Source organism: Coenobita brevimanus, chromosome 4, assembly GCF_032717465.1.
Source record: "Coenobita brevimanus isolate Jiangsu-jjx chromosome 4, ASM3271746v2, whole genome shotgun sequence".
Classification (NCBI taxonomy): domain Eukaryota; kingdom Metazoa; phylum Arthropoda; class Malacostraca; order Decapoda; family Coenobitidae; genus Coenobita; species Coenobita brevimanus.
In genome coordinates, this window is record NC_136957.1 from 38,055,111 (window position 1) to 38,199,289 (window position 144,179).

Sequence of the window (144,179 nt, forward strand, 5' to 3'; positions counted from 1 at the left end):
ATGTCACGCAGTTTTCTCTGGGTTTCACTTCTGAGATTCTGAAATTCAGTTTTTAGGGTTAAGGAGCTAGGACGAGCCAACCAATTGCTATGTACTCTATTATTCTTTGCAAGGTCACGTATGCCCTCAGTATTTTCATCAACACAGTCCTTAGGGTGGCGAGTGGAGAAGCCTAATGTTTTTTCTGCAGAGCTTTGGAGCAGTGTCTTAATATTTAGTCATTCTGCATCTACGTTTGTTGCACTGTTGTTTGACTCATGTGGTGGGCACTGAGAGAGCTTCTCTGTAATAGTACTGAGGAAGGTGTTACACACATCCTTTAAGCAAGTACAGTTTAGTTTCTTGATGGATGGTCTGCGATACATTTGTGGGTGTATGACTAAAGGCGGCGTCACACTAGACCAAAAGTGGCTAACATGCGAGCAACTTTTGTGAGGCAAAACGGCTAGCAGAGTTGAGTGTCCGTCACACTCGTGTGTTTTTGCGAGCCAAAATGGCGAACAGTGTCGTCTGCCTTGGTGCCTCGCGTTCATTTGTAAACAAACCACCACGGAGTACCCATTCCCTTTTCCTCAATTTCTGTAATCGCCTCAAGTACTTTAGCAACTCCAGAACCACAAGGCAGTCTACTAGAGTTTTCCTTGCCGCAGGATCCATATCGAAATCTGATTTCTACTTGTTGTTTGGAGACAAAACAGACAGCCTCCGCGGCTGGTCACCTGGGTGTCGGAATATTTATTTCATGTTACAAGAAAATAAAAAATAACGAATAAAAGCAACAAGAATTACATTGTAATTAACTTACAATTTTAGTTAAAGTTTCATTCTAACAGAATATTTTCTCACCAATTACAAAATTAATATAGGCTCATTTGAGTTCTAATCCCACCAACAAGCTGTGAGTGAGAATTGTTATCCATTTCGCCTCGCAAGCAAAAGCTCGCTCACCGTGAGTCAGTTTGGCTAGCGGGTCACAAAACTGGCTTGCATGTTAGCCACTTTTGTCCCGTGTGACGGCACCTTAACCGCAGTTTGGTGACTATTTGATTATAGTCTGTGGAGCACTCAGCACCTGTCATAGCACGGGTTATATGAACTTCTCTTCGATCTTGCTGCCTTACAATTACAATTAGGTGGCATTGTCTAGAACTTTAGATCGTGGGTGCATCCGTGTGGTCTTGTGTTTTATTCTTGAGTTAAAAGATGGTGTTGGTGATGACCAGACTGTGTTCTGAACATAAGGAAAGCAGTCTGAGGCCATTGCTGTTCATGTTACCAACACATGTAGAGCTGTATGATATGTAGGAGGACTATTGAGCCTTGGGAGCAGGCTGTGAAGCCTATGCCCAGAGTCGAGCACATAAAAAAAAAAAAAAACTATGGCAGCCTATAATGCCTTGCCAGAGGTGATATTCTTTTCCTACTTTGGAATTTAAATCTCCAAGCAGGATCAGTTTGTCATTAGGTGGTATTGAACGAAAGGTAGCATCTAAAGAGTCATAAAAGGAATCTTTGACGGTGTCCTCAGAATCATGCGTTGGGGCATAGGCGCTGATGAGTGTTGCATATTGGCCTTTAGAGAGTGGTATGTGCCAGGACATCAACCTCTCTGATATACCCACAGGTGTTCCTTGGATATTTTGTAGAAGGTTGCTTCGCCAGGACATCAACCTCTCTTGTACTGTCACCTCTGCGATCCAGACTTTTACATGGTCAAAAGGGGCAGAAAACAAGTCACTATTGATGACCAATGTGTGCTGGAACGGTCGGGAACTCAGATTGATGGAGACTCTCTCCCATTAGCGGCCTCTTCGGTTGCGTTTATTACATTTCAAGTGGCCAAGTTAAGAGTGGTAGCATGCCAAAATGACTGGGCCAGTCTCCAACTAGGCCAACCCAAGCCCAACCTTCGCAGTTTCCCAGAATGCTTCTAAGTTGCACATTAATAAACTACTAGGTAAGCTCTATACCACCAGTTCTCAAGGGTTATACAAACAATAAAGTTCGAGTGGGAGGGAATGTGTATTAACAAGACCAAAAAATAGAAATCTTCCCCAGCTACTTGCTTTACAGATTAAACATGAATCAGTTGGCACATTGTTCGGAAAATATATATCTATATGGTCCTAATATCAAATGCACAAAACTTAGCTCCTCTGTCCCAGTCCAATGTGTTTCTTCATAATTGTCCCTCTGAGCACAAATTTCACTGGTCCAGTCCTCTGCCACTGCCGACCTTGACCTCCACACTTGGGACCTTGACTCACTGGTGCTTAGACCTCCACACTTGGACTTTGACTCCCTCAGGTACTTCGACCTCCACACTGGGACCCGCTAGAAGTTAATATGAATAATGAATAACTATTCTCCCCAATGCAAGTAATCCCTTCACATGATCAGGAAGGTCTCATAATAAAGAAACATGAGTTACAACACTCAGCATCTCAAGTAATAACAGAATAACACATGGCACTACAGACATAATAGGTCTGCTCAAAATAATACTTATTGTAGGGATAACATGGAAGAAAAAGTACTGTAACAAATACAGTAAGCATGAATAACTGTAACTCTAACCATGAAAATCATCACTGCATCAACATCATTGTGCCTCACAAAGCAACTATGTGAACATTTACTCACAACATAGCCCTAAGAAGTACTGAATTACCAAGTCATTTCAACACATTAATAAATAATTCAGTCCCTGGGCACCTGATACTTGGCCTACAAAAATCACACATTTATCTGAGGCTCAGACAGAACTCTGCAGCATTTCGTATTCAGTTACACTATGTAATAATATAAAGTACAGTATACAAATATATGGGAAATACCTCATTATCCAGCTCAAAAATGTAGGGGAGGTGAGCGGGAACAGGGCTCGCTTGTCCAGAGGCTAATGGTGTCACCGTTACATTTCCTGAGGAAGGACAACACGATTCTACCCGAGTCTGTTTCTCTATTTCGTCACTATTATCACTCGTGAGATATCACTATTCGCGCTTCAACATATCAGACATCATTAATATCAAATTACTTACAGAATTCCTTGAAGGGGGGGAGGGGGGAGTGAGGATGACGACCGTACCAACCAACTGCCATCTATCACGGCCGATGAGCGAGCGAGTGAGACGGCAAAACTGCGTGAGTGATGCAAAGGGGATGGGGGTTGACGGCGTACGTAATTTAAGATTTTAATTATTACAGACTCGAGATAGACTCAGCGTGATGTCTTTCCCCTTACAATCGATTACTCAAAAAAAAAAAAATAACATTCTCTAGTTACAATAGTTACTCAGCAACCTCTCTTTATACCCTTACATCGAAAAATAATGAAAATCATCATGCTTTACATCACTTTGCGCATGCGTACATTATGCTGGATTATGTGAACAAAGGTACATGTTCCCATCGACTCGAGGGATTATATTATAAAGAGACTTGATACTAGTGAATTACAGTAGGAAAAAAAAAAGTGACTTAGCAACTAGGTAATTAATCTATGTTCTGGACACGTTCGCATGGTAACAGCCATGCCTCAGCCACTCTCTCTCACTTAACCGAACTTTTGGTCATATAAAATAAACTAGATACAACTCATTATCACTTCCGGGCACTACACTCTGATATACCCAGAGGTGTTCGTTGGATATTCTGCAGATGGTTGCTTTGGACTGCAAAGCCATACCATTGTTTCTTCTTACATGGTCTGGGTATCCCCTCCAGAATTAGGTATACTCTTCTGCTTCTACAAGGTTGCCCTCTCTTGAGAGGCGAGTCTTAGACAAGGTAGCAGTGTCAGTTTTATATCTTTTCAGTTCATGGGCAATAAGGGCAGTTGTATGGCGTGATCTTGTGTCGTGGTCAGTGTCACGCAAGGTTCGTATATTCCAGGTAGCAAGAGTCAGAGGAATTCTTTTGGTTTTTCGACTGCAATGTGGGATCCCTTGACAGACGCGGTTATCTGCCCAAGTGGTGTAGAGCAGCAAATGTTCAAGTTACCTTTTCTAAACTCCTCTCCGTCACGGGTAAGCAGTTGGGCACCTGCTTGCAGCTGCTTAGTCGCACTGGATGCTGCCTAAGACATGACCTGCTCCTATGCCATCATGCCAGCGACCACTGGGCCAGTGACGCCTACGTGCAGGACTCAGGCTAGCGACTTCCAGCCATAGCCATGACCTGTCACTGTCACACTATCCTGTCGCCACAGGTCTTTTATTCTGGTGAATGATGAGATGGGTGGTGAGTATAGCAGTGGGCTTGCGCAACGAAAGGATTTGGTGTGAATGTGAGGTTGCAACAGTCCTTACCACCTTGTGACTTGGCCCTTCCCAGCCTGTGATAGTGGCATGAAGATTCACGACGACCATCTACTGAGCAGGGTTGCGGGAGCCTGCCGGAGCTGTCTGTCTGTCTGTCTAGCCCCACCCGTTGTACTCCACTCACTGATGCTTTGTTTGGAGTTTACTCCCGTAACCCTGACCCAATCAAGGGCAATCCACAAGGCAATGGACCTGCGAACACTTAGTCTGACCCCTCACTGATGGCCCTCCAGCAAATGTAACCCTGTCCTCCTGAGTTTAGGGAGGATCTCCCCCCACTGGTATGGCCCACCAGATTTACAGGGCACGCAAGCCCTCCACCACGACAAGGTGGTTCCATGGGGACACACACACACACACACGCGCACAAACTCGCGCACACACACGCACGCACGCGCGCACGCACACACACACACAAACACACACACGCACACACGCAGGCACGCACGCACACACACACACACACACACACACACACACACACACACACACACACACACACACACACACACGGTTGCTGTGACTTATGATCCCAGGTCCTACAGTGAACAACATCGTTTAGTAGTAGTAGATGTAGTAGTAGTAGTAGTAGTAGCAGTTGGAGTAGTAGTAGTAGTAGCAGTTGGAGTAGTAGTAGTAGTAGCAGTTGGAGTAGTAGTAGTAGTAGCAGTTGGAGTAGTAGTAGTAGTAGCAGTTGGAGTAGTAGTAGTAGTAATAGTAGTAGTAGTAGTAGTAGTAGTAGTAGTAGTAGTAGTAGTAGTAGTAGTGGTGGTGGTGGCAGAGGGGCTAATGAAGGCTATAACTAACCCCTTCACTAAAAAAAGTTTCTCTTATAATAAACATAATCATCTTCCTAAAACCACACCCATCGGTCGCAGCAAAACTGAAAGCACAAGGCATTGTCACGGAAGAGATGTGTTTACCCAGAATAGAACCAGTAGAAGAGGGTAAGTACTTCCTCTTGCTCCCGTGTCGTCCTTGGCCTTGCCCCTAACACGACGCGGCTCTGGCTGTTGGGGTCTTCCTTCAGTGTAATGTAGTACTCCATTCGAGGTACGAGTAGAATTGGGTCGTCGAACGTCGCTAAGTCCCCCTCAAGTCTGACACACACGACCTCTCTGTCTGTCTCCTCGGTGACTGCCACCTCCTAGGGGAAAAAAAACATCATCTTCATCATCATCACTTTCTTTATCATCATCCTCACTTTCATTATTATCATCACTTTATCATCATCCTCACTTTCATTATTATCATCACTTTATCATCATCCTCACTTTTATCATCATCACCATCACTTTCATCATCATCATCATCTTCACTTTATCATCGTCATCATCTGGAACTCTTTTCCCACTTGCGGATGAGGTGACATAGGATCCAGAGAGCAAGAAAAAAATTATAGAGGAAACTAATGAAAAGAAAATATCAATAAACGAATAACACTCAGATGTGAAAATCCGCAAAAACGGTTATCAAATTCGGCTACATCCCTCTCCACTTTGGTAATCTCGACCCTCTTCCCTGTCCCGTCTTTGAGTCTAACCTCCTGAGAAGAGCAGATAAGAGCCCTGGACACACACACACACACACACACTGTTCACCCCTCCCCCTACCACATCCACACTAAGTACCTGTGAATGGTCGAAGATGAATGGATTGGAGTGCAGCTGAATCTTGGCCAACAGTACAGGCCTGGCCACAGACACGGTAAGCAGTCTCCTCCTGTTGGCAGTCTGTGTAATCCCGATCCTCCTCGTGTCATTGGCCCAGTACCTTACCGTTACTGTTGCCTTTAGGATGTTACTCTCATCATTTACCGCGCCGTCCAGTCTCGTTAGCTGTGGCATGGGTACGTTAGTCATGTTCTGGATGTTCATAAGGATGGCGCAGGACTCCTCGTTAGTGAACACTTCTGAAGGCATCACGTGTCTTACGAACTCGTCCGCGGTCATACTGAGGAAGTTGATGTACGGAAGGAAGTCCTGTATGATCTCTCTCAACCACGTGTCTCCTGACTGGTCGTGCCTCGTCTGACCCTGACCCCTGTAGCAAAGTAAATAAAACGTAAGTAAATTTATATATGATAAAGCAACATAAACAATTAAATCGGTAACTCAACACAAGAATAAATGCACAACGAATTTTATTTTTTATTGTACTGTAAACTCAGGCTCATCGGGACGTGAACCCAGTGGACTGAGAGAGAAGAAAAAAAGAAAAATGGCCACTCTAACCGAGCGTTCCCAGAGCTCTTATGCTGAGATTATGTTGAAGGATTGTCTTTTTTTGTGATAGTGTGGTGTGCGTGAGGTGTGATGTGATGCAGGGGGGGAGGGTTTGGTGGATTGTTTGTGAGTTGCAGAGGAAGGTGGTGATTGCACTGCGGTCTGGTTAGGCGTTCTCGTATTTCTCTGGGGAGGATATGTTCTTGGGGGTGATTTATGAAGGGAGGTATGTGGTAGACGGATCTGTATGACTGTGTGTTTATGTGTTGGTGAAGTGTTGTGATGGGTGGAGGGATGTTGTGTTGTGCTGGGTGGAGAAGGAGGGGTGTTGTGTGGTGTTGGGTGGAGGAGGAGGGGTGTTGTGTTGTGCTGGGTGGAGGAGGAGGGATGTTGTGTTGTGTTGTGTTGGGTGGAGGAGGAGGGGTGTTGTGTTGTGCTAGGTGGAGCAGGAGGGGTGTTGTGTTGGGTGGAGGAGGTCGGGTGTTGTCTTGTGTTGGGTGGAGGAGGAGAGGTGTTGCCGAGATACTGTGCAATGTGCAGTTGCCATGAGTCTTGAGCTAATGCAATGAACTGTGTGCCTCTCATATTTATGTTCCCTTTGACTGGAAATATTTTTGTTTATTCATGTACTCGTACGTGATCTGTATATGTGGTCTCAGTGCATCCTGCTATAATTATCACTATTATTATCATTATCAACATCAATTATTATTATTATTATTATTATATTATTATTATTAAGTGTATCAATGCTTATGCTGGGTATGGTAGGGGCACAGATTGGTCTATAATAATTCAGCGTTGTGATGAACTGTTTTGAGACAATTTTCAGGGATTCAGTAAGGAAAGAAAAATACACAAATAAAAAAATATATATATAGATGCAAATCAAGGCTTTAAGATGTGAAAGTTTATGACGATGGTGATGAGGACGAGGATGGGGATGACTAGGACGATGACGATGACGATGAGGAAGACACACAAAAAAAGCAAATCTCACCACTGCATTAGACCCAAAAAGAGAGCGACATGTGATCCCAGTCTCGCGTTTTGCCTTATTATGTGGCCCACGGCTCGCCTGCTCAGCTCAGTGAAGGTGCGAGATGTCAGGATGGTGGGAGACTTCTTGATGAGAAACTGGGGAAGAAAAAAGGTAAGTCAAGGGGATCTCTCTCTCTCTCTCCCTCTCACTCTCACACACACATACACACACACACACACACACACACACACACTGCTGAGAAAAGGGCAACCCCGTCCTGCCATCCACTGGGTTCACTACTACTACTACTACTACTACAACTACTACTACTGTGTAAAGTGTCTCTGCTGAATAAAATCACAGAGTCTGCAGCAAAATATTCAAGGCCTATCATCTCCGTGGAAGAACACTTAAATTTATACCTATCGACTGCACGAGTCTTGAAAACAAACTATCTATTTTAGAGAGAGAGAGAGAGAGAGAGAGAGAGAGAGAGAGAGAGAGAGAGAGAGAGAGAGAGAGAGAGAAACCTGAACTCCAAAGAAAACGATCAGGGGTGACTTACCGAAATACACTTGTTGAGCAGATTGGCGTCCTGATGGGCCACGCCGCAGTCGTACACGGCCGGGAATATGTCCTGGACCAGGTTGTCTTGCAGGTGCTGAGGAACAGATAGATAGATAGATAGACATAGATAGACAGACAGGTAGACAGCTAGATAGAGTAGGCTTAAATGACTGATTAGATGCCTGACCGATTTGTTCTTATAATTAATGATGGATTAATCAGGAAGCAAATGAACCAGCTGCCTCAGGGCCTCCACACACACACACACACACAAACCATAATTTTCTCTCTTTTTTTTCACTCTTTCCTTTTCCTGTTTTGCCTGTAAAGTAGGAAAGAATGATTCCTGAACACTTTATGCTGAAAGTAGACAACGATAAGAAATTTGTGTCAGTGTATACAAACACAGATCTACTGAGAGAGAGAGAGAGAGAGAGAGAGAGAGAGAGAGAGAGAGAGAGAGAGAGAGAGAGAGAGAGAGAGAGAGAGAGAGAGAGAGAGAGAGAGAGAGAGAGAGATTCACCCCAGCATCACCCCTTCCATTCCATTTCAACACCACAACTTTGACTTTTGTTGCTGAGAGAGAGAGAGAGAGAGAGAGAGAGAGAGAGAGAGAGAGAGAGAGAGAGAGAGAGAGAGAGAGAATGTCCAAACTTAAGTACAGTAACACTTATCTTCGACTATAGAACAAAACGAATGAGTTAATCTGGCACTATACTCTTTTCACCTTAACTTGACACAAATCTGCGACCTTTTGCTGTTTATTTTCCGTGGCTCAAAGGCATAAAAAAACAGTTACGGCTCAGCATCGTTTTCACTTCTTCGTGACTAGCATCAGATTTTAGCGTCAGTCTGTTGTTACACCTCAGTATTCAAGACGCAAAGACGGCAATTTTAGGCCAAGTCAGAGCAAAATGGATATAGTGTGTGTGAACCATAATTTAACCTACTTCAAAAGACTGATATCGATAAGGTGATCAAGGCATCTCTATCTCTTTCAAAAAAAAAAAAAAAAAAAAAAAAAAAAAAAACCGAAGCTTCAACTTGTACACAGTGCAAATACTGTAGTATCTCAGAAAGGCAGAAATATGCTAATTACGTTCATCCTTGTCCTGTAAAGGAACCTGGAGTCTGTCAGACCCCACCAAAAATTTCTTTGTGCATGGCATATATTAATTTAAGGTCGTGGGATTTGGTTTTCCCTCTACCCTTCAGACCAATAGTGTCGGTGAGTAAGGTTATTAGGACCTTTGTTGATCTTGATTAGTTTTTGCTCTGGTACGGCCTTGGGGTCCAGCAGATCCCAGGTTACCTGACGTGTTTTTGTGGTGGGGGTCTCCAGATTTTACCAAATTTACAAACACACGGACTTATCCCTTCCATAACACATACTTTGGTCTCATGTCTACACCAGGCAGTGGTTGATAACTGAGGAATCATTTTGCTGGGGAGTTGTGGCATTACATTTAAGGATGTGCAAATTTCTAAGTGTTTGTAATTTTCCCAAATATTTTGTTTTTTGAAGGAGAATTTTGATAAGTTTGCCACGAAACTGTAGCCAAATGGTTGTAGAATTTGTGTAAAAAAACATTTCAGTAAACCAATTGTATCAGTTTTCACCATTTTTTCTTTTTAACTGATGTCTGGCAGACCCCGGGTTACCCGATAAGATAACTGATTGTTAGGGTTATCTTACAGAGATTTGGATGTAAGGTGTAGATTATTGTACAAAGCATTGGGAGTATTGACTTACTGCTAGATTTCTGTATGATTATTATTTTTATCATTGTTACATATTATTATTATTATTATCATCATCATCATATTTACTGATAAATTTACTTATTACTCAGCACTTTTTACTAGTGGAAGAGCTCTATGATTATTTATTTCATATTAATGGGCCCAAGTGCAATAATTTCTTCCACCTCCCTTAATCCGGTTCTGCATAAAATGACTAATTAAACCAAAGTAACTTCACCAAATGGTGGGTGACAGAGCGACTTGGAGGCGTTTTGTCTGCGGCCACCTTTGCGGGATTAGGGCGTCGGGCTATAGATAGATAGAAATTCATCACAAAAACATCATAACTTAAACGTAACTTCACGACATAAAACCAACATAACTTTACAACATTAACGCGTCTTCCGAAAACAGCAAATATCTCTCGACATAAAATCAAACAAACTTACTGGATATTAAGTGAAACCGTAAAAGAAAATCATCCTCAATTTTCAGTTTTAAAAAATAATGTAACATCCCCAAAGTAAATACTTGTCTTACCTCAGCATTACCATCTAAATCTTCTCAACGTACAAACATCCTACCTCCAAAGAATATATCTGCATATATACGTAACATCTCAGTATGTATCACCATCCTGACCTCTCGAACAAACAACATAGAATCACTGCAGCGTCTTAATTCACCCTCGTCCTAACTAACAAGGTTATATATTTACGCGGAATTAACGTAACTTCTCAACGTTTAATCATCCAACCTCTCAAACTGTAAATTTTAAACCTCGCCTGCCAACCAATATATTAATTTAGAAAGAACCATGGCGGCATATCAGTGTATCATTCACGTAACTCCTCAATGTTAAGATAATGCTAAATGAACGCAGCATCTCAACGCAATCATCTTAACCTCTTAAAAATAACAATAACATGGCAACAACCTAACTTATAAAATCACCCCAACTTCCCTAAATATAAACACAAAATCACCAAAGCTTCTTAATACACGCCTCTCTTAGTTTTCAGAGGTTATATTGCAAGTGCCTGAGCGATTTACTTTGCATATTATATTTTAACATTCTTCTGTGTGCAGTTTATATAGTTTCGGTACCGACATAGTTTATATCAAGAGCACACTACTGGATAAGTGTAATGTGGAGGATAAATAGCCATGGGAGAGAGTTACGAAATCTCCAATGTCACTTAGAAAGACCTTTAGATTCAAACGACAAATCTGCATTCCGTGATCAAAGCCTCAGACAAATAATACAACTGTGAATCAGCCTTACTCCTCAAAACAACACTGTCCTTGTAACACTGTGTAGTCAGTGGGTCAGTCTTATGTTCGTGTGACTGACCATACATATAACCTTATAAACGTAATATTAGAGAGAACATAGTACAATATGTCAACGTGTCACTGTCCCATCCTCTTAATGTTTATGTAACGCAGAATCACCATACTCTTCTCCAGACGTTATCATCTGAACTTCCTTAACAGATAACGTATAATCTTAACCTCTTAGCGTATCTTCCTTTTCCCTACCTTCTCATCGTAATAGAATTCTAACTTTTCAACCCCAGAACTGACAAGGAATCAACATAATATCTTGACACAACACCAACTTTGTGGCACAGTTTAATCAGCGGGTATAGACTATATTTGTGTGCCTAACTGTACATCTCACGGCACAAAATTATATTAACTTAAGAGTGAACTTAACATCAAACGGCATCATCCTCTGAACCACTCGTGTCGAAAAAACGCAGAATCAACATAATTTCTTAGTATATTATTCATCATAACCTCCCAAAACGCAAAGGATATAATAAAATCAACGTCACATCTAACCATCTCTTCACCTTAACCCCTGACTTAAAAAAAAAAAAAAAAAAAAAAAAAAAACAGTAGAATCGTCCAGACAGACCACCAGCATATCACCTTAACACACCACCAATATACCACCCCAACATACCACCTATGTACCGTCAAAACACATCACCAACACACCATCAATATATCATTCCAACACATCACAAATATACCACTCCAACACATCACCCATGTACCGTCACAACACATCACCTACCTTAGAGCACAAGGTAACCAAGGCCTCCACCCTGTACTTGTGTGCCAAACCGTACACATCGACCGCCTGCAGGGGGGAGTCGAACCGTGTCTCTCCCAGGTACAGGTACTTCCTGAGCCACTCGAACGCGTCAGGGCTGTCGTCGTTCAGAGTCAGGCGGTCTCGAACCTCCAATGATCCGAACAACATCCTCTCGAACACTGGCGAACTCATGGCCAGCACCAGTTTGTGGACCTGGGATATTAGGTGTATTTGGTGATTTATGGAATATAGTTGGCATCTGTGACAACTCCGAGTCAGAAAGTCTCGAACCTCCTACGATCCGAACAGTAGCTTTTCGAACACTGGCGAGCTCATGGCCAGCACCAATTTGTGGACCTTGAAATTTGGGGTGAATGTGATAATTTTTGAATACCGAGTCCCGAGACTTGATTTCGGTCAGTTATCATTCAACACCAAGCATGCTCAAAACACCTGAGACCGAACAGTGTTTTTGTTTATCATTTCGAAAAAAAAAAAAAAAAAAAACAGTCAGAGGAACACCTCCGAGTGGTGAGTTCATAATATATATATATATATATATATATATATATATATATATATATATATATATATATATATATATATATATATATACACTGTATATATCCATCCATCCATCCATCATCCAATCCTACATTGCCCCATGAGGAGCGTAGGAGCCCGGGGCTAAGCAGTTGGTCCCGACATTTAAGACGAGAGTGACCAGCCTCACTCATCCCTGAGTGGCATTACATGAGCAATCAACCCCAACCACACCTTGGATATAAACCTTTACCGGCTCAATCCGACTGGAGCACAATAATTACACTCTAAACCACCAGGCACCAGAATTTGGTTATATGGTTACCACCCAGCGTTGTAAATGGTTTCCTGGTGTATAGGAAAACATTTGGCTTGTCACTCAGTGTAATCACCCACAGGCAGACGGAAGAGGAACGAATGAAGGAAGAAAAGACAGAAGAGAGAGTGTAAAGTCACCCGTAGGCAGAAGGATGAGGAAAGAATGAAGGAAAGAAAGACAGAAGAGGATGGAAGGAAAGAAGGATGGAGAACAGGAAAGGGCAGACACCCGAGAGCAGCACTACATCGAGTGAGTGGATGGTGAGCGCCCCCACCAACCACTAATATATATATATATATATATATATATATATATATTTGGATTTGAGGGTGGGATGGAAAGTGGAAGATCAGGGAGGGAGATGGATAATACATGCGGACATGTGAATATGCGAGGTATGAAAGCTAAGAAGGCAAAATAACAACAGAATCATCAGTACAGAAGGATGACGTACGGAGATCAACTTACTTTTAAAACATCAACGTTAGTAATGAAAGGAATGGTCGACATCCCATTGGCATTATAAGGTGTGTGTGTGTGTGTGTGTGTGTGTGTGTGTGTGTGTGTGTGTGTGTGTGTGTGTGTGTGTGTGTGTGTGTGTGTGTGTGTGTGTGTGTGTGTTTTCAATGAAATGGGACACTTTATTGGACACTCTACTGGGAATTTTCCTATTTCTTCTCCATCTCACCCCTTACCCATGTTTTATTGGGAAATAGGATTAGGATGAAGGATAACAAATGGATGGATTATTCAAGCATTAAGAAGAAGACTTTATTTAACTCGGGTGACAACTCGCACGTAAGAGAATTAAAACTCTCTCGAATGATTTCTTCAGTAAAATACAACTCCCATTTACTTTTCTATGTTACTACAAACCGATATTATTTTTCCACATTTTTCTGGGTACGAGAGGAGAGGAAATGCCACACTCACCTTTTATCTCGTTATCTTCAGCACACGTGATATCAGGTGCATTAGTGAGCAGTGAGATAAGGTATTTAGGCTTATCAGTTTGTTTACCTCTCTGCAGTTTTCTTACCAGTCTTAATGCTTGTTGTGTTGCTATCACGTGAATATGTATAAAGATTCTGTGACTATGGGTGCAGTGTTGTGTAATGACGTTTTTTTAATCTATCTATCTATCTATCTGTGTTTCTAATTATCTATCAGTCTATCCTCTATCTATCTAGCTGTATGTTTGACTTTGTTTCTGTGTGTGTGTGTCTGCAAATCTGACTACCTATCTATCTGTCTATCCAGCCGTGTCTCTCTCTGTGTTAATCTGTCTGTCCATCTCTCTCTACCTATCTATCTATCTATCTCTGTCTATCTATCTCACCACTCCTGAGATCACGTACAGTTAAGGAGGAGGTCATGTGTACTGTTGCAGTGTTAAGTAGTGGAAATATTTCATCACTTGCATAAAGGTAGGTCATGTTTTGGTCGCGTCTGTCTTTCTCTCCGGCCATCCGTCTGTGTCTTTGTCTGTCTGTCTGTCTGTCTGTCTCTCTAACCCTTGTCTCATCACTATTTATCCTGCTATTTTCAGGGAAAGATAATAACAAGTGGACAAGTGTAGGTATTATCTATCTATCTATATCTATCTGTCTGTCTATCTATGTGCCTATTTGTGTCTATCTATCTATGTACCTATATGTATGTATATCTATCAGTCTGTGTCTATCATCAATCCATCCAGCCATTTCTCTATCAATCCGTCTATCTAGCCATCTGTCTACCTCTATATCCATCTATCAATAATCTCACTAATCTTAATTTTCTAGCATGTCGAGGTTTATCTAAGGAAAGTATCAGCAGACAGACACAATGCTCTAAGCAGGTCATCTTTCCTATCAGTCTCTTTATCTATCAGTCTCTATCTATTTTTTCGACCACCTTAATTTTACCATTTGTCATCTTGTAATCACGATATTAGGTAAAAAGGAATATGAGATAAATGTAATCTTATGCTGCGAAATATTTGAGTTTATCTGTCCCTCTGTCTATCAATTTCTCTATCTATGTGTGTGTGTGTGTGTGTGTGTGTGTGTGTGTGTGTGTGAAACGGGCGGTAACATAGGAGACTTGGCCGAGGATAAAGGTGAAGTGAGGGTACTGATAATGATAATGTTACCTAGTACTGTGGTCACCAGTGCTTGATAATAACGCTGATATTATGTGGCACGATGATCATAAATAAATAAATAAATAAACAGATAAATAGGTACTCTAAAAAATGTGTATGTGAATATGAGCAGATACCTTAGACACAGATGGATTTTTTTTCTAGCTTCTATAATTATTTTTTTTTATGCGAGGAAGAAGGAACTAAAGGCCGCGAGCCCGCAACTGTGTCCTCTGTATTCTATTCCAGCTAACAAAGACGATTATAATTAGGCCAAGGAACACCAGCAACTAGAGGGGCACTCAGTGGAGCGCATCTCTCCGACAAGGGCAACGTAATTTCCAAGCCACTCTTCATAATGGGTTAGGGCTTCTCGTCACTGATTAGGGTTTTGCAAAAAGTGTTTTCCAGATCCAGAATCTGTAATACAATCCGGATCGGTCCCAAAAGTTAATCGATTGTTCCCTGGGACATGGGCTATCTACCCACCAAATCTGGTCCAAATCTCTCTTTTAGTTTCTGAGTAATCCTGCTAACAGACAAACAAACAAACAAATGAACAGAGGTGAAAACATACTCTCCTTGGAGTGAATAAATACTACTACTACTACTACTAATGTTACTACTACTACTATTACTACTGCTGCTACTACTACTACCACCACCACCACTACTACTACTACTATAGAAATAAGACATGGAAGAATGTTACGATCATTTTGGCTAATAAGTAAGAATTTTTACTTAGGTCCGGGAAGGTGAGAGTGAGGACGGTGAGGTGGGGCGAGTGGGTAGTTGGTGAGTAGTTGGTTCCTAAGAGTACATGAGAAACTGACTAGGAGAGTGTGAGTTAGGTGGAGGGGGGAAGGGGAAGGAGGAGATCGAGAATGAGGTGGAGGGAAGAGATGGAGAGGTATGAGGGGGAAGAAGGAGACCGAGAATGAGACGGGAGGGAGGGAGAGGTGGAGAGGTATGAGAAGAGGTATGAGTTTGAGAGAGCAGCCTGGCATCGGAGGAAAGACTGACATGGAGGCGATTCATTTGTGTCCACCCCTTCTGAGACTGACAGACAGACAGATAGATAGATAGATAGATAGATGGATGGATAGATAGACAGAAAATAAATATATAGATAGATAGATAGACAAAGTACATACCTGCATAGTGGCAGAGCCTCCACGAAAGGTAAGGGTGAGGTCGGTGAGGTTTTGTGTGTGATACAGAGCTGCCAGACGCTCAGTGGGGGTTGCCTGTAGTCCCTGCCATGAAACCTCCGTCATCTTGCCTTACCCGTCTCCCTCTCACGCTGGAAAGATTTACAACACCATCATAATCCAGTCCCGTACACTGATTAACCTCGGCAGTGATTTCTTCCATAAGGCGCCTTTGATATATTATACCAAACATGATTCTATGGACATTCTACGTAACATTTTGTAACGTGACCTAAAATAGAGTAAAGGTGGTGGGTGTTAGTGCCAAACGGGTGAGGCTGTAGACAGGAAGAGAGAGAGAGAGAGAGAGAGAGAGAGAGAGAGAGAGAGAGAGAGAGAGAGAGAGAGAGAGAGAGATACAAAACGTTCAGCTCATAATCACGCGTCCAGTACAAGTGAGAAGCCTGGTTTGTTTCATGCGTACTTATTATTATTTTAGTCTCAAGTTCACGTGAACCCAGTGGAATGCAGGCTGAAGGCGCGATACTCCTGGCAGTCCCCCATCCTCCTTTCGCGGGATAGGAAAGATGGAGGGAGGTTTGTATGGCCACGTTAAATCGGTGCCACCACGTGAAGGCGTCTCTCACAGGGTCATATCAGGTGGACTGGGTGGCATATTACTGCTCGGTTTCGGGAATTCGTGATGCCTGTTTCTTAGCGATTTATTCTGCCCATCTTGCCTCAGTATCCCTTTCTCTCTCTTCTCTCTCTCTCTCTCTCACACACACACACACACACACACACACACACACACACACACACACACACCCTTTCCCCCCTCACACATACGAAAAACAAACCATGACCCCACTTTCACTACCACGTGGACGGGCGTAATAAATCGCTTAGGATGAGGTGTTACGAAGCCTCCTATTGCCACTCACGCGTCCCGTACGAGTGAGGCGACTGGCCGTGGTAAATGCAGTACGTGGTTGACATAATTTACTCTTGGGAAACACTTCTTTATCCGGTTCAGTCTCAGAGCGTCATTTTTATTCTCTCTCTCTCTCTCTCTCTCTCGATACTGCTTTATGTGCTTCAATTCCAGGGCGCCTTTTTTATTGTGTGTGTGTGACTGTGTGTGTGAGAGAGAGAGAGAGAGAGAGAGAGAGAGAGAGAGAGAGAGAGAGAGAGAGAGAGAGAGAGAGAGAGAGAGAGAGAGAGAGGTTAATGTAAGCCTTCGAATCCTCACCTCAGATAATGAAGAAATAAAACACGAAACTCATTCCAACTCCCTATACTCTTTTCCTCTTTTCCCTCCGACTTGCCCAGATTTTCGCCCCTCTGAAGCTTGTCACGTAGCTCAGTAACGAAGACAGTACTGCAGCTCTACATCCTTTCCACAGCACTTCTTCGTGACTAGCATATTTTAACGCTATTCTTACGTCTCAGCATTCAAGATCAAGAGATGGCGGATATTGGCCAGGTTAAAGTAAAAGGAGTATGGTAATCATTTATCTAATATGCTAGTTTGATGGATACCTGCATTCTCGTTGGGATAAATTTCGTAGCGCCTTTTTCACAGTAACTTATTTTGCCAGACGCTGCACCCTTCATCACCCTCTTGTACGGTACTGATGCACACTTAAAAGAAGCCATTGATGAGGTAAAACACAGTATGAAAGTTAAATATGAAACACAAGAAGAATTAATCAGTGCAACATCCGCCCCGTCCACCTGGTCTAGAAGCCAAACGTCTGACTCTACCTGGCGACCCTGACTTCTTCTCAAACTCGAGTTATAGCATCTCATCCTTGACTGATCCTCAACACTTGAAACTGGATATAAAGTGTTAATTGAAATTGGAACTTAAGTGTTATGTTGGCCTTTCCTGTGACCCACTGACCTCAAACAGAATAAGTTCATAGATGGCTGACGTTAACCTCTTCCCCCCAAATTGGTCCAACTCACGTCAAAACTATGAGATAAATTTTCCCCTCTCTAGAATTTTTCCCTTGCTAGAATTCTGACCTTGCTCTGTGACCTTTGACTGGTGGTTCCCCAAATCGAGTTAATTCGTTTTTTTCCTGACCCTCAACATTTCCACCAAGTTTGGTTTAAATCGGATCAAAACTGTTCCACTTAACCTTGCCCTTGACCTACTACCTATGACCTATTCCAACCAAAATTTTATCAGTTGTTCCTCTGATCTATCTATCTGTTTATCTATCTTTCTATCTATTACAAAAGGGTGGCCACAGACAGTTCGCCTACCCGTCGCCTTGTTATCTACTGTCTGTCTGGCTGCCTTCCCTCCGGCCCATATATCCCCCGTCTCTCATATGTATCTCCACTCCATCCCTCCATCTCATCCTTGGTCTTCCCCTCCTCCTCTACTCCTCCATCTCAATCACATGCACTCTTCAGGTCAGTCTCTCATTCCTCTTATTTTCAGTTCCAATTCCACATTTGGCTCAGCTCCATTACAAAGTTTTATATAATCTTGTTTACTGACAGACAGACAAACAAACCAGACGAAAGCCATAACCCCCTCACTTTACGCGTGCGGGTGTAACAAATCGCTAAGTGTTACGGAATGTCCTGTAGCAACGACAGTACGTTTATTACAAGCTGGTCCTAGGTCCGTATTCTAGACGGGTATGGAAGCTCCCTAACACCATCTCTTTAGCGATTTATTTTCCATTCTACACTTTGCTCCTGTCGCGTATGTTCCCAGTGTCTTTCTAGCACCAGTATAGAAGGCTAAAAATAACACACAAGAGGCTATTAACGAGCTATACGCAAAAATAAGCCGCCAAGGGAAAGGTGCTGGGGAGACTCCTTAAAAAACACGAACTTTGGTCACACATTCTATACAGGTGAGGATTTTATCACCAATACCACGATACTCGGGTTGCCAGACACTGCTATGCCTACTTCTCCCCTTGTACGGTATTTTTATATTTATCTGCCAATCTCCGGGCTATTTCATTAACTTTAAAATTAGCTTTAAGAATTAGGGTCGTATGCTTAAACTTGAAACAGAGAAGGGGGATGCAGACTCCAAAATTTTGAGGGTGGATTTTGAAGATGACAGTGATCGAGCGTATCTGGCCTACCGGTATGGCTGCTAACTGCATTCTGTAATATGGGATGCAGGCTGACCGTACGTACTAACCACAGGCGTTCCACAAATGGCCGTCAGAAATTTGGGGATTGCACTCCACTTTGCGATTTAAGGTTTAAGATTTAAGGTTTGTATTTTAAGTGGCTTCGGAAATTTCGCAACACTTTTTCCTTAGTGATTTAATCTACAAAGTACGTCCATCTATTCTCTTTCATACTGATGCAATTTAAAGTTTACGAATACCATCTCAAAATTAGAGGGGCAAGATTTAGATTACATTAACACCTTCATCACTACAACTCCTTTCTAAGCTCACAACATCATCTGAAGGTGGGAAGACTTAACTGTACTATTTTGAAACTAACTTGGCCTAAAAATGCCATCTCTGCATCTTGACCTCTGAGCTGCAGCAATAGGTTAACACTAAAATGTGGTGGTAATAGCGAAAAAGAGCTATGCAAGGGGGTATAGAGCGTAGTATTTTTTTTCCCTACCACTGGCCTACGTGAGATAAGTTGCAAAAGGAAAAAAATATCTGAGTCAAGTTAGAGTTAAAATAGGATAGAATTTTACGCCATTACAGAAAGAACTAGGACAAAAGACTTGCCCAAAAATAAGGAGATAAATGAAGGCAAATTTTTAACCCCCTCATCTGAAATTACTGTAGTCTGAAGGTGAATAAATATTATGATGGAATTGTCCCGATCATGAACAGTTACTACAGTTCTTTCACTTAAACTTAGCCAAGATTTTCGTCCCTTCTTGGTTTATTTCACGTGGCGCAGTGACAGTCAAGACACTGGCTCTACATCCTCTCCACAGCACTTCTTCGTTACTAGCGGCATTATTTAGTGAGTCTATTATTACGACTCCTCAAGCAAGGGGGGGAGATGGCAATTTTAGGTCAAGTTAAAGTAAAATGGGTATAGTGACAGTTTTATCATTCTGGCTCCCATACGTTTTTCAGCTGAATGAAATCGTCTGAAGCTATGTGGATTCGAATACTAGAGTTGTTCGGACAATGAGAGAGCAACCCCTTCACCCTTATGACATTGTCATTATCATGTTGCCTTCAGACGATTTCCTTAAGCTTTGGAAAACACCTTAGTACTGAAGGGGTTTATGAAGGCTATTTCAAACTCCTCCAGTTCGAAATATCTCCTCTAAGCTGCATAATGGCTGCATAAAATCGTCTTTGGATTGCGGGAATAGAAAAGTACATTGAAGGGACAGGGGTAAAGGGAAGAAGACTAAATGTATTGAGATTAAAACAGAATTCGTGCCCCTAACATCTCTAGCTCAAACAGTCTGCCATCAGCAAGATGTAATCCTCTAAACCGTCTGAATGTACAGCAAGAATAACACAGAAAGTATAACCCCTCCCACTAGCTAAAAAGAAAATCGTGTGACCGCAACAATAATAAAACAGACAACAAACTAACGGATGCAGGTGTTAAAGGACAAAGGGAAAACAGCAGATAAAGAAAGGGCTGCCCATCACACCCTTCAGTCTGTTTTGTTTTGACTATATTCGGTTTGTTTTTCACCTGGTATAGATCAGTAACTCATTTAAGGCTGAGTTCTGGGCAGGTGTAGTCAGATAAGGGGATATATTTGACTAGTAACCAAGGAGACTCACTGGTACCTCATAACTAAGGGTCATCGATTTCCGTCTCATCATAATCGGTTCGTTTTCACCATAGATCCGTAACCCACTTTCGGCTGAGTTTTGGGCAGGTATAGTCAGGTGAGGGGATAAATTTGATTAGTAACCAAGGAGACTAACTCGTACCTCATAACTAACGTTTGTCGATTTCCATCTTGTCATTTTTTTTTTTTATACCTGGCAAAGATTCGTAACTCCTTTTCGGTTTAATTTTGGCCAGGTATAGTCAGATTCGGGGATAGATTTGGCTAGTAACCAAGGAGACTTATTGCTGCCTCATAACTAAAACTCATCGAATTTTAAGGGAACCATGGCTTAATAATCAAGGTGTGAAAGTAGCCCGGTTCCGTCAGATGAAAACAGAGCTGGTACAGGTGTTCATTTTTTTAAGCTTGCAAACACTCGACGAATTTTAACCTCGACAGTGCAATGGCGTCCTTTCGTATTTTATTCCCTCGAACTCCAAACTATTCTCTCCCTACCCCCTCCTCTCTCTCTCTCTCTCTCCCTCTCTCTCTCAGGTAAGGAGAGTCTCAGAAGCATACTTTTGGTTAGTTTCTCCTATCAGTTTATTTTCTTTTCCTTCCTCTCTGGACCGTACCTCAACCCATCCTTAGGTGGGAAAAAGAGGTATGGATGATGATGATGATGATGATGATGATGATGATGATCATGATGATCCCATGTGAATAAAACCGTCTGGGATGAGTGAAAATAGTGCATAAATAATGACATCGTAGCTGGGTTTGGGAAACGTGGTGGCCGAATTTGTGGTGAGGTGGTCTACTATCCCAATGGACGCGGGTTCGAATCTAGGCTGTGGCAGGGAGCATCGTAAAAGATCTAAGTTTCGCACCAAAGACCCGCCGGCATGTTGTAAAAGCACCCCCGTTAATACTACTATACAATTTCAGTATAAGATGGGTGGTGCATATTAGTGTTGAAGTGGTGACAAGTGACATCATCATTGTCCCGTCTGTTTTTTCCCCATCCGCAGGTAAGGTGAGACAGGATCTAGAAAAAAAAAGGGGGGGGGGGAAGGGAACTACTCAACACTATGCCCGATGAAATGGGTCACACACTCATTCACTCCCCATTCAAGGCCCCGGAATCCTGACTTCAGATCATAGGCACACCTTCCATTAACACCTCCACTACTTAAGGGATGAAGGTGGTGCATTGGTTAGCAGGTGCTAGGTTGGCGGGAGAGAAGTAAGCTTTGCAGAGTTTTCGGAAAGTCTTATGTCTTGGAAACCGTGCATCCTAGAGCAAAACTGAGGGGCGCCATCCTCTTTCTGAAACGAACCCATCAGATTTTAACCTCTTCTACATGCTTGACAAAGTTAAACATAAGATTCACAGTATTTCAAAACTCATCTAACCTCACGACACAAACAGATCCTGCTGTACGACAACACAGGCTGGCATGTGGTTCTGGGTACTGGGGTGGCTGGCGTACGATAATTGGTGCCTCAGTAGCGCAGTAACTCAGTGAAAAGGGTGTTTCCAGGCCGGCTCATACTAACAAGGGTCCGGAAAATATACGTCCTCGTAGTGAAAGGGTCATGAGAGATATGAGCATTATATCACTACTGTTTTTATCTGCAGTAACAAACACGGAAATAAATTAGAGCTGCTTTATCCGTACCTTTATTATCTTGACGTATTCTATAGTATATTCCTTCTATCCCCAGATTTAATTCGGATCAGGAGGGGTTTTCCGAATGTCAGTGTTTGATAAAGACTTAATCACTTCACCATAGCAACTTATTCTTTCATTTTAATAAAGATATAAACAGACATTTTTATTCAACTTCTTGGTGGATATTTATTAGTGAGGTAAATAATGAAGGCAAGAACCACCCTAGAGTTGAAATAAGTCTCTCTTGAGCTGAATAAAATCGTCTGACGGCAACATGAAGTGAAAAATGTTATCGAATTGAAGGGGTTATGTCTCTCATCATTAAAGGTCTGGAGGGGTTATTTCTCTCACTAATAAAGGTGTGAAGGGGTTATTTCTCTCATTAATAAAGGTGTGAAGGGGTTATTTCTCTCATTAATAAAGGTGTGAAGGGGTTATTTCTCAGCAATAAAGGTCTGAAGGAGTTATTTAAAGGTCTGAAGGAGTTATTTCTCTCACTAATAAAGGTATGAAGGGGTTATTAAAAGGTCTGAAGGGGTTATTTCTCAGCAATAACGGTCTGAAGGAGTTATTTAAAGGAATGAAGGAGTTATTTCTCTCAATAATAAAGGTCTGAAGGGGTAATCTCTCATTAATAAAGGTCTGAAGGGGTTATTTCTCTCAATAATAAAGGTCTGAAGGGGTTATTTAAAGATCCGAAGGGGTTATTTCTCATTAATAAAGGTCTGAAGGGGTTAAATCTCAAAGCAATAAAGGTGTCCCAAAATGAAAAGAAAAAAAAAATCGACTAAAAGGAAGCAAGATCAAAATATGGAAGAGAACGTTGAAGTGAGAGGGTTGAGAGACAATGAACCCGGATCAGTGTTATCTTAATCTCCCGACAAAGACCCAACTAAGACCAGCTGATAAGGACACGGGCGTACAAAGAAGGTAATCACGTACAGTACACGTTTACCTCTAGCCTGTCTGATCTTCTCCTATTGTGCTTTTACTCTTAACTTGGCCTAAAACTGCCATCTCTCCATCTTTCATACTGATTTGTAGCAACAGAGTAACACTAGAATTTCATGCTAGTCACGAAGAAGTCCCACGGAAGGGATGCATAGCCAATTTTTCTGCCACTATGTGAAATAAGCTGCAATTGGACGAAAATCTGGGCCAAGACTGAGTAAAAACGGTAGTGTCAAATGATCACCTGTATCTTTCTTACCGGTACAAGTCGAATACGTATTTTTTATTTTGTTCTTGCTACCTCCAGATGAGTTAATTAAAGCTTATCAGGATCGCAGGTAGTAAAGGGATAAGCGATGGTTATATCCTGCCTGCGTTAAAAAAAGTCAAGGCTACATCTTATCATTTCACTCCCACGCCCCCTCCCCCCTTAAAAAAAAAAAAAAAAACTAAAGCGGAGTAAAATCGTCCAATGGCTATAAGAATGAACTTAAAAAAATAAAATAACAGTATTCCATGGATGAATTAACTCTGCCACTAACCGCTTCTAGTGATACATCTTCAGGTAAATCCTTTGTTATGAGGGTGCTCTTCCATACAGGTAAAAACAAAACAAATATGGCAGTTCTTGGTCTCAGAGGTTTTGTCTGGACCTGGATCCGCAAAGATTTCTGAGTTATTAGAAAAAACGTAAGTTGTGCCTGTCAGCTGTTGTGTCATAAGCGGAGATCAGTAACTGCTTCTGACAGTGACAGTTTTCTAGTTATTATTTTTATTATTATTGTTATTATTATTATTATTATTATTATTATTATTATTATTATTACTGGTAGTTAGTTATTTTTGGTTATTATTATTATTATCATCATCATTATTATTATTACTGATATTCTCAAGACCTGTTAATCTCATCAGGATCATTACATCAGGGACAGATTTTCAAGGCGGCTTATGAGGCTAAAGCTTCAGGTCTCGAGCTTTTGAGGGGCACCCAGTTGATAAGGATGGTTAGTTCTTCTTGTCTTTCTTATAATATACAGTTATTTTTATTTGGCTTAAATGAATGAACAGTACAGTGGAAACAATATAGTCTGTTTTTTTCATTATCATGTTCTAGTAAATGGAAAATACAATGACAATATTTTCTTTGATGCTCTGTGACATCGTGACATGGCGATAGCTTACTGATGATGGTCTTTAAGTGTCTGTCTGTCTGTGTGTGTGTATGTCTGTCTGTATGTATGTAAAAGGGCTTCTAAGTAGAATTAACCCCAGGCCTCAAGTGCTCCTCGTTCGCACCTTCATTACGTATACTTTTTTTCGCAGGTCATGCAATCTCTAGAAGACTTTATTGATGTCAGGAGAGACTTTCTGGTCAGGAGGGGTTAGATTCAGCCTTAATCAACCCCTTCACTACTGCAGATCCTTTGTAAGCGAATAACATCGTCTGGGATGGCGTGTCAAACCTGATAATGATCCCTAACCCCTCTGAGCTCAGTTGATGGTCAGGTGTAGCCAGACTAAGAGTGTTTATCTGACCAGTAACCAAAGTGACTCATAAGTACCTCACAGCTAAGGCTCATCATATATCATGCAACCTCTACTTTGTCTTCCAGTTGCGGGATTGACTCATTTCCGGCAGGTGAAGATACAACGACCATAGCAGAAAGAAATAAAGTGGATCATCTACTCCCTCCCGCCACCAGAAAGTGACCATAGTGAAAAGGTTGGGTGGGAGAGGGACGCAGGTAAGAGCTAGAAGTTTTTATTCTCTCTACTCTCTCTCTCTCTCTCGCTCTGGCTACACAGAACCTATCTTCATAAAGTTCTTTGTTGGCCGAAACGTTTCAGAAAGTAAAGAAATAAAGCTCACACCTGTCTCTCTCTCCCACCCAATCATTCCACTTGTCGCAATGGATCAACTACGACGTGATCATAGTCCGCTCTAACATGGTGAGTTACGTCCTTTTGCAGTCTATTTTCCGCAGCTCAAGGGCACATAGGAAGCAAAATCCGGGAACTGTTACGTACTGACCTACAAATGTGACTTACAAATGTTACTTTTCTGTACTTCATTTTTAAGTAGGCAGAGATATTCGTCCCTGTGCAGCTTATTTCTCCTGGTTTAATGGCAGAATGCAGGGACCTACACCAATTCCGCCGCACTTCTTCGTGACTATTGCCATATTATAGTGCTAAGCTCTTCTTATACCTCAGCACTGAAGGTGAGAGAGGGCAATATTTCGCCTAGTTGAAGTGAACAGGGTGTAGTTATTGTTTATATACCTAGTCTTATTATCAGTGCATGTTTTGTTTCCTAAACCCCCCCCAAATCTTGCCGAATTCATATTAAGCCTCATTTTGGATTAGAATTATTGCTGTATAAATAATGTACAGTTCCCCGCAAAAATTCTGTTCCTCCCTCCGATCTTCAGGAACTAACGGCACATAATTAGGTTGGGTAAACTTTCCTCTAGACACAGTAATTTGTTTGGCTGGTTATGGCACTACTTTTCACTAGATGATGCTTTTAACAGACCAAAGTAATGTAATGCCAAAAGCTGCTGAATGTGAGGAGGAGGAACGGAGCTTTTGCAAGGAATTGTACGTTAACCCGATATCGCAGTTCAAGTGCCTAGAGTCAGTAGATAACCAGTCCTGAACACGTACGAACACTGCCTGCACAACACGACTGTATACAAGTGCTGTCTCTCGAGCAAGACTAACTATGCCGAAGAGAGTATTTGACTTACGAGCCCATAAATAAGTGAACAAATAAATAAAACAAAAAGGTTAGCAACAAGAGGTGGAAGTGTGTAATGTTTCCCGCCATAAGTTCTCAGATTTACGAGTAAATACCCATGACGTCAACTGCTCAGATTACTGTAAATACACATGACGTCAGCAGCTCAGATTTAAATACACATGACGTCAGCAGCTCAGATTTAAATACCCATGACGTCAACTCCTGATTTAAATACCCATGACGTCAGCTGCTCAGATTTAAATACCCATGACGTCAGCTGCTCAGATTTAAATACCCATGACGTCAGCTGCTCAGATTTAAATACCAATGGCGTCACCCCTGTCGTGTTACGTCACAATCGCTTTATTCTTCAGGACAACTAACTCCATCAAAATTTTCTTAACCAGCAAAATGCCATACATTTAATCTTAGGTTCCTTTATTCACTCTTAGTCAGATAAAATCGTTTGGTGTTAGCTAGAGTAAAACACTAAACTTTTCTCAACCATGAAGGGGTTAAAGGTACCAGTATTAACACGCAGGTTCCTATGACTCGCTCTCAGCTGAATAAACCAGTCTGGAATAGAATAAGAGAGCTGCCCTGACCACGAGAGGGTTAACAGCACTAAAACCACATAACCTGTATCAACACACACACACACACACACACACACACTACTACTACTACTACCACTACCACAGAAACCACATATACAACCAACTCACACTGTCACCATGTATTTCAGTATCGTTTCTCTTATCAAAGCTGTCACTATCTCTACCACAACCACCAGCACCACTACAAAATCCACTACCGCCATGAATTCCCCCACCATTACCACTACCACAACACTGCCTCACTACTATCATAACTACCACAGCCAACACGTAGCACATCACAACCACCACCACCACCGCTACACCATCATCACTACCACAACCAACCTCACCAACGCCACCACAAAACCATAGCCACTATCAATTGTCCTACCATTACCACCACAACGCTCCCTCACTACCATCTCTCTCTCTCTCTCACACACACACACACACACACACACACACACTGACCCACCTGTTACTGAGACCAACGTGACTATACCCCACAAAGTCACCAACAACACTAAGCCCCACACACACACACACACACACACACACACACACACACACACCCTTATCTCAGCTACGACGGACAACTGTACTTAGCGACAAATATCCGCTCGCAGTCGTCATCATCAACGTCAACACTAACGTCAACATCATCATCACTTTCGTCATCATCATCATCATCATCATCGTCTTCACTGTAGTCATCATCATCATCATCATCATCAACTTCTGCATTATTTAAGTCTCAGCATCCTCTCCTTTGACCTATTCCAAGTCGCTCTTTCTTATGGATTACAACTCTTTTCTAATATGTATCTAAATAACTAAGTCTCTCTCTCTCTCTCTCTCTCTCTCATATCCCGGCTTGCCTTGACTTACTCATGACAATACTTATCCTCTCTCTCTCTCTCTCTCTCTCTCTCTCCCTCTCTCAGTACTTATAAACCTCTTTGACTATGAAAGCAATTTACTCCACTCACTCAAGAACCAAACCAGTTCATACCACATCTTCCCAGAAATTAACACTCAGGTTCTTGAAAGTCACAGTAAAATGAACAAAATCGAAAAAAAAAAAGCCCAAATACATTACTAGAGTTGACGGGACCATGAGGAGGGGGGTTAATGAAGACGGTTTTTACACAGTCAGACTCCTACGCTCACCCTCAGCTGAATGAAATCGTCCGTGAGCTCAAATATAATACTAGAATTTGAAGGGACGATATGTAGGTTAAATGAGACGAGTGTTATGGCTTGGGAAAATAAACCTGACTCGTTTGTAAATGTTCTACTGTTCTGTTTATTTATTTTTTGTACAACCTACTGAACACTGGCATTAATAATCTCAACAGAATTCTTTATATCAGAATTAATGAGAAAATCGGGGTAAACTTAGAGTATTGAATGGCAGCGTCAATGCCTTCCTCACATCTGTATTTATAAACTCTACTACGGTTCATTAGGGTTAAAATTGTTTGTATATATGTCTGCCTTCACTCATATTTATACCAAACACTTTGCTAGTAAAGCAGAGTGGAAATGACGGTGACAAAATAACAATAATAATAATAATAATAATAATAATATGATTTGTGATAATAGGTATATAACTTATGAGGACAACAAAAGGCGACAAAAAACATATGAGACAATGCTCAAGTGTTATGGACTTGCCTGACACAAAAATTGATAATTTGAGTAAGCCCTCAAACTCAGTCACTAGGTGTGTGTGTGTGTGTGTGTGTGTGTGTGTGTGTGTGTGTGTGTGTGTGTGTGTGTGTGTGTGTGTGTGTGTGTGTGGTAAAACGTGATAAATCGTTGAATCATGATACAACTCAATCCTTCCCCTTGTCTCTCTCTCTACATCTCTCCTGCTCACTCCGTCTCCCTTGCCACATCTCACTAAGTTTAATCTAAATCCTGTCTCTCCTGCCATATCTCTTCCTCCCCATCCCTCCCGCCACATCCCCCCACCCCGTCCCTCCCTCCACATCCCCACCATCACTCACTCAGCCCTGCATCCTGCGACCTTTGCTTCATGTATTGCTCACACAAGTGCTCGTGGGCCTTTCGGGCCCACTTGCTCCTGCGGAGGGCTCTCGCCCTGCGCGCACGCTTTCTCGTGCTTCTCACTTGTTTCCTCGCGCTTCGCGCTCGTTGCGATCATTTCAGGTAATCCGAGTCACGTTTATGTGCTATTCTAGTCTAACGTTGTCACTATCGGCCGTCAAGGCGACATCGAAGGGCCCATGATGGTCCGTTTATGTGCTGTTCTAGTCTAACGTTGTCACTTGGATTTTTTGCAGCTAACCAATTGATCGTGTTATTTGAAGCTTCGGGAACGGAACCCAAGTTGTCCGCACGTTAGTCAGAGATATTAACCACTCGGCCACGGCAACCGACCGGGCGCTGGGAGCGGCGTTTTTTGGTCAAAATTTGATTGCTCATTAAATATAGTAAAAGTTTTTCAGTCGTGATGGGACCAAGTTTTTTCACATCAGCGATTTTTTTGCGATTTCTGTGCCATTTTTGGTGGGATTTGAATGTGTTGTTTCGGCTGCCCAAAATACACACAGACATAGACACACGGCTACTGCTATAGTATATTAGAAGATGTCCAGATGAGTATTTGGAATCATCATCATCATCATCATCACCGTTACTATAATTACACTAAGAGACCACTTGATGCTTAACATATTCGTCAAAAAGTATGTTCATATTTTTGGATATATCTTCACCTCGTATCATGGTATATAAACAACAAAATGATAACAGCAACCTCTTAAATGCTACAGTCCTTTCACATTAACCTGGTGCTGCAGAGGGACGCCTTCACGTGGTGGCATGCTTTTACGGTCAGTCCCCGGCCGAACCCTACAGAGAAAGGACCACACAATCGCTTCTTCACAGTCGTCAGGTAGGCTAATGAAAGACGGAAAAGCGAACACTAGATTCTTTTTTTTATTATCATTCAAGTTTGCACCCATCCTGCTAGACCGTGCGATTCCTTTTACATGGAGGTACTAAGAGGATGATGATATGGTGCTAGTATTAAGGTGGTGGTGTTATGGTGCTGGTATTAAGGAGGTGGCATTAAGATGGTGGCATTAAGGTGCTGGTATTATGGTGCTGGTATTATGGTGCTGGTAGTAAGGTGCTGGTAGTAAGGTGCTGGTATTATGGTGCTAGTATTAAGGTGCTGGTATTAAGGTGCTGGTATTATGGTGCTGGTATTATGGTGCTGGTATTATGGTGCTGGTATTAAGGTGCTGGTATTATGGTGCTGGTATTAAGGTGCTGGTATTATGGTGCTGGTAGTAAGGTGCTGGTAGTATGGTGCTGGTATTAAGGTGCTGGTATTATGATGCTGGTGGAAAGGCGTTAGCTTACAGAGACTTACCTAGCACGTCTTGTTGCTTTTTCACACCACTTCATGAGGTAGGAATACATGCACAAATTTAAAGTTTTTTGCATTTTTTTTTTTCCAGAGGGTTGTATAAACTAGTAGGCTAAGGAAAAAATTAGTTTTTTTTTTTTTTTTTTTTTATTACCACCAATTCCACTGATACCATTTTGTGCACGAACGAACGAAGGGACGGATGGAAAAAACTAATATTCCAGCTTAGCCACCCAAGGTCCTCGACTTCCTTTTTGGGAACAAGGGATTACGGGATCTGATTATCGATTCCAAGAGTACACGATCTAACCAGCCACTCCAAACCATGTCACAAAAGGAAGTGTGAACTACTGATGTCATGCTGGTGTAAGGGGGATTTATATACAGTAACTTCCCTATTAACTTCCCTGTTGACTAGTGTATCACTGAGGGTTAAGTAATGCCTCAGTTATTCATTCTCTGTCGCTGTTGTTGTTGTTGTAGTCCCATATGCTTAAGTGAACGTGAGCCTTCGCCGGATGACTAAAGCCTTTAAGTTGTATCTCGTATTGCCGAAGTCTTTCAGCCCAGCATAGAAACGGCATAGACTTTTTATGAAGGCTATGAATGAACTCTCGATAGGTACTGTACTAGAATGTCTCTCTCTCACTCTCTAGCCAGACGCCTTAATCCCGTAAGGGGTGGCCATAAATAAATCGCCTCCATGCCGCCATGTCCCCTGCTACATCTCTGTAATCCCTCCAGCTTACACCCCCCGCTCTCATATTCCTCTCTACTCCGTCCCTCATCTCATCCTCGGTCTTCCCCTCCCTCTCCCCCTCACTCATATACACTCTCCTGGTTACTATATCATATTTACTCAAACCTGGGCTAAATCTGCCATCCTTCCATTTTCAGTATAGAGTCGTAACCATAGATTAGCACTAGAATATGATGCCAGTCACGAAGAAATGCTATGGAATGGATGTAGAGTCTTAGTATTGTCTTATTCTGCCGGTAAGATACATGAAATGAGCTGCAAAAGAACGAAAATCTAGGCCAAGTTAATATAAAAGAACAATAGTGAAAGCAATACGTCGGGGGATCTGAAGCAATGAAGGGTGAACATAACCAGACCTACTCGCATCATTATTTCTGGATACTTCAGATCTCTCTTCGACTCCTATAACACTCTCATGTTATTAAAATAGTTTGGCGTCAACTGGAACGGAGTACTAGAGCTGTCTCGACCGTGGAAGGGTTAAATTTAGCTCCTGTTTTGACACAAAGGCTCCCGTGACTCAACTCTCAACTCTGTAAACTCGTCTGGCGTTAGTTGGAATAGAGTATTATAGAGCTGCCGCGATCAGCAAAGGGTTGATGGTGACACAGCAATATTTAGACGCCTATGACTCACTCCCAGCTGAATAAAATCGCGTGATAGGTGGATACTATGCGTCAGGGAGGAAAGTGACGGACACGCCCTTACGCGTGAAACAGATGCAGTGGAATGGTTGGCGGACTTTTATCCTTCACTGTACTCTGTCTATCTATCTATCTATTGCCAGACGCCTTAATCCCGTAAGGGGTGGCCACAAACAAATCGCCTCCATGTCGCCCTGTACCCAAGACCCGCTTATACAAGAATACATGGCGACTCGTAAACAGCGCCCCAGAAGTAAACTCTCGAGGCAGCATCGTATGTTTCGAGGCTCAGTCGGCTAGTGTGGGCGTGGGTGCGGCAGTGGGAGGAATTGAAGGAACAATTCGGGTGGTGTGGGCGTGGTTGTGGCAGTGGGAGTAGGAAATGAAGGAATGATTCGGGTAGTGTGGGCGTGGGTGCGACAGTGGGAGAAAGAAATGACCCCCTAACGCCTCTTCCTTAGCGATTTATTTTTAGATATGGTTGGTTAATATCCTTTTGTACGTTACTTATGCAGACTATGATGATACTGGGAAGATTTATGTAACACGGAAGAGGACAGTAGGGTGCAATATACAAGATAAATCGCTTAGGAAAAGGAACTTGGGAATAGAAGTTAATCATACGTCAGGGGTAATTTATCGTTCACAGAAGGATATTAGACATACTGAAGTGGGGGTAATGCTGTGTATGGCGAGTGCTTTGGGCTGTTAGTGTGGCAATGAACAGGGTCACACTACTACACAACTATACACACTTATACCCTTTATCAATACGTTCTGACCAGTGTTTCTTAATGTATAAGCGAATAATTAACCCCTTCAGTACGGTGACGGTTTTTTTTACACATTATCCTTGCTTCCTCCTGACGTTTTCATTCCTCTTTAAGACAAATTCTCTCTCTCTCTCTCTCTCTCTCTCTCTCTCTCTCTCTCTCTCTCTCTCTCGTACTGAATGCATTAAAGAAGGCTGTTTCTCAATCCCCTGCTCGACAAGCCTCTCCCAAGATGAATAAAATCGTCTGAAAGGTAGCTAGAAGACGATTAAATACGCCTGGTATGAGGGGGCTGAGAGAGTGAGGTAAATATTCAAGGGTCACTCATTAAAGCGTGAAGACAGAACAATTATTATTATTATCATTATTATTATTATTATTATTATTATTATTATTATTATTATTCCGTGTAAAGCAAGTTTTTTTTTAGCAGTCCCAAGATCTTATAATATTTTAACGATGAGATTTTAATAAACGTGGATAGATGTTTTAGTGCACATCCACATCACCTCACCATATCTACCACACACCACCTTACCACACCATACCACCAAACACCACCACATCAAGCCACCACACACCACCTCACCCTACCACCACACACCACCTCATCATATCACCACACACTACCTCATCATACCGCCACACACCACCTCACCATATCACCACACACCACCTCACCATAACACCACACACCACCACACCATACCACCACACACCACCTCACCATACCACCACACACCACCTCACCATACCACCACACACCACCTCACCATACCACCACACCATATACCACCCAATCATACCACCACCTACCATCTCACCATACCACCACACACCACCTCACCATACCACCACACCATATACCACCACATACCACCCAATCATACCACCATCTACCATCTCACCATACCACCACACACCACCTCACCATACCACCACACATCACCTCACCATACCACCACACATCACCTCACCATACCACCACACATCACCTCACCATACTACCACACAGAGAGAGAGAGAGAGAGAGAGAGAGAGAGAGAGAGAGAGAGAGAGAGAGAGAGAGAGAGAGAGAGAAAGACATAAATTATAGAAACTCAGAATATATTTACTATGACAACAGGATATGAAATAGTAAAGCAATAGTAGTATGGATGGCAGACTGAGAAGCAAGGATCATTTTTCCCCATCTATCTATCTATCTGCCTTTCTGTGCCTGTTTTATATCTTTCTATCTGTCTATATGCCTATCTATTAATCTCTCTCTATATACGGTTTATATATGATCCCTGTTGCCTCTTCCAGCGGGGTTGTGCTAGAAATTAGGAGAAAGCAGCTTAATTCGCTAAGTCTCGCATCTATTCGTATACAATGGTCTACACTGAACAAAGCCTGAAATATCCACAGCCAGGCCCCGTTGATCACTGCGGTTTACTTCATGAGCTTCAGTTCTTGCCTCTTCAAGCTCACTCACACCGTCTGATTTCAATTTTGTCTGCTCCGTAAGTTCCTCAGATGTACTACCATGCTACTGCCGGTCCCTTTAGCGATGATCCTTAGCCCCCTTTTAGCGCAACTGATGACCAAGTGTACATAGATTTTGAGGGTGGATTTGACTAGTAACCAAGGAGACTCATTTCAGGCTCGTACTTACAAGGCTCATTCAATTTCATCCAACCACGATGAAAAGTGACTGTAGTGGTGTGAGGCCCAAACCCCGTAGCAACTAGGAGTACGTCTGGGCTGAGGCTACTGTACATACGTGTTACATCAACCTGTCTATTACCGATGGCTTGGGGATAGAGAAAAAAAATAGGCCTACTATAATTTCATGTTCCCTACGCGCCGAACAAGCAACTGAAAAGAGGTGGGATTGGACGCCAGAAAACCACCATCCCCTGTAGTGTGAGCTGCCTAGAAACAAATATCGTTACTGTTGAAAATTAACTCGATTCTGTTCACATTAACGCAACTCTATTCATTCTAGGCGTAAAATTGCCATCTCTCCATCCTGAATGTTAGACTGTAGCATTAGATTAGCGTTAAAATATGATGCTAGTCACAAAGAAGTGCCATGGAAAGGATGCCGAGCCATAGTATTGTTTTTATGTACCATTGCGCTATGTGAAATAAGCTGCAAAAGGACGAAAATCTAGACCAAGTTAAAATGAATGAACTTATAGGATTACGAATTTCCTTCAATAAATTTTGGGAGGAAGACTGCCTCTCTCTCTCTCTCTCTCTCTCTCTCTCTCTCTCTCTCTCTCTCTCTCACCTGCAACTTGTTTTCAATTCTTTTTAACTCAGTTTTTCTCCTATCAATCATCTCTGACCATAAACCTCTGATGCACACAATATCATTATTTCTTGGCGACATATTTCAATTTTATCTTTTTCTGAGGTGACGAAGGAGCTTGTTTATTTTTGGGCCTAAATTATGGATGATGAGGGTATGTGTTATGGATTTCAGTGAGAGTAGGAAGGTACAGTATAGGAAGAATGATTTGATGTGAAAGAAGAAGAAAAGATGAAGAAAAAGAGAAATAAGCAAAAGGTGAAGGAAAAGATGAGAGAGAGAGAGAGAGAGAGAGAGAGAGAGAGAGAGAGAGAGAGAATATATTTCCAAGACTATCTGTTACATACCCTAAAGAGACAGAGAAAGAAATCATCCATACTGACAATCAACATCTTTTATGCACACCGAAAAGCGAGCCAAGATATATATATATATATTCTGAAGAGAGAAGATAATAGTAAATGCACAATAATGAACAGAGCTTCCAGGTAATGCCCAAAATATGCCAGAAAAATATATTACTCAAGAGTTTCACCATCTCGTTTGTCATATTCTTCCTTGTTTCTCGTCCATCCATCCATCAACGAAGCCGGTATTGTTCCATGGCGAGGTTAGGTACCACGGATGTTGCTTTCCGTTCTCTGTACCAGACGATGTTATTCGGTTTAGGGAGGGTTTGCTATACTGAAGGATTAGTGAAACCTATATCTAACCCCTCCAGTTCGTACGGTCTCTCCAGTGCTGAATAAAATCATCTGAAGGTATCAAGATATAAGTAGGTCGTCCATACTTGACTGTGTGCTACGTGTTCGAGAATTTTGCTAATCCTGTTATTTGCTACAAGAAGTTACCATTCCTCATGCCTGACATCCATGCACACCGTGAAACTATTAATCTTATTTCAGCATATGCGTACTATCACTTTAAGGCTTTGGAACCTTATGCCAAAACCAGGCGGGTCACACACACCAGTTTTTCTGCTGTCTGCCACTGCTTGGATCTAGATTTTCGTCTCGTGCAGCACAAATCACGCAGCTCACTATCAGGAAAAGACGATGACATGGCTCTACGTCCTTTCAATAGCGCTTTTTAATCGTTCTACATCCTTTCAATAGCACTTTTTTCGCTCTATATTCTTTTCACAGCACTTTTTCGTGACTAGCAAAATATTCTGGCGTTAATTTGTTACTACACCTCAGCATACAAGATGAGAGAAGGCAAAATTACGTCTAGCTAAAGTGAACAGAGTATATATATATATATAATTTCTACTGGGAAATACTGAAGATCCAACGTCCTGGCTCCTCGCACAGAATAAGTGCATAGAAAACGGAGTGAAGGCTCTCTCTCTCTCTCTCTCTCTCTCTCTCTCTCTCTCGTGTTACTGCTTGTACTAAATGGTTTAATAATCTAAACAATCTCTCTCTCTCTCTTTCTCTCATGCTACCTTCAGTTTAAATCAAGAATTAAAATCATCTATTATTATCTAAAACAATATCCCCAGGTGTATTAATATTACACTAAGTAATCCATATAATTTGCGAAGGGTGTGGCTGCTTGGATTTCTCTCAGTGTCACCATATTTTGTTAACCTGATCCAGAATTTTGATAACGGGGAGGTGCGAGACTCCTAGCGGAATTATACAGGGTGTAACGCGACGTATGACAAAAACTTACACCAGTGATCTATCATGCAATTTTGAGTATATTTTGTTCTATAACATATACTCTCTGTGACCCCAGTTCAGTACCCAGCATTCGGCTGTTTGGGTGTAAAAGTTTAGTGGCTGCATAGTGGCTGCCACTGTGTGAGAGCTTCGCAGGGCGACGGGAGACGAGTATAATTAATTTATACTGTAATGTACATAAAAATCCCATATCCTATCAGTACAAACGAGTTTTAAGAAGAAACTTGATGAAGTTTATTGATTCTTTAACATCATCATGCGTTCCTGCAATTCTTTTGCACAAATCGACAGTAAATTAAGGATTAAATTCAAATTTTATGGCTTGCGAGAGAGTAAGGAGGGAGTAGAGGGGCTGGTGTGTTGTTGCCAGTTATGTAATGTTTAGTTTGTAGGATATTGCTACGAGCATTATCATAACACCCACAGCTCATTCAATGGAAAAACGTTATTGTAAATGGAGATTAGCCTCATTCTTAGTCAGGAAGAATATTATTTATAACAATTTTTCCGCTGCAAGCAAACGTGGCGCGATTTGATATCTCCACCTGTATTCCTCTCTGCAGACTGGCATTACCATCACAAAATCCGTAAAAACAGACGATATCTGGATACTCTTCATTGCTGTACGTACGTGACATGCTGTTTCATGAACAAGCTGAACCCAGTGAACACCTGAACGCGGAGAACAGTATCTGAAGTGTGTGCCTCGCCATGCAAATTTTCCCGTTCACATGACAGTGGACGCAGGATTGTCATGTCCTTATAATCGATCTCGCTAGTTTAGTCCTGAAAACTTGCTAGAATGTCGCTAGATAGTAATCACTGCAAAACATCGCTTGAAAATACGATTAAATCTCTAGAATATCACCTAAAAATGGCAAAAATATCCAGAATGTAGCTAGATATCATGTCAGATGTTAAATAGTTCCGCTAGGTAGAAGCAAAAAGTAGGTCTAGCTGCATTGGCAATCTTGTGTCACAGTTCTCACGTCATCATATGAAAGCAATGGTGCCACGTTTCCTTGAAACAGAAAATTTTTAATGAATAATAATATTACTCCCGACTTATAGGAATGCTAGTCACTAATTAGAGTAATATTTTTCCATTGAATGAGCTGTAGGTGTTATGATAATGCTCGTAGCAATATCCTACAAACTAAACTACATAACTGGCACCAACACACCAGCCCCTCTCCTCCCTTCCTACTCTCTCGCAAGCCATAAAATTTGAATTTAATCCTTAATTTACAGTCGATTTGTGCAAAAGAATTGTAGGAATGCATGATGATGTTTAAGAATCAATAGACTTCGTCAAGTTTCTTCTTAAAACTCGTTTGTACTGATAGGATATGGGATTTTTATGTATATTACAGTATAAACTAATTATACTCGTCTCCCGTCGCCCTGCGAAGCTCTCACCCAATGGCACCTATGCAGCCACTAAACTTTTACACCCAAACAGCCGAATGCTGGGTACTGAACTGGGGTCACAGAGAGTATATGTTATAGAACAAAATATACTCAAAATTGCATGATAGATCACTGGTGTAAGTTTTTGTCATACGTCGCGTTACACCCTGTATATCACTTCATTAATTTTACTTGCTTTAATCACAGAAGTGTAATGATACAGGCAGTTGTAATAAATGGCATATATTTCTGATGATCTATTGTTTATTTTTTGGTTAATAACACTGTCCTTTCATAATGTTATTAATGTCTTGCTGAAAATAGAATGCAGGGTTCATCCCCCACGCTCCTCTCCAAATCCGGGCTTAATCCGTGCCTGTGAGTAAAATACCGAAGCTCACCTATCACACACACACACACACACACACACACAGTAAACACACACACACACACACACACACACACACACACACACACAGTAAACACACACACACACACACACACACACACACACACACACACACACAGTAAACGGTTTTTCTTACCTTCTACAGACAAATGAAGTTGAAAAACCAGGAATGAGCACAGAAGTCGTAGCAGCACACACCCCACAGCTTGCAGGAATGAGGAACTACGTTCACCCAGCAGTGGGATCCCTGGGAGCACACAGACAGGTCCTTCACATGTTCACCCAATGCTAATGAAACAAACATGGTAACAGTGTACGTGCAGGTTGCAGGTTACTCTTATTTCCCTTATTTTTGATTTCAAAGAATGTCAAAAATTAAGTGTTGACAATTCTTGCGTATAATACATTCGCTTGCACTCACGTCACAGCCAGTGAAAACGTTCCTGAAAAGTATTTGCTTAAAATTACCAGTCTGCGACGTGAAAGGGCGGCCCGCTAGATTGGCGGAGTCTACCAGATTGGCAACACTGACTTGCTATACTAGAAGGCGGTTTATGTCCCTAGTTACATGAAACTCAAACTGCTACAGATGGTGCACAGATCCCTACTTTATTACAGAAACATGGACGCATCAATAGTGGCAATCAGATTTTTGTACCAGATAGCGGTAAATACACCGAGTTTCAAAGCGCTAGATTGGCATCCTTGCATGAGGAGCGTGCAATCTTATACGCGTCAAGTACTGTGTAATACTGCTGACTAGACAGGACCCGTATTTATAAAGACTTCTAACCAATCTTCGGGAAAAGCAAGTCTCTAAAATACTTAACTGTAAACAAATAACACTTTGTATTTCGTCTCTTTCGCTTCGTTATTCACTTATTTAACTGAAGTTCTTGGTAGCTGCCGTGCACAACTTCTGGTTAGGGAAGTTTATAAATGCGAGTCAAGGTTAGTGTTTGAGTTGAGTGCTTCTTTGCTAGTGTTTGTTCGCCACGTTTGTCCCCATTGCATCATATCAAAGAGAATCATATCTGGAGAGAAGCATACCAGGCCTCTCATCTTAGAAGTTTAAGCCAACAGGGGAAAGTGAGATGCAGAGGAGATGATGATAGGCGAACTTCTGTCCTCGACTGTACTCTCTCTCTCTCTCTCTCTCTCTCTCTCTCTCTCTCTCTCTCTCTCTCATGAACGATCCTAACCAAAACGAATAAAGTATACTCTGTTGTCTATAACAAGGCAAATTACCATCTCCATCTTGAATGCTGAGTTAATACGATGGTAGTCACGAAGTGGTGCTATGAAAATTATATACTGACGCAGTACTGCCTTATTTTGCCATTGAGGTACGTGTAATAGGTTGCGAAAGCACGAGCATTTTTACCAAGTTAGAGTGAACGGATTATAGTAATATTATTTCAAGTAATGAGTTACTTGAGAGGAGCATGTGGAGTGACGTGGAGGGACAGGTTGACAAATGAAGAAGTGAAGGAACGTTGTGGGGTAGATGTGGATGTGGTTGAGAAGATCAGGAGAAATACACTGAGGTGGTTTGGACATGTGGAGAGAATGGAGAATGAAAGACTGACTAAGAGGGTGTATGTAGGTGAGGTGGAGGAAGGGAGAGGGAGGGGTAGACCGAGGATGAGGTGGAGGGATGGAATTGAGAGGTATATGAGGGAGGGGGGGTGAGTTGGGGGGAGGGTAGTCAAATGGTGGGTGACAGAGTGACTTGGAGGCGTTTTGTCTGCGGCCACCCTTTGCGGGATTAGGGCGTCGGGCTATAGATAGATAGATAGACAGAGATTTCGCCTTGCCACTTTAAGACTTGCTCTGTTTTGATTTCTAAGTATGTATAATTAAAGAAAAAAGTATATACGAGTAATATCACTTTTTTCACAGTTTTGTCACTTTAATGCATTCTGACTTGGCTATGATGTAACTGGTAGTTGTAGTGGTGAAGACAGAAGTATAGACAATGCACTTACAAACACAATTAATCTTCAGAAAGTTTATAGATACGGCTCTCATTATAACCGGGTGGAGGGGCAGTATTCATAAAGCTTCCTAAGCCAAAATTTTATGATTCTTTGGTTGTAACTTTAATCTTCACTTCTACAATTACCAAACAGTTCATGGTCAAATCAAAGTGAATATTGAAGTGAGAGAAACAAAAACAAAGCTATTTTCTGACATTGTTAAACGGTTACGGGGAATTATTTGTCGTAAGAAAGGAGCTTGGATTCTTTATAAATACGTCCAAGGATAACTCTCTCTCTCTCTCTCTCTCTCTCTCTTTCTCTCGGTTCACGGGCGGGTGGGCTCATGTGGTTCGTGTTCAATACAGCTGACTGCATAGATTAGAAACAGAAGCAATGGATTAATACCCAGGCTTCTGTGACGCACTCTCGCCAAAGGGAAATCGTCTGTCCGTAGCTGGAATAGAATACTAGAGTTGTCCCGAGCTTAGAGGGTTAATGACACCAGTATGAAAACTCTCGGTTCCTATACTCACATTCTGCTGAAAAAAATCGTCTGGCAATAAGCAGAGTGCATATATATATATATATATATATATATATATATATATATATATATATATATATATATATATATAATAATAATAATAATAATAATAATAATAATAAAATATAATAATAATAGTAAAATAATAATAGTAATAATAATAATAATAATAATAATTATTATTATTATTATTGTTATAAATCTGTTCCATTAAATTATTTGCCCAAAACACCCGTTCATCAACAGGTACTTACTAGTACTTGAAACAAGTTAGCGCCTTTACAGTTACAAGAAACGAAACATTATTAACATACAACACAAACTTCATCGGCAGAATGACAGCAACTCATCATGGAAATTTCGTATACTGCGGAAGCAAACTGATTGACTTAGGTATACCTGTGTAGTAGTTGCAGCAAGGTTTACCCATTTTCTTCTTACAAAAGTTTATTGAATATATGTAAACAGAACGCATACCCTAATAGTTCAAGTATACCCATTAATTGCTGTAGGTGCGACCCCCCCCCTTCTCTCTCTCTCTCTTTCTCGACAAATAAAATCGTTGGGAGATAGAAAAAATAAACAAGAAAGCACTCAGAGAGTGCATCCCTCCGCCCATGCCATTTCAGGATCCGGGTGCAGATCCGCCACAAAATTTAATCAGTTTTTTTTCTTGGCCCATGACCCACCCCTCCACAAAATTTTATTGAAGTTTATTGAGAACTTTTGGAGATATCGTGTGGACAAACAACCAAAAAATTCCTGGATCCGGATGATAGTCTTGATCACCATCAAAATCTAATAAATTGTTCCTTGGGCCACAACCTACTCATCCAAAAAATTTCAACAAAATCCGTTCATAACTTTTTTTGGAATCCTGCTAGCAGACAAACACACAAACAAACCAACGCCGGCAAAAACATAACCTCTTTGGCGGAGACAACTAACATATCACGTCTTCTTGCTGAGGGTATTATGTGATGATGCTATAGTCTTTTCACTCTGTCATGACCAACATCCTTTCCACTGAACTTCTTCGTGACTAGCTAAAACTGCGGGCTCTTTATCTTGAATCCTGGGCTGTAGGCAGAGATTAACAGCAGTATATGATGTTAGTAACGAAGAAGTGAGCTACATGAAATAAACCACAAAACGAAAATATCTGGGCCAAATAATAGTACAGATTAACGCTAGAGTATGATGCTAGTCACGAAGAAGTGCTGTGGAAAGGATATAGAGTCCTAGTATTATCCTTTTCCACCAGTGAACTACGTCAAATAATTAGGACGGAAATCTGGACTGAATTAAAGTGAAAAATAGTTGCTCTCCTTTGCGCGCAGTTGAAGGTGAGTGTGTGTGGGTGCATTATGGATAGGATGAGACCAGTACGGTATATTGCCAGGGGAGCACCGTGCGTGTCCTCAGTATGCTGTGAGGGACTGGGGTGGACGGTGGGTACAAGGGTCAGTGTCCAGGTATTAGAAGGAGAAGGTGGGTTAAGATTTTTGGACACATAAGGGTAAAATACTAGGGACTGACTCCGTGGAGGTAAAAGATGATATTTGTCTGTGTAGTCTAAGGAAGAGCGCAATAACACAAGAACACAGTACAACGCAACGCATATCACACACATAGCATAAACTGGTAACAATACATCACATTACATATCACATACATAGCATAACCAGGTAACACAACAGTACAGTACATATCACACATAGCATAACCTGGTAACAACGCAACACATCACATATCACACACACAGCATAACCTGGTAACATAATACAGCATAGCACAACACATATAACACACAGAACAACCCGGTAACAAAACAGCACAACACATCACACAACACACAACCCATAATAACCTATTGATTTCTGGCCTGTGTAGAGATAAATGTGCAGCTGTGTTTGTCAAAGGGTTAAAGGGTCGGGTTGCAGTCAAAGTTGGCCCAAAGGAGAAAAGATTAACCTGGTAGTGGTCGGTGAGTATGAGAGAAAATTGTTGCTTGCTATAGTTTGTATGTAATAGGTACAATAACCAATGAAAATGAATATTCCCATTCACAACCTGCAAAAGAAAAACAAAATCAAACAACAGTTGGAGTAATGAAGCAGTAAAATCAAGTAGTACAGCGCTGACAACAATCTTACCACTTTGGTTGTGGGTTGTTGCTTGTAAACTGGATTGTGCTGGTCAGTGCAATAGGAACCAATCACCGTGGCCTCCCCTGCTCCCTTTTCAGATGAATGTAAATGATGACTAGAACCTTATTTTGGGGGAAGTGTGGCTGTTGCAGGAGCTCACAGCCCGGCGTGGAGATGAGAAGGGGGTGGTGGGTTGGGAGGGTGCGACAGGAAAGTGTCCTGCCATGGCAAAAACCTGTGCAGTACTGACAGTCTGAGCATGCGGCATGGGTGAGATGGATCATGTTAACATGTCAGACAGTATCGTTTCCATCCCAAATTGTTTCGCAGTTTTTTATGTAGCATGCTCACACGACGCCACCGGCAGCTGCTGTTGGCATCAACTGATGCTGCAGCACGTTATGGGTAAGTGGATGAGCATACGATAACAGTATGTACCTACTGTGGATAAGACAGAATATGTCATAAGCAAGCAATATATGGATTAACAAGAAAGGGCAACTAACATGGGTAGATCCAAAGAGGTATAATGCATAAAGATATAATGTATAATAAAAGAAATATATCAGTAAGGCAGATTATGTACAGTGCAATGTAAGAAATATGTCGTTAAGGAATAGGTGTTACGAAATCGCCAAGACCACTCTGAATACACCTCTTAATGTGACAGATGGGGTGCACCGTTCCGAGCAGCCGTAGGAAAGATACTGAGGTGTGGACTTGAGGCTGGACTTGTGGACCACTGGATGACTGAGGTAATACAGGACAATGCCAAGAGGGTCAGAGCTGAGAGAGGAAAACAGGACAAGCAAAACTACAAGCAGACTGAAAATGACCAGGTAGGGGAAAACAAGACAGCTAAGACTACAAGCAAGTAGAATATAAGCAGTGAGGGGAAAATAAGGCAGCCAGGACTACAAGGGGGTAGAAAATAAGCAAGTATGGAAGACTACAATGGGATCGTAAATAAGCAGACAGGGAAAAACAGGAAAGCCAGGACTACAGGGGGATCTAAAAAAATCAGGTAAGGGAAAACAGGACAGACAAGACTACATGGGAATAAAAAATAAGCAGGTAATGTGGTAATATTCTATCTATACAGTATCTATCATCCAGTCCTTCTCTGTCCCATCTGAAGCACAGAAACGCGGTACCATTCTACTCATTCAAGACATTTAAAGGTAAGAATGACCAGCCTCGTTTGCATTATGTGAACAGTAAACTCCAAACTCCCCTTGGATGTAAACCCTCACAGGTATTATCCCAGTCACTAGTTTCTTTAACCCCCAGTTCGAGGCGGATAGAAGCCAAGGTAAGAGAAATGCCAGGTGAGCGGACACAGGTCACTAATTACGAGAGGCTCACTCACCTGAACCGCAACTCAGCCCCGTGGACGAAACATGAATACAGTTATGATGCAGTATTGAATCATTTGCTATAGTTTGTTTTGTTATGACTCTGATATTAAGTTTATGAAAAGATTCAAGAGGTGTTCAGAGAACAACAGTTGTCGCGTATAATGCTGTACTATTGTTGTATTAGGTATATATTACATTTATTTTGATTAGTAGTGCTTTCAGTTGTATGAGTAGTACTGTTGTCATTGTTGATTCTAGTGGAAATTAAATATTAGTATTGTTATAATTAGAGGAATAATGAGGATATCAGTAATGTGAAAGACACACCAGTTAAGATGGCTAGATAACAATTTTACACCAAGTTAAAATGAACAGAGTATAGTTCTTCCTTGATTACTTTTGTTTCTGTCAACAGAGAGGGAGGGGCCAGGTTGTGCTGAGCCTGTACCACCTGCGGGGGGCGTTCCTGCTGCTGGTGCTGGGGGTGGCGGCGGCAGGGGTGGTGTGGTTGGTAGAAAAGGCCCTGCACCCCTGCCTCACTAAAATGTAACTCACCCCATCCTTGCCTCTACCACATAACCTCCACCCCTGCCTCTACCACATAACCTCCACCCCTGCCTCTACCACATAACCTCCACCCTTGCCTCTACCACATTACCTCCACCCCTGCCTCTACCACATAACCTCCACCCCTGCCTCTCTCTAGCTACACCCCTGCCTCACTCCACACTTCTTCGCCCTTCTCTGCGATAAGTGGATGCGACGAGTGACCTCTAACATACCCATCCTGTGTACCCAGATAATAATAAATACTTTACGACAGCATTATCAAACATTATTCTTTTACACCTACTTATATTCACCATTTAAAAACAGTATCCAGCATCAGTTAAGTATCTGAATATGGCAAAATGGTGGACAAGTTTATTCAACCGAGGGCAAATTCATCATGAAAAACTATTAATTATTTTATTTTGATGTTTAAAAAGTGTCAAGACATTTACACTGGAATATAAGTGATGGATATTTAGGAATCTGCAGTTACTTTCCCATTACCCTCACAGCCTCCATACAAACTGGAATTCACAGTTTTGATATAATTTAACACCTTCACCCCAAGAACGTCATATACTGTACAGACTAATGGGTATATATATTTTGCTGTTTTTACCAAGTGATCACATGTAAATTAAGGGAGCGGCCTAACAGTGAAGGGGTTAATGAAGGATAAATCTAATCTCTCCAGGTTTTAAAAATCTCTTACATATCTGAATAAAATCGTCCGGAGAGAGCAAGAAAACAAAAAGACGTCCTAGAATTGAAAGGCTTAATAAGACAATCATTTATATTTATACAGGGTGTCCCACGGGATATATGGGAAACCTCGAAGGGGATTCTTTGGCCCAAAAACAGAAGTAAAAAAAATGCTATGCTAATGTTGGCTCATTTATCAGCCATTACGCAGATACAATTACTGAAGACCTTAATTATGACCCTAATTATGAGGGAGGTGATTAAGAGCGAGAGTCTTTATCAGTTTATTTCTGATTCTGCTCCGTTACTATATTCTTGTGTGTCTTTCATACAACCTATGTCAGCTTAAAATAGATATAAGAAGCAAAGAGGAGGATATTAATGGGTTGTATGGGAAATAAATCGCTGAGGAAGAGGTGCTAGGGAGCCTTCTAAAACTACGAGAATGAGGTTCTTGGACTAGCAACGTATCGCGCTAACGTAAGGCCTTTTGCAACTAGACGCAATACGATAAAAGATAACGATAACGATAGGAAACGAAGAATCCAAGGCTTGTATTATCGTCGGTAAAGAAGGCTCCCTAACACCTCTTCCTTAGCGATTTATTTTTGGATGTGGCTGGCTAATACCATTCTGTACGTTACATAAGCAGGTATGGTGATACTGGAATGATTTAAGTAATGCAGAAAAGGCCAGCAAAGTGTAATAAGCAAAATAAATCGCCCAGGAAGAGATGTTAGGGAGCTGTATCTCTCCTTACCTGTATATAACCCTTCATTAGCCATAACAAAGTATTAAATCCGATCTCAGGCTGAACGAATTATCAAAGAGGGTTTCCAATTCCTTTAGCATAATATTTTGGGTCTGGACGTCTACAGATGGAATGGGAAGCTTCGTTGCACCTCTTCCTTAGCGATTTATTTTGCACTTTATGATATCTTGGGGATGCTGAGATGTAATGCGCAGAGTTTATAGCCAGGGAAGTTATTATTATTATTATTATTATTTTTTGGGCGGCGCTAAATCCTCGTGCTGAAGGGATTTATTTGGCTGCGTTAAATCCTCGTGCTGAAGGGATTTATCTGATGGCGTTATATTCTGTCACAGTTTTCTTGCATATCAGCACATGAGCTTCAATATAGGAACAATAATACTTAGTAAAGATGATGATGATGATAATAATAATGATGATGAGTAGTAAGGATGATGATGATGAAGACAGTGATGATGATGAATAGTAAAATGATGATGATGATGGTGAAGATGATGATGATGATGAATACTTAACCTTCCAGCAACCCCGGGCCTCAGATTGGTTCCCAGTTTTAATATGCTGATGAAATGCATAACACTCCACCACCTGATTAAAGGAAGTGACATTTGGGTGAGCAGCAATCTGATTAGCTGCCACTTTTATTCCAGTTGGCTAATATGACCTTGCGCATGATCTTGTACACCTCTCTCTCTCTGGCTCTCTCTCTCTCTCTCTCTCTCTCATTTTTATCTTCTGTACCGTAAAAACTGCCGGACCGTGGTAGTAGGGGTAGGTCCAGAAGCCCCTTATATCACTGAGTTACTGAGGGAGTGAGTTACTGAGATCGGCTTAAAGTCCTTTGCAGTCCCACAAGAATCTCCACGAGTGACATTCGTAAGACTCCCTAACATCTTTTTGAGGTCGTTTTTTGTGACTCCCTTTCTTTTTTCTTTTTCTCTAACGGGGTACACCTGTAATCTGGTGTATGGATTATTTTTAAAAATTTAATTGGCTCTCGTTCCTCTGTTCATGTTCTGTAAAAAAAAAAAAAATGGAAAACGACATCGGCAACTCACGCGAGCCAGGGAATTGCCAAGCACCCCAAAATTTTTCATTTCGTCACGTTTTCTTTTGGCTGGACTCTGTAAGGTCTGGCAGCAAGCAGTTTTGGTGTTCTGGCTTCTGCCGTTAAATTTAGTTTGAGAGCAATGTAATAGATCTTTTCTTAATTTCCATTCCATTTGATTTACTTGCCATGTCTACAATGACGTTTAGGCTCTGTTGCTTCTCTCTCTCTATGATTGACGACTTTCATTATTTCTCTCCCATTTGTTTTTTATTTTCATACATTTCTTCTTTCCCCTATATTCCTTCTCTCTTATAGTTCTTTTGCTATTTAGTTTTTCCCTCTTATAGTCTTCTCTTAAGTTGTTACAAATTTCTGATACATATTTCTCAGCATGACGATGTTTTTATGTCACACTACCACGATGATTTTTTAAGAGGTGGGAGTCTCTCAAAGCAGCCCTGTCCGTCAGTCACTCCCTAACGTTTTCGGACGCAAGGTGCTCCACTCCCGTAGACTTTAGCCAAGCCGTAATATAACTATACAGAGAATTTGGTGATAGGAGAATTCTCATAATGAACGGAGTGAAACGAAAAAGAGAGGAGCATGCTAAACAGGAAATCAGGATCAGGTACAAGAGAGCGAAAATTAAGTTGAATGTCAGTGGTGTGGCATGAGAGAAGGGGTTCATTGCTGAGTAGGTGACAGAGGCAGATGTAGCTCACTTTGTCTCACAAAATGCAGTGTGGAATCGGAGTAGCAGCAGCAGCAACAACAGCAGCAGCAGAGGTAGTAGTAGTAGTAGTAGTAGTAGTAGTAGTAGTAGTAGTAGTAGTAGTAGTAGTAGTAGTAGTAGCAGCAGCAGCAGGAGCAGCAGTAGTAGTAATCAATCAATAAAACAGATTTATTTCGTTTCTAGTGATACATATTTGTTTTTATTACACTAATACTATAAACCTATATAAATAAGAAAAAAGGATAGATTTATACACATAAAGTTCAATAGCTATTTACATAATTTCTGTAATCATCTCAGAAGTAGAATCACATATATTCAGCTTGACCTGTAGTTTATATCACAGATTACTTAATGTATGTGTAGTCTATGTAATCTGCATCCCTGTAGCAAGTTGATTGTGAACCCAGTGTGTCCATGATTAATAATATCTAATGAATTTTCTAATATATCCATGTTATAGGTTTCTCTAAATAACGTCAATGAACATGGAGCATGATGGCCCGAGGTAATAAAAGGGTAAACAAAAAAAAAATCTTTCCAATTAACTAATTTAAAATACCCAGCCTGAACAAATGCTACCTGGTGTCTTAAAAGCAAACCAGCCGCCTACGTTACATTGTTGTTACGTACAATTCTGGGTAAGTTATAAATTTTTTTTTAAAGCATTTGCATATACACTCTCATTGCTGTTTAAAAGTTTACATTTTGATATATCATTCACGTCCCAAAGATATAACCCATCGTCAAGCACAGGGTATGCTTTACACAATTACAGTACAATATTGTCTGTGAATTAAGATTTTAAAATGTTCTGATTATTGTATTACTAAGTACTAACTCATACCATCCATCAATCAATTGATCTACATGGAGAAACTCAGCAGTAGCTCTTGATTTTTCTAAAGCTTTTGACAGAGTATGGCACCATTCCCTGCTGTCCAAACTCCCTTGCTATGGAATAACGTCTTTTGTTCCTTTGATTTCTTCATATCTTAGTGACATGAAAATAAGAGTAAAAGTAGATGATGTATATTCCAATTTCTACTCAATTAACGCCGGCATGCCGCAGCGATCAGTTCTGGCGCCAACCCTATTTCTGGTTCATATTAATGATCTCTTATCTGTCACCCACAATCCCATTCACTCATATGCAGATGACTCAACACTACATAGTTCATTCATACTTAGACACCCATCAACAAAGTCTAATATCTCTACTTCTCAACTCAGTACAGCCATCTCCATAATTCAAGATCTATCTACGACTAGTGAATGGGGACAAAACAACCTTGTCTCTTTTAATGGTAGTAAAACTAAATATATACAGTTTACTAGTAGACAGATATTGCCAGATTCGTACATTACCTTCAGTGCTACTAATATTCCCATCTCCAAAAGTATTGAAATTCTTGGCGTCTCACTTAACAATGCCCTCAGCTGGGCCTCTCATGTCAGATCACTTGCTAAAACGGCCTCAAAGAAACTTGGATTATTGTACAGAGTCCGTAACTTCTTCGCTGATGAGCAGTTAGCTATAATTTATGAGTCATGTGCGCTCTCAGCTTGAATATTGCTCACCCTTGTGGAATGGTTGTGGAGAGGTTGCATTAAGACAACTAGACAAAATTCAGAACAAAGCTGTTAGAATCATTAACAACCCTGCCATTACAAATAAACTACCTCCCCTGCAAGTAAGAAGGAATGTTGCCTCCCTTGCATTATTTTACAGATATTTTTTTGGCAAAGGCTCAGACGAAGTTGTGTCCATGGTGCCACCTCTCCATGCCTTCCCTAGTGCTACACGGGCATCTGGTAGTGCTCATGACTGAAATGTCACTCAGCCATATTGCAGAATTTCTGCCTATCAGAATCCTTTCATTCCCCGGACTGCATCTCTCTGGAACTCGCTTCCCCAGAGTTGTTTCCCTCCAAATTTCAACCCACAGCGGTTCAAGGCTAACTTTTACAGTTATTTTATGAACAGAGGACACCAGTAATCTGGTGTATGGATTATTTTTTTTTTATTCATTTGTTTTTCCTTCCTCCGTTCTGTTATTTAAAAAAAAATATTATTATTATTATTATTATTATTATTATTATTATTATTAGTAGTAGTAGTAGTAGTAGCAGTAATAATAATAATAGTTGTAGTAATAGTAGTATACAGTAGTACTAGTAGTAGTATAATAGTGGCAGTAGTAGTTGTAGTTAATCAATCAATCAACCATTCCTTTGTTTCGTAGTACAGTTCACTACACAGACAACTAATAAAACAGAAACTGAAAAATATTGTACATTAATACATAATCTACATATATTACATGCTGATATGATATTCTGCACACACACACACAGTCATTTATCATATACGTTGCAGTAGTAATAACAGTACTTTAGCTCTGGCCTGAGCCTCTGTAGCTGATTAGGGGGCAGAGGCAGCAGCAGTGGCAGCAGCTGTAATTAATTAACACCATAATTTTACAACAACCATCTTATCCCGACCCCTGACTATGTAGTATAATAGCAAAATAAATGAACTGCCAAGGGACATCAGCAACTATTCCTGACGTATGTCAAAATGCTTTAAAGCTACAATTATAAAACTAGCTATTAATAAAGAAGTAAAAGCAGACAAGTTATATGATTGAAACTGTCTAAAATGGACAGAAACAAGTTCGAACACAGTTATGTAAATGGAAACTCTAAAGCAAATTTTGTTCATCCCAAACTAAGAATACATTTACAATAACAGTAAAAAGAGCAGAAAAGTTCGTTTAAAAAATAAAGGCTATCCAGTGACTATGAAGCTAAAAAGAAAAAAAAAAACTTGACTGAATAATTTTTTGTGTGTGTGGATTAAAAGACGAAATAACTAAAAACTCCAAAAACAAAAAATAGAAACTCTGAATTAATATTTAGTGACAAAAATATATTAAAAAAAGAAGAACACGGAATATAAAAAAAACAAAGAAGAGTAACCCAGTGTAACTTCAGTATGTATGTAAGATTACAGGCATTCTCCTTTGTTCATGACGGTGTACCCAGCTAATCCTTGTCCTTGTATGATAATCTACGGAGGGACAAAACGTGTCCACTCCGTAAGTTTAAAATATGACATAAAGAAAATATAAACACAGTATCTCATACTTATAATTATAAAATTTGTTTTGATAATCTGACTTCTGGATGTTATTAATTTCCCAGCATACCTCGCGTAAGGGCAAGGTGATGCCGCAGCAGCAACACATTGTGTCTGCCAGTTCACGACTGCTGGCGTAGGGAGGTGCACCTGATATTCATTTCATTGACTGCACATACACAGTTTCAAATATTTTAAACATCTGTGATTTAAGAGCATTTTTGTGATTCCACAAGCATAAAGCATATTCAGGTTTACAATAAGAGTTAGTTGAAATTAAAAGTATTTATAGCTACTAATTTAAAATTCCTTAGAATATTATTAAAACAATTACAGCGGCCAGCCATTGCAACTCTTGCTCTCTTGGAGAAAACAGCAGGCATTACCACACTTTCATAGTTTTCATTTACATAATATCCAACTTCCATAACTGTTCCTCTAATAAGAATATCTCCGGTAAAAGAATTGTCAAAATTCCTCTTAGTCAACCCTCTATTTCACATAAATGTTCTTGACCAATAAGTAGCAGTTGAACGAACACCGACAACGTCGCCACCGTGAAAGGATGCCGTATTAAGATATATAAAAAGGTTGATAAAATAACAGGTAAGAATATGGAGCTGAAATGAAAAAAAAAAAAAGGTCACAAAGTAGAAACAGAGATCCAGATATCCGGATATAAAAATAAAATAACGGCTAAAAGAAAAAAAAACGTAAAAAACTGCGGAATGTATACCAAGTGATAAAATTATAATGAAAATATTCAACTAAAATGCATATAAATGGTAAATACAAATGAAATGAAGGTACAGTTACAAACAGTAATAATATGAATGAATACAAAAATAAAAACTGATTATAAGAAAATATATATACATACAAACCTTAATAGCACTAAATTACTATGCGGAAGCTCGGATATCGCTAGTTCTTTTAGTTCTTTGGTAGTACTTGTCAATTATAACATTTTCAAGCCACATATCGGCTTGAAATAATTTTTCTCTACCGGTTGATTTTACATCTTGAATGCAGTGAACTTCTGTTATTTTATTTCTAATTCCTCAATTGAATTTACGTGAACACCAAATGTGTCTTACAATAATCTTTTATATCCTCTGCTTTTGTGCTCTTACCATCACGGCCCAGAAAAGCATCTGCATACCTCGTACCTACCTTGAATGTGCCAACTTCAACCTTCCTACAACCTGTCATGCCTCTAAAATGCATTTTTTTTTCTTTCCCTGTGAGTTTTCTTTAATCTCATTTGCTCTTTGCACCAACCAGTATCCAGTCATCATTTTGTTTTCTGTACTGATGACTTGATGAGAGGGTAGTGGGTGATGTGCATGATGGTATTCCTTAAGCCCCTGTTACATGCGCGACTCAAGAGCAGACTGTGGTGCGACTCAAGGTCGTGTCCTAGTTGGCTCCCATGCCTCCCGACTGGTCCCGAATCTGCTCTGCTCATGACTGCCTAACGGCCGCGTCAGGACTGCCTCACGACCGGTCGTGATGTCCTCAAGAACACGACAAGATCACGAGGCAACGGAGCTACGAGTCTTCAAATTTGAAATTCAACGAATTTTTGTCAGCCACGACCGTGACACGACCGCCCACGAACGCAAGACGACTTCGTGACGTGTTTGGGGAATGCACCCCGACCCCCCAAGACACCCCCACGACCCCTCCACGACCGACCCATGGGGCGGGGCATCACACCTGGACCATCAATGACACCCAGAGCATCACCATGGACCTCTCCTGTGTCTAGTTAGTTGATGAGGGACACACAGTCATAACGTTTTTTTTGTCAGTGACAGTATCACGACAAGCAACGACCGTATCATGACGCATCCAATTGAGCTAGGACTGCTTCACGACTGACGTATGACACTCCCGACTGCAATGCAACTGTGACATGACTTTTGGCAAGTCGTGAGGCGGCCACGATTTTTTAACACGTGCATTAAAAAATTGTGAGGCCTGACGAGTCGTCCCAGCTGTTCACGAGCGCCCTAAATAGTCCGAGTTTTGTCAGCGAATCAAGGGACGATCGATGAAAAAATGCGTTATGACCTTGAGTCGCGCCACGGTCAGCCCTTGAGTCGTTTATGTGTGACAGGGGCTTTACTGATGGGCCCCGTGGCAGCAACAGTGACCGCACCTGCAAATCAGTGGTGACACCACCAGCATCTCCCTCACATCAAGCACCCTGGTGGTCAAGCGTGACACCCACACCAACATGATCATCGTGAGTCACACCACTCCTCCCCAGGGCCGGGCTGCTGCACACCATAGCACCACCAGCACCAGCAGAAGTCACACCACGCCTTACTCCACGATGTTTGGGTCCGAGTTTTGAATCATTCCTATAGTTTTTGTCTCCTTATTGGGGCTGAGTCGCCATGCCACACTTATCTGGCGCAACTGCTGGAGCTGTTGCCGCCTCAACATAAGTATGACCATTTTTACAAGGGTGTTCATCCATCATTATTAAACTTATGTCTGAAGGTGGCTGATACAGTCTCATGTCTCACATATTTTCAAGTTCATTTAAGGACATCCTATGATACCTCCTCTAACTCCATTATGGTTTTACAAAATTTTATCTAAAAGTCAGTGACTTCTATTTTCATGTTCCTTACTGTGTGTGCAGTATTAATGTCTTCAGTTTCAATGTACACTATTTTAGGAAGCACTTTATTAATCTTAGCAATATCTTATGATGATGTAGTCAGGATGGGTGCGAATATCTGCAGACCTACAGGAGGCATTGCTTTATAAGTATCATTCATGACTTTCAATTTGAGACCTGCTGCACAAAGTTCATCATGAGCATCAGTATGGTCATTGAAATCTTTCATTCTATTCGGGGTCGGGTATTGTTTTCACTCGGTTTGTCTGTTTGTTTGTTAACAACTTTACGCGAAAACTACTGGCGTGATTGTTACTAAAATTACAGGGATGATGGGCGATGACCTTCTGATCACCTGATTAAGTTTGGGGCCAAACTGGGCCAAGCCCCAGGCTGTAGAGCCAAAAAATGTAAAAAAAAAAAAGAAAGAAAAAAAAAAAGGGATGGGTAAAAATCATTTTTTCGCCATAACTTCTTTCAAATTCGTTATACCGACATGAAACCAAAACCTAAAGGTGCATCATTCATATCTGCATCCTATAACATGCCTCATTACATCAGGGGGTCACCTCCCAGTTAGCAGTAGGGGGGTTAATGTCAGATGGGTCAGGCCTAAAATTTCAAATGGGCATAAAATCGTCAATTTGCACCCGATTGACTCCAGATTTGATATGTGACATCTTTGACTAGATATTCTGTTGTCTTTATACGTCAGCACTATAATGACTGCCGGGGACAGGTTTGCTGTGCCTTGGCACCGCTTCTTGTTCTTCTCTGGGTCACATCGCCAGATTACTTCTTTGTTAAGAAGCGTATATAGAATTTGCATGCCAAAACAAAGTTGATATCCCAATGTAGAAAAAAATGAAAACTTAAAATGACAACAGAAAAATTTACTAAATATGATTTATCTACAAAAGTGGTAGGAAGCCCGCCTCCTGAAGAAAACTAAAAACATTAGTGAGATAGCCGTAGGCACCTCCAAGCATTGAGGACAGACAGTAGATACCATCTGCCCCCTTTTGCCTACGGGGGAATCTCTGACGTAGGTCCCCCAGACTTGGACACTCGACCAGCAAATGATGGACAGTAAGGGGAACAAGGCAGTCATCACGGTACGGCTGAGTCCCACCACACATCAGGAACCCATGAGTACGACGTGAGTGCCCAATGCGAAGTGGGGCAACAGCCACCTCCAATCACCAAGACATTGAGAGGAGAACCCTTGGCACAACCACCCTCTGAAAAATTTCCTTTATTTATGAACATCATCACACTGTCTTTGCCAACACGTATGAATCGCAGATTTCTACGCACGAAGTGGGTAGTTGGTAGGTGGGGCGTTGAGAAAACGCTGCTTCAGCTAATGTATCCTGCCTCTCATTGTCCTCCATACCAAAATTCGCAGGAACCCAACATAACAGGACAAGATTACCCCGCCTCTGTATCAGGGAAAGCCACTCAAGAACGGCAAGGACCAGGGGATGAGTTGAATTAAAGGACCCAAGAGCCAAAAGGGCACTTTGAGAATCACTAAAAATGGTAAAAGAAGCCTCCTTATGTGTTAAAATCGGCTGATGAGCTAAAACGACAGCAGTAATTTCCGCATTAAGAATAGAGGAATCTAGAGGAAGACTTCCTCCCCCCACGAAATTTGAGAAAACTAGCCCAAACCCGACACCAGTCTCTGACTTCGAACCATCTGTACATACAAGAACTGTGCCTCTGTGAATGGATGAATGATCCAAAAATAGCTTATACAGAGCTAGGGAACAGATAGAAGACTAGGTACCTTCAATATCTCTGCACACCTGCACCTCTGGAAGGAACCACTGAGCAATCCTTGGGAGCCAGATATGGCAGACAGGCTTTGCAGACAGACCTAAATACCCCATAATCTGCCTAACCCTGTACTCGAAGGGATGCGGAGAGTGAGGATGCAAATCAAAATATTGAAAAAATGACTTATGACACAAACAGCAGTAAGCAAGTCTGGCATACGTCTCACACGGTTCCAGCACTGAATGGTTAGTGACCCGCACTGTAGATCTAGGGAAGGCACATCAGCCTCGACCAACACGCTAGGAACTGGGGTGGATTTGAAAGTACCAGTAGCAAGACGCATACCAGCATGATGCACAGGACCGAGAATACAAAGCCGCAGCACAGTAGCAGAGGAGTACACCTGGCAACCGTAGGCAAGCTTAGATCCTACTAGGGCTTGATACAGGTATAGGAGTGTCTTCCGATCAGCACCCTACGAGGTGTCAGCTACTACCCTCAATAAATTCATTGCCTGCAAACAAAACTCTCTCACAAGTTTCAAATGCAAAACCCAGTTAAGTCGACAGTCAAATGTTAAGCTATGCACCTTGATCTCCTCCGCCCACTGTAGCTGGCGCTCACGTAGAAATAAATCAGGGTCTGGGTGAACCCCCCTTATTCTACAAGAATCCATAGCCACAGTCTTGCTTGAAGAAAAACGAAAACCTCTCCGTTCCTCCCAGTTGGTGACTGTCCAGTGCTAGCTGCATTCTCCTGTCATTGGCACACATCTGGGATCCAGCAACCATATCACTGGGTCGTCCATATAAAGGAAAAAAGACATCCCCTTAGGCAGGGAACCTATTATGCCGCGTATGGCAACAACAAATAAAGGAACACTGAGCACACTCCGCTGTGGAACACCTTCCTCCTGAACTCGAGGGGACAGAGTGAGGAGCCCACACGAACCTGAAACCTATGATTTGACAAGAAAGCAACAATGGCAGGCGGCCACGCATTCCAAAACTGTGATCTGGGGGATAAGAGGAATCTGAGGAAGCCTGTGTAACTGAGCAACAGAGCCGACTGGTTAGATCGGTGCCACTGCGAGAAAGCATAATACATACAAAGATAAATTATGCAAGGAATATTAGACAACTTCCCATCTTTAGCTACTTCTCTTTGATTTTTAAGTTAAAACATTAAGAATTCGCTGATGCTCTTAAGTAAATATAAATAAAATACTACATATATGTATATTTTTCCTTACGTGACCATTTCATAATGCTATATTTATTTCTTTCCTGTTACAGCCAGTTTATACAGACTTCGGTAACCTTCCCTGGTGGTCCTACATTTCGCAAAGGGTAGTCTTATATCCGAATTTATTTTTTCCTCTACATTACAGCTTGCTCAAGGAGTAGGTATGACAGTTTTATTCCAGGTAGATGTTGTTGTTGATAATAGTGATGATGTTGAAGTCGTTCTAATCGAATACTTTTCCTAGTAACCATAAAACTAAACTTTTTGGGTTAACTATGGCAATAATCATATTTCCAATTCACGTTTCAAAAGTCTGCCGCTGTGTCGTTGGGATGCTCAGTTTTGCTGTGTTTGTTACTCGACCTTTCTTTGTCCTAAACCTAATCTCAGAAATATCAGCCTGGCCTTACAGATTATAACGGCAAAACGTCAGAAGCTCTTGGTGGATATAATCATCATATTGCGATTCTGGGTAATTGCATGAAACATTTAGTGGAGTGAGCTGAGGCCAGGTGAGGGAGGGAATGTGGCAGTTTTTCAGCAGCCAGGATGGAGGACACAGGCAATGGAATGAAGTGCCTGGATGTACTGGTGACGCCGGTAAGTTAGCTGTCACGAGTCTGAACTTCTTTCTCTCGCAGTTTTTCATCCTCCCCTCCTCCCCTCCCAAGCTTCTTTAATCATTCTAAAGCTTATGGCAGTCTGTAATTTGAAATATCCTTAGTACCTTCGGCCTGTGTTTTATATTGTGTTCATTTTGTGTCAGTGTTAGATGTTTTTATTCAGTTCAGGAGCGACCTCTTGAGTTGATGGAAATACTGACTCTTGGCTCCACGGCCCTTGATTTTGTCTATCGTTTTAAGCACAGGCGTACTAGACGGAGGTTCTGGGGGAGAGAGGCGGCAGCTCCCCCCACCCCTTCTCCCAAGAACATGTCGTTTTCAAGGTAAAAGATGATTTTTCAGGGCAGATCCTTCTGATGCTGTACTGGTATTTTTAAAAGGGAATTAATATAGATAGTCGGATTCTAGTATAAAAAAAAAAAATACAGTATTCTCCCTAATGTGTGAGAGATAAATTGATGATACTTTTTTCTGTTTGCTTTTACAGACATTCATTACTCACTATCACTTCTCATGTAAATACAGATCTGAACATTAGTTTTTAAAGATATAAATTATTGACACATATTTTTATTATTATATACTTATATATTTATGTACTTAGAATAAACACGGTCTTGTCATGGCAAAAAGCTTGTGTATCTGTGTATGTGAGTGAGGCAGAGGGGGAGAGAAGGAGGGAGAGACCAAGAATGAGATGGAAGGAAGGAGTGGAGAGATATAGAAGTGAGTGTGAGTTGGAAAGGGAGAGGAGGAGAGGGACACCAAGGATGAGATGAAGGGACGGAGTGGAGAGATATAGGAGTGAGTGTGAGCTGGAAGGGGAGAGGAGGGAGAGACCAAGAATAAAATGAAGGAATGGAAAAGAGAGAGATAGGAGGGAGGGAGTGAGTGAGTTGGCAGGAGGGCAGTTAAATGGTACAGGACAGGAGGATGTGGAGGCGATTTGTTTCTGGCCACCCCTTAGGGAATTAAAGAGTATGGCAATAGACAGATAGGCAGGATGGATTCACTCATCATTACCGAGCAGAATTACATGAACGCTGTCCTGTGTTTATAGGCTATCTGAAATATTAAAACATCAAAATATATCCATTACTGATTTTATTCTCTCTCTCTCTCTCTCAGTTCATGCCCTACACGACGTTGCTGACCTCTGAGCCGCCGTACAAGGCCGCTGGGATGATGGTCAAGGTCATGGACATCATCGCTGAGAAACTGAATGTATGGTGAGATCAAGTGACTTCATTCTCTTATTAGGGGAGAGATACTGATGTCAGGACTCAAAAAAAAAAAAAAAAAAAAAAAAAGAAAAAAAATGGAGTTCTCCTGTGCCTTAGTGACTTCAACCCTTCAGTCCGAGGACACTATTTTTTTTCTCTTTCTGCCTTTAGACGATTTTACTCAGACTTGTGGAGACTTTTTGAACTGGGGGGTTAGATGCAGGCTTTTTTTTTTTATTATTTTTTTTTTTTGAGGAAAATGATTTGGATTTTTCTTTTCCATGCGTCCGACTCTGGGCATAAGCTTTACCGTCTTATCTCTGAGGCCCAGCAGTCTCCCCACGTAACACATACCTCCACATGGCACTACTTCGGCGCTAATACACACCGTTCATACTGAATACAAGCAAGAGCTGCCCAATACAGGACTGGTGTATTGGGGTGCTTTTATGACATGTCGGCGGGTCTTTGGTAGATCAGTGAAGCTTATTTTTAACGCATAATCCTTTAAACTGTTCCCTACTCCAGCCGGGATTCGAACTTACATCCACTGGGACAGTAAATCATCGCTCTACCGACTCAGCCACCGCCTCCCCCGAAGAAACAGGCAAAAAAGGATATGTCTTTGTACTCAAGTTTATATCTTGTAATTCATCCCTCACTGGCGAATTCATACAACTTCATTCTTTGTGGGAGGCAAGAGTTTGGGCTGCATGTGTGTAAAGTGAATTTCTTGTGACGTGATAATTTCCTGTCAGGTAAGACACTGTACTTCATGGGTGAAAAACAAAATTCCAGGTGAGCTTATATAACGAATTTCGGTTTAACTATATGAAACTCTACTTCTCAATATGTTTAATCTAAGGTTTATATTCTCCTACTTTGCGATTTATTTTTGAACATGGCTGGCTAATATCGTTTTGTACGTTATTTATACAGAATGTGGTGATATTAGATTGATTTATGTAAAACAGAAGAGGAGGGCAAGGTGTAAGAAGCAAAATAAATCACTTAGGAAGAGATGTTAAGGAATACTGGACTAAGTGTGAAAAGCGTATGCAGACCTCTCATTTTTGAAGGTCATTTACGGATCACCTGTACCTGTTAGATGTAATTAACCTGCATCTCACATTCCAAGGTGTTCTCTGCACTGATAAAGAAAAATCAGACGCGTTCTCTCACCACCTGCTGAAAATATTGTAAAGTATTTGGAGTCTTGTATATACGTTCGTGCTTTTGGTTTTTAATAATACGGGTTTAATGGCTAATAAGGACGTGAGGCAAAGTGTCTGCATTCCTTTATTAATGAGGGTCTTACTGATTAATAACTGGGATAGTATTAGACTTATGAAACTTTACTTTCTGGTTTGTATTCTGCGTTTTATGGCTAGTAAGGTGATACACAGCGCAGTTGACCCTCGTGCGGTGTGGTGCGGTGAGGATCTGTCCCTTCTCCCCATGGGGCTAAGATACGAATAAATATGTGTTTGGATGAGTAAATTTAGAGTGTGCCGTCCTGTCTCGGCTACCTCCCTTTCTTTAGGGGAAGTTACCTAATTATATATATAGATAGAAGGTGAACTAAATTGTCTTCATTTATCTTTATTCATTAGGGTCTTACTGATTACTCCTCAATAACAGGGCTATTATTAGACTTATTAAACTTTCTCACGTTCATATTCTAATTTTTGGCGGGGGAGATTCGCAACACCTATTATTTGGCAACTCATTCTCCCCATTACACCTCAGAATCCTCTTAAATATTATTGATTCAAACCCTGTCGACATCAAAACTATATAAATGACAGGCAGGAAAATGTCACGGTGTAATATGCAAAATAAATAGCTAAGGAAGAGGTGTTACGAAGCTTCCTGTACCATATGCAAGCCTCGGTGTTCAATTAAAACCCTGGACTGTACTTTACTGGTTATTTTTAAAATCATTTGTAGTTCACTGTAGACTTGTTATTTGTCCTGAGTAATGCTTTTCAGATGATTTCGTTCTGTTGATCTCTGTCTCTGTCCGTCTGTCTCTCTCCCCGATATCACTTTTTCATGCAATATTATTTTCTCATGAATATCCAACCCCTCCCCCCCTCTCTCTCTCTCTCTTTCTCTGTCTGTCCGTCTGTCTGTCTGTCTGTCTGTCTCTCTCTTTCTCTCTCTCTCTCTCTCTCTCTCTCTCCCCAGTTACCGTCTCAAGAAGCCAGCTGGTCCAGACTTCGGACATCGCCTTGACAATGGATCCTTCACGGGAGTCCTTGGATACGTACAACGGAGGGTGAGTCAAGATGAGTCAAGGTGAGTCAAGGAAGATGAGTCAAGAAGTGTGATTCAAGGTGAGTCAAAGAAGGTGAGTAAAGGAAGGGAGTCAGTTAAGGTGTGTCAAGGAAGGTGAGTCAAGGAGGATGAGTCAAGGAAGGTGAGTCAAGGTGACTCAAGGAAGGTGGGTCAAGGAGGGTGAGGCAAGGAAGGTAAGTCAAGGCGAGTCAAGGAGGATGAGTCAAGGAAGATGAGTCTTTTTTCATTCTTAGCCAATAATAACAACAACAACAATAATAATAATAATAATAATAATAATAATAATAATAATAATAATAATAATAAAAGTCTTCGTGTATTTATTTATACACCTATATATTTTCTGCAGGAGGTGGACTTCTCGATGACACCGTTGAGCGTCAATTACGCCCGCTGGCAGGCCGTTGACTTCAGCGAGCCCCTGGACATGGACGAGACCCGGGCTATGTACACCAGACCCACACCCCAGGCTGTTGTGGCAGGCTTCGTTAAGCCATACACGGCTTGGGTATGGTCGGTTTGTTGTTGTTGATGATGTTCGTCGTCGTCGTCAATCAATTAATCAGTCAGTCACTCAGATCAATGAACCAATCAATCAGTCAATCAAATCAATCAATCAACCAGTCATCACCATAAAGATCATCTTGACCTTGTTCGGTCGTAACTCAAAGCCAGTTGTTAACTGATACAAAAGCATCCAGGGGCCGAATGCTAATCGCCAGCCAAAATATGTTGTTGGATAAGGTATGTTACCTACAAATCAACTCTGAAGAGAATTTGCAAAACTCTACGGAATTCAGTCACCGTGTGTTGCAAAAAACTCACTCTATATTAAACATATTATATGGCAGCTCGCATTCGGTCATCTCTGATTAAATCCTCACCACACGTAACAGCCTTCTGTACATCCACATATTTGCTATTTCCTGAAGGTTTGGGGAAAATTAGTCCACAGCTTTCGGAGATATGTTGGGAACACACACACACACACACACACACACACACACACACACACACACACACACACACACACACCGGCAAAAACTACCGTATATCGCCTCATCTTCCTGTAGGCGGGTGATATTAATACTGACATTATTTACTTCCAGCTTAGAAAAAAATCGTGACCTAAAACGTTTCCTGGACATTTTGATCGTCCACCAACACACTGACAGGGAAATTTATGACCTGAAGTCTTTTGTACCAAAACTACTGTGATTTTATTATTATTATTATTATTATTATTATTATTATTATTTTTTAATGCAGGGAAGAAGGAACTACAGCCCAGAAGCCCACAAGATTGTTCCCTTCAAGAAAAACAAATGGAAAGAAACCCTATCCTCACACGCAGGGTTAGATCTGTATCTTAACTTGTTGAAAAGTTCACTGCATTTCTTTAAAGACAATCCTACACCCAGAGGAAAGCTGTTAGATCTTGTTTTGGAAGGATAAAAAATTATTAAAGAATGATTATGAGGGAAGAGTATGGCACTAGCAATCACAGTGTCATCACAATCAGCCTTAAATTGAATTGTGAAGTTATGTCCAGTTATAAGAATGTGTCCAGCTACAAGAAGGCAATAAAAAAAAAACAAGTGATGCCAGGCACAACAAACCTCACCCGACAGGAGCTATTTTATTGCTGTTAAATACTGAATCGGTACAGCCATTTAGTATCGGTAAGCAATTAAAGCCTAAGCTAACGGCACAAATGAAAGGGAAGTTGTTTTCTCTCAGTAATTATAACCATTTTTGTGTTATAACCCCCTGAATATCCGTGACCTTGAATTTGACCTTTCAAGGTCACTTAAGATCAAAGGTCATGGTACAAATTAAAAGTCCATACGGAACTTCCTATATATTGGTAATAGTAAATATCTTTCTGCAGCCAGTTTCGAGTTATATCCCCCTGAATATTCGTGACCTTGAGTTTGACCTCTCGAAGTCACTCAAGGTCAAAGGTTTTGGTGCCAAATGAAAGCCCATATGGGAGTTTCTATATGCTTATAATACAATTTTATTCAGGCTAGGAGAGCACTCTATTGTGGAAGAGTTAGTTGATGCTATATCTAACCCCTGCAGTTGCAAAAGTGTCTAACCACAATAGATCGTCAGAGTATGGAGTGAAGGGCTTAAGATTTATGCAGGTGAATGGAACAGCTTCTCCTTTGGTGTATTCTCTCGCACTTCCCTTGTACTGACCTTCCCCAAAAGTTCGTCAAATATATCTCCTATAATTCTTTCTTCTCAGATTCCTTTACTGGTTGATATTTCGTTATTCTGAGAGAGGCTTGTTATGTTTCTATGTCCAAAGATAATGCTGTTTCATATGGTGCGTTGGGGAAGAAAGTAGTCTACATCTTAAGTGTGAAGCAAAAGCACTGAAAACGTAGGAGAGTTTTTGTTCTAGGCAGTACAATAAATTCTTTACTGAATGGAAGCTATCTAGTGCTTGGTAAAATAGTTTGGTAGGATCAAGACTACAGAATGGAGAATGAGGGACTGACTACAAGAGTATGTGAATGAGGTGGAGGGGGAGACCAAGAATGTGATGGAGCGGGGAGATATATGACAGAGTAGGAGGTATGAGTTGGAGGGAGGGCAGCCAAATGGTAGAGTACAGGGCGACATGGAGACGACTTGTTTGTGCCCACCCTTTTCGGAATTAAGGCGTCTGGGTGCACAGCGACAGACAGATGGAAGAATATAACACAATTTAATGAAGTGTCCGGCCTGAATGGGTTCATAAATTTTCCAAACCTGGTGCCAAAACCGATACAATGGCAAATGCGCCTCCCTGCCACTAGTACCGCCACGGAATTCGTATCTTTGAAAAAATATAATTAGTAAATACATCGTGGAAAAGCTGAACCATCCGAAACACACATTTATCCAGACAAGACTTTAAGGTTCGCTGATCTTAAAATAATCTTCGGACAAAACTGGGAAGGTTGATTTTCTTGACTGCGCAACTATGGCCAAAAATTCACCAACAATACTCACCTAGAATTTGTGTATTACCTTCCATATTTCTCATTCCTCCCCAATGGACAGAGAGTAGCCTTCTTTTTCATACTTTTTGGCACTGATTAATATTGCTCTCACCTCAAAATAAATTACGTATACCCTTCCATTGCCATAGAAGGAAGAGAAGTATCGGTCTATTTCTGCTCAGGGTTGCATCTCCCCCCGCTGACCTGCCTTCCCCTCTGCCCTGACAGGTGTGGCTGGTGCTGGCTGTGTGTGCTCTACTGGTGGTGCTGGCTACCTTCATCGTACAGAAAGCCCACAGAATACCGTATGCTGGGAGGTGTGTGTGTGTGTGTGTGTGTGTGTGTGTGTGTGTGTGTGTGTGTGTGTGTGTGTGTGTGAATAAATGTATGAGACTAGAAGAATGACTGAAGTAATGTTATTTCTCGATGTGAACATAAATCGTTAATCCATTCAGAAAAAAAAAAGTAGACATTGTTCGCATGCATATACTTACCAGAATTTAATAGACGGAATAATACATACTGATAAATAAATAATCAAATTAATGGCATATCAGCATATTACTGTGTATGTAATAAATATTAGTAATAAAATGATAACTAGAACCACTGCATTCAAGCTAACCATAACGTGACGCCTGCAGGGGTGAGGGTGAGGGAGAGGGCGAGAGTGAGGGGCCGGGGGTAAGGGAGCAGCGACCGCCAACGACCCACATCGACAAGACAAGCAACTCAGTCACTCTCAGCAGGGCGCTACACTGGACCTTGGGATGCCTTCTTGCTCAGTGTGAGTAGGACGCTGGTGTGATCACATTACCTCTTCAACTGGAATAAGGACCTGGGTTGTAAATTAGACGATTGCTGGTCTAAGTTGCGAGGAAGATTGAGATATAGTTAAATCTAGGCCTGCTCCTTGTGCAGCCTTAGTAGAATGTATTGCAGATTTGATCCCATTCCCTTGTGCACTTGTGACCCATAAGTGACAGTTGAGATTTTATAGCACCTGTTTCCTAGTGATTCATTGCGTGTGTTGAATCTCGATGATATCTACAGTATACTATTTACATTTCTCTAGCATCGATACTGATTGCCTCAGTAACGTACAAGAGGATAAGAAGGTGTAATATGCAAAGTAAATGCTGAGGAGGAGATGTTCAGATATCTCCAAAGCTACTTAGAATGATTTTTCTGACCACTTCTTAATCCTTCCCTCTGCTGGAAGGAAGTCGTGGCCATGGTTTCAGACCAAACGAAAGCCAGTTGTACATTGTTAAGGTAGTGGTTCAAAGCCTTGCTGGACTGCCTGAGGAGCAGTTCATGATGGCATTGTTAGTGATACTAATAGTAGAGTTATTCGTTGCAGTAGTAGCAGTAGCAGTACTGTAATTGCTACCCCAAGCCCTTCTTTAGTCCAGAATTTTCCTTTCGTGTTACAGGCAGGAGTTGAGGGACATTTGTATAACTGGGCAGCTCCTCTGATCAGTCATATTTGTGCCACCACGTGATGCACTCCTCTTCAGCGCCTGCGACCCGTACAGTCTTTTTTATTGCAATCTCCACACAACTGTATTTAGTTCTGACTTTTTTTTTTTTTTTTTTAACTGGGGTGCTTAGATAGAGCCTTCATTGACCCCTTCACTACAATGTGTCTCATTTTTTAAAATGCAAGACAGAAGGAAACAAAGAAAAGAAGCCTGGAAGATTCTTCCCTCAGACAGAGAGAGAGAGAGAGAGAGAGAGAGAGAGAGAGAGAGAGAGAGAGAGAGAGAGAGAGAGAGAGGCAGTCACATGACTAAGGTTATGGCCCGTTTCATGAGCCTCAAAGTGTGACTCGGCCCTAATATAAGTATCATTTTCGTATGAGAAGAATTAGTTGTTTTCAGGGTCTCTAGGCTTTCTGGTAGTCTGTTTAAGGACGGTTTTGTCATCTGACTTTTAAACTGTACACGTTAATGATTTTGCCACTTATAACGTTTTGAGTCATGAAGTTTCTGAACATATTAGGTCTGCTGCACCAGGTTGCATTTTTTTTTTTTTTTTTTTTTAATGCGAGGAAAAAGGAACCAAAGGCCATGAGCCCGCAGTAACAGTTCCCTCAAAGAGAAAAACAAAATACAATAGAGAGCCAAATTCAAGATCCGATCATTTTGAGATGCCTGGACACACTGCGTTTGAAAGACTGGATATCATAGGCAGCAGGAAATACAGACAGAGGGAAACAGTTCCAGAGCTGACCTGTTGCATAAATGAAAGACTGGGAGTAACGGTTAACTCTTGCATTAGAGAGTTGGACAGAAAAGGGATGAGAGTTTGCTGCCAGACGGGTGCTACGCGCCCGTCGTGCTTCTGAGTTTTCCTTCTGCCCCTGCCGCAGCGGTGCCGTGGGAGCCAAAGGGTGGTGTGGTTCGGGTGGTGGGCGGGCTGTGGCTGCTGTCTTCCCTCATCCTGACCACTGTGTACCGATCCAACCTCAAGGCCATGCTCATCCTACCCCAAATCTCGCTTCCCTTCACCAGCCTGGAGGAACTGGGCGCTACCGACATTCCAGTGTTTGTCATGAAGGGCAGTGTTGCGGATCATGTCTTGGCTGTAAGTATTCAAAAAGCCTTATTCTCGCCGGCTTAATAGGGTTCCTAGTACTTCTTCCTTAGCAGTTTGTTTTGCATACGGCAATTTAAGCCCTTCACGAACCTGGAGGAGCTAGACTTATATATACCGACATCCCAGTCATCGTAATAAATGAAAGTCTTGTTTAGTTATCCATGGACTTTGAGACAATTATTATTTTCTAGTGCCTCTTTCCTGGCGATATGATTTGAATGTTATAGCTCAATACTCAGGATTCTATGACTTACTGTTTGCCGTGAAGAAAATCTGATATTAGTTGACATACTGTACCTGTCTTGAGAAGGTTAATGGTGATTATTAACTCAGGCTTCCATGAGTCGCTCTCGGCACAATAAAGTAATCTGGCGCCAGCTAGGATGGAATTCTAGAGTTGTTCTAACCATAAGAAATTACTCAGCTTACAAGAACCCTCTTAGACGTTAAGGTGTAAATGCAGGCTATATATAACTCATACAGTTGGAAAAGCAAAATCGTCTTATAGAAAAGATGAAAAAGACCCCATCAAAAAGGAGCTAATGATTTTGTGGTAACAAATAATGTATATCTTTTACTGCATTAATTTATCCATATTATATATGTATGAATGGAGTATGTATATACATACATACATACATATATAATGAGAGAGAGAGAGAGAGAGAGAGAGAGAGAGAGAGAGAGAGAGAGAGAGAGAGAGAGAGAGAGAGAGAGAGAGAGACCACAAACATAAATTTAGTCGAATGATCTTGACTTTTAACTCCTTGACCTTGCTGACCTAATCAGCTCATCGTCCCTTCATACGGAATCCCTGACAAAAGTTTGGTCGAAATTCGTAAAGGGTTTTAGGAAATATCGCGCCCACAAGGATAAACTAAGTCGATCCCAGTTATCTTGATCCTTGATATCTTGACCTTGCTGGCCTCATCAGTTCATCATGTCCTCATACTGCATCACTGAAAAAAATTTGGTGGAAATCCGTTGATGGTTTCAGGAGATATAGGGCCCAGAAAAGTGTTAACGATGCCAGCACACACAAACGTTCTCTCGTGTGTGTGTGTGTGTGTGTGTGTGTGTGTGTGTGTGTGTGTTTGTGTGTGGCTTGTATTCTTATTGGTTTAGGGACTCAATAGCACCTCTAATCATTTATTTCGCATTTTACACCTACATAATGCTTAGGTGTCAATATTTATAAATGATGCTGCAAGGGGAGGTGGTACGGAGTATTCTTATTCAATGAGAGTATGAGCCAATGATTTGCAAGGGTGGTGGGGGAAGGGAGAGGACTGGGAGGAAGGGAGGGGAGGGTGGGAACGGGTTTAGATAGGGCCAGATTATCCATCGCCTATGGAAATTTTTCAGGTTGGCAATCTCGACCCCAACTCACTGCTTCTCCATCTTCTACCTTTTTATCTTACTCTTTCCCCATCTGGCCATCTCCAGTGGGTCCCCCCCAAAAAAAACCATTCAAAAACCTCCATCAGGAGAGACCTGACGCAGTTCATCACTCCTGCAAAGATGGTGGTGGTGGAATGAACTGATTAGGTCTGCAGTGTCATGGAGGCTGTATGGTGAGTCCATGCACAAGACTTGGCAGAGGCGTACTGTACAACGCTTCACATCGACAGCTCAGGGCCCAAGTTCCTGGCATTTCATTATTATTATTATGATTATTGCATTTATGAGGCAGAAAACAATATGTCCAGCTATCTAGACATACGGATGTCTTTGGTTTGATTTTCTCTGATAGTGACAATGTTGCTGGCGGGCAGAGTTTTGGATAATTCTCTCATCATGAAAAAGGAAAACAAAGACCTCAACCTTACCTGCATTTCAGGAGGCACCTCAGATCTCCACGCTGGGTCGTATCAGGGACCAGGCGACTGTGGGCACGGATATCGTTGGCGTCATGCGGATGCTGCAGCAGGGAGAGACTGCCGCGTTTGGAACACTGAGCTCAATTAGGCTCCTTCTGGCAGATGCATTCACTAGGGTATGTCGTGCAGGGGGTTGGATGGCACAGGAAGAGATTCGGGAGAGTCAGAGAAGAAATTACCAACGATTTAGGGCGATTAGAGGAGAGGGCTGGATGGCACAGGAGGAGATTCGGGAAAGTCAGGGAAGAAAGTACCAAAGATTTAAGTCGATTAGTTGAGGGGGTTGGATGGCACAGGAGGAAATTTGGTAGATTTAAGAAAGAATTACCAACAATTTGCGGTCATTAGTAGAGGATTCATTGACTATCAGTACAGTGGAAAGCAGACAGCAACACACCTACCCATCCTTTCGAGGCTGTTTGTTGTAGGGCAGTTTACAGCTAAGGTAATTGTCTTATCAGTCGAAGACAAGGACAGAAAAGCAGGAAACCTCCCCTCCACCACCACCACCAAGCTCTCAAGACGAAGTTGGCAGGAAAAAGTGAGAACGATCACCAAACAGTATGGAAAAACTGCCACAGAGGCTCAAAGGAAAGGATAGGTTGAAGGGAGAAGTACATTCTACACAAACTTAATCTGTACAGGAAAGTGCTATTAACTACACAACGGTGTTGCGCTGTGCCATATTTCCTCGTGATCGGAATGAGAGGGTATAAGGTTTGAATTAGATATTGGCCACCTCCATGCTGCCTTTACTGTTAGTCGCGTCTTCTTTCTTTCTCTCTTGTATCCATCCTTGTTTAGTTGTGGCAGGCACCTCCACCCCTCAGAACTAACCGATTCCGACCAAACCTGGAAACAATGACCAGCCTCTGACCTAGTTGTGTCCCCAAGGTTTTAGTTGCTAGTCAACTACTCGCTGGCTAGCAAGGGCCGAAAAACAGCTTCTTTCGTACTTTTCACGTTCTGAACTGCAGAAGCATTACTAATGAGCGTAGAAAGCTCCGACTTTTTCTTTTTGGCGTAATCTTGAGGTCATTCCCTATCGGAAGTGTGCCATCCATTTTTCCTCTCTCTCCTCTAGTTTTCGAGTGGCAGCCCCGCGAAAATCGGCCTCACCGTCCCTAGCAGTCGTGTTTAAGTGTGGCAGGCACTTCTACCCTTCAGAATTAACCGATTCCGACCAAACCTGGACACAACGACCAGCGTATGACCTATACTCATTTTTTTTTTTTTTTTAAATCAAAGCGAAGATGCACTAGACAGGTTGGTGATGACTGGCAACATTACTTAATGATCTCTACTCATTAGCATTATTAACTGACATACATATATCTGAGGGAGAAATTTGGGTTAGTAACTGAGTTATCCGGACATGTATTCAGCCTGTCAACACCAACCTGTCATGTGCATCTTCGTCCCGATAAAAAAAATAAAAAAAAAATAAAACTGAGTATAGTTGTGTCCGCAAGGTTTTGGTTCCTAGGCTGCTACTCGTTGCCTAGCAAAGGCCCGCTTATAGCTGGCCCTCGTCGCCTACCGGTTTGTCTTTTTATTCTTTAGATGTGAACGTGATTAGCTGACAATGAGAAGTCAGATACTTCTCCATGCGAGTTTTGGCTGTTCTTACGGTATCACAGTCTTCCATATGCCTGCAACTCTGTTAAAGAAGGCTATACTTCTGTATTCTATAACTATGAATTCTACTGAATCCTGACCAGTCTGTGTGAAGTACTATCATGTGACACATTATAGTATACCTTAATAATTTATACTTGAAAAAACTTCTCTCGTAGTCCGCACCTTAGGAAGTTAGACAGATACTAGCAAGTGTTCCTCACATGGGTTGTTCCCAAACTGGGGTATAATTTTTGCCACTCATCACTGCACTCTTTCTAATATCTCAATATCCCTTTTGCACTATGCTGATTAAAACTGAACACATACACAAGATGTGGGCATACTAATGAACTGTACAACGTGAAGATGACATTCTCTTATTCATACCAAATGCACCACCTATGAATCCAACTAGCTTGTTTGATTTCTTTACAGCTGGTGCAGTGCAGACTTTTGTTTTACATCATTTGTTATGATTATTCCTATTACGGTATTTTTTCACATTCTCGGGATTAATATTATAATTTATAGCATAATTAACTTTTTCATCTGTATTCCACTTTAGGGCTATTAAAAATCAACTTGCCATGTTTGACACCAACTGAACAGATTATCAAAATCTCTGAAAACTGTCACTGATCAGGTGTACCCACTGTTACCATTTTTACAGTTAACATTTTATGTCTAAAACATTCATTACAATCAGCGGCATGAATTAAAATGACAGAGGACTGAAAACTGAATCTTATGACCCTCTGCTTGTAACATTCACCTCCCCTTTAATCACATCTCTTTGTTTATGTCCTGTAAGCCAGTTTTCTATCCACATTAGCGCACTGCCTCTGAATCCATGAACTCTAAGTTTTGCAAGAAGCCTTTTCTGGGGAACTACATTAGATGCCTTCTGGAAATCGCCGGATTTTTGCTTTTTATCTCACCTGTCAGTAATGTTACTGAAATAGTCAATATGTTTGGTAAGACCTGAGTGCTTGTTCTAAAGTTTAATCCGCGCTCAGGTGAGTTCATTTTGCTCTAAGTACTTAAATGACACCACTCACTTAACTCATCTGCTTACTTGATGTAGTGCTGCCTACTTCTTCCTTCATCTTTACCAATCTTTTTCTGTATGTCCCCTCCTCTCTTCCTGTTTCTCTTATCTTTCCTGTCACTTTTACTACTCTTCTTTCCTTTTCAGGTAGCTTTACATTGAGTGACAAGACTAAATGTTTTCTTTAAGCCAGGACACCATTTACAACGCTGGGTGGCAACCATATAACCAGCCCATACGTGCTCCCTTCTTGTCAACAAGTTCGTTGGCGGGGAGTTAGTGCCCCCACTCCCCCAGTAAAATCACTAACTAAAAGACAAACGGCCACCTCTTACGGGATCACGGTGTCTGGCTATAGATAGACAGAGAGAAAAACTTGTATGCTACTGATGTTAAATTAGTTGGATAGTAATTCCCGGGTTGGCATTTATTAGTCTTCTTAAATACTGGCGATGCATTTGCTAGTTTCCAATCATGTGGTACAGTGACAGATTGTAGTAATATCAGGCTGTACCCACCTCTGGATGTTTAACAGAGCGGCCCATACATTGCTATAACGTTTTTTCCCTTTTGGATATTGTTTTTTTTTCTATCATGTAAACCAAAAAACTACTCTGCATGTATTTTTCCTGAACAGCACGGGTACTGCAAACTATACGTCATCTCCAAGGGTGTTCTGCCCACCACCATCAGTATCGCATTCCCCAAGAACTCGCCTCTCGTGCCCAGAATCAACAAGATGTGAGTATAGCTAGTGTTCTCGTTGGTTAAGGAGGCTCCCTAACACCTCCCTCTTAGCGGTTTGTCTTGAATATTACGTCTCAGGATTGTCTCTTGAATTTTATGCCCTTGTATTGTCTCTTAAGCCACGTTCATACCAAATGTTTGCAGGAAGAGGCAGTTTCAGGAGGTAGTTATGCATCAGTGTAACATACGGTAGTCTTCACTCTCACCTGCTCGGGTTACACTACTCCAACCCACATTCACCCGCACCAGTAGCATTTAGTGTGGACGCGCCTTATTCTCTCTATATCTTTTTAATGCTGATGTAGATTTCTCAGTACCATACAAGGGATTATTTACTTGCTATATACAAAACTGTTCTTGAAAACCTCCATGGCCCGTAATATGGTCGGTAAAAGAAGCTCCTTAACTCCCTTTCCTAGGTGATTTATTATACTTATTACACCTTGCCATACTCTTCTGTGTTCCTTAAATTATTCTAGTAGCACCATACTCTGCATAAATAACGTACAAAGCGATATTAGCCAGTGGAGCCCAAAAATAAATCGGTGAGGAACGGGTGTTAAGATCCGGACACACTTGCCCCCTAACATGTGATCGCCACAAGGAAACGAGGCTCAGGGGTCCATCCAACGTCCAGACTCGAATACCACAGCAGCTCTAACCCGGTGCTTCGTTTCATCTCGTCGATCACACGTTTCAAGGAAGTGTGGCCGGACACTTAGGGAGCGTCCTTAAACTGGCTATAATAGGCTAGTGACAGCACGAACGAAATAGGAAAGAAGTCAACAGAATGGGGGAATTTAAGCTTGTACTTCCCAAGGTGTTCCCTCACAACAACAACAACAACAACAATACTACACCTACTACTACTGTTGCTACTTCTACTGCTACTACTCCCGCAACTAATAATAATAATAATAATAATAATAATAATAATAATAATAATAATAATAATAATAATAATAATAATAATAATAAAGCAGACACATCCAAAAGATAATAATCATAACTCAACCCCACCTTGCTCTATGTTCACCTCTCCAGTTTCCACCAATCATTCTCCTTCCACACACCTTCGCTTAAAATATACCGCTCAACACTTCTTTCAATACGTTCTTGATCTATTTCTCCTTTTTTTTTTTATTCCAGCCACCTTGCACTCAACTTTTCCCTCATACATTTCCCTTCCTGCTTCTTTCCACTTCGTGCTTGGTATTCCTCTATTTTTTTTTTCCATTTAATTCTCTAGTTATTCTATTTTCCTTCTTCCAGTCGCCACGCTATTGTTACCCTTACTGGTTACCACATATCTTGCTCTCGCCTCACCTCTTCTTGCCAGGTCTCCACTCACCTTACAGCCCGGGAATCTCACCTGAGCTGAATTAAATTATGTGTTGCCCCAAATTATATTAGAATGATAAACCCGCGTCGAAGAGATTGACCTTTCCACACATTTCGTCCTTCCAAGCTTCACACACTCACTGACCTTTCCATACGTCCTATTTTTTATCTCTCCCTCCTTCTTCCAATCACCCCATTCTTATACTCCGAGTGTCCCTGATGAAAGACCTGCTCCATAGAGTGTTGAGCTTGAAGGCGTTCGGAATCCTGCAGTATCTACATGAAAACGTGGTGGCCAACGCCTCGGAGTGTCTCAAACCTATCGCCGCCACCACACACACAGACCTCAGGCCACTCGAGCTGAGGGATTTCTATGGGGTGTTCTCTGTGTATGCTGGGGGTAAGTGTTGTTCTTCCTCTAGCTATGACTTATACTCACTGGCGAACGGATAACTCCAGGAATGAATCCGGCAAGTGTTGCAAGTTTCAAAGGATGTTGCGTAAAAGAAAGCCATCAACAAGATCCGTTCAAATTAGTAGATATATTGTTTCCTTACCCTGATGCTAATCGTCCCAAGCGTAAACTGCTGATATAATACGCTTGTGATATCAGTAAGTGACTACGACATGACAAGCACTCGAGCTGTGGGCTTGTCGCTACCACGTCCGTTACTTAGCCTCAGACTACTTCAGCTAAAAGAACTTCAGTGAGGCAGTCTTGGAGTATGCCAGGGATATAAGTTTTGATGTGACCTCTATTTATGCTCTCTCTGTTGTACTCGTTGTTGTTTACATTTGTTTTTACTCTCTTATATTTTCTTAATCGTCGTGCGAAACATCTCTAAGGCTTGAATGGTTAATTGGTTTGTTGTCCATTTCACAAGAACGTGCCCATTTCCTCTTCTGGTTTCTGGATCCTATGTACAGTAGTTTAAATATGACTTCTGAAGCTAGGATGCAATGCTGCTGCTGATGATGATGATGAAGATGTGACAGAAAATTTCCACGGTATTTTTTTTTTCCTCCCTCTCTCTTTGTTTGGAAAAGTTGGAGCTGCAGCATTTAACATTTGAACTATGGGTCATTTTTTTTTTTTCCCTTGTCTGAACCATTCTGAGTATTAAAGTAGGCCAACCTACTGATTCAACTTATAAATTTCTTCTAGTTTAGCGATTTGCCATAACTCGCACCATTTCAAGAACCGTGAAGCTATTTGCTCTGACCTGCTCATGCAAGACTTTTCCGGTGATGTTCGAATCTTAACTACTTTAACCTCATCACTATTTTGACATTATATATAATTTTGACTTCTTGATAACTTTACTGTGAAGCTCTGGTGGCCTATAGCGCATCTGTTTTCATTTGACGGAGCTGGGCGACTTACAACTTAATATATCCTGGTTATCTGAAATTCCATGGGCCTTATTTTATGAGGTAGGAATGAGTTTCCTTGGTAAAAGTTTAAATGACCTTCCAGTTTGGCTACATTAGGCCATTAACGGAGTTGATAAATGTTATAGCTCACTGTCAGTGTAGAGCAAACGCGATGTAGTGATCTCAAGCACCATACAACGGGGAGATATTGTACCGTGGGCGTAAGAAGGGGCCGGATTTTGTTTTTATTTAGGGCATGAGGAGTGTATGCGAGTCATTTTCCCAGATTTTAGTTAGCTCTGAGTAAGTCGTAGGTGCTTGGGAGTATTATCCTTGTGCTTTATTCCAGCTAACCCCAGATGATTTTATGCACCCGAGAGAGCGTCACAAGTGCCTGAGTGTTGATTTTTTCCTTCACGCATTCACAGGTGTGGTGTTGGCAGGCCTGGTGTTCCTGCTGGAGGTGGTAATGTCTGCTCATACACAACAGCAAGTGAAGGACGCGGCAGTGGCTTCAACACACGAGATTATTCCCCGTTACCTCACCACTAGCGATCAGTAGTAATATCTGTTTGTTTGTGGGCCGTTTTCTAGGCGGCATTTGGAGGTTTCCTAATACCTCATTCATAGCGACTTATTATGTATATTACATCTTGGTGGCAACAACCGTCATCCACTCACTTGATGTAGTGCTACCTATTTCTTTCTTCGTCCCTATCGTTCTTTTTCTGTGTTTGACCTTCTCTGTTTCTATTTCTCTCGTCTTTCCTGTCACTTTTTATAATTTTTCTTTCCACTTCAAGCTGCTCTTCACCGAGTGACATGCCTAATGGTTTTCTGTAACCCAAGAAACCACTTATAACGCTGGGTGGTATCCATATATCCAAATAATGGGGTGATATCGAGCCCGCAATGGTAACCCTGTTAACTATAACTATAGAGGGAGACGCAAATGAGGCGTCCTTTAGAGAACCAAACCACTTTACACTTCCCCGCGTCGCGCTCTGCGAGGCGCTGTCTACCACAAGAAAACATCGACTCACTGCGCAGAACAGACCTGCAGAGGCGGTCGCTTGCCTGCTGTTGATGGGTCTGCTAAGTCAAACAAACCGCGGTTACTCAACAACAACATCTTGACACTCTCTTGTACAGTACGTTATCAGTGCTATTAACTTCGTCACAGTTTACTTCAGAAACGTACAAGAGGATATTTCGGTGTACTGAGCAGGGTAAATCGCTAAGGAAGAGTTGTTACGAAATTTCCAAAGCCATTTAGAATACGACCGTGAGTGCTGATATCCATTACAAAAACGGAAACTCGAAAAATGCCGAAACTTCTGTGTATTTTCCCCTAAAAATATGAATAGACAAAAGACCTTCGTATATTTTGCGCTTCTTTTTGTTTTCCTTCAGTGTATATCAGTATGTCTGTCGATTACGTGTAGCCAAGTGATTTATTTTCACCTGTGAGGCTGTATACTCGTTGCCAGTTGCACATTTCCGGTTATAGTGAAAGAGTTTGCAATGACACCATCACCGTCTATGAGGACCATTAAAAGTGACAGATTCCACAAACATTTTTTTCAGTAATGACCAATAATAATAATAATAATAATAATAATAATAATAATAATAATAATAATACGAAGCTTTTTTACCCCACCCCAAAAATCCTGCTATACCATCCTTACCTTCAGCCCATAGATATTATAGCCAGTCTCTTCTGTAAAAATAAATAAATAAATAAATACATGAATGAAGGACCCAAAAGGAAAATTAGGTCTGTTGCTCTGTTTTCAAGTGTACCCTTTTGTACTCCTTAAGCACAATACCGTACTTCAGATACAAAATCACCATGTCTATTGCGCCCTTTCCTGGATGTTACCTCTTCTACATTCGTCTGAACTAGTATTGGGGACGGAATTATGTATCAATAAATGTTGCAAGAGGACTTCATTTCACTTTCCTTATCGCTCAGTTTGCCTGTGTTGACATGAAGTAAGAATCCCCTCAACTGTTTAACTGGGCCAAAACATGGCAGATGGATTCTAATATTAGTAAATGAAAAGTTTTAAACATTGGATATAGAAGTGGGAAAGCCAGTAACTACACAGTGAACATTATTCAACTAAATGTCAAAGACTTACGAATTATAGCAACAAATGATCTTAAACTAAACAAACAGTATATGGAGGCTGTTAAGAAAGCCAACAAACTAAACAGATTCATTTCGTAGAACATTCGAAAATAAGTAAGAAAATATCATCCCCACCTTGTTTAATTCTCTACTGTGCCCACACAATACTGTGTCCAGTTCTGGTCACCTCATTATAAAAATGATATGAAGAAACCTTAGAGAGTACAGCAAAGGTGGATAAAGATTATACCTAGAATGAGAAATAAACCATACTAGGTGCGTTTCGAAGCCCTGAATCTCTTTATCTTAACTAAAAGTAGGTTATGAAGATATTTAATTCAAGTACTGAAAATATTCTAAGGATACGATAATATGGCTATAGATAAATACTTCACAACTGATAGCTCAAACAAAAAATTATGGGAAAACCTTTTTCAGTCGCAGGACGCTAAACATTTCTTCTTTAATAAAGTTAATAACAGATGAAACAAACTGCTCTTCAGTGTAGTAAACTGTGATACAGGACTAGCATTTAAAAATCACTTTGGTAAGTATCGTCTTCTAACTCCCAGCAAAGTATGTTCACTCCTGAATAACATCTTTTTGTAATATATATATATATATATATATTTTTCCCGAGCCTGGAGGACACAACTGCAGAAGGACGTCGATAAATATTGATGGCTGAATGTTACTTTCCGTTTCAGACAGGTAGCGCAGAATAAGACTTCATTTCCCTTTTTCCAACAAGTTTTCTAAGAGTGTGCTGCTTGGTGGTCCTTCCCACTCGTTTAGTGGCTGGGGGGGGGGGGTTCCTGCTTTTCTATCCTTGTCTTTGACTGACGGTAGCCTATAGTTTTGTTAGTTATAACCTTCCCTATACGAAACGGCCACGAAAACACCTGCCGTTTGCTTTCCTTTGTACCTTTTTTTTTCCACTAACATAACGGGTGGGAGAATCCAGAAACAGGAAGAGGAAGTAAAACAGACGAACCAGTGAAATGATGTACTGTTGACCACATATTCACGGACTCATCATCCAATCCCCAATCCCACCTCTACAATAATCTGGCCTCACAGATTATAATTCCAAAATGTCAGTGTTATATCCATTCTTCCGGTTTGGGGTAATTGCATGAAATCTTTAAGGGCGCGAGATGAGGCGAGGTATGGAAGGAAGGAAGTTAGTCAGTTGGCAGCCAGCATGGAAAGTAGAAGCAACGGAACCAAGTGTCTAGATGTGATGGTGCTGGATGTAAGTTAACTTCTGGAGACTTTTGGACAGATAGATACACAGATGGATGGATAGATAGTTGTTTACTGACCAGAAATATATAAAAATGGACAGTATTCTGGTGCGATTAGGAAGCTTAGTAACGCCTCTTCCTTACCGGTTCCGTTACTAAATTCTTGTGAGATAGTCAAGCTATGTTGATATTAAAAAGATATAAGAAACAAAAAATGAGGATGTTGATGGGCAGTTTGGAAAATAAATCGCTACGGAAGAGGGGCTTGGGAGTCTCCTTACCAGACGAGAATAAAGTCCTCGAACACCAACCTTATGTCTATTTGTTACTGACGATCTGGGAACTTTTGTGAAAAAAAAGAAAAATAAATAAATAAACCGAGGAATTGTAATATATGCCAAGCGAATATTACAGCTCTGAACAGACCCCTTGGAATTAACACAAAACCCATTCAGTACAATGGCATCCTTTTCAGTTAAGATCTTGGTATTTGCAGACAACTTAATTCATCCTAGGAGAGACACCCGATAGAGAAGGGGTTAATGTAGGATCTATTAAACCTCTCCAGTTCATAAAGTCTGTCCTAAGTTCAATGAAGTAGTTTTAACATAGCAAAAATAAAGAAATAACTATAATCCGCTTCAGGGGTTAATGTCATCATCTTGCTAACAATTTTTTCTTGCCTTTTTATCTCAGTTTTCTTAATATTTCGGATTTTACTTACGAACATAATGATATATACTTTCAGCTTCATCAATTGTCACTAGGATTTCTCTTTGCAGACAATATTTATCTTACGCTATTTTTTCTCTATTCATCCAACATTTCGGTCCTCTGTTATGGTACGATGGTGTTGGATACAGATAAATTTTTACAAACAACTGAAGATTAGTCGAATTGGGGGTGTTGTTTTCATTACCTCAGTTATACGAATTGTCACTAAGTCGATGATCAGCGTTGTAGGTACGATATTTTAACCTTTACTTATGTTTTGGATTCGACTGTCTTGAAACGGCTTATTTTGTTTACCTGAACTGTCTTGGAGCTGTTTCTCGTCCTTTAGCGTCCACTTTATTAAATCTACAGTGCTTAAGTCGTCTCCAGTTGCTTTGGAATTACATTTTGGTTTTGTCCCTCTTAAAATTTATTTGGCTTTGGCTGTCTTGAAGCTATTTTGATGGACTTAGGCTGTTTTGAAACTATGTTGATGGACTTAGGCTGTCTTGAAGCTGTTTTGATGGACTTAGGCTGTCTTGAAACTATTTTGATGTACTTGGGCTGTCTTGAAGCAATTTTGATGGACTTAGGCTGTCTTGAAGCTGTTTTGATGGACTTAGGCTGTCTTGAAACTATTTTGATGAACTTGGGCTGTCTTGAAGCTATTTTGATGGACCTGGGCTGTCTTGAAGCTATTTTGATGGACCTGGGCTGTCTTGAAGCTATTTTGATGTACTTGGGCTGTCTTGAAGCTATTTTGATGGACTTAGGCTGTCTTGAAGCTATTTTGATGGACTTAGGCTGTCTTGAAGCTATTTTGATTGACTTGGGCTGTCTTCATGCTATCTTGATGCTTGCTCTAACTGCCGTGCTGTCTTGAAATTATATATGTTTTTGTAACCACTGCCTTGCAACTGTTCATTCATTCATTCATCACAATGTGGTAGGTGGGAGCGCTCACCATCCACTCACTCGATGTAGGGCTGCTCTTGGGTGTCTGCCCTTTCCTCTCCTCCATCCTTCTTTCCTTCCATCCTCTTCTGTCTTTCTTTCCTTCATTCTTTCCTCGTCCTTCTGCAACTGTTGATGATGAGAATTTTACTGTCCTGTGTCTTGACTCTTAAGTGTGTTTTAGCTCTTGACACTTTGACACTTAAATCTTTACTTCATGTGTTTTGAAACTATTTATGTTTTAGTATTACCTGCTTTGAAACTTCGTACACTTTTCTTTGGCTGTCTTGAAGTTACTTAGATTTTTGATATATGAAAAGTAAGTAGCACATGAACCTGTCTCAAGGCTACACCCATTAGAGGTCGCCTCCCGCCCTAATATTTTTCACCCATGGATTTTTTTTGCCACACACTAGACCTATTTTCCTCCGTGGATTTATTTCCCCCTTTGGACGAAATTTCCCTCATCGTCCTAGTTTCCTGCTTGGACCTGTTTTCTCAGTAGTCTTATTTTTCCTCATTAACTTATTTCCCTTATTTCCTCCCCCATTTCCTCCCTAATTTCCCTCCTTGATCCTATTTTTCCTCCAATGACCTATTTTTGCCATGGACCTATTTTTGCCATGGACCTATATTTGTCATGGACCTATTTTTGCCATGGACCTATATTTGTCATGGACCTATTTTTGCCATGGACCTATTTCTGCCATGGACCTATTTCATCAATGGACCTATTTTTGCCATGGACCTATTTCATCAATGGACCTATATTTGCCATGGACCCATTTCATCAATGAACCTATATTTGCCATGGACCTATTTCATCAATGGACCTATATTTGCCATGGACCCATTTCATCAATGGACCTATTTTTGCCATGGACGTATTTCATCAATAGACCAATTTTTGCCATGGACCTATTTCATCAGTGGACCTATTTTCCCCATGGATCTTTTTTACTTCAGTAGGGACACACTGAATCCCACATGGACCTATTTTCTTCCTTGGACCTAATTCCTTCATGGATTTTTTTGTAACAATTGGACATGTTTCCAATTGGGCCTATTTCCCCAGAGAAGTATCCCCCTAGACCAATTTCTCCCACATGGACCTATTCCAACCATGGACCTACTTACCCAGTGCTATTTATCCCACAGTCACCCACCCAGCAACCCATACAGCCATCCACTCACCTAGTGTAGTAAGCCCGTGTCCTGCCGTGTACTCCAGGAAGCCACACATCCACCTTTCCATTCACAAGGCCCAACCACCCACCCACAAAGCCCATCCACCAACCCACCTCACCCATATACTCACAAAACCCATCCACCCATCCTAACCTACTCATCCACAGCATCATATCAGCCCACCCACCCACTCATCCCACCCACTTGCCTCACCCCACGTACTCCACCCACCCCGTCCGCCCATCACATACACATTCCCTTCTTCCTCCAATCTTCCTGTAATTTTATTCGATCAGTTAATAATCTCCCTCTCTCTCTCTCTCTCTCTCTCTCTCTCTCTCTCTCTCTCTCTCTCTCTCTCTCAGTGGATGCCGTACACCGTCCTGTTGACCTCCGAGCCGCCCTACAAGGTCAAGGGGGTTATGGTGAAGGTCATGGATATCATCACTAAGCAACTGGAAACCTGGTGAGGTCACGTGACTTTCTTCACTTCCTACCTAACTTACTGAAGAATTAGTACCAGTATATTAGAATTAGAATATAATAGTCTATATCGTTCTACTTATCCACTTTGATAGATCTAATACTCGCAATGTTAGAAATAATTCATTCTCTACGTCTCTGCTTAGTATAACGCGTTCAATTTAGCCTGAGAATATTCCCAACTCATTTCCACGTTAGAAAATGGCCAAATGCAGACAGACTGATGGGTGAATTTGCCTATAGTCCCTCTACCTTAACTTGGTCCAGAATTTCGCTCTTTTGTAGCTAAACTCACGTGTCTTAGTGGCAGAAAGAGACATTGCTACGGTTCCACATAATTTCCTTAGCAGTACTTCGAGACTAGCATCATATTCTAGTGTTAATCCATTGCTACAACTCGGCTTTCAAAGTGGGAGGTGGCAATTTTAGGCCACGTTAGAGTGAAAAGAGTATAGTAACGAGACCAGGAGACTCATGGAAGTAGCCCAGTCCCGTCCCATGAAAACAAACTGAGTCTATTGTTAATTGTTTTATTTTTTCTATTAGTTTTAAGAGCTGTAGTGGAGGGGTAAAAAAAAAAATTTCATTAATTTTTTTCTATTCTTACTACCATCGAATTTTTTTATTTTTTATTCTGTTCAGGAGAGACCTGGGTCCGTACTCTCATCGGTCAAAGAAGCTCCCTAACACCATTTCCTAAGCGATTTATCTATTTACAATCCCGGTACCCTCTTTTGTGTTATTAAAATCATTCTAAGATTACCCTACCCTGCATAAGTAACGTACAAAGGGATATTAACTAGCCATATCCAAAAATAAATCGCTAACAAATAGGTGTTAGCGAGTTTCCTTACTCTACGACAAAATCGGCTCAGGCCTTCGACTGTTTAGAAATTCTTTACTAGTCTCTCCTTTATTATAACTTCTTATTTATTAGGAATTACTTAGACAACTATTTATACGCTGGGTGGTGACTATATAACCAAAGGAAGCCTGGTGCTCTAGTGGGTTACGGTGATCAAAGTGTACGGGGCCTGCAAGGGTTTACATCTGAGGGTTGGTTAGGGTTTATTGCTCACGTAATGCCTCTAGGAATGAATGAAGCTGATCATCTTTGCTTTAAATCTTTCAATTCTATCCTAGCCCAGGGTCCCTACGCTCCCGATGGTGCAGAAAGAGGATAGGATGAAGGATACATGGAACGGCTTCTATTCTCTTTTTACTCTAACTTGGCCCAGATTTTCGTCCTTTCTCAACTTACTTCACGTACAACAGCGGCAGAAAAAGATATTGCTACGGCTGTGCATCTTTTCCATAACACTGCTTCGTGACATAGCGCCATATTCAAGTGTTAATCTATTGCTACATCTCAGCAGTCAATAAGAAGAGACGGCAATTTTGGGCCAAGTTAGAGTAAAAGAGGTATAGCAACGAAGGGAGTAATCAAGACACTGGAAGTCAGAGTATAATGACTTAGTTTTAAATTTACAGGACATCGTTATATTCTTTCTCTATTCTAAAATGAAAATAAAAGGTCTGACGTCATCGCTCTATATCTGGACTTCTGGTGACCTCAAGTGACATCATTCCGTGTCAAGATAGGTCATGGGCTTAATGGTTCGACAGGTAGACTTTTTTGAACTCAGGTGACTTCATTATGTTAATTAAGGTGCTGGACATAGACCTGTATTTTCGCCAGGTAAAGTAGCTCCCTAACACTCCTTCCTCAGCGATTTATTTTTGGATATGGCCGGTTAATATTCTTTCGTGCGTTATTTATGCAGAGTGTGGCGATGTTTGAAGAATTTACATAACAGGATCGGACGGTAATAAGCAAAATAAATCGCTTAGGAAACGGTGTTAGGGAGCTTCCTTAACGCCGAGAATACGGGCAATAATTTCTCTCGCCCATATTCCTGTCGGTAAATGGAGCTCCCTAATACCTCATCCTAAGCGATTTATTTTGCTTATTACATCTTCCCTTCCTCTTCAGTGTTACTTAAATCATTCTAATATCACCATACTCTGCATAAACAGCCTAAAAAACGATACTGCCCAGCCGTATCCAAAAATAAATCGGTGAGAATGAGGTGTTAGGGACCTTCCTTAACAACCGACAATAAACATTTCAACCATCTGACTTCTCCTGACCTCACTTGACCCCTGAAATGCGAATGACGTCCTCTTTAATTTACCATTTGGCTTTGACTTTTGACCTAATTCAGCTGAAGTAAGAGTTCTCGTACTGAAGTGGTTCCTGAAAGCTACACCTAACCCATGGAGACCCCTCCCCCCCCAAAAAAAAAAGAAAAAACTGTCCTATGCTGAACAAAATCGTAATGAAATGGTAAGACTTATAAAGGAATCTCTCTCTCTCTCTCTCTCTCTCTCTCTCTCCAGTTACCGTGTCATGGTGCCAACTGGACGAGAATACGGACGTCGCCTTGACAATGGGACTTACACGGGACTCCTCGGACATTTTCAGAGAAGGGTGAGTCCATGAAGACAATTTTTAATCTGTCACTGAGATTACGTGTTTTTCTCCTAGTGTGGGTACTGAACGTGAAGATTTGATGCATTTTAGTAGAACACATTAGCAAGGAATGGATTGATGAGGCTAACTCCTCCAGTTGTAGAAAGGGCACACACACACACACACACACACACACACACACACACACACACACACACACACACACACACACACACACACACACACACACATGGCGTTAGTTATACAGGGTTGTCCTTATACTTGTAATGTAAGCGTTTTGTGGTCTAGCAAAAAAAAAAATAATAATAAAAATAAATTGAAGCCTACCTGCATAGATAAACCTTCGAACCCCAAAAGATGGCGGGATATTTTTCAGTTATGTAATGCCACTAGAGAAAGCTGGCAGGTTGAAATGTATCGTAAATTGGTCAAAGGACATATAACATTATTTCCCAGCTAAAACTGTGAAATGAAAGTATCATATCTTTATTGCTGAACTGGTCCGGTAAAAGTTTGTGGCTGAGATTTTACTGGAGCTGAGCCATAGCAGAGGCGCTGGGAGTAATTTACAGTAGTTTCTGGTAAAGGCTCAGCAAATACTCTTGGTACGGTACAGTGAGAGAATTAAATGTCCTTCCAGTGTTGTGCGAGGAATATATAAAACTAGAAAAACATATGCAAAGTCATAGCTTGGATGATTTTACTTTTCTTCGATATGTTCACGACGCCTTAGGACGATAATTAATCCCCTGTTATGTTAAAGCTTTGATATCTCTGAATCTGGGAGCTGGATGTAAAACTGAATGGTCCCGAACGTATACTGAGGTAGAGTTAGGGGGCTTCCTTGTCACAGTCATAGCCACATTAACCTTTTTATTTATTTATTTATTTATTTTTTCAGGAAGGTGACTTATCGATGACACCCGTGGGCATCTCTCACCTCCGCTGGCAGGCTGTCGACTTCAGTGTGCCCCTATTCATGGACGAGACCCGGGTTATCTACACCAGACCCACACCCCAGGCTGATGTGGCAGGCTTCGTTAAGCCATACACGGCTTGGGTATGGTTTCTTCTTCTTGCATGAACATCTGTTAATTTTCTTGATAATCTGTCTCCGTGATTTCTCAGATATTACACGATTTAGATGTTTGTACGTGGAGAGTTTTTAAGAGATTCCCCTGCTATTATCAGTGGTGCAATGCTTCTCAAGAATATATAAAATAACGTTTGCTACATTTTCTTTGGTTTGTATACTCGTACTTTATTGACTCATAACCAGATCGGATCTAAAACACCTACAAAATGCAACTATAAATATTTACATTGTAGGAAAGCTATCCATCAACTCTGCGTCTGTGTATGGAGGATTTGATTTTCTCTTCTCTTCAAGTCGTCAGTCAACTTTTCAAGGCCACCGACATCCGCCTTTCATTTCTCATTACCTCGGTTCCTCTTACTGGCTGCGTTAATAGCGGGTGTAATTAGCTTCTCTATCCATATAAATAAATAAAAAAAGAGAATATAATTATGTACACAGTAATTAACAAGCCTCAACTGACACTGACTTTTTCCCTCAGTGCTAAACGTCCACTTCCACTGACTTGTTTTGCAGTGCTGTGGCTAGCATGAGTTATGGTGATATTGGAATGATGTCATTTTGTATTGGACTATTCTGTCAATGTTTAACTTTCCTTACTAAAATGGTCCAAGGTAACGAGTATGTATTTCTGAAAGACTCATTCGGCCTTGTACTGGAGAAGGATCAAGCAAACTTTAGTAGTTATTATCTCAACACTAGAACATCTCACACAAAATCTGAAAGTACTCAAAACGTTCTGAATATGTTTTAACAATTAATTTTAACCCTAAGCCCTACAGACAGAAGGCGTCGTTTATCTATAGGTTTGTTATTTCCAGCTTATTTCATGCTAATTAGATGAGAGTAACAGAAGTATGGGCACAGGTTTCACGATCCCTTTCAATACAAACAGCCTTTCCGAAGTTGAACACAGCCATCTAGAATATGGAAGAATATTATAAAAAATTATGTCACTAGAATCAAGAACTAAGTACCGGGTAGCGTTGGACTGACACCCTATAATTTTTGAGGAAGAACTGTCGGTGCTTCTGACACTCTATGATTTGCGAAAAAGTACTGTGGTTGCTTTTGACACCCTGCTTCTGACACCATCTCAACTTGGAGATTTTCGTCCTATTGCTGTTTATTGTGGTTCAGTGGCATTTTAAAAGTATACTTGGGTCCTGAATCCTCTCCATAGCACTTCGCGAATAGTACCACATTGAACCGCTCGTGAATAGCGTCATATTGTATTGTTCATCGCTTGCTACACCTCTGCTTTCATGATGGAGGGATGGTGGTTTTAGGCCAACTTAATATGGACAAGTATGACATCGTATTTCTGTGTTCATCATCAGCTCTGGATACATGATGGAGGATGGCAATATTAGTCCAAGTTAACGTGGACAAAGCGTAGCATCATATATATAATTTTAACATCTTGCCACAGGTCAGCGTTCAAGATGGAGAGCTGGCAATTTCAGTCCACCTCGGCAGAATATAACATCATATTCTAGTGTTCTCTTGGTACAGCTCAGTATTCAAGATCAAGTACGAGTATTTTTAGGACAAATTAAAGTGAATACAGTACAGAACCAGTCTAATGTGGTTTCTCTTGTTAGAGTTCAGCGTTCGAGATGGAGAGATGATAGTTTTAAGCTGAATTAAAGTGGTCAGAGCGCAGCATCGCAGTTTAGTATACATTGTTACAGTTTAGCATTTGAGATGGACATGTGACAGTTTTAGGTCAAGTGCATGGAGACAGTGTATAGCATCATATTCTGCTGTTAATTTCTGGTAAAAGTTCAGCACGTGAGATGGAGAGCTGGCAGTTTTAGGGCCAATTAAAATGAGCAGAATATTGTAGCTCCTTAAAGTGAGAGGGAGGCAGAAATAATAACACACTGTTTTATGTGTAGAAAATTTTTGGCATAAGTCAGGCCTTTGTATTTTACCCGTGCAAACATTAGCAGTGTCATTTCTTTTTGCCAACAGAAGAATTACTGGGCCCACCACTCACACTGCATTCGTAGGGGTATTGAAGACAAAATGGATGTTCTTAGTAAATAATAATTACACAGAGTATCAGCATTATATATAAAAAAAAATACCACTTACTTGTTGAAGAGCTAATTGCAAATGGACCTAGTCGAAGTATAAAATTATTACAGTCAGCACGAGAATATTGCATTTCATGTTTGCCAAGACTTACTACAGAAATCAGTATGCAATCATAACTAGGTGTTCAGTTTGTGGTAGCGGTATAGTTCAAACAGGTGAAACTAACCTACAAGAGTAAACACAGTGTCATTCTTACCTCATTACTTCGGCACATCGATATTCATGTATGCACAGCTGAGTAGTCGTCAGTGACCCAGTTCTGTCATGTGAAAAAAACTACATACAGTACTTGGGGTAATGGCCAGAAAATAATTGAGTTACTCGTAGACACATACAGAGAGATAAGTTTTCTTTTAGAGATGCTTGACAATCTCTCCAACTTACCTTCCCTCGCTCGCTTTCTCTCTGTCTGTCTGTCTGTCTGTCTGTCTCTCTCTCTCTCTCTCAACTGACATCCTGCTTTCTTTCCTGTCTCCCCAGGTGTGGCTAGTGCTCTGTGCGTGTGCCGTGTTGGTGGTGCTGGCTACCTTCATTGTCCAGGTGGCTCACGACACATCCACTCGCAAACCGTACGTGTCAGGTGAAGTTACGCATGAACATATACTAACTTAAACAAATGAACAATCACCTGCAAGATTTCCTTCTCTTCTTGTCATGTGTTTGTTACAACTGTGACACGAACGAGACTGGTTTTAGGTATACAGTTATTGGATTTATTGCACGTTGATTGGTTAGCAGTAATATGACCTACTTTTATAATGTCGTCTATCTATCTATCTATCTATTGCCAAACGCCTTAATCCCGTAAGGGGTGGCCTCAAACAAATCGCCTCCATGTCGTGAACTTACTATTTACACAGCCAGTCCAAGATTTTCACATTACTGCATAGGGAAAGGAAAATCTGCTGGAAACCATACAATTTTCTTGATCTCGGTTAAATTTAGTATGGTGTTTATCCTCAGGCAAACGAAAAGAGCCAGAGTTTTATTTTGTGTGTGTGTGTGTGTGTGTGTGTGTGTGTGTGTGTGTGTGTGTGTGTGTGTGTGTGTGTGTGTGTAATCCACCAGTACAAGAGGTAATAATCACATGAACATAAAATCATATAATACAATAATGCTAACCAAAACTAAACACAATGGGTCACCTGCAATACCTCACACTAGTTTGATGTATGGCCGGCAGGGGTGTGGGTGAGGGTGACGGGGAAGGGGAAGGGGAGCACCGACCCCCAGGCGCCAACACCAAAGAGACCAACACCCCACCACCTCTTCGCAGGGCCCCACCAACACTCCGCAGGGCCCCACCAACACTCCGCAGGGCCCCACCAACACTCCGCAGGGTCCCACCAACTCTCCGCAGGGCCCTACACTGGACTCTTGGGTGTCTCCTGGCTCAGTGTAGGTTTCATGAGAGGTTTGGCCACATACCGAGTCGTCTGCGTCGGCAAAGCGAATCAGACAAGGTTGAGGTTTGAGATATATGAGGTGGAAATTTTATGCAGGTAATTTCGGTGATTGGATGACAAGCGAGGCAATCAGCGTGGTATGACTTTTTTTTTTTTTCACAGATGCTAGACGTAATTCCTCCAACTTCCATCTCTCTCTCTCTCTCTCTCTCTAACCGGATGGGGATCGTAGGGGTTTACATCTAAGGGATGGCTGAGCCTTAATGATTACATAATGTGTCTCAAAGGCGAGTGGGGCTAGTCACAATCACCTTAAAAGTCGGGACTGCGTAGCCTAGCCCAGGGATCCTACGCTCCCGATGAGACAAAAACGAATTGGATGATAAATAGACTAACTGTTCTCGGCAACGAATACAATTTCCTAATGAACTTGGTCTTGAAAATTAGGAAATGCAATCTACATAAATATTCGCAACACCACCTGGTAAATCTTGTAATATGAAAATGAGAGGCTGGTGGTTGGCTGATTCATTAACCCTTCTGACTCCAAGGCCCTCATAATAATAATAATAATAATAATAATAATAATAATAAGTAATAATAATAATAATAATACACAATCATCATCATCATCATGTTCCAATCAACTCCTTTCAGAACTATGGCGTATTACTTTGTTTTTGTCGCTATTTAACGATTTCATTAAGCACTGAGAGGGACGCCTTCATGCAGTGACGTCGATGCACCTGCCCGGAAGCACAAGCATCGCTCAACTCCCCCACCACCCAAAAGGAGGATGGTGAACTGCAGCATTAATTTCCTGCAGTCCATGAGGTTCACGTCCAGATGAGTCCATGGTTGAGACTACTACTACTACTACTACTAAACTTAGAAGAGCTGTACTGTAGTGAAGGGATTAACGAAGGCATCATTTAACACCTAAAATTCCAACATCCCTCTTAAGATGAACATTATGGTCTGAAAACTGCAAGAATTCATTTAAAAAGGGGTGCGTGGCAAACAGGAGGACCACTGACCGTCATGAAAGGGTTTTTAAAGTCTAGGCCTGAAGTCGGACTCTATCTATCTATCTATCTATCTATAGCCCGACGCCCTAATCCCGCAAAGGGTGGCCGAAGAAAAAACGCCTCCAAGTCGCTCTGTCACCCACCATTTGACTGCCCTCCCACTCACTCACACAGTATGTATAAGTTAATAGTAACAATGAATCATTTACGTGTTTTACGTTTACTGCATCTTAATTATATTTATTTAGCTTAACAGATGCCTCCCACAGTGGCTGACTTTAATGAAGGCTGCATTAAACCCCCCCTGTTTGAAAATGTCTGCCAAACTGAAGAAAGCCCCCTTGAGACAGCAAGAATATGAGTTTTTAAAAATCAGGATGGATATGATGGAATATACACCACTCAAAATCATGAAAAACACAAAATCAGACTATCATTTTGACACCCAATCCAATCTTCTTGACCTTGGATTAGGCTACAAGTTCATTTTTTTTTTTTTTACCTAAGTTTTAGATTGCGAACGACCTTGCCCTTGAGAGTATTGTCCCAGAGTCATATAGTTGCTGTTCCAAAAGCTAAACAGAGAGAGAGAGAGAGAGAGAGAGAGAGAGAGAGAGAGAGAGAGAGAGAGAGAGAGAGAGAGAGACAGAGAGACAGAATCTTCCTACAGTTTGGTGAATACTTAGCGGAGAAACGAAACATCTGAAAAAACGCACTGGTAGAGATAGGGGTTTTCATTGCATTTCGCCTTTTGTAAATATTCTTCAGACTTAGCTGGAAAGATTTATTTCTTTGACTGAACTTCTGGTGGTATAGTGGTTAGAATGCCCCAACCGGAGTGAGGGATTTCCATAGATTTAGTGCCTGGGAGGTTGCTGGAGGCTCTCGATAATGTGATGCAATACAGATAAGTAGGGTGTTCATGTGCCTGGGGTGTTCATGTGCTTAGGGTGTTCATGTGCCTGGGGTGTTCATGTGCTTAGGGTGTTCATGTGCCTGGGGTGTTCATGTGCTTAGGGTGTTCATGTGCCTGGGGTGTTCATGTGCTTAGGGTGTTCATGTGCCTGGGGTGTTCATGTGCCTGGGGTGTTCATGTGCCTAGGGTGTTCATGTGCCTAGGGTGTTCATCTGTCTAGGGTGTTCATCTGTCTAGGGTGTTCATGTGCCTAGGGTGTTCATGTGCCTAGCGTGTTCATCTGTTAGGGTGTTTCTTTTTACAAATATTCATGTTTCTGTCTACAGCCTCAGCATTATCACTATTCTTTTAAAGTTTTCCCTTGATTACTGTAATTATTTCACCTTTCCCGGCCCGGATTTTCGTCCTTTCGCAGCTCATTTCACATACCTCGGTGACAGACTGTGCTACGGCTATGTATCTTTTCCACAGCACTTCTTCTTGACTAGCATCATATCCTAGCACTACTCTATTGTTAGAAGTAAGCAGCTAAGATAGAGAGACGGCAATTTTAGTCTCAATTAAAATGGAGAGATGGCAATTTTAGTCCCAGGTAAGGTGAAGAGACGGCGATTTTTTTCTAAGTAAAATATTTGTCCGTGGCAGCGGTGCCGTGGGAGCCAAAGGGCGGTGTGGTTCGGGTGGTGGGCGGGCTGTGGCTTCTGGCTTCCTTCATTCTGGCCACTGTGTACCGATCCAACCTCAAGGTAAGCTTATTATTTTAGCCTTTTTATAGGTTGGGGGGAAGCTCTCCATCCACTCACTCGAGGTAGTGAACTCTAAGGTGGTTCTACACTGAGGTACATGCTAAAGGGTTTCTCGGGAAGGAAGGGCTGCTTACTCTGGCCTTAAATGTCAGGATTCAGGGGTCTAGCCCTGGGCCCCTACGCTCCTGATGGGGTCAAAAAAGACTGGATAACTGATGGATAGATGAATCTGGCTGTACAGATGGATGAATATACCTCCTTCTAGATATATATCCATGTTCTTTAGCAACAGTGCTTTTACGGGTCCTGCCATCCTTTAGCCATATTACGATATTTATTAGCGATATTCTTTTGGGTCTAGAAATATACAGGACTGTCCAAATATACAACATCACAGCTTCTCGTGTGTCGTGAGGACGGATCAGTTTGTTTTTGTGAGGAGCAGTGATAGGCTGAGTCCCTTACGAAACTGCTAATGAATGATGTATTTTTTTGGATTTAGGCACACACACACACACACACACACACACACACACACACACACACACACACACACACACACACACACACACACACACACACACACAAATGAAATAGGTAACGGGCAGTGGAAAATTATAGAGCGTAGGCACTGGTAACGCTGACAAAGCTGATCCGACATACGAAAATTGGAAGCATAACACGTGGATCACCTTACATACATCCATTTACCAACATATATATTTTTTTCTAGTGGACCTCTACTATGTTTAATTATTGTAAGCTACTTCTTGACGTCTTTCTAAAGTATTCTTGGTGACATTTTAACCCTGAGAACATGATCACTAACGCCTTTGGACCTGTTATCGGCAGCCTCTCTGAATCTCCTTTTTTTGGCGACTCGATTTCAGGCAATGCTCATCCTTCCCAGCATCCCTCTGCCGTTCACCAACCTCGAGGAACTGGGCGCTACGGACATCCCAGTGTTCGTGATTAAGGGCAGCCTCGCCGATTATGCCCTGAGTGTACGTATTTAAGAGAATCGCTGTTTTCCTTGACTTGGTTTCCTAAGACCTCTTCCTTGGCGATTTATTATTATCTCCTCAATATTTTCTTGCATGTATATACTATTAGCATCTCTTCCTAGGTGACTTATTATGCATTTATCTCCTCAATATTTTCTTGCATGTATATATTCTTAGCACCTCTTCCTGGGCGATTTATTACGCATATATTTCATTACTATTTTCATGCATGGTATATACTCTTAGCACCTCTTCCTTGGCTGTTTATATTTCTTCTTCATATTTCCATACCTCCGGTGCCTTTTCCTTGCTGATTTTTTATAGCTATATCTCCTTGTATTCTGGCATGCATCAAACGTCAAACATCTTCTCCTTGGTGACTTATTATGCATCTTTCTCCTTAGTATGTTCTTGTACGTTACGTATATAGTACATCATATTAATACTAACAGTTCACATACACATCATACTGGAAGCTTCCTAACACCTCTTCGTTAGTGTGTGTGTGTGTGTGTGTGTGTGTGTGTGGATATGATTGGCTAATATTGTTATGTACTGTACATTATTTATGCAGAGTGTGGTGATCCTCAAATGACTTAAGCAGTAAAGAAGAGGATGGCAAGGTGAAATAATCAAAATAAATCGGTTAGGAAGAAGTGTCAGGGTGCTTCCTTAACCGACGAGAATACGGCCATGAAAAAGTCAATCCTAGGCTAAATAAAATAATGCGGTACGGAGAATATGACGAATAACGCGTCATCTGGCTGGAGTGGTTAAGGGTTTTGCTGTAATAAATCAATAAAAATCTCTTCCCTACATTAACTGAATCAGGTGTAGAGAAAGTGGTCTGTAAATTGCACTCTTGATGTGTGTGTGTGAGATGCAGGGACGGTTCAGTGTTCCATAAATCGCACTCTCTATCATGTGTGTGTTGCGGGAAGGGCTCAGTGTTCCGTAAATTGCTCTTTCTACCACGTGTGTGTTGCAGGGACTGCTCAGTGTTCATAAATCCCGCTCTCTATCATCTGTGTGTGTTGCGGGGATGGCTCAGTGTTCCATAAATTGCCCTCTTTGTCATGTATGTGTTGTGGGTACAGCTCAATCCGCTTTCGTGGGGAGCAAAGACTTTTTACCTGCCTTACGACATTACTACGAGTACTTGACCATACAAACAGTGGACGTTAATAATCAGACACTTAAATACATCAAAGTACTGGATATAGACTTTTTACCAGCCTCATGGCATTTGTATATTGCTTTCACTCTAAGCTGGCCCAAAATTTCTTACTTTTGTAACCTGTTTCACTTAGCTTAGTGGCAGTGACATTATTTGGATTCTACTTGCTTCTGATGACACTTCTTCGTGACTAACAACATAGTCCACTTGTAATCTATTGCTACAACTAACCATTCAAGGTCGAGAAATGGCACTTTTAGGCCAAGTTAGAGCAAAAAGGTAATAATTAGCCATACAAACAATGGGCTTAAATAATCAGACAGTAAAATGAATGAAAAAGGTGATAGTAGTAGAAAATAATGCAAGAAAGAATCCAAAAATGCTAACTGAACTGTCCCTGCAACATAGGAGAACTGCATTATATAAGACGTGGATCATCCTCTCCCTATACAGAAAAGCTCGCCTAATCCGGACTCGTCTTATCCGGCAATCTGCTTATTATAGACTGGCTAACCACTCCAGATGAATAGCACTTAGGTGTGTAGTCTCTTTGGTTAAGGAAGCTTCTCCAGTTTCAACATGTTCTTTGGCGGCCATCCTCACTAGTCTAACAGCTTCCTCTGAGTCAACATTTTTTTTTTTCAGTTTCACAATTGTTGAGTCCTACATGTACCAAGGCCGTCAAAACACACTCCTACGTTCATAGCTTACTAGGCTCTGAACTGGTAGGAAGAGGGGGGGAGGAGAGGAGTTTGATGCTGTGGCCATTGAAGTAGCAAATAATGATGTGATAAAGATGCAACACTACAACGGAGTGGTTGAGGGGAGTCAGTGAGAGGAGGTGAACTGATGAGGCAAAAAGCCTTTGATTCAATCCTGTTTACAAGACCTAAATCATTTAATCGTTCTTTTCGCATTCAAATGTGGAGTAAAAAGTGTGTCTAGACGTATGTAATTACACATGTTTTGATTTGACTCTCTTTGATCTGACTCTCTCTGACTATAAGAATTCGATGTATTCTTTCTTCACTAAATAAACGTTCATCCTTTTCCTAACTTCAGAGCACATCTCAGAACTCCACGTTGGGTCGGATCAGGGACCAGATCCACGTGAGCCCCGACATCCAAGGCAACGTGCGGATGCTGCATCAGGGACGGACTGCCGGTTTTGGGGTGATGAGCGCACTGAGGCTCCTTGTGGCAGACGCATTCACCAGGGTATGTACAGCGCTGTGTGGGCGCAGGGCTTGGGTGGCACATGGGTTGATTCTTTAGGGACAGAAAGGGATTGGCAAGGGTTTGGAGGCAGTAATAGGGGATGTAGGGATTCACACAATATGAGCATTACATATAACATGAGGTCCATTGGCAAAGAACGCATTTATTTGCCATTATAAAACTGATTATCAAAATGTCTCTTATGCTTGTGAGAAAAAGATATAAATGAGGGAGGCTGTTCTCTGCCCGCCACTCTCTACAGCCAAACAGCCGGCAGGGAAAAGAAAAAAAAGACTGGCGGAAAGATCATCATGCAAATTATTGTAAAGTAGCCCATATACAGTAAGCTTTTATAAATCATTCTTATTACCTACTAGTCTAATGATCTACCTACAAAAGAATTTTAAGGAAGTACTTACATTTTACGGATATTAACAGGCAGACTTCGATGGCACAGTCAAGTAGCTATATTTTAAATCTTTCCAGTTTCATCTTATACCAACCACCATTAAAATCTCCAGTTCAGAATTTTTGATACTAGCTTCCGAATAAACCATCCTGTACTATCAGCCTCGAGTCAAAACCCAAATAACTTCCCTCGTCTGTCATTACCAACCAGATTCTAACTTATAGCCCTGACCCTGAGACTGAAGGTTGAAGCATAAGCCCAACTTTACACAGCATGCCTCATCCCTGACTTTACCATCTCTCCTCACTCTGTCTCTGTCCACCACGCTCCCGCCCACACCCACCCACCCATCCGTTTCTCCCCCGCCTACACACGATCAAAGAAAAAAAAAGAACGGACAGGAGGGATCTGGTCATATCTTACGTGGTGATTAAAGCTCGCGATCTTCCCTTAAACTTGTATTTCCATGTGCATGTAATAATAATACTTGCTATATAATACACCACAAGCAGTATAATGAACTCCAACAAAAGAAGGGATATTAATCATGAAATGTGTATGTGATTCAGGTGGAAGGGGGGACAGGGAGGGGAAGAACTAGGATGAGATGGACGGATGGAGTGGAGAGGTCTATGAGGGAGGGGGGTGTGAGTTGAGAGGAAGGCAGCGTAATGGCAGGGGACAGGGCGACATGGAGCCGATTTGTTTGTGGCCACTCCTTACGAGATTAGATAGGTAAATAAATTGTCTTACTGGCATATTACACTATACATCGCCTGTATTATCAGATTGCTTTCCTTTGCATGCACATCGACACTTTTTTGCTCAAGTATACAGTTTCAGATAAATTAATGTACCGCGCTTGTACTGTTGGGCTGATTGCTGTATTATGTCTTACAGCCGTTTCTTTGCCATAGATACAGTTAAATTTATTCAGAATATTAACCAGTAGAAAATAGTTCAAAATGAGTTCATGCTACATCTTGCTTTATCATGACTGCCAAATACTACAAGTCCTAGAGTGGGAGTTTAGTAGCTTCAGGCGTCCTCAAATCTACTACCTCATCTTTGTCCTCTTCCCATCCCAATTTATAACTTAGTGGTGGAGAAAGCTATGTAAGATATTAGAGGGAAGAAAGAGACAGGTCATAACTATCAACCAAGACAGTATAAGTCGTAAGTGAAAATGTACTTGTATGTCTTCTACTTAAGAAAAAAAATGACCTAAGATATTCCGTTTATTTTCTTGAACAGAGCGGGTACTGCAAGCTTTATGTCATCTCTAAGGGTATTCTGCCTACCAGCATCAGCCTCGCATTTCCCGAGAACTCTACCCTCATACCCAAAGTCAACAAAATGTGAGTTCATATTTTTTTTTATAACAGACTCATTACAGGATTGCCTTTGAATAAGATTGTACGGCCTCCAGATGAGGAAATCAATACCTGACATAATCGTTTTAGAAAGGTAATTGTTTATGGTTCATCTGTTTTATTGTTCTTGCTGCGGGTATATGTTAAATTCTTGACCTCACAAAGCGATCATATTTACTTGTGGGAAATTCTGTTAGTCGAAGGAGGAGTATTATCATGGGTTTAGTTACATGTTTTCCTTGCATTATTTTTCTGCAGATGCCACGTTAATATTGCCTTGTGGATATTAATGTAAAGTTGCCATATTACAATATTTGTTATACAGGAGAAAATTAAACTTTCACTAGTCAAGGTCCCCCGACAAGAATATAAGACGTCGTAACAGTAAAGTCATTTAGCTTTCGACCCATCTTGTTCTCACCCACACTTTCTTACTAACAAAACACTCATATTTCTTCCCTCTTCTCATTTTCTGGTGTACTTCTGTTTCCAAAGATACTTCTCTAATTAATCTTCCCAGATACATCTTGTTTTTGGTCTGATTCTCCATCCAAACACACTTCACTCAATAATCTTCCCACACACATAACTTCCATGCTTCCCATTCTTCACCATCCAAACACACTGCACTCAATAATCATCCTTGACACATCTTCCAAGCTACCCATTCTTCATCCAAACACACTACACTCAGCAACCTTCCCACACACACACACACACACACACACACACACACACACACACACACACACACACACACACACACACACACACACACACACACACACACACACACCTTCTAAGCTCCTCCTTCTTCTTCATCAAAAGCCTTCCCACACATGCACATCTTCCAAGTTCCCCAGTCTCTTCTTTTACATTCTTGTTATACGTCTGCTTCCAAATTCCTCGACTTTCTTGTTTTTGGACTACTACTTCCTCCAAGCACCGCGATCTTGTTCTTGGTATATTTCTCCTTCCCAGCATCCCACAATCATTCCCCTGATATCTGGCTGTCCCAACTGTAACGTGGGTTCTCACTTCAATGTGTGGAGCTGTTCAGTGTCTCGGAAGATCTTCTTCCAAACACTCTACCGTCATTAACCTTCCCGTAATTCAGCTTCCCTTAAAAGCTGCGGTTGATCTTGGTTTCCCTCTCCATCGCATCACAACACTCACACTCTGCTTTCTACTTTTTATTGTTGTTATGAACTCCACATTCTGTGGAGTTCTTACTGATAGCACAGATATTATTATTATTATTATTATTATTATTATTATTATTATTATTGTGTGTAGGGGGGAAATTAGATGGCTGGCATTCCAAGGCCGTTCGAGACTCGAAATTTTCGGGAGTGATATATCTCGGTTGCAGGCTTCGTTTGGCACATTTTTTCTTTCCTGGCATTAGCGCCGCACTAGCGCCCTCTAAGTATTTTTCTTAATTTTTGTTCTCCTCCGCAGCAAAAACTGCAGAATCGATCGCTGTGCAGTTGTTCCAGTATGTAGTCGTCAATATATACTATTGCACATGGGTATTGGTACTGAGATCCAGCAAATACTTTTGAAATACTAAGGGAAATCAAAATGGCCGCCCAATTTGTGATAGTGCTAAATCGGAAAGTATTTGGCCGATTTTGACCGAACTCGTTGGAAATGTATTGGGTCATGAGTGAACATGATCTGTACCGGTATAGTATGAATGACCTTAACCTTGATCTCAAGGTCAAAGGTCAAAATCCGTAAAAAATTTTCAGTCATACGAAAACTCCCTTAATATTACGGCAACAACAGTAACAAAAGTAATTTCATCTGGAATATGGAGTTCTATGAATATTGCCTTCGCAATTTCAGGAATGCAATTATTATTATTATTAAATTATTATTATTATTATTATTATTAATATTATCATTATTAGTATTACTACTACTACTTCAGATTGCGTAGATTGAAGGAGTTCGGTATCCTGCAGCACCTATACGAGAACGAGGTGGCCAACGCCTCGGAGTGCCTCAAGCCCATCGCTGCCACCACACCCACGGACCTTAGGCCACTCGAGCTGGGGGATTTCTACGGGGTGTTCTCCGTCTACGTTGGGGGTGAGTTCAAAGCTGTAATTCTCCATTTTTCTGTTTCCTCAAAAGGCAAATTAAAAAACACTGGAAGCTAATTTAATCTAAATATTGTCGCACGTAAATAATGTTGAAAAATTACCTCATAGACACGATTATCATATTGAATGTTGACCCCCCCATGTGTTACTTGCTTATGCAGTAAATAGTGGTTGTTCTTTCGTATACTGACAATGGTAAGGGGACAGTCGCTAGTATAAAAAAAAAAGAAAAGAAAAGAAAAAAAGCTTGTGACCTTGATCTATGATTTATCGCTCTCAAAATCAACCCCCCTACGTCCTTGCCTTATCCTCAATCATTCCACCAAGTATATATGGCCTACATGGATCAAAACTACTCATGTTGACCTTGTCATGTGATACTGACCCCTGACCTGATTTACTTAACAAAAAAACAGTAAGTCAGTCACTGGCTGTCCTTCAACCCTTCCAGCAAGTTTGGCCCATATCAGATCAAAATTGTATAGTTATTTTATTCACACAGACACACACACGGGTAGAACTTTGATCTGTGATCGACTGATCTGAAATCTCTTCGTTTTTGTCTTATCCTCAACCCTTCCACTAGGGTTCAATCGAATCGGATCAAAACTGTATTAGTTGCCTTTGCCATGACACACTGGTCTTTGATCTGTTCTAGGAACAGTATGTTTTACCTTGATTCACCATCAACATTTCCATTAAATATGGTTTAATAGGATCAAATCTGTTTTATTTATATTGTTCTCACACACAGACAGACACACACGTGCCGAGGAAAACATTACACCCACCGTGCTTCCAGCACTTTCGGGTTTAATAAGAAGGACTTCAGGCGGATTCAAGGGATGTGCAATCTTTTCTCATCTCTCCATTTGCAGGCATGGTGGTGGCCGGACTGGTGTTCCTGCTGGAGGTTCTGATAGCCGCTCTCACACGGCAAAGGGTGAAGAAAGTCGCAGAGGCACCAGCACAAAAGAAAATACACAGTCATGTCACCAGCAGCGATTAGCAGTAATACCTCTTCAGCCAAGGTGAAGTAAGGTGGTGCGGGGCGAGTCACAAAGGTGTCGCCAGCTCAACCCAGCGACATACCAGGTTCCTTTCATCCCTACATGTCAAGTGGGGTTGGTGGAGGATTAGTGCCCCTCCCTGTAAAACAATTAACTCTAAGCCCTTGGCCACCCCGTTTGGGATACATGGCGTCTGGCAATGAATGAATGAAAACCTCTCTGTATATCGGTTGCCAGTTACCCTCATGCACCGCACCATCACAGCACAATCTCTGAATATAACTTTAATAAAAAATCTGTGGGAGCGCCCAACTGATGTGGCCAGTGTCTTGCATTATAACGTGTTTTTGCTCAGTTAATTTTAGGATTACAACAACAACAATAACAACAACAGCAGCAGCAGCAGTCGTCCTATGCTGGATTGACAAAGTCTCCAATGGCATTATACTTAGCTATGAGAACCCTGATAAGAAGAGATTCTTCAGTTATGTTAATAATAATAATAATAATAATAATAATAATAATAATAATGATGATGATGATGATGATGATGATGATAATAATAATAATAATAATAATAATAATAATAATAATAATAATAATAACTCCATCTAGCCTTCCTCTCCCGCACGCAACTCTACCATTTCCAAAAAGAGCATAACCAAACACCCTCAGTGCGCTTTAGGAGGATGTTGGTTTCAAACACACATTTACCATGTTCAGTGCGTCCAGTCTAGGATGGTACACTTTCTATCATATATGTGAACCAATATTAGGAATGGATCCATGCATTATTAAAAAGTTGCATGTGCATTTCTTTTTCACTTACCTAATTCCTTGGTTGGCCTGTGTTGTTATGAGGTGAGTTAACCCCCTTTCACTGGTGCCGTTTTTTACACAAAGGAAAATTACTATCCGGCAGTCATTTCCCTCCCCACATATGCCGGAGACACTGAGAGCAATCCCAAGCCTCTAACAGGATACATTTGCCCAGTTTGCACCCTACACATCACAAACGGCGGTGGCTCAATCGGTAGAGAGGTGGCCTGCAGTCCCAACGGACCCAGGTTCGAATCCCGGCTGGGGCAGGGAACAGTTTAAGGATTTGAATTTCATTAAATCAGGCTTTACTGATCTACCAGAAGACCCGCCGACATGTCGTAAAAATACTCCCGCTAATACCAATACACCAGTCCTGCATGAGACAGCCCAAGCATGTATTCAATATGGACGGTGGGTGTTAGCGCCGAAGTGGTGACATGTAGAGGTGTATGGTATGTAGGAGGACTGCTGGGCCTTGATAGCAGGCTGTGAAGCCTATGCCCACAGTCGGACAAAAAAAAAAAAGAAAAAAAAACCGCAAATCGCTCAAGTGGACCTGTACAATGTAACTCCTGCAGAGACTGGATTCGCACGACATGCGCTACACTTACAAATATCAGATAACACCACAGCACTTAGGTATGTAAGTGCAACACGACCGCAAACACTCGCTCTGTCACACCAAACGCAGTCCCTCCCCACCCCTCCAACAAACCCCCCTACTTACACAGTGACTGGCACAACTCAGCTTCTGCACTCAGACACTACACCTGCACCGCAGCCACACATTAGTCCCATGCCGCATCAAACACGTTGCATAAACATATCACAAGTAAAATAATGTCGACGTCCTCTGCGTCAAAACACCAAAAATGGCAGACTTTCTTCACGAACACATCATACACACTGCACTCCTACAAGAACTAAAGCTCACAACTACACACAAAGTTCCACATAGTCACTACTCACACATCCACACAGACGGAACTGATGGTCGTGGAGAAGGCCTCAGCACTTGCATTCACACATCCATTCCCTACAAAGAAGCAACACAGACAATACAGTCACTTTTTCAGAATGACACATTAAAAATCAATTCTATTTACAAACAAGAAATCAACACTTTTAACATTTACTTTCCCTCCCTCCCTGAAACTTCCCACGCTGTACCAGGGTTGTACAACTCTCGGCCCCTCTCCTAACTCAGACTTTTACATCTATTTGTGCTGGCAACAATAACGCTAAAAAGAATGCCTGGTATGAAGACAACCAGGGCGCCCGTCGAGGCCTCAATGTTACGTCAAAATAAAATGGACGGTCCCACAATGCACCTACATCCCACACCAAGCACACCGCACCCCATCTTCAGCATTAATCACATTCCATTCGCTTCACTCTCATTCAAACCATCTAGTGGACTGAACCCAGACTCCTTCAAATCACCTCCCTACCATTATCATCCCAGGAATACACTCCCAATCACAGCGATCAGGAATAACTTACACAAACTACAAAAACGCAGACTGGACAACACTCATCGAAGAAAGAGAACAATACTGTAGCACAATCAAATACTATACCCATCACCTACACTAATAGCCACATTACGAAATTTAATAAACACCATATTCTACGAGGAAAAACAATATTACACCGGATATTGGTCGCCTTATAAAACAATGCAACTTATTCAGATTCAACCCCTCCCCCCCTCTCTCTCTCTCTCTCTCTCTCACACACACACACACACACACACACACACACACACACACACACACACACACACACACACACGCACAAACTGTTCCCCCCAATCAAAAGGATAAAGAAAATATAAAAGCTAGCAAACCTTTGTAACAACACTAGGCCACCCCACAGACCCATTTAAGCTCTACAATATACACAAGAAAATCACAAAATCACAAACAAGCACCTCCAAGCCTCAAACTGCCAATATCTCCAACACCCAACACCATCTCTTCATAAACAGAACATGCAACCAGACCCGTCAACCACAACACAATCGGTTTACAGTATGTCACCTACCACCAACACGCACTGAGTCTGGAAAATGATCTCAGTATAGGCAGTCCTTTCCACTCGACCACAATGCAACCCCTTTCACTCCAGAACAGACGCGTATCATTATCAAGAAAACAAAGAACTCTACAAACAGCATCCAGACCAGCACAAACATCAGCAATTACTCAATCACACATTCTGGCATCTCTAACATTCAGGAACATGGAGAAATCACCACTATACGCAAACCAAACAAACACCCAACACACACTTCTTGGTACCGACCCACAGCACAACTTAGCATGCCATCCAAGATAAATGAACGTCTAACTCGTAACAATGTCACACCCCACGTCCCTCTTGCTCCCTTACAACACGGTTTTAGAGCACTACACTCTACATACACCGTACAAACTAACCTCACACCCCACACATCTGACGGCATTAACTAAACAAGACCTACACAGCGTACACTCTTACAACAACAGATGCCATTCCCTGATGCAAACAAATCACCAACCCTACAGCACTATAACGTATAACAACACCAAACACTGCTTGCCAACAGTATATCTGACAGACAAGCACATGCCACACTCTAAGGCACGTCATTAACAGGGATCCATTCTTTCACACACACTTTTTAAAATATACGTGTACGATATTCTCAGTACCATATGCCGTTAACCAAAGTATACTGTATAATCATAAAATGAAAACTTGCGCTTTTGAGATGTAAGAACACATAATAAAGACGGCTCGACAACCCCTTCAGCCTAATAACATACATTTTATTGACTTATCTTTCAGACGACTCTTAAGTTTAGGAGACACGTTGCTTACTGGCCTACAAGTGTGAAGCTAAGACTGGTTTTTAGAGGTGTTTTAGTCGACCTGTTGGTATATTGCACTTTGTCGTTCTGGATATACATGTCAACTCTCGCGGCTCCATTAACTTAAACCCGCTGCTGACCCCTTAGCAATGGGTCGGGAGGTGGAAATCCTAAAGGAAATATCACTGTATATGGTGGTTTCACTTCTTTTTGACCTGCTGTGGCTGTTAGGGATTCTTATTCATCCTGATTGTACATTATTAGCGTACGTGTTTCAAACGTGGACACAGGAGGGAAACGCAACACATCATAAGGAAAATATGAAATCAATGAAGACAGCTCAAAAACAGGCACATGCCCCAGCGCTTTGATTTAGTCAGCCATAAATACAATCGTTTTCTTATAGTTATGTTTAGTTTTCTGTTCGGATTGGAGGGGAAGCTCCTCAAAATCTACAGCATCAAAGTAGATTACAGCACTGTACTTGTCGATTTCCTATTACACCCCCTACTTAGTTGCTTTGCTACCCTCTACCCTCCTCATATCTCTTAGTTTGACCCTTGTCTATTAAAGAAGCTTTCTAGTAACTCTTGCTCACCATTTATTTCTGAATCTGACACGCTAATATTTTCGTCTACGATATTAATGAAAACATCGTCAGTATTGAGATGTTATAACACGTGAGAGAACAGTCAAGTCTTCAAGCCCTCTCAGTGCGGGGTAATTTGCTTTTGTGGCATCAGGTTCATCCGTACGCGAACCCGGTAGACTGCAGGCTTAAGATTCTCATTTCCCTAGGCCCACCATCCTCCTTTTGGGGGGGATAGGGAGGGGTCTGAGGGACGTGTGTATAACCGGACAGCTCCACCGCCCAGTTATATTAGTGCCACCACGTAAAGGTGTCCCTCTTCCAGCATTAGAAAAGAACAAAAACAACTTGTGAATTTAACCGCAAGTATTGTCTCCACAGGTCATCCATGTGAACTCAACGGGCTAGTTAACCCTCTCATCGTAGGCACAACTCTAATATTTCATTTCGGTTATCGTCATTGTATTCGGCTGTGAAGGAGTCATAGGAGCCTGAAGGTCTTAACAAAATACCATCGCTAACTCAGCCACTACATACAATTTCCTGAAAATCAAGAAAACCGTCTGGGAGTTATACGAATAAGTCTGATAAATGTCATCGGACTGAAAGGGTTAAAGGAAGTGGGGAACCAGTGTCATCTGAGAGAGAGAGAGAGAGAGAGAGAGAGAGAGAGAGAGAGAGAGAGAGAGAGAGAGAGAGAGAGAGAGAAGTTTGCCTGACGAGTGAATGGAAGTATGGCTTATTAATTTTACACTAGGTCTTCTGATAATACTACACTTCTGCATTTTTTTTATTTCCCTATCAACCTCTTTATTAACTTCCACATTAACTTCCACATTAACTTCCACATTAACTTCCACATTAACTTCCTTATTAACTTTTTTATTAAGGTAGCGTCTTTTTAAGGTCCCTGAACTCGGGTGTCGTCCTTACTATTTCATCTTTACTGATCCTAAACAATAATACTTAGACTCTTCATATTGGGGGATTTATTAAAGCTATATTTCTCCCCTTCAGGTCAATTAAGTCTACCTAAAGCTAAATAAAACTATAATAAAACCATCAGAGGGAGGGAAAGAATTGAGTGAAAAGAGACGTCCCAGGTAACAGTTAAATAAAAGTATGGTCTTATTATCTTATTTAAAATTAATTCAAGTAAAGGAACCTCTCGAAGTAAAGGAGTTGCAAAGAACCTCCATCAACCCTTTGACTATCAGAATTATCCCCGTAAGTAAAATAAATCGCCTTGTGAACGCTGCTTGGTATTTTATTTCTAATTCTTTCCTTATATTTTACTTAATTTCGGGGACACATCCAAGAGAGAGAGAGAGAGAGAGAGAGAGAGAGAGAGAGAGAGAGAGAGAAGGTTAATGATGACTATATATAATCTTTCCCGGGCTGAATGAAATCGTCTGAAGATGGTAAGAACGTAATGAAAATGTCGTCCAGCTGAAGGGGATAAGCCACGAATATTCTTCCTAAAGGAATTAATGAAGGATTTATCTACCCCGCCCCCCGTCCAAAAAGATCTTGAGCTGAATAAAATCGTCTGGAGATAGGAATAGAATAAATAAGACGCCAGCATACTAAAGGATCTCTCTCTCTCTCTCTCTCTCTCTCGTAGTGAAGGGGTTAGTGTGGCAATATATCTCTCTATGTGACCTTTTTCATGTCAAAGGTCAGAGTGACAGCTATTTCGGCTTGACTGTCATTTCCTTTCTATGTCCTTTGATAGTTGGTGTCTATCTCAACTGTCTCTCTTCAGTCGTCGCCGGGGAAGGGGGGGACGTGTGTGTGTGTGTGTGTGTGTGTGTGTTTTATCTATTTTTTTTGCCGAGGATCTCTTTGTTTATTATAAAGGAAATTAAATACCGCATATTGCACATAGAGGGAATTTTGGTATGGCGCTTTGCTGATGGAATATTAGTATTTTCCAATTATTATGTTCTTCCTACTTTTATCATTTATTTGCTAGGTATGTTTTATTATTTATCTATCTATATCTATCTATCTACCTATGTAACTATATATATATATATATATATATATATATATATATATATATATATATATTTCAGCCTTTCATGTGAAGTCCGCAAATCATCTGCCCTATTTCATCTACGCTACAAAGTCGAATTAATCGTTCAAATGATTATGCTGTATTAGTGATAGACGCTGATGTTACTAGGACACAAACTACCAACATCCCTAACCCCATGATGGACTAATTCATGATATCCTTGTGGGTTCATTTACTAGCAATGGCTAGGAAATCCAAACGGCACTGTCTGTCAATCGTTAGACTGTACCACACCCCTTTTGCTCTGGCTTATCCTGCCTTATCCCTCCATGTTACTGCTGAGCTATGACAGTAGCTTACCGGCAGGGTATTATTATTATTATTATTATTATTATTATTTTTGTCGGTGAGCTACGTGAAATAAGCTGCAAAAGGACGAAAATCTGGGCCAAATTTAGGTAAAACAAGTTTAGTACTACTGTCACATCATTCCCTGCGAGTATACGCTGACTCACCAGGCCCCTATAAACTTCACTGCTTTATTTTCAATTTTCGTAGGTAGGGGCTCTAACCATCCACTCACTTGATATTCTGCTACTTTCAGATAACCCTACTCTAGTGACAAGCCAAATAGTTTCTTGTAACCCAGAAAACTACTTATTGCCCTTGTTGGTAACCATTTAGCCCAAGGGACGCCTGGTGGTCAAGAAGGCTGAGACGATCCAATTGAATATAGGCAGTTAGGGTTTACATACGAGGGATGGTTAGGGCTTATTCTTCACATACTGCTACTCTGGGACAAGCGACTAGTAACTCGTCCACATAACCTAGCTTTGAGTCCCTAGGTTTCTGATGAGGACATAGAAGATTGAGTGACAGACAGAAAGACATAGACAGATGATATACAGATAGATAGGTAAATAGATTAGACACGGTGTACATTACAGGTAAAAGTTTTTTGTTTTTTACTAGTATGTATGGGCGCCCATCATCCACTCACTCGATGCAGTGCTGCCTTTAGGTGACTCTACACTGAATAACAAGCTTAATGGTTTCCTGTAAGCCAGGAAACCATTTACAAGGTTGGGTAGTAACCATAAGACCAAATAACGGGGTGATGAGGAGCATACTACAGTATGGTGTTCCTTCTAATCGGGTGGAGAAACGCAAATGTGGTGTCCATCCGGGAACAAAATCTCCACTCTTCTTCGCGCCTCGCTGTGGCGACGCGCTGCCTGTCGCAAGGGAACAACGGTTCACTGCAAGGAACGGCCCTGAAGGGGCGATTACTTGCCTGCTGTTGATGGGTCTGCTCAGCTAGCCAGATCAAGTAACTCAGTTACTACCGGCACTTCTAAGATCCAAGAAAATGTTATCTCTGTAGCTACATCTCATTGGGAATCTGATAATTTCTGCATTCGTTAGTATTGGTGACAGTAGGAGGGTACCGGTACTCCGACATGTTTTCCGAGTAGCCTGCAATCAGTCACAAAAGCAACGTCCAGTAATGAAGCTGACTTCTCTGATTTTAGCATTTACATGCAAGGCCAAGTTGTTCCCAAGATAATGATATGAAATGGATTCTAACACACACACACTATAAATAAATGAATCTCTCTCTCTCTCTCTCTCTCTCTCTCTCTCTAACTTTTTTGGAGGAGTGGGGTGGGGGAGAGCCATCTCAAAGAAAGTTTAAAGGCAAAAGGTATCTTTAAACGAAAAGAACACGGCAATCGTCAGGTACAGTAAATTTATCAAAATTCATGATACATAGACAATAGACATGTCCATTCCCAGTTTTGGAGCCCAATCCGAACAAAGCTGCAGGAGTGCACTGCGTACTTTTAGCGTAGGATACAAGCACTGACAAGGCATACTGTGCTTTCAGACGCCCTGGCACTGGGTAAAATGTTGCTGGAATCGAGTTTGCAGGCGAAATCTAATGCAGAAAAAGGTTTAGTACAAGCTTGGCGCTGGATAGGCGCACAAAGAGAGAAAAAAATCAGAGAGAGAGAGAGAAAAAAAAAAGAGTTATTTTTTAACGGCTGTCTGGCGAAAAATAGCCTTACCTCGCCTCTTCTTCACAGAGAGTTAGATAAAGGAACAGGTGAAATCAGTTTCAGAATTTCGTTTCTCCACAGAGACACAAATGTGTAAAGGAAGTTCACTGGATATATTTTCCTGTGGTCTTTGAATTATATAATGATACGTATACAGCATCGACATAGAGATATTTACATGAATCAGTGTAATATTCAAGGGAGACCAGTACATGAGAAACCAGAGGGGGATCTCTCCGACATGGGCAACGTAAATTCCAAACCACTCTTCATAATGGGTTAGAGTTTCTCATCACTCTCTCCGACAAGGAGAGTATGCTTTCACCCCTATTTGTTAGTTTGTTAGTCAGTTAGCAGGATTACTCAAAAACTAAAAGAGAGATTTGGGCCAAATTTGGTGGGTAGATAGCCCATGTCTCAGGGAACAATCGATTAACTTTTGGGACCGATCCGGATCATATTACTGATTCTGGATCCGGGAAACACTTTTTGCGAAACCCTAATCAATGATAAGAAACCATAACCCATTATGATACGTGGTTTGGAAATTACGTTGCTCTTGTCGGAGAAAGGCGTTCCATTGAGTGCCCCTCTAGTTGGGTAGGGTTTCACAGAGAATAAACAAATGTTTTCCGGATCCAGAATCTGTAATACGACCCGGATCGGTCCCAAAATTTAATTATCTGTTCCCTGGGACCAAATCTTACTTTTAGTTTTTAAGTAATCCGCTAACAGACAAACGAACAAACAAATTGGAGGGGCACTCAGTAGAGCGCATCTCTCCGACAACGGCAACGCAATTTCCGAACCACTTTTTATAATGGGTTAGGCTTTCTCGTCATCGTTTACAGTTTCGCAAAAAGTGTTTTCCGGATCCAGATTCTGTAATACGATCCGGATCGGTCCCAGAAGTTAATCGATTGTTCCCTGGGACATGGGCTATCTACCCACCAAATCTGGTCCAAATCTCTCTTTCAGTTTTTGAGCAATCCTGCCAACAGACAAACAAACAAACAAACAAACAAACAGGGATGAAAACACTCCTTGTCGGATAGAATGATGCCGAATTTCACTTGTTTTATTATAAGGACATTTGAAGCTTTAGGGCTCAAGTGTCCCATTATCCGATTCAGTGCGAGAATGTAATATATATATATATATATTTATTCTTGCTGCCTACAGAAAACTTCATTTAGCTTATGACAGGCTGCTCAAAACTGCGCGGTTAAATGTGGCTTCTCATTAACCACTTCAGTAGCATGGAGGGAAAATCTTGTGGTAGTAAAGAACGGTAATATAAATGATGTCCTCTGGTTGAAGGGGCATGGAGTTTGTTGGTTAATAATTTCCTACCGTAAGTCCCTTCTAAGCTAAATATAATCGTACTGAGGTAACATTATTATTGTGGAAATGTAATTGTCGTGAAAAGATAAGGTTTTCGGTTATCAATCGTGAAAATTATGTATAAACTAATAAAAAAGATTAAATGAAAGTTAAATTAATCCCAAAATAAGAACAATTACAGTTTGTCATAAATATAGGATCACTTGTACTGTATGTTGGTGACCTTTATATGTAGCACCCCACTTGAACATCCTAGCAGTTCTCCTCCGGCCTTACGCACACACACACGCACTTTGTTCTCGATCCTGCCCCGCCCTCAGAGATCAGCTTGCTTCGTTCTAGCATTCACGCACTCAATTCTTCGTCCTGTTGCAGTCACACCCTCACGCACACGAACTTTTTGTCAGTCCATACCCCCTGTCTCACACACTCTTCTCTCAGCACTGCCTTAGTCACACACAACCGCTCACGCACTCAACTCTTGGTTCTCCCTCCACTCACATTCTCTCTCACACTCTCCGTCAGATCCATCCCTGTCCTCACGCACTCTCCAGCCACCCCCACACACTCAACTTTCAGTCCTGATTTCATTCACGCTTTCTCGCTCAAACACTCTCTTCCTCACTCACACACTCTAACAATCTCTCACCCACATATTTTCACACACACACACACACACACACACACACACACACACACACACACACACACACACACACACACACACACACACACACAAACAGTCCCCCCAACACATACACTTCACCATGGCCAAATCCTGCGTCTTTCTCCTGGCGGCTTTCTTGGTAAGTACTTTGGGCCTTTCTGGGATGAATTAAGAAATGAAAACTAAGATTCACAAACTGCTTCCCCCATTTTTTTTTCTCAGACAGTTAATATTTGCGCAGTATGTAGTGTAGATCTGTGTAAGCTGTAGTAGTGCATTGTTGACTCTGCATGCTTCTTATTCTACTTCTTCACAAAGCAAGGTGTATCTTAAAGTGCTGTAGAATCGTCTGGAGGAAGCAAGTGTGAATTAAGACCCGCATTCTCGTCAGTCATGGAAATCTATAACACCTCTTCCTAAGTGATTTACTCTGCTTATTTCACCTCGCCGTCCTCTTCGGTGTTACCTAAACCATCCTAATATTACCACGCGCTTCACAATGAATGCAAAACACGATATTACTCGTACCCAGCCGTGTGAACAGAATAAATCGCTAAGGAAGAGGTGTTACGGAGTTTTCTTAACAACCGAGAATAGGCGCTTAAAAGACTTCATCGTACTGGAATTATTAATGGACACTATTTTTGACTCCTTCCGTACACAAGATAAAAAACCACACTACGTTTCCCGCCTCCGCTAAACGTGGGAATTTGCATGGATGGTACTTAGCGAACTATTCTTTGCCTACCTGCTCATAGTCGCAAAATTTATAGATCCAACTTTACTCCTTCCCTTCTAACCATCTTTTCAAAATGCCCCCAAACTACTGTATTTATGGTGTCAGGTGATAAAGCGTTAGATTAAGTACACTGTCTGGCATAAGAAGAAATATCATAGTGAGAGGGAATGTGGAGTGTTTTTAACCCCTTCAGTACGAGGGGCCTCTACAGAGCTGAATACAATCGTCTAGAATCAGCACAAGTACATCGCAAAACACGTAATCATAGTGACAGAATAATATGGAACAAGAAAAGCGAAGAATTGAACGCTCTGTACTCTTCAACATTCTGATGGCGTGATACAAGTAATAAAAGTGATAAAGTATGAAAACACGGAGTCTGTAAGTAATGCAGTTTTGATTATTCCTTCCAGTAACAACGTATGAATTTTTTAGATATTCTTGCAACCGCCTACAGATTTTTTTTTTTTCCAACTTATGCTTGGGGGATTAGAAACAGGATCCACTAACTCGTCTGCCACAAGAACTGTATCCCTACCCCCTTTCTTGATACCCTAAGATAGAATTGTGAATGGCTGTCTCACTGTCTAATACCTGTCAGCTCGATTCCGGATACATCTGAGTAATAAAGGCTGGAGTGAGAGTGTTAGCCTGTACCACTGAGCTCAGAATGTGGTGAAACAAGTTGAACTGATATTACTGAGGCCGCAGACTGGATTAATAATTACACCTGATTATCACCTCTCCTCCGTTTACAAGGCTTACTGCTGTAGATACATATAGACAGATAGATATGAATAGACAGACAGATAGATATTTTTTTTCATTAATGGAAATCCGAAAAAAAAAAAAATAGTTTGGAGTTGTAGTTGCTGATGACATGAACAAATTACCAGGCGATGTTAGTTAGTACTCGTTGTGCAGAGTTTTTAAAATGAATAGAATGGACTGATAATGGATTCGCCCCAGACACTAAAACACTCAAAAATAGATTTACAATTTTTTCCCCAAGTTCCAGGAGGGTAGTATGTATTTTCCTTTCCTCCATACATTTTCTAATATTGCTGCTATTCCTTCCCGCTGTTCCCTAGCAGTTCATGAAGGAGGATTGGTCTTGTTTTCATTGTTTCGTAATACAAGCACAAGCACACCTAGAATGTCCCTACCGATCAACTGCAATTCTCCTCTTTTCTTATATTCCCTTGTTTGGCTTTAGATATACCTCTAGGGGTCAAGGAGTTAGCTCTAAATCCTCAAACTTCTTTACTATACTTTATTTTACTTCATTATACTTTATTATAAGCGTATCAGCCCATTGAGTACATTATGCGCGTCACTTGGGCAGGTGATAATAAAGGTAACATTTGCAGGTGTTCTTACAGGTAACATTTGCAGGTGTTCCTAAAGGTAACATTTGTAGGTGTTCTTAAAGGTAACATTTGCAGGTGTTCTTAAAGGTAACATTGGCAGGTGTTCTTAAAGGTAACATTTGCAGGTGTTCTTAAAGGTAACATTTGCAGGTGTTCTTAAAGGTAACATTTACAGGTGTTCTTAAAGGTAACATTTACAGGTGTTCTTAAAGGTAACATTTGCAGGTGTTCTTAAAGGTAACATTTTCAGCTGTTCTTAAAGGTAACAAATCTCGAAGACAATTGTCGAAAGTGTTCTGCCTGGTGATCTGCTCCTGTTGTGTTCCGCCTGGTGATTCTGCTCCTGCTGTGTTCTGCCTGGTGATTCTGTTCCTGTTGTGCTCTGCCTGGTGATCTGTTCCTGTTGTGCTCTGCCTGGTGATCTGTTCCTGTTGTGTTCTGCTTGGTGATCTGTTCTTGTTGTGTTCTGCCTGGTGATCTGTTCCTGCTGTGTTCTTGCCTGGTGATTTGTTCCTGTTGTGTTCTGCCTGATGATCTGTTCCTGTTGTGTTCTGCCTGATGATCTGTTCCTGTTGTGTTCTGCCTGGTGATCTGTTCCTGTTGTGTTCTGCCTAGTGATCTATTCCTGTTGTGTTCTGCCTGGTATGACGAGGAGAGTGTATGTAAGTGAGGTGGAGGGGGGGGGAGAGGGAGGGTGAGGTCAAGGATGAGATGGAGGGATGGAATGGAGAGGTATATGAGAGAGGGAGGTGTGAGCTGGGAGCAGGGCAATGAAATGGCTGGGAACAGGACGACATGGAGGCGATTTGTTTGTGGCCACCCCTTACGGGATTAAGGCGTCTGGCAATAGATAGATAGACAGCATGAGATTCCTAGACCGACTTGTTTCTTATCATTTCTTACATGCCATATTGGCCAAGGGGAAATTAAGTATACAAACGCATTTATTATTCTGAATGACAGTACCATGCAATGTAACCGTAGCACAGTGTGTTACATTACCCAGTGCAGTTGATTAAACAGGTGCAGTACATGTCGTTGTTGATACTTTGTTTGTCCTAGAAATATCGTTTAATGTAACTGCACCATTTGAGAATTTATGCACACTCGCTCAAAAAACTGTCTTTACATTGGTGATCGATGGTTTCACAATGAGAGCTGTCGATAATCACGATTTTTCTTTAGACGAAAATATCTGAATGGATTGCTTGCGTCTATTGTTGATGTCGTACTAATAAAACTACTAGCCCTATAGCCTACATATATGAGTATTTACTGGAGATTATTTACATACTTTTCGTCCACTGTTTCAAAATGTAAAGATAGAGGGTTGTAAAGATAATATTTTGATCGACTGGACGTAGGGGACAGATATTGTACTGTAACTGAACATGGATTTAGTGACATGCTTTATAAAGCGCTGATAAAGTGAAAAACATTGCCTGTCATGAAAATCCGGCTGATTATTTGGGTATAGGCGTCTTTCACTGACTGTACTTCATTGTGTGTTTATATATACGTGTCTGATGGTCTTGGATAATTAGAGTGAAAGAATGCATTTTTTTTTTTTTACGTCAAAGCGCTCTGATTTACTTGTAGCGACAATATGTGACACATCTTGTTATAAGATGGAGGTCTGTTTGTTAAGAAACTCTGTCTGTATGCTGTATAGTATAAAGATGATGAGGACGATGGTAATGCCGATTATCATGATGAAACGATGACAAGAGTGAAGATGAAAACTATTAAGAGGATGATGATGATGATGGTGATGATGAAAACTGTGATGATGATGATGATGATGATGAAGACTATGATGATGGTGGCAATAATAACGATAACAATAACAGTAACAACAGCAATCATCCATAACTTTCATTCATCACTCCAAACACTATCAAGGTCCTATGTTAGCCCTCTCTGATAACACCTTTTCTCTTCCACAGGCGTGCTTGACAGGTGCTCAAGTGCTTCTCAGCCCACCATCTAGGGCTTGTCGGGAGCTGGTGAGCAGACTTTTTTTTTATTGTTGAGAAATGAGGGTTTGTTATTGTAGGAGAATTAATGGAATCTGTTATTTATTTTGTTTGTGTGTATATCTGTGTATGTATGTATGTAGCCTATGTATGTATGTATGTATGATTATAGCCTATATATGTATGTATGTATGTAGCCTATATATGTACAGTATGTAGACTATGTATGTATGTATGTGCCTTTATTGTTTGACGCTTGTGAGATTGATTTTTCCGTAGACTGAAAAGTGGGTTTGTTGATATGAACGAATTAAGTTTATCTATTTATATTTTTAATCTATCTGTCTATTGTCTATCTGTGTGTAATCTAAAGTTTTCCATAAGTGAGGAAGGTAGAGAAGGATGCGAAACGAAGGGGATAGGAGGACAGATTTTGATGGGACGAGCAGGGAAAGTTACAGACGGTGAAATAGGACGCAGGGGGAGTACAGCCTGTGCAGATGGGCGTTTAGAGAGAGAGAGAGAGAGAGAGAGAGAGAGAGAGAGAGAGAGAGAGAGAGAGAGAGAAATTATTGCACTTACACCATCAATACCAAACTCCTTGATATGCACTTTAACCAGATTTACTGTATTTTTTTTTCAGGGGTTTGTGCAGATGGAGGACGATGATGAGATGCCCTTACCTGAGTACACCGCTGGACAGGTGAGAGAAAAAATTTAATCACCGGGAAGTACAATCGCATGCAAAAGTTCGCTGACACACCCTTACCTGCATTGTGTTCTGTCATCTATATTTCGCATTATTTTACAAACGTCTGATGTTATCCTTCCTTCTCGTACTCTTTAGTTTTGGGTTTCTTATTTCACACACACACACACACACACACACACACACACACACACACACACACACACACACACCATCCAACGCCACTGCCGACTGGGACGTGTCATGATAAATACTTTTAAGAGGTTATCAAATATGCAGAAGGTAAATGGACGCAAGGAGCTTATTTTACACACACACACACACACACACACACACACACACACACACACACACACACACACACACACACACACACACACACACACACACACACACACACACACACACACACACACACACACACGATCTGGCCGCAAGGTTACCAGATATTTCAAAGTAAAATTTATGTAACCGCAAATACCAGAATAAAAAAAAAACTTGTTCCAAAATAGTAATGATTATCACTGTTGTCTATAAAGCCATTTTTAGCATATGTTATCAATATTATTTTTAGAAGAATGTATTTCGTGCTTATTTTTTCTGTATTCTTTAACCTAACTACAATATAACTGATCATATCTCTCACCATATCTAACCTAGCGTGACCTACATTACTGCATCATACCTTACCCTTGCATAACCTAACTTAGCCCAACCTACCTTACTACATCCTAATCTAGCCTACTTTTGCGTAATTTAATCTAACCTAACCTGCCCCAGTGTTACCTAACCGAACCTAACTTGACCTAATCTAACCTGACTGACTGTATCTGTGACCTGACTTAACCGGACCTCTCCCCTGGTGGTGCGTGGTACAGGTGATGCGGCTGAGGGCAGAGCTAGGGGGCCAGATGGAGGGGGTGTTCCAGTTTTACCTGTGTCCAGGTGTGGAGAAGGGGCGCCAGGAGTGTCTCGTCAGGTGAGTGAATGGATGGATGAATGAATGAATGAATGTACGAATGAATGAATAAATGAATGTATGAATCAAAGAATGTATGAATGAATGTATGAATGTGAATGGATGAATGTATGAATAAATGAATGAATGAATGATAATCGAGTTCTTTATAGTCCACCGAAAACCTGAACCCTTGCATTTTCTTTGGCTGCAGCCATGAGACTTCCCTACGATAGCTTAGATCAAGTTAGAAAGGTGTGGCTTGGGAACTGCTCTCTAAATCGATTTACTTCCTCCTTCCACCAACTTAGGTACAAATCAAATAAAAACCGTTTAGTTTACATTGGGTAGGATCTGTTTAGGCTGACCCTGCCATGTGACCCTGACCTATGTTCTACTGTTTTACAAGACATTAGGTCAACTTCTTGGGTGACCCTCGACTCATCTACCAAGTTTGATCCAGATGAAACCAGAACTTTTTTTTTCAGTTGTTTTGCTCTCTCTCTCTCTCTCTCTCTCTCACACACACACACACACACACACACACACACACACACACACACACACATACGAGGGTCGAACTTTGACCTTGCCCGTGACGTTAGCTTTATACTGATTGTTTCCAAAATAGAATTCCTTCGTTCTTGCCCGACCCTCAACCCTTCCACCAAGTTTCATTCAGATCAGCTGAAAACTGTTTGCGATGACATGGCCCTGTGATCTTCGCTTTTGACCTTTCTCTATGATGTGGACCTTTAATCGTTCCAGAAGTCGAATCCTTTTATTTTTGCATTATCATGACTGTTTAAGTTACCCTTACCCTGTGACAACGACCTTTGACTCAAAATTGGATCACTTTATTATTGCCTTACTCTCAACCCTTACTCCAAGTTTGGTTAGAACTGAATAAATTTTTTTTTAGTTCGTCCTGGTAGGTCACACTTTGACTTAGCCAGGTTTACTTAACAGTGGATCAAAACTGAGTTGTTTTCTTCACACACACACACACACACACACACACACATATATATATATATATATATATATATATATATATATATATATATATATATATATATATATATATACAGGGTGTAACGCGACGTATGACAAAAACTTACACCAATGATCTATCATGTAATTCTGAGTATATTTTGTTCTATAAACATATGCTCTCTGCGACCCCAGTTCAGCACCCAGCATTCGGCTGTTTTGTGTAAAAGCTCGTCTCTTGCATGCGCCATTGGGTGAGAGCTTCGCAGGGCGACGGGAGACGAGTATTATTAGCTTATACTGTACTACACATAAAAATCCCATATCCTATCAGTACACACGAGTTTTAAGAAGAAACATTACGTAGTCTATTGATTCTTTAACATCGTCATGCATTCATGCAAATCTTTTGCACATATCGACTGTAATTAAGGATTAAATTCAAATTTTATGGCTTGCAAGGGAGTAGAGAGGGAGGGAGGACAGGCTGGTGTGTTGTGCTAGTTATGTAATATTTGGTTTGTAGGATGTTGCTACCAGCATTATCATAACACCCACAGCTCATTCAGTGAAAGAACATTACCCTACTGAGTGACTAGCCTCACTTTAAGTCAGGAGTAATATTATTATTGATAACAATTTTTCTGCTGCAAGTAAACGTGGCACCATTTTTTTCATATGATGACGTGAGAACAGTGATACAGGATTGCCAATGTAACGACTATGTTGCTAGACTTATTTTCTTGCTTCTACTTGCGGCACTAACATCTGGCAACATGATTTCTAGCTACATTCTGGATATTTTTGCCATTTTTAGGTGATATTCTAGAGATTTTATCGTATTTTCTAGCGATGTTTTGCAGTGTTTATTATCTAGCGACATTCTAGCAAGTTTTCAGGACTAAACTAGCGAGACTGATGATAAGGACTTGGCAACCCTGCGTCCAGTGTCATTTGAACGGCAACATTTGCAGGGGAGGCACGTACTTTAAATACTGTTCTCCGCGTTCTGTTGTTCACCAGGTTCAGCTTCACATGTTCATGAAACAGCATGCCACGTACGTACAGCAGTGAAGAATATGTAGATATCGTATATTTTTTTACGGATTCTGCGATGATGTGCTGCAGAGAGGAACACAGGTGGAGATACCCAATGGCGCCACGTTTACTTGCAGCAGAAAAATTGTGATTAATAAAATTCTTCCTGACTTAAAGTGAGGCTAATCTCCCTCTAGAATAAGTTTTTTTTTTTTCACTAAATGAGCTGTGGGTGTTATGATAATGCTGGTAGCAACATCCTACAAACCAAATATTACATAACTGGCACAACACACCAGCCTGTCCTCCCTCCCTTTCTACTCCCTTGCAAGCCATAAAATTTGAATTTAATCCTTAATTACAGTCGATATGTGCAAAAGATTTGCATGAATGCATGACGATGTTAAAGAATCAATAGACTACGTAATGTTTCTTCTTAAAACTCGTGTGTACTGATAGGATATGGGATTTTTATGTGTAGTACGGTATAAGCTAATAATACTCGTCTCCCGTTGCCCTGCGAAGCTCTCACCCAATGGCGCATGCAAGAGACGAGCTTTTACACAAAACAGCCGAATGCTGGGTGCTGAACTGGGGTCGCAGAGAGCATATGTTTATAGAACAAAATATACTCAGAATTACATGATAGATCATTGGTGTAAGTTTTTGTCATACGTCGCGTTACACCCTGTATATATATATATATATATATATATATATATATATATATATATATATATATATATATAGATATATATCAGCCGTGGCTCAGTGGGTTAGAGCGCTCCGCTCTGACCGAAAGGTCGGAGGATCGAATCCACCCAAGGGTCATTGGTAGACATCAGGAAGGGCATTCGGTCATAAAATGCTACACGCTCCAGCCTAAAAGTCCACTACCCAGGGGCAACGCCTTAGCTCTTCGGGGATACCTGGCGTAAAACTAAATTATAATATATATATATATATATATGTATATATACCGTATCTGTATATACACGACAGTCAAAACAACACCCACTCATGCTTCACCAGTGCGTAAAAAAAAAAAAAAAAATACAGAGTCGATTGGCAATCACGCTCCTACGACTCGCTCTTCGTTGAATAACCTCATCTGGTATTAGTTACAATAGAATACCAGAGCTGTCCCAGTCGTAAGTGCGTTAATGGAGACGGTATTAACACTCTCAGGCTCATACATGCTCTCACTTGACATTCATCGTCTGGAGTAAAGATGAACAGAGCACTGAATTATCTCGTCAATGTAAAGGCCAACACTTCCCTCTGATGACTTATTTTACACAATTCTTGCTATTTCCAGACGATTTTATTGAGCTTAGGAGTGGCCTTTGCATCTAGAGAGTTCAATGCAGCTTTCACTGACCCCTTCGCTAAAAAAAAAAAAAAAGCTCTCCTACGATGAATAAAATCGTCTGGAGGTAGCAAGAGGAAACTAAGAAAATACTTCACCTAACTGATGTGGTGAATAAGTACTCTCTCTCTCTCTCTCTCACACACACACACACACACACACACACACACACACACACACACACACACACACACACACACACACACACACAGGTTGCCTCTGGAACTTGGCAGCAAAAGTGGTACGGTATTCACCCGGAGCGACGGAGATAAGCTGAGACAGAAACTGATAAAATAAAAAATGCTTTCTCTGTGTCTATCTACCGTATCTATCTGTCTATCTATCGGTCTATCTCCAACAGGGTGCCTCTGGAGATTGGTGGCAGTAGTGGTACGGTGTTCAACTTGAGTGTGGTACCCAAACCTGGACGGTACACCATCCCTGTGCACCTGCCTGACGATGTTACCTGCCACCATTGTACACTCATGGTTTGTGTACCATCATCATCATCATCAATATCATCATCATCATCATCATCTTACGTCCCCTCCTTCTTTCCATCTTATCAATATCACAACTATTATTTTCATCATACTCTTCACCAGCAACAATATCATCACCAGTAGCATCATCATTATTATCATTATTATTATTATTATTATTATTATTATTATTATTATTACCAGCAAAACTTCCATCCTTATTACCATCACCTTGACAGGCACTTCCTGCACCCAAACCCAATCACTTCCTGCAAGCAAAACCAATCATTTCCTGCACCCAAACCCAATCGTTTCCCGCATCCAAACCTGATTACTTCCTGCACCCAACCCAAACCTGATTACTTCCTGCACCCAACCCTAATCGTTTCCCGCATCCAAACCCAATCACTTCCTGCACCCAAACCCAATTCCTTCCTGCACCAAAACCCTCTATACTTTTTAAAAATATATGGGTACGTAAAACAGTTAAAGTTACACGTATTTAAATATTTAATTATTTTCTGGCCTTCCACAATGGGCTTTACCTCTTTTGCATAAACGTTTCTAACATGTTCTCACCAAGACAACTAAGGATCCATTATATATATATATATATATATATATATATATATATATATATATATATATATATATATATATATATATATATATATATACTGTATGTATTTCCTTTCTACTCTTACACTCATTTATGCAGGCACAAGAATTAGCCCTTTAATGTTTCTTTTGACAGTGAATATTACATAATGTGTTTCTTCAACATTTAATGACAGCTTGTTTACGGTAGTCCACTCTAATAACTTCTGTTTAATATTAGTTTTACTTATAATATCAGTTATAACCTTGGCACTTTGAAAATTTATGTTTCCTTTACAAAGGCAACAGGCAAATGATTTGGGAGTCATATGAGATAGCACTGACAAAAATACAGCAAAGGGCCAAGCAGTGAGCCTTGAGATTACCCCACATTACAAAGAACATCTGAAAAAGAAAAAAAACATCAAACAAGCTGAAATTGGACGGTAAACATCATTATAACATCACTACATTTGTACAAAGGAATAACTTTAGCAATTTTTTTTAACTATTAGGGAATACACATTAACTGAACAATAAACTAGTCACGTACATTAGTCCGTTATTTTAAAGGGGATACTTAACATAACTGTAGTGTTGATTTGTCCGCAACCTAAACTTTTGCTTATTGTAATACCCCTTCTTCAATGGTAGATAGTAAGGTAGGATTAGGAAGGTATGGTTGCAGGATATTGTACCTTCTTATGCACCACCTATCCTAATACTATCCATCTTTGCATCCTCACCTAAAACTGTCACCTATCATAACACCACATCCTAATACTACAACCTATCCTAATACCATATCCTAATACTGCCACCAATCCTAACACCATATCCTAATACTACCACCTATCCTAATACCATATCCTAATACTGCCACCAATCTAATACCATATCCTAATACTGCCACCAATCTAATACCATATCCTAATACTGCCACCAATCTAATACCATATCCTAATACTGCCACCAATCCTAACACCATATCCTAATACTACCACCTATCCTAATACCATATCCTAATGCTGCCACCAATCTAATACCATATCCTAATACTGCCACCAATCTAACACCATATCCTAATACTGCCACCTATCCCAATACCACATCCAAATACTATCACCAACACTAATACCATATCCTAATACTACCACCAACCCTAATTCCATATCCTAATACTAATACCTATCCTAATACCATATCCTAATACTGCCACCTATCCTAATACCATATCCTACTACTACCATCGTTCCTAACACCATATCCTAATACTACCACCTATCCTAATACCATACCCTAATACTCCCACTCCCGCCTAATACTGCCACCTAACCTTATACTCGTCCCTGCTACTCTCTCTACAGTGGGAGGTGGTGAGGGAGGACTGTGAGGGCAAGATGGAAGGAACTTGCCTCTTCTCCCGCACCACCACCTGTGTTGATATCACCGTCACGTCAGATTCGGAGTAAGTTAGCACTCTCTCTCTCTCTCTCTCTCTCTCTCTCTCTCACCATGTCATGCCTTCTACCAAATCATCCTGCCAGCTCAGTGAATAACCTAGTTCATGATTATAATATTAAAGAACTCTCTCACATAAACACTCCATTACCACTGATGTCCATAAGCATTTAATATATCTCATCTCGAATTATGCACCATTCCCTTATTGTTAACATCTATGCCTAATTTTCTCCAGGTACAAAAGTAAACATAATAAACAGTTTAATACGAAAGATCTTCCCTGTGCAAAGAAAAATGATCTACGCGATTTTAGAATGGAATGACCTTAAGCTGGAAGGGAGAAGTGATAAGTTCTCCCATACGACAAATAATAATAATAATAATAATAATAATAATAATAATAATAATACGGTAAAAATGCTAACTTAAAAATGTCACAGTAATGCAATGTTTAATTTGATTTGGAACCGTTTTACTCTGTTTTCTCTTCTCCCTTAAACCTTGACTCCTAGCTCAGACGTTGTCGGGTGTGGAGGTCTGGCCGTTCTGTCTCGAGATTTCGACTCTGTTCGATTTACTCTTGAAGAATTTCGTCCAGTTTACTCACTTTTGCCAGTTTGGGGACTTAGTCTCTGGTACTGAGGAAGATTTTTGAACGTTTTTCCAGGTTTTTCTGGGACTCTGTCTCAGATTGCCTGGGTGTGACTGAGAGTGTGTGTGTGTGTGTGTGTGTGTGTGTGTGTGTGTGTGTGTGTGTGTGTGTGTGTGTGTGTGTGTGTGTGTGTGTGTGAGTTTGTGCTTGTTTTTTTTTTTTTTTTTCCCCCGGCCGCCGTTAGTGTGTCTCTGCGTGGTACGAAGCCGAACCCTGAAGGGGTGCCGTTAGGGCACTTCCATGAGGGGGGCCCATTAGGGGCTGGTTATAGGAAGCGCAGAGAGCGGCTCTGATAGAATAGGGAAGACCCGAAAGGGGCAGTGGCGGGGCCTCCTACGTCGCCCTTTAGAGGGCGGGGAGCATAGGTTGCCCGTCACTGTAGGGACTTGGCCGTTTTTTTTTTTTTTTTTTTTTTTTTGAGTGATTGTGTGTGTGCTGTGTGTGTGTGTTAGTGTGTGTGTAGTCTGTTTCTTGGTGAGTTTGCTAGCCTCAGTGCTATGGAGGCACCTCTTAGTACCCGATCTTCGGGTCCCTCACGCATCCCACGACCTCAGCCCCAGCGCTCAGGTTTATCTAGGCCTTCCAGTGCTAAGGGTAGTAAGAGGGAGAGACGCTCCTCCACGTCCGGCTCACAGTCCTCTGCTCCCATAGATTCCTGTCCCTTCCTAGCTACTGCCTTGGCTCCTGCCTCGGGCCCATTGCCTCATCCTGCCACCTGTGCTTCCCCTTCTACAACTCGACCAGCTAAATCAGCTCGCCACCATGAGCAGATGACCGTGGATGCTGCCCTTCCTGCTGCCTCATTTGCTCCTTCTGATGCTGATCCTGCCCGTACTGATGACGACGGTTTCTCGCTGGTCAGTAGTAAAAGATCTAGACGGCGAGAGCAGGGAAACTACGCCACTCCGGCACCACGCTCTGGGGCTCCTCGCAAGCCTCCTCTTACCGCTCGACCTTCAGTAATGGTGGCGGTGCCCCCTCCACCTCGCTCATCATTCCCGGCCTTTCGTGTTACTCGCCAGGACGGGCACGAAACAAGCTACGATGCAGTCGCAGCTTTGGAACACCGCCTGCCGGAACTGAGGACCACCAACATTATCGGCAAAGACGGGAGCTCCGTCCTAGTCCCGAAAGACGAGGTCTCTTACAACCTTCTCAAGGCAGCAGCCCAGGACGTGGCCAACCCCATCAAGCTCGTGGAGCTCACTCCAGGGCTGAGATCGACCAAGGCTATTGTCATGGGGTATCCCATGAGAATGCCGGTCGATCTCCTTTTGCGTCACCCACAGGTGGAAGAAGCAACGCGTTGTCAGAGGCAGCATACCAGGGAGGAGACTCGCCAGGTCCTCATCGCTTTACGAGGTCCTCTACTACCCTCTCTCGATCTTGGGAACTGGGGGACTTACTATCTGCGCCCATTTACCCCGGAGCCTCTCCGTTGCTATCGGTGTCAGAGGTATGGACACCACAGAGCCACGAGCAACAGGCCTGTCGTTTGCGGGATCTGCAGCGGCCCACACGATACGGAGCGCTGCCTGGCAAGATTCAAGGCCAAGGAGGCAATCACCTCCCGCTGCCCCAACTGCTCTGGCCCACATCATGCGTGGCACCCCAACTGCCCCATCAGAGCTGCACATGTCTTGCAGGGCCGGGAACGCCAGGTAGCCTGGGTTCAGCAGCAGCAAGCCACCAGCTCCACGCCTGCACCTCCAGGGACCTTTGTCTGGGGCCAACAGCGTCAAATAATAGCTGTGCCTTCTCCTCCTCCTCCTCTCGATGCCAGCGCCTTTCCCCCTCTGCAGTCTGCTCCCCCTCATCAGACTGTGGCAGTGGAGGTTCACCACCCACCTCCTACCACACTCCTACCACCGTTCGATGCATCTCTCCCCGTACCACCTCATGCTCCAAGCTCTCCCCAGATTCTCTTCACCATACAGGACCTGCAATTAATTGGGAAAGAGATTGCTCTAAGCTTTGCTCAGTTACTGGAATCGATGCTTGGCAAGAAAGTCGATACTGCTCCCCTCGTGGCTACTATCGACAAAATTGTCGAGGATGTGGTGGAGGCAAAGCGTCAGCTTCGTCCCTCTCCACCTACACGTCAGATGTCGTCTCCCGACCTGTCGGCAACACCCCAGCCACCTCATGTCCCTACACGTCGTCGTCGACATCGCGGCCCATCCACCCGCTCGCCAGGACCAACTGCAGCCTCAGCAGTGCCCAAGGCCAGATGCCGCTCTCGCAGCCCAATTACCACCTCACCAGGGCCACCACAAACCTCAGCAAGGGTAGGGGCAGAATGCCGACCTCGCGGCCCAGCCTCCAACTCTCTGGCACCAACTCCAGCCTCAGCAGTGGTAGAGACAGATCACCTGCCCGGCAACCTGCCCATCAATCCATCAGGGCCTGTTCCAGCCTCAGCAGCAGTAGAGGCAGAGGGAGAAACTCTCGGACTTCTGCGAGAGACTGCTTACCCTCCACGGTCCCAGACAACGCTGATTGCCTCCGAGTCCTGCAGTGGAACTGCGTAGGAGCTTGGAGTAAGCTCCCTCACCTCCAGGAGGTGGCTTTCCGGGAGAATATTCATGTCTTCCTTCTGCAAGAGACACTCCTACCCCACGGCTCCCCTTTTCGGCTCCGAGGATACAATGGCTTCTTCCTCCCTAGGGTCCCTGGTAATGCGCAGGGGTGTGCCATCCTGGTTCGGGATCACATCCCTTGCAAAGAATGTAGCCCTCCTATTCACTGCAGTGAGGGTGTTGAGGTTCAAGGAGTCATCTTGCAGCTCGCCACAACCTCCTTAACCGTCTATAACATTTATAAGAGCCATGCTGGGACTCTAGACATTGGCGAGCTCCTCCATCAGGCTGCAGCTGAGTCCACCCTCATTGGGGGGGACTTCAATGCCTACCATCCTGTCCTATACTCACCCCACCCGGCGAATGAGGCTGGGCGACATGTTGCCATTGCCCTCGAGGAAACTGCGCGGGTCTCCTTACTCAATGACTTGTCCAAGTCTACCCATGTCCGTGGTGGGAGGCTTGACCTCTCCCTAGTCTCTGCACCTCTTGCTGATGTGTCTACGTGGTCCTTGCACCCAATCCTCACCAGTGATCATTTCGCTGTGGTGATGGAATTGCCTGCGGCTCCTCTTCCACCCCCACCACCACCTCCGCCTCGCTGGGACTTACGACGTGCACATTGGCCTGCGTATGCACAGACAGTTGACATCGCCTTGGACAAGGCTGTTCCCCCGCATTCCCTAGAGGACCATGTGGAGCAGGTTGCCCGTGCCTTACGTCATGCTGCTGCCGCCTGTATTCCCCTCACCAAGCGCCCCACTGTCTTTCTTAAGGACTACTGGTTTTATGACGAGCGGGTTCAGGAGCTGAACCATCGGCTAAACTCCGCTCGTAAGGCCTACCGTCGGCGACCTTCCTCTCCAACTAGGAGATATCTGGCTGCAGTGGTACGACATGTTTCGCAGGAAAAGCGCCGCATCCGGGACGAGGCTTGGATGAGGTGGTGTAGGTCGCTTGATTCACGTTCCACACTTGGGGAGATGTGGGCGAGAATCAAGTTGGTCTCTTCTCCCCGACCAGCTAGGCCACCATCACATCCTGACCCTGCAGGTGAGGCAGATCGCCTTGCTGCCCATTTCGCTGCTCGTACTGCCACAACGAACCTCCCACAGTCTGTCAGTGACCTGCAAGCTCGCCTTGCAGGACCCCGCAGGGACGCTGTCAATGCTGCTTGCTCTCGTCCTGATGCTGCAGACCACCCCTTTACTGTGGAAGAGCTAGAGCGAGTGTTGTGCAGCAGAAAGGATACGGCTCCGGGCCCTGATGGCCTTGTATACTCCCTCCTGGCTCGCACAAGCCAGGGAGGGAAGGCGCGTGTCCTGGACCTGTTCAATCGCTCATGGCTTGAAAAGCGTCTCCCTGGATTGTGGAAGACAGCCATTATTCACCCCATCCCCAAACCACGAGACCCGACTACCATGAGGCCGATCTCCCTCCTCAGTTGCATTGCCAAGACCGCTGAGAGGCTTGTCCTCTCTCGACTTGTCTGGAGGTTGGGGCCGCTCCATCCCCGGCTATTTGCTTACCTCCCTGGCAGGAGCGCTCAACATTGCCTAGCCTCCTTTCTTGGTGAGCTGAGGAGTGGTCGTGGCATGGCTGTCTTCCTCGATCTTGAGAAGGCATTCGAACTTGCCAACCCAGACGCAGTACTTGTGGTGCTCGCAGCGAAGGGCTTGGGTGGTCGCCTCCTCTCCTGGGTGAGGGACTTCTTCCACGGCCGTGCTACTTGTGTTCAATTTCAGGGCAGAGTATCCCCTTCCTACTCGCATGTCAATGGCACACCCCAGGGCAGTGTGCTGAGTCCTCTTTTATTTAATGTCTTAGTTGAGGACCTGCTTACAGTCGACTATGGCCAAGGGGTTACTCTGTTCTGCTATGCAGATGACTTAGACTGGTTTTCTCTAGACGGGACTGCTACACTCAGGCACCAACTGCGCTTTCCCGTCTACATGCCAAATGCTGTGAGCTTGGCCTTAAAATCAATTTCCAAAAAACTAAATGTCTGCCTTTTGGTCTCCGCCACCCTGACCGTCCCCTTCTTCTTGGGGGTAATAGCCTTGATGTCGTTCGCTGTCACCAGTACCTGGGTGTATGGTTCGACAGCCGTCTGACATTTGCCACTCATATCCGCTATATACGGGAGAGAGCAGCTACCCGCATTACTGCCCTAAAAGCCCTTTCTCACCCCAACCTGGGTGCCTCGTACAGCGTCCTAAGGACTTTTTATTCACAAGCTATCCGTTCCATTGTGGATTACGGGGCTCTATGTCTTATCGGAGTGTCTGAGTCACTCCGTCTCTCTTTGGAAGTCCTGCAGAACACTGCTCTGCGTATATTGCTCGGTGCACCTCCTTGGACACGCTTGGTCAACCTTCGGGCTGAGAGCGGTTTTCCCTCTCTGCAGCACCGCATTTGGGCACGAACAACAGCTGTCGTTGCTCAGCTCTGTTGGCATCGGCCCCACCTTCCGGTGTCTGTACTCTTCCAGCGTACCCTTGCTCGGCCCCCAAATCCGCACCCTGGACGTGATTGGATTCTGCTTGCTGCGGACATAGTTCGCAAGCTTGACGCCGCTGATGCCATTGGTGGTGGTCCTGACTTGCCCAATCCTGCATATGCCCCTGCTCCTCCTTGGCTCCCACCTGTGATCAAATATGTCGAGCCTAATATAGCAGTTCCCAGGTCCTCTTTTCCTGCTGTTCTTCGCCAGGATGCTCTCAGTCGTGTGGCAGCTTTCTTCACTCCAGATACTGCAGTCTACTATACTGACGGGTCTGTTGGTGATGACGGGTCTGCGGGTGCTGCTTTTGTTTGTGATGAGGGGGTTGAGTCCTGGCGTGTCACCTCCGGTGTTTCAGCCTACCAGACTGAGCTCGTTGCCATTCTCTGCGCCCTTCGCCATGCTGATCAACACCTCCATCGGCGTATTATTATCCTTACGGACTCGCTTTCCTCTATACGTGGCCTCCAAAAGCACTGCTACTCTGACAATAAATATCTCCTTACGTCCATCATAGCTGTTGCAACTTCCATCGCAGGTCGGGGGGGTGAGGTTCACCTTCACTGGCTTCCTGGGCATGTCGGTATTGCAGGCAATGAGCGTGCTGATGCTGCTGCTCGCCATGCTGGCACGTTACCTGTTACCACATTTCAGCTGCGTCCTAATCTATCCCTTCTCTTGCGACACGTGGCTGATGCCGTCTGCCGACTTTCGCAGGAGGATCATCAGTTTCAGGTGTGGGAGGGCTCCCGTTCTGCTACGTGGTATGCCAGAGCTACAGAGTACTCACCTGTGTCTGTTCCCCATGGCACACCTAACCACCTACTGGTTCCACTTCGCCGCTTACGCCTGGGGTTCCCGTGCTACAGCCAGGTGACTAACAGCAACCCAGAGCCGTGCCCTCACTGCTTTGAGGTCAGTGAGCAGCCCCTGCTCCATTATGTTCTGGACTGTCCTGCAACATCTCGACTTCGGTGTAATATTGGGACGCAGCTTCATGTTGGGGCTGACGACTTTCAACTGGCAGCAGAGCTTATTGCAAGGACACCCATGTCTGCTCTTTTGGGGGTTGTGGCCATGTACCCACCCCCACGCTAGTATATAATCCTCGTTTTATTAACAGAATTTCACTGACGGGCTTTTGTTTTGCCCGTGTCCTCCCTTTTTAGGAGGCGAATCTAAACCAACCAACCTTAAACCTTTCACTCCGATGATGCATTTTTCTTTACATTTTCCTGAGGTTAGGGCGATTTCATGCAACCCAGAGATCCCCCGTGTTAGTAAAGGAGTTAATAAGGGCAATATACAACTTTTAAAGTTAATAAGGTATCTACACATAAATTCGACTTGAGATGGCAGTAAGAAACAGAAAATATGTTATCAGATTTAAGGACCACCAATGCCATAGGTCACCTTATCTCTAATGCAAGTGATGAAGAGAGACCTTCGCGTGATGGCACTGATATGGCTGGGTTTCGGAGCTGTCCAGGTATACAAACGTTTCTTTGTCCCCTTCCTATACCACGAAAGAAGATTGGTGGACTCCAGGAGGAGGGCAACTTCAGCCTGCAGTCCACTGGGTTCACATGTAGAAAAGTTTGGGATGCGGCTACTGCTCGCAAAAGTTTCGCGGGCCTGAGGATTAAGACACTCGATTAATCCCTCCATTGTAACGTCTTATAATTTTTGCTACCACTACACACGCTTACTGAAGACAGGGGAGATCACCGCCGTAAATGAGATGAAATTCGTGTTACATAATACAGTACTCTTTACCTGTTTGTCTCTCACCATTTCAGGGAGGACCTCAGTGAACTTCAGTACCTGGACGTCCTCAACATCAGGCGCTGAACACGAAGAGGAGATTCGGAGCTAGAGGCCTCGCGCTGAAGAACGCATCATTTTTTTTTTTTTAATACAAAGCCCTGGGATGTCCTTTTCATTTAATTTTTGACATCTCCAGACGATTTTATTCAGCTTGGGATAGATTTTTTTTTTCTCTCTCTCTGTTAAATTGGAGGGGTTAGATACAGCTTCAATAAACCCTTGTAGAATCAAAGGCCTTTCCTGCGTTGAGAAAAATCTAGTGGCAGCAAGAATAAATAAAAAAGAACATCAACAGGATTCAAGATATTAATCGTGCTACACCTGCTCCAATTTACACCTGCCTGAGGATAGGGAAATTACACGTCATTATTTGGTGATCATAGTTTCTCTCAGCTCAATCAGAATTATAGTAGTTTTTTCTTACATGCTGGTGTCTTCATTAACTCTGTCGTTTGGGTCGCTATAATGGTAAAATAACGGTTTCAAAAACTACGCAAAATATTAGTTATGAGGAAAATGTTATTGCTATCAGTTTTAATGGACGAATTATCTTATTCTGGTTACTGTTAAGGCTGCTTTACCAACACGAATAATTTACAGGCCAAAAATTATATAACACTTTTCTTACATCCTCATTGCCTCATCAATTACATGCACTGTTTTGTTGCATATCTTAATTGCACAGTTCCAACTACTGCAATAAAATATGCCTCACTGAATCCTGAATCTCTGCTAATTACTTGTCCCTGTGCATTGTTCAGGGGGGTCATTTAACACCACAATACTTGATGCTGGAAAATGGCACTGTTGATAAGTTATTCATGGATTTATTTGACATAGTGTTCGTTTGTGTTATAAGCTTCAATAACCTACACTGTCGCCTTGTTGGATATACTGTTAGCAAAGGTTTAAATGGTACACTAATGCATGTCTGATAAATACTACATGTTTTAATTATTCTCAGTTCTTTAAGACGAAATATTATCTTGCTGATTATTAAACTTCACTTAAGTATCCTCTTTTTTTTTTAAATTCTTGTTTCTTTTAGAGGTTTTTATTCAGCTTAGGACTGACTTTTAGACCGGGAGGGGTTTGACACAGACCATTAACCCCTTCAGTGCGAACCGATTTTCCTAACTTAAAGAATTTGGAAGCAGGAAGAATAAATAGATGTCAATGTGGTGTAGGGAAGGTGGCTATATGATTAACATAATATACATTCTATTAAATTACATTGTCCTCAACTCTCTAGATTTATTAGCCTGTGATCTTGTTCTTGTAACTGGCTTCATTTATGCAGGCTGTTGTTCTGTTTGATATATTATTACCATAGTTCCAGATACTCCAATATGATGTGTTACTGAAAAGGTATCGCCCTTAATTACTCTCATCTTTATCATATGAATATTACTTTTGCAACAAGCGAAGGATTAAGTATTTAGACTGTCTTTCTGTTGAGGTAATTGTCAGCATGAGTTCTAAATACTCCAGTGTAACATGTATGTTTTATATATATATATCTCTATATATATTATATATATATATATATATATATATATATATATATATATATATATAAATCTCTCTCTCTCTCTCTCTCTCTCTCTCTCTCTCTCTCTATATATATATATATATATATATATATATATATATATATATAAATAAATGACACTGTTCCCAGTTTTAATGCACGAGTTATTACTTTGTTATGTTCATTGTTAAGGTAGCTCTACTACCACAATATACTGTGTACTTAAAGACTAATAAATGATACTACCCATAACTGTTTAGAGATTTGCTAGACTCATTGTTAACATCATTAAACAAGAACTCTTATGTATATTAATGTCGTAGTGCCAAATGCTGGAATATTATGTCTAACTTATGACTGTGCTCCCTAAATTCTCTCAACATTTTCAGGGCAACAATACTGCACCAACAGACTCACTGCTTCATTAATATAGATTGTCAAGTCCGATATATTGTTAGAGCAGTTCATTAATTTGAACATAAGCTTGTGTGATTAAAATGATCATAATTGCTGCTAGTTTTATGAGACTAATGATCCAGCTGACACGTGTACCTATTTTTATTATTATTATTATTATTATTATTATTACTGGCACAGTTTCATAACCTTGACTTACACCTGTCAGATAAATGCTTTGTTGGTCTAAATTGCTCCCATCTTTAATCAGCTTTGAATTTATGCTCTTTTAATTGATGGCATAATATCCTACGCTCCCCAAATACCTGTCTGTAATATTATTGTCCCTATGTATTTACCTGGTTTATCAAATTACTATTACTCCATTTTTCATTAACTCTTTCAGTCCCTGGACCTCATTAACAGTTTATTCTTGCCGCGATGTGGAAAGAATGAGGAATGAGAGACTGACTACAAGTGTATGTGAGGTGGGGGGAGACAGGGGGAGGGGGGGGAGGAGACCGAGGATGAGATGGAGGGATGGTGTGGATATTACATGAGAGAGGGATGTGTGAGCTGGAAGAAAGGCAACCAAATGGCAGAGGACAAGGTGACTTGGAGGTGATTTGTCTATGGCCACCCCATACGGGATTAAGGCGTCTGGCTGTTGAGAGACAGATAGACTAGCATACGATTTTATTCAACTTAGGAGAGAGATACTTAAGTGATGATACTGATACAGGCTTCAATTACTCCTTTACTAAGCTTATTAAAATCGTCTAGTGATAAAAACAAACCAGTAGATTCATCACCAGCTTGAAGGGGTTAATCTAGACAGCCTATTAATCGTCTGTAAAGCAGGGTAATAGATCAGCTGAATGAAACAGTCTGCCATTACCTAAAATATGAGCTAGATTTTTGGCTAGGTATATTTGCATTGATTCGCGTGTCCTAATAATATGTCTGACAGATTAAAATTACATTCTTAATTGCTCCTGATTCATTAGAGTGGCGAAGCTGATTAATGACGACTTTGCTTCATTAACTACATTCCTAATTGCCTTTGCTTAATTAGGCTAGAGTTGCTGATTACCCAAGAAGAGGCATTATTAACAAGAACTGATATTCTCTCTGGTTACGAGTTAAAAACAGCAAACATAGATGCACTGTGATTATCAGACCATCGTTAGAGAGAGAGAGAGAGAGAGAGAGAGAGAGAGAGAGAGAGAGAGAGAGAGAGAGAGAGAGAGAGAGAGAGAGAGAGAGAGAGAACAGTTGGTTGCCCAGAGGACTTGGGAAATAGGAAGGCCTGAGTCTAGAGGTGTTCTCCTAGCACCTCATCTTTAGCGAATTATTCTGCATTTTACAACTTACTATTCCTCTGTGTGTTCTTGCTATCTCTTTCACGTCGACAAGGACCGCATAAATAACGCACAAATGCATTAATGAACTAGACAAATAAATAGGAAAGGAAGAGATGCTACGAATCTTCCTTAGACAAAAAAAATAAATCGGAAATGAAGAGGTGCTACGAACTTACTTAAGCTACAAAACTAAGGGCCTAGAATACCATAATCTAGATCGTTCAAGTCAGGTGAGATCACGCCTGGCCCTTATTCTGGTGTGTTAAGGGGTTTCCTAATGCCTGTCCCTTGCCTGTTTATTCTAGCAGGTGGCACACTAATATCCCCCTGTAGTAGCTGTAACCCCGGGCTCTTCTAGAGGTGAACCCAGTGGACTGCAGGCTCAAGTTACCTTTTTCCTGCAGCCCACCATCCTCCTTTTGGGGGATAGGGAGGGGGTTGGGGGGATGTTCGTATAACCAGGTTGGGGAGCAGTTTAGTTACATAAGTCCCACCACATGAAGGCGTCCCTCTCGGGCAATGTAAAAGCAGCAGCAGCATTCTCTTGTATGGTACATATGTAATCTAGCTTCATAAAGACAAGAATCATACAAGGTAGACGCAAGAGGTAGTGTTACATAATTCACCTAAGTTGCTGTTCCAGAAAGCCTGCACAACCTAACGAATTCATTGATCTACAGGTGCAGAGACCTTGTAACATTTTGTTTTATTCGTACACCTGCCAAACACTTCACACCAAGGCATTAATGAAATGAAACTGAAAAATGAAAAGTGATAAAACTTGTTCAAGATAATGTCTTTCTTTCCACAATGGAAACTGCCTACGGTCCTGTATTTATTTCCCACTGTCAGCATTTGGAGGATAAAACAAGTACAATAATACTAGGTGCGGGAGCGCCTGGGTTAATGGCCCTGATATCGTGTGGTATTAAAGGGTGATTTTGTGTTGCTTAGTGTGAGAGGGTGGTGTGGCGTGTGGTGTGGTGTTGTATATGGTGTGGCTAAGGCAAACTTGCTAAAATCTACTGGCGTAATAAACTTTGCATCCAAAAATGTAAATGGTTAAAAAGAGACATACAGACAGAGCCACTCCTTGAGATGAACCCCCATCCATAACCTCGACCCATGGACTCGATCCGTGGCGCGTTATCACATTCTCTCCTCCACCCTGAGACATCCTACCGATCATGCCACTGTGTTACCTCCTGCACTGAATGATATAGTCCGATGTCAGAAAGATAATGGAAAATCGTAGTGACGGGCAAATGAAATGTCGTCTGGGAAATTAAAGGAAGTAAAGAGACTGACTACCACCCAAGAAAATAGTACTGATGAAAACAGGCAAAAAACAATATGATATGTCTGCCGCGGCAACTGCTGAGGATGTTTGTGATGATTTAAAAAAAAAAAAAAAGGTCACCCAATTAAACAAAACGATTTAAGAAGCCCTAAAACACTTCTTTATTAGCTATTTATTCTGCAGATTAGAATTCAGTATCTTCTTATATGTTATCAATGCAAACAATGTGGATATCAGAAAGATATAAACAGCTTCCGAGAGAATGTTAAGGTATAAATGGAAAATAAACCACCAAGGAAAGGGTGCTACGAAGCCCCCTGCTTCAATTATATTACAACCCATTATCCGACGGTGTTTCATCTGGAGAGGGTTTCACTTTCGCCTGTCGACTGCAAGAGAATATAAAGTTTCTCTTGTCCCAACAACGCCACAGAACATGATCCGCAGTGTGTATACATTAACGAGACTGCAGTGTACCGTAAAGCACGGTCATTTGTGTGGGGCTCGAGGTTCCAGTCCCATACACAGGAGGGTGTTTTACGGTGGATTGTTATTACACGATTCACAGCAGTTTGTTTACACCTATCGAATGTGCCACGGTAATACAAATTCAGTCAATTTCTGCTATCCCAATCTTACCTGAACACACACACACACACACACACACACAGAATCCTTAAACTGATTGCCTCTCAGTTGCACGAGGTCACTGATGCAAGCACTCAGTTTTTACCGGTCTCAAGCGTCATTTACAACGCACCATGAGAGGGGTTATATTCATGCCTGTTGACTGCACAAGAGACATTAAAGCTATTTTTTTACGAAATTCCAGTCTTCCTCAACATCCAGTGGTCGTTTTAATATCCTGGTTCCCATTTCTTCAGATGGGTAGTAGTAGTAGTAGTAGTAGTAGTAGTAGTAGTTGCAACCCCAGGCTCATCTTAAGGGAAAATCGGTGGACTGCAGGCTGAAGTTGCCCTCCTCATGCGGTCCACCCTCCTAATTTCGTGGGGCAGAGTTGAGGGACGTTTGTATAACTGGGCAGCTCCACCGCCCAGCTATATCGATGCCACCACGTGATGACGTCCCTCTCCTGATAGGTAAATAACGATATGTGAGAAAGAACTTGTCCACCAATTCGGCCAGCCCAAGAATCCACCACAATATTCAACTAAGATCAGAGAGAATACGAATGGAATCTCGAAGCATTTTATTTCAACAGTGAGCATGAAAAATGGAACTTTGATGCAACAACACATCACGAGGCATTCAAGCCACGTTCTCTGCTGACAATCGGGCGGCCACAACCAGTACCAACCCGTCACACGGAGTTCTCGACATTTCTGATCAACCATAATCGCTCAAGAGTGGTGCGACTCAAGGAACATGACGTCATCTAACCGGCCATGGCCAGTATGTCCCAGCCGACGTGCGCAGTGGTTGTAGGGGGGAAGAAAGCCAATCTGAGGGGCATCAAAACAACAGACATCAAGACAACGGCTGATGAAACAGAACCGTACATCAACACTGCATTAAAGAAACAAGTATACGCACAATAGGAAGTGTAATGATGCTGATGGTTAGTATTAGTCAACTGGTTTATTACGGGTTATTTAAGCCTTAAAATGACTGATTAATGAACAGGTATGAGCGAAAGGCTGGTGGGATTTCAATATTAGTGAGATTTTCCTTATTGATAAAAAAAATATATATAACATTGAAAGAAGATGCCTACAGCGATGAAGAACCCATATACAGTGATTTTATGTTGGAATAAAAACCATGCTGAGTTGACTGATATATAAGCAGGTAAATAGGGTTGCTGAGAAGCCTACTGATATATGAATATAAAATTTTGTGTAGCTCAGATTAACAGGATTCCACAAAATTATGAGGTAAGCATTTTGAGTAATTATATATATATCTATATGAGAGAGAGAGAGAGAGAGAGAGAGAGAGAGAGAGAGAGAGAGAGAGAGACAGAGAGAGAGAGAAAGGGGGTTGCGTAGTACTGATTCCTGTGTTTACATTTTGTTCCATCCACTCTACCGCTGACCAGTGGGAAGTGAGGAGGGAAAAAACACCATCGGTAAAACTGGCGATAGGGAGATGCAGTTCTGGGTTGCAGTAAGTCATTTTCCTAATTGTCGTAGGATATTATATAACACCTCATCCTAGGCGATTTATGCTGTCTATTGCACCTTGGTATCCATTTCCATGTTACTAATGCAAACGTTGTATAATTAACACAGATAAAGTGACATAAAAGAAAATTTCAGAGTACGGTATATGAAAAACAAAACTTTAAGGAAATAGTGCTACTTTAGTTTGCTATGCCGACTAGTGCAGAGATCATTGAATACATGAAAATGCAACTTGGATAATATAACAACACTCTAAAACATACTTTGTCTCTAATGTGCAATCATTGAAAAATAACTGTGGTAGGCTACTGCCAAAAACTATTATGAAGTATTTGAGTAGCACTGTATATGAGAAAAGCATACTGAAAAAGAAGAAAAAAAAAAAATACTTGCATGCAGAACAGTTGCCGGTAAACATCAGTTTATATATATGGGCGCGTAGCACCAGTCTAGCAGCAAACTCTCATCCCTTTTCTGTCCAACTCTCTAATGCAAGAGTTAACCGTTACTCCCAGTCCTTCATTTATGCAACAGGTCAACTCTGGAACTGACTCCCTCTGTCTGTTTTTCCTGCTGCCAATGATCTCCAGTCTTTCAAACGCAGTGTGTCCAGGCATCTCGAAATGAATGGATCTTGAATTTGGCTCTCTATTGTATTTTTTTTTTTTTCTTGGAGGGAACTGTTATTGCGGGCTCTTGGCCTTTGGTTCCTTCTTCCTCGCCAAAAAAAAAAAGTAATTACTAGTACACAACAACATACACACAGATATGAACTTTGACCTTTCCTTGTCACCTTGCCCTTTGGTTGTTCTGAAAACTGACTCCTTTCATCTGTGGACTACCCTGAACCCACTGGATAAAACTGATTACTGTATGCTGACCTTGCAATGTCCTGAATAAATGCGACTTTTTCTCAAAAACAACTGGTCTGCCCCTTCTCTGACTCTACCCTTCCACCAAACTTGATCCAAATAAAATAAAAACTGTTTTAGTCATAGTTCGCACACACATTCACAGGCTGAAATTTTCCCTTGTCCCGTGTCCTTGGCTTCTGACTAAGTGTTCATAAAACGAACGCCCTTCGTCCCTGCTTTACCCTCTACTCCTCCACCAAGTCTGGTCTAAATCGGAACAAAACTATTTCAGCTGACCCTGCCACGTGACCCTGACGTTTGACCTTCAGTGTTGTTCTAAAAAACATTAAGTTGCCCTTTTGGCTGACTATCCCATTCACAGTCTGGTTCACACCATAACACTGAGAATACTAGAAGTACACTACAACCTAATCACTTACCCACAACTCAGTCACATGAATAGTGACAATAAGGTGTTATGTTTGTCAACCTGTAAAGGATGATTGCGAAACAAAACTAAAGCCGCATGCACAAGTTATCATTTCATTTCATAACGACAAAAATCGAAACACAGCAATGCGATCCTCGGATAAAAGAATTTAAATACTGTGCGATAGTTTCATGACTGACTAGAAGGTGAAGTAGCATACTTATCCACAGTTGTACATGAAAAGTCGATGGGTATTCCCTAAAATGATTACGAAACATTTGAATTGCAGTGTGTATGTGAAACAGGGAACTGAAAAGCCACAGTTGAAAAAATAAACTTTTTTCCCCTACGTAAAAGGGAAGAGGAAGAAGAGCGAAAACAAGAGAGGATTTCAACCAGGATTTTCAACGAACTGGGGAAATCTGTCCACGAAATGAAATTGTGTCGCTGTATCAGGGCTAAGTGGGTACAGCCCAGTGCTTCCTGAACCCCTTCCTGCTCCACCCCACCCTATTGCTGACTCTCTTAATCCGATTTATATGCATATATTCTCAAGGGCCTTATAAACTCTGCAGGAAATGAAACGCAGTGCAGATTTCACATAATCGTAGCCACTGTGTAATAGAATATAAGATCAGAAAACGTTGAGAAAGGTTATACATACATACTGTGTATATATATATATATATATATATATATATATATATATATATATATATATATATATATATATATATATATATGTGTGTGTGTGTGTGTGTGTGTGTGTGTGTAAATCATCATTTACCATCCAAATCTATTTTGTCTCATCAGGAGCGTAGGGGCCCTGGGTTTGGCTGATTGTGCACACACTAAAGACCAGTGACCAGTCATTTGACCTTGAACGGCATTATTAGCAAGAAACCTCAACCAAATCTGAAGAACTGAACCCATGTAGCTGAATTCGACTGAAGCGCAGTAATCCATTAGACCACCAGGGGCTAGATTTAAACTTATGATCAATTTCCTGTCATAACAGTGATTTATTTTCTCAGGAAACGCAAGAGGAGAATACAGTCTTCCCATATCTCTTGTCCCTCCTGTTGAGTCAAATCTTGGTTACGAGGTTTGGATTAATTACCCTGCTTAAGATGAATTAGTCAAGTATAATTACAATTACACGGTTCAAAATACTTTCAAATTACAGCTTAAATTATATGAAAATTATGCTTAACCACTGATATCTTTCTTACGTTGAGTGTGTCTTGTTTGAGTTTAATGCTACTGTTTATACTTTCCTCCTAAATATTTGTGGGACTGTAATGAGACGTGGTATCTCTTCATGTTGATATCTGTTAATTAGGCGATTACTTATATTCCTGTGTCTATAAATATCGTTAGTTTATCTACAGTTTCTCCTCAGAATTAGCTACACATATTCATACAAATGCACAGAGGGACTTACCCAAAATAAGCTTGCAATAACACCATACGATGATAAATAAATCCACCGGAACACCACTCGCACCACCTCAAACTCCGCTGCTCCCACAGTGCCTTGGGCTGTAGCGTTGCCAGTCTCAAATATTGCTAAACTTGCCACCAAAAGCGCTACACTCTCTACATATATCAACGTTCACAAAATTGTCATAAAATTGCTAAAATCTCTAGAACGGTGTTAAAATGTGTGAGAATTTCACGTTAAAATTCTTCCTGCTTGAAGCTTAAAAAATGACGCTATTCTGCATTTATTACATCTAGTGGGGGGGGGGGGAAATGCTAACTTTGGTAACTGTTTTGCTCTATTTCCGAGTCCATCATATTTGGTGTCCACTGTCCCTTTCTTAAAAAATGCATACATATTGTGCCATAACTATAACGTATATATTTTTACTTACCTGATCCAGTAATACATAGCAAATTTTTCTATACCCACAAAACATCCAGTTACTACAGCTGCCGTTGATTTTATTCAGTGGTGTAGCCAGAGGGGTGGGTGTATGGGGGGTCATGGCCCTCCAAGCCAGACTCCTGGGACCCAGTTTGAAATTTCGGTTTATTTAAAGTGTGCACAGTGTAGTAACCCCCCCCCCAACTTACTACAACAACAACAACAACTACCACTACTACTACCGCTACCTGCACAAAGACATTAGTAAAAATGTCAAATACTACACTATTGTTATTAACGACAATATATATAAACTTTTATATAATTACATACGGCAGCTACTAAAACAATGCCATACAAATTAACACAGTGACCCCTTAAGTACGATGCCAAGTATATTATTAAAGCTGAATGCGCTAAAAAGTAAAGAGGCCCTATTTTAGTTATAAAAAAAAAAGTATTTTTCTTTATTAGCCTGCATCCCATATCATCTTACAGTCAGTAGATACAAAAGGTCAGAGTATGGAGCAGCTGTGATTGATATGATTACTCACATTACATTACAGCGGGCACTCAGTTTTAATACCAACATTATTGCCTGTACATAACAAGGAGCAATCTACACGTCCACTCTGCCTCAGAATGTGTACGCGTATTGGACGTGTCTAGTACTCTCACCTCCCGAACGCGAGTAGTGTTTGGTGTATATTGACGGTGTATTGATATCTACCTAGTATAGTTTCATAAATATCCAAGCAGTTTATCACATTTCATACGATAATGTTCTAGTTTCATGATATAATTGTTACTGTATTAAATTTGAGCAGCAAATTACAATCATAATAACAACTACTCATTATCAGTATTCCATTACAGATAAAATTACAATTCCTTTTTAAAACAATTACGGATGTTTCACTTATAATATGGATCCAAGCCTGCTTACGCGAGGGAAACTGGTAGATTCAAGAGTTTGTTTTGACAGGAAGGAGGACAGGGAAGAAGCAGAATTTACCGCTTCCCTAGTTACTCCTGGGAAAGCATATCAAACTTAGGACAGGGAATAGATCTTAAATATGCTCGAAAATCCCACAGCAAATATGCAAAATAGGTTAAGTGATACGATAAAAACACACTGTCATCGTTTAAGAGGGAGTAGAAAATAGAGAATGAATATTTTAAAGGAGGGAATGGTAGGGAATATAAACTGCGTACTGTGTTGGTTTTATTTGTAGAAGGGAGGTGTGTGTGTATGTGTGTGTGTGTGTGGTGGCAGTGAGCAGACTAGCAGTGCGTGATGTGGTAGTGTGAGGTTGGTAATATGTGGTGTGAATGTGTGCGGTGTGGTCTTGTTGTAATATAGAAGAGTGAAGTGTGAAATGGGACAGCAGGGAGTGTGGCAGTGTGTGGTGTGGCAGTGTGAGGTGTGGCATGTGAAATGTGATAAGGTGAGGTGTCAGTGTGAGATGTGGAATATGAGGTATGACAGTGTGAGGTGAGGTAGTGTGTGGTGTCTATGAGGTGTGGCATGTGAAGTGTGACAACGTAGTAATGGAAAATGTGACAGTGTGAAGTATGTCAGTGTGAGGTGTGGTAGTGTTATGGGTGGTAGTGTGAGGTATGGCTGAGTGCGGTCTGAGGTGCGCCAGTGTGAGGGCTGGTAGTATGTGGTGTGGCAGTGTGGGCAGTGTGTGTTGTACTGATATGAGGTGTGGCAATGTGAAGTGAAGCAGTGTGAGATGTGGCAATGCCTACTACTACAAACTGTGCTATATCCCACCCTACTGCTTACTAATAAAATAAATAAATGAACTAGGAGGACACTCAGTGTAGCGCATCTCTCCGACAATGACAACGCAGTTTCCAAACCACTCCTCATAATAGGTTTTCTCATCACTGATTAGGATTCCCCACAAAAAATGTTTTCCGGATCCAGAATCTGTAATACTATCTGGATTGGTCCCAAAAGTTAATCAACTGTTCCCTGGAACATGGGCTATCTACCCACCAAAGTTGGTCCAAATCTCTCCCTCAGTTTTTGAGCAGTCCTGCTGACATACAAACTAACGAACATCGGTCCAAAAAGTTAATCGATTGTTCCCTGGGACATGGGCTATATACCCACCAAATTTGGTCCAAATATCTTCTTTGGTTTTTGAGTAATCCTGCTGACAGACAGACAAACAAACAAACAGGGGTGAAAACAAGCTCTCCTTGTCGGTGAGAGAAAAAGAACAATATATCTTACCATTTTGTACTGGGAACTAAAAAAAATGTAATACCCTGAACTTTTGTACAAGTAAAAAAGAAGGAACGCTAAATTGTGACATGACATTTGAAGCTTTTGAAACATGCACGGGGTTGATTACTTATGAAAACAGTGCATGACGGTTTAACAGTACTTCAATTTCCCTTTTATTGTTGCGATGGCCGTGTGTGTGTGTGTGTGTGTGTGAGAGAGAGAGAGAGAGAGAGAGAGAGAGAGAGAGAGAGAGAGTATTGAGGGTCTCTTACGCAGCTAAAGGGAGAAGCTTACTCAAAAAGCTTTTAAGTGGAGAGACTGTGTGTGTGTGTGTGTGTGTGTGTGTTTTATCCTAACTATCCCTTTTCTCTGCTTAAGAATATCCGTAGGATTACGATGAAAATCATGTTTTAGATGAAAATGATGCCGGTGATGATAATGACAATAATATACACGGTGCTAAAGATGATAACTAGAGGGGCATTCAGTGGAGCGCATCTCTCCGACAAGGGCAACGAAATATCCAAACCACTCTTCATAATGGGTTAGGTTTTCTCATCACTGATTAGGGCTTTAAAAAAGTGCTTTCTGGATCCAGAATCTGTAATACGATCCGGATCGGTTCCAAAAGTTAATCGATTGTTCCCTGGGAAATGGGCTATCTACCCTCCAAATTTGATCCAAATCTATCTTTTAGTTTTTGAGTAATCCTGCTAAGAGACAAACAAATAAACAGGAGTGAAAACATACTCTTATCGTGTCGGAGAGAATAATGGTGATGATGTAGAATATACAGTGGAAAATTAGGTTACTGACAATCACGATGATGACGATGATGATGATGATGATGATGATGATGATGATGATGATGATGATGATGATGATGATGATGATGATGGTGATGATGATGATGATGATGATACATTAACTGTGGAAAAAAAGGTATTAATAATGCTACTGAAGGTAATAATGAGAGTTATATTTCAGCTAAAACATGACAGCTCCTGATCTGGGGATCACCCGCTCTCCCGGGGGAGGGGAGGAAATCATATTTTATCCCGAACTAGATATCCCCATTCACCACCAACTTAATATGTCATCCTATCTTTCACCCAGTCCTTTCTTTGCCCCATCAGGAGTGTAGAGGCCCGGCCTATGCTACACACTCCCGATATTTTTTGATTGACCAGCATCACTCCTCCCTGAGTGGCATGAAGTGAGCAGTAAACCCTAACATTCCCATGGATAGTTGGAGCATCTTAACCCACTAAACCACCAGGGTCATTTGATTATGTGGTTGCAAGTCAGTAGAGTAAATCTGGTGCACAGGAAACAACTTGGCTTGTCACTTAGCGCCAAGTCACCTGAACGCAACACAACATCCAGTGAATGGATGGTGGGAGCCCCATTTACTGAAAATGAGTTTCTAGGTCAAGGTTTTCAAAAGCTGGGGCCAGAAAAGATAGTGAGTAGCGCACAAAAACACGCAATCGAAAACATTCATATCTGCTGCATAGGTGGTAACAACATCCATATATTTATTTCTGAACGAAAGATTAACAACGTTCCTGGTAATTAACAACCTCTAACAGCTAATCACCTGAGCTACTGATGCCATTAGAGGGTCATAATCTTAAATTAATTATATGGCGTAACCTGATTCACGTGGTAATTACACAGCCCTGGGTCGCTTCACATAATTTTGATAGTGCCGGCCATGTGCTGCCATTATTATAGCTTAATTAGCCTATCAGAAAGGGTAAATTATGCGTTAAACATGACATTAGCCCATTAAGTACGATGACGCTTTTGCAGTTTTAGGGTGCGGCCACACTAGCTCGAAATATGTGATCGACGAGATGAAACGAAGCTCCGGGTCAGAGCTGCTGTAGTATTCGAGTCTGAACATTGGCTGGACCCCTGAGCCTCGTTTCCTCCTGGCAATCACATGTTCGGGGTCAGGTTTGTCCGGGCCTTTACTCTTGATAGCGCCAGATTGTTTGATTCCATTACCACTTCGCTAGGATTTTTCCTTTTTTAATGCAAGGAAGAAGGAACCAAAGGCCAGGAGCCCGCAAACCGCTCCTTCCAAGAAAAAACAAAACAAAACAAAAGAGAGCCAAATTCAAGATCCGTTCATTTCGAGATGCCTGGACACACTGCGTTTGAAAGATTGGAGATCATAGGAAGCAGAAAAAACAGAGGGAGATAGTTCCAGAGTTGACCTGGATGGTGATATTCCCCTTATTAACACCCTCACAAGACAGCAAGAGTATGATAAGACGCCATCACGCTGAAGGGGTTAAAGAAGGCATTTTTGTAGCTGACAGGTTAAAACATCGCCACTAACCTCTTCAGTACGATCTAACCTTTTTGATATCTTTCTCCCGCAAGACAAAAATTCGATTCACGATAAAAGAGACATTTAGTGGCGTACAGAGGGTGGGGGTATTTATTTTACCGGGTAATACTGATGGTAGTTGGAGAATTGAAAAATCGATATGGGGCAGCTGTGGATTGAATTTTCCCTTACTACTCGCCCAAAATATAACCACCAAGTGTATTCTGGGGGAGTCTAGAGGCGAAACATCACTACACAGCATCCCGTATCCCTGTTTCATTTCTCCGTGTTTCATTTTTCCAGTTTGTTTGCAAGTGGTAGAGCTGCGGACAGGATTATCGTTCCATTTTTAAGACGAACCTTTAAGAAACCTGTATACGTTACCTTGAAAAATTTCCTGGGTTCCAAAAAGCGCATCGCTACGTTTCAAAAGTTATGGTTCACACTCCCGTAATTTATCGTAATGAACTGGGTCGATATTAATTTTCGCAATAGTACATCGTCACCGGGGATATTTACAAGCTAACACTCACGGAAATGGAACAGCATGGCGAGATAGGAAATTCTGAGGTTCGCTGGAAATAGACTAACAAGCAATAAGTCGGAGTGGACGAAGATAGGAGAGGCCTTTTATCCTGCAGCGGAGTGATGATGATGATGATGATGAT

General features: G+C 41.6%; 4 protein-coding genes across 4 annotated transcripts; 3 read left to right on the forward strand and 1 right to left on the reverse strand.

Annotated features, from left to right (window-relative positions):
• Positions 1-2,016: 2,016 nt before the first annotated feature.
• On the reverse strand, positions 2,017-38,392 carry LOC145395725 (BTB/POZ domain-containing protein 6-like). The gene is made up of 8 exons (XM_080269265.1): positions 38,347-38,392; positions 16,094-16,242; positions 11,929-12,162; positions 8,098-8,193; positions 7,551-7,687; positions 5,957-6,368; positions 5,249-5,472; positions 2,017-2,334 (listed from the first exon to the last, which is right to left on the reverse strand). The coding sequence occupies exons 2-8, from the start codon at positions 16,214-16,216 to the stop codon at positions 2,304-2,306; spliced, it is 1,257 nt and encodes a 418-aa protein (XP_080125391.1). The 5' UTR covers positions 16,217-16,242; positions 38,347-38,392; the 3' UTR covers positions 2,017-2,303.
• Positions 38,393-57,407: 19,015 nt separating this feature from the next.
• Positions 57,408-75,174, forward strand: LOC145396757 (glutamate receptor 2-like). The gene is made up of 9 exons (XM_080270046.1): positions 57,408-57,458; positions 61,355-61,513; positions 64,230-64,318; positions 64,646-64,788; positions 66,376-66,590; positions 68,443-68,598; positions 71,788-71,891; positions 73,478-73,638; positions 75,041-75,174. The coding sequence occupies exons 1-9, from the start codon at positions 57,408-57,410 to the stop codon at positions 75,172-75,174; spliced, it is 1,212 nt and encodes a 403-aa protein (XP_080126172.1).
• An 8,571-nt stretch (positions 75,175-83,745) lies between these two features.
• Positions 83,746-99,425, forward strand: LOC145396768 (glutamate receptor ionotropic, kainate glr-3-like). Its single transcript, XM_080270058.1, has 10 exons — positions 83,746-83,826; positions 84,731-84,889; positions 87,509-87,597; positions 88,212-88,426; positions 91,024-91,124; positions 92,015-92,128; positions 94,368-94,523; positions 96,187-96,290; positions 98,242-98,402; positions 99,295-99,425. The coding sequence occupies exons 1-10, from the start codon at positions 83,746-83,748 to the stop codon at positions 99,423-99,425; spliced, it is 1,311 nt and encodes a 436-aa protein (XP_080126184.1).
• A 14,095-nt stretch (positions 99,426-113,520) lies between these two features.
• Positions 113,521-121,486, forward strand: LOC145396774 (uncharacterized). The gene is made up of 6 exons (XM_080270071.1): positions 113,521-113,526; positions 113,839-113,898; positions 114,512-114,571; positions 115,456-115,556; positions 119,297-119,423; positions 121,382-121,486. The coding sequence occupies exons 1-6, from the start codon at positions 113,521-113,523 to the stop codon at positions 121,484-121,486; spliced, it is 459 nt and encodes a 152-aa protein (XP_080126197.1).
• Positions 121,487-144,179: the final 22,693 nt, after the last annotated feature.

Coding starts and splice junctions, on each gene's coding strand:
- LOC145395725 (XM_080269265.1), bottom strand. CDS start 16,216: ATGACGGAGGTTTCATGGCAGGGACTACAGGCAACCCCCACTGAGCGT. Junction 8,194..11,928: donor TGGTTACCTTGTGCTCTAAG/GTAGGTGATGTG, acceptor TCTGTTCCTCAG/CACCTGCAAGACAACCTGGT. Junction 2,335..5,248: donor TTCTACTGGTTCTATTCTGG/GTAAACACATCT, acceptor ATTAACTTCTAG/CGGGTCCCAGTGTGGAGGTC.
- LOC145396757 (XM_080270046.1), top strand. CDS start 57,408: ATGGAGGACACAGGCAATGGAATGAAGTGCCTGGATGTACTGGTGACG. Junction 64,319..64,645: donor AGAATACCGTATGCTGGGAG/GTGTGTGTGTGT, acceptor TGACGCCTGCAG/GGGTGAGGGTGAGGGAGAGG. Junction 73,639..75,040: donor GTTCTCTGTGTATGCTGGGG/GTAAGTGTTGTT, acceptor ACGCATTCACAG/GTGTGGTGTTGGCAGGCCTG.
- LOC145396768 (XM_080270058.1), top strand. CDS start 83,746: ATGGTGCCAACTGGACGAGAATACGGACGTCGCCTTGACAATGGGACT. Junction 96,291..98,241: donor ATACCCAAAGTCAACAAAAT/GTGAGTTCATAT, acceptor CTACTACTTCAG/ATTGCGTAGATTGAAGGAGT. Junction 98,403..99,294: donor GTTCTCCGTCTACGTTGGGG/GTGAGTTCAAAG, acceptor CTCCATTTGCAG/GCATGGTGGTGGCCGGACTG.
- LOC145396774 (XM_080270071.1), top strand. Junction 113,899..114,511: donor CTAGGGCTTGTCGGGAGCTG/GTGAGCAGACTT, acceptor TTTTTTTTTCAG/GGGTTTGTGCAGATGGAGGA. Junction 119,424..121,381: donor GCCACCATTGTACACTCATG/GTTTGTGTACCA, acceptor CTCTCTCTACAG/TGGGAGGTGGTGAGGGAGGA.